This window comes from Phoca vitulina, unplaced genomic scaffold (genome assembly GCF_004348235.1).
Source record: "Phoca vitulina isolate PV1807 unplaced genomic scaffold, GSC_HSeal_1.0 scaffold2, whole genome shotgun sequence".
In the NCBI taxonomy this organism is placed as follows: domain Eukaryota; kingdom Metazoa; phylum Chordata; class Mammalia; order Carnivora; family Phocidae; genus Phoca; species Phoca vitulina.
The window spans coordinates 25,897,247-26,041,425 of NW_022589705.1; the positions used below are offsets into that span (position 1 = coordinate 25,897,247).

General features: G+C 40.3%; 1 protein-coding gene and 1 pseudogene across 5 annotated transcripts; one reads left to right on the top strand and one right to left on the bottom strand.

The window, feature by feature from the left end:
• Positions 1-44,621: 44,621 nt before the first annotated feature.
• On the bottom strand, positions 44,622-77,144 carry CDC7 (cell division cycle 7). 5 transcript variants are annotated; one of them, XM_032423940.1, is made up of 12 exons: positions 77,049-77,144; positions 76,132-76,309; positions 60,481-60,564; positions 58,605-58,740; positions 55,201-55,294; positions 54,973-55,115; positions 53,763-54,015; positions 53,049-53,144; positions 52,085-52,263; positions 51,180-51,262; positions 48,814-48,963; positions 45,989-46,383 (listed from the first exon to the last, which is right to left on the bottom strand). In XM_032423940.1, exons 2-12 carry the CDS (start codon positions 76,244-76,246, stop codon positions 45,989-45,991), a joined length of 1,728 nt encoding a protein of 575 aa, XP_032279831.1. In that variant the 5' UTR covers positions 76,247-76,309; positions 77,049-77,144. The 5 variants fall into 5 exon arrangements, with proteins under 5 accessions (XP_032279814.1, XP_032279853.1, XP_032279843.1 ...); XM_032423931.1 differs by having other exon boundaries at positions 76,132-76,326; XM_032423923.1 differs by lacking the exon at positions 77,049-77,144 and having other exon boundaries at positions 44,622-46,383; positions 76,132-77,031.
• Positions 77,145-77,822: 678 nt separating this feature from the next.
• On the top strand, positions 77,823-96,485 carry LOC116645681 (annotated as a pseudogene).
• Positions 96,486-144,179: the final 47,694 nt, after the last annotated feature.

Below are 144,179 nucleotides of genomic sequence, written 5' to 3' on the forward strand. Positions count from 1 at the left end.
ACTACAGGGAATTAATTTGTGCTTATAACTTCAGACCACCTTCTTTCTCTTCGCTGGCTGTATCTGCCCACAACTGCATCCTGCTCTATTAACCACAACTCAGAGTTGCTTCAAACTGCTCTTTCTTTTTAGGGAATTATCTTCATCCTTAGCACACACTGAGATCGGAAGTTACATTCTTTATTTGGTTAGAATTAGGCCTCTCGGTAATCCAGGAAATTAAATGGAGCCCTAATCCATCACCCACCACCTAATCTAAGAAGATGCTGTTTTAGAAACATATCAAATGATGGGTCCAGGATCTCAGTGAGAGATCTACTTTTTCTATAGTATTTCTAATTTCAAATGGAAAGTCACAGCATGTGAATTAATCAATACTGCTGTTTTTAAAGTTTAAATCGTTAATCGCTAGCTTCTCATGTAACTGACCGAAAAACAACCAGGAGCGGCTCACCATTACTAATGCGGTAGAATTAAATTATCAGTCACTCTATGACCCCAGTACACTCCTGTAAATTTTGAAAGAAATAGACTGTCATTTATGTTTCATTTGGTTGTCAATACGAGTTTATATATCCCTAACAGCTGGGTGGGGAGCAGACTATGTTTTTTTGTTTGTTTGTTTAGTCTATAAGGAAAAAAAGGTGAGGAAGGAGGGACTAGGGACCAAAGCTAACTTTCAAGCCAGCTGCGTTTCTTCTTCAAGAGGGATCACTGAGGAGGTGATGGTTTGTTTAATCGCAGAAATGTAAACAGAAGGAAGCCTGTCACAATTAAGTTAGAAAGTAAGCACTAATTAAGTCTGATGCAGTATCATGGAGATTCAGATTTAGTAAATATTGGTCCCAAATGGCTCTATTTTCTTTATATATCTCAAATTAATCTTAATGTAAACCAAAGTGCATGTGTTCTTTTCAAAGTAAAATTCACTCATATCTGTATTCTAAGAGAAATGAGATTGGAAACCACAAGATTACATTTCCCAGGAATGTGTATGAGAGAGCGCGGCCTTGGAGCTGTGCTATCTAGTTCTGCACTATTGCTTGGGGCCCGCCACTTCACACAGACCAGCACAGATCGCGAAGGGATCCTGGGCGAGATCACACACACACACACACACACACACTCACACCCACACACACACACTCACACACACACTCACACACACTCTCTCTCTCTTATATAAACTGACCCAAAGTGTTACAGACTCCAAAATTTTAAGATCTACTTTTTAAGGTTGGTTGCATAACTAGAAGAGTGTGTTAAAAATATTTGAAAAAAAAATTCTAATTAATCTACCAGCAACTACAGCTCCTCTTTCAGTCTACCTGTGTGATGGCTAACTGAAAATCCAGATTGCCTTTGAGGGCATGGGGAAATAAACCATTCCTGATACTTCACAGAAGAGGAATTTATTTAATGCTGCTAAGGGAGTTCGTGATTGCCCAGTTTACTTTAAGACCATCTTTGTCATTAAAAAATACATTCTTGTTGAGTAAGTTAACCTTTAACTTTTGTTTTTATATAAAGATGAAATATCTATATTATCTTCTTCAAGTTTTATTATTTTTTTAAACAGCTGGGATCAGAAAGGAAAAACAAAAGCCAACCCTCACCTAAAATGGGTAAATGATTTTCCCAAGAGAAGAATTTTGTCATATGAATTGGTGGATAGACCAGGAAATATTTTGGTAATGGAAGGTATGGCATCTAACATCTTCTATCAGAATCACAGACCTGGAAAAGACAATCCCCCTCTTCTGAGCAGGGCTATCCCTGAAAAACATTAGCATTTTTCTTAACAATTTGATGACCAAAATAGAAATTAAGAAAGTAAATTATCTGGGCTACCCATTTTGTAGATGAGAGGACTGAGGCTTCCTCTGTGAACCCACAAAGCTGATGACAGCTTAGATGAGATCCGGGAAGGATGTCGGAGGAGGAACCAGCAAGAATCAGCAATGGGTGGGCTGTGGAGGAGCAATCAGGGATGACTTCTAAGTTTTTGATCTGAGAAGTTGGGTGGGAGGTGATGTCACATCCTGAGATGGTGAAGACTGGGAGAAGGACAGGTGGGGAAGGTGGTGGGACACAGGGGTCTGCTGTGGAGGATGTCTGAGATGCCCGTTAGCCATCTAAGTGGAGATGTCAAAGAAGCGGCTGAATATGTGAATGTGGAAGCTCAAGGGAGCTTGGAACTGGAAATTAAAAGTGGAGAGGATTAGGATGGAGAGGAGAAGCAGGCTCAGGACGGATGTCTGTATAGGGAGAACTTCTAGAAGGAAAATCAGAGTTGGAAAACTCATCATTTTGAGCTCCCTTATTGAGTGTCTTTATCATTTTGTTTAGAGTTGTAAATTCCTGGAATAGCAAACATACTCATGTTCCTACATATGGCTTAACTATGTGGACAAAAGTATATTCTGGGGTCAAATGGTGATGAATTTTGGATGAATTGCTTTAGGATTATTTTTAATCATTGCAAATCGGGAGCTGACTGTATTCACATCTTCATATCCAGTAGGAACTAGTTCAATGAATTTGGCAAACATTTAATAAATGGCTTTAGAATCAGATATTCTGGACTTGAGTGCTAATTATACCACTAAATTAGCTGTGCTTTCCTAGGCAAATAAAGTCTGGTCTGAACCTCAAGTTCCTGAGGTATAAAATGGCATTGGGAGGATGAAGTGAGACAATTGAAGATAAAATGCCTGGAGCAATTCCTAGCACACAGTAAGAGCTCCACGAGAGGAAACTATTATTATTTAGATAAGGCATGTTCTCCCAGGGACCTTCCAGTCTGGTGAGAGGACCCAAACACAACCAGGAAATGCCAGCAAGAAGCTTCCAAAGTGAAAAGATTTGATAGGAACAGGGATCTCTTTAGAATACTTTCATTCCCTTCCTGACAACAGGAGTCAGAAGTATGGTTCCAGCCTCGTCGGCTCTCCTGGCTGGCTTGAAGCCAGATGGCAGCCCAGCACTAGCCCTTGGAGAACTGTTTCTGGTCACTGAAGAGACACTGACTCCTCAGGACTTGGAGCCAAGGGCGGTTGGTGGGCCCTCTCTTGGTCCCTGGTCCCTTCCTTCCCTTGGGTGCTTCTGCCCTCCCCTTACCGGCCTGAGTCTCCTCCTCATGGGAACCTTTCTCTACTGCTCCCAGAGTTATACTTGGTTTCCTAACATGATGCTCTGTCCCTAATTAGCTGTCCCTAATCATTTCCCTCTCCGGCCTGGGGTTTCCAATAACAAAGGCCGTGGCATCCAGAGGACATGTTCTTACTGCTGTGTTAGGGTCCTTCCAGCGGAGCCTGATGTACCCCCACCTGGCCTGGAGATGCTGAGCTCACATGAGGGTTATTCGCAGACCTGGGCTGAAACTCCTGTTGTGTGGTTTGCTCTGGTCTAAGGTGCCACTATACTTTTGCAATCATAGATTTCAGCCCTTATGATGGCAGGGGCTATATGTCCTTGCTGGGTCTAGCTACTTGGTTCATTGGTGTAATTCACTATGGATCTTGAAATGTTTCCTTCTTCTGTTCATATCACAGCAGCTTCAGTAGCCAAGGGATCAAATCTAAGCAGGAGATGAGCTGTGCTTCTTGCCTTAGACTTGCCCTATTGGCAGCCAGGCCAGCTATCAGGGCGAAAGGCAGATTTTAGTACGTTATTTGGTATATAGCTCAATAACAGCTCAATATCCGGGGTGTTGGGTCCCAAGGCAATGGGTGATCAGTTTCTCCCAGGATTTATGGAATTGAAGAATAACAGCAGTAACAACAAAAATGTATAAATGTAAAATGTTGTATGCTGGTAAACAACATCTCATAAGTTTATTTAAGCCAGTAAATATTAGGGCACCTGGGTGGCTCAGTCGGTTAAGCATCTGCCTTTAGCTTGGGTCATGATTCCAGGGTCCTGGGATCAAGCCCCACGTCAGGCTCCCTGCTCAGCAGGGTCTGCTTCTCCCTCTGCCTCTGACCCTCCCCCTGCTTGTGCTCTCTCTTGCTCTCTCTTGCTTGCTCTCTCTATCTCAAATAAATAAATAGAATTAAAAAAAATAAACCAGTAAGTATTCTGTGTAAGTTTCTAAAATGATATTTTAAAATCATTACTTTTTAATTGATTAACCCAGTGCTTCAATCTATTAATTGTCCTCAGCTTTGCTAGGCTTCCTTTTACTTCTTACTCTGATCTTTCTAATTTCTACCTTGAGCTTGAAAACCAACAATTAGGCATCTCTGTGTGCCAGGGAAATAAGGTCAGGCCTTGCTTCCTACTACCAGACAGGAGCCATCAAAGATCTTGGGTGGTCAAAGCTCGGGGAGGGGCAGAAGTGGGTCTACTGAAAAGGTGGGTTTAAGCATGTGGACTTGGGATTCTTTTAAGGCCCTGTACCTGATTTTGTATTTGTAATTTTGCATTGTTTTTATTTTAAAGGGACAGAAATGATATGAGCCTGAGGTCTCACCAAACCTGAGTCTACCTTTGGGAAAAGTGAACTCACTCTAGGGCCAGGCAAGGGACCTCTCTGGTTCCCTGAGGGCAGCCTGTAACAAGGGGTCAGGAGGCTGAGCTAGGAAACCATGAGGGGTATAGTCTCCATGTCAACAGGACCCTGGGCACTGACCTAGGGCAGTGTTGGGGGCAGAATACTGCTGGAGAAATTTGCATGACACGAGGCAATGGACATTGACATCCGTCTCTGAGTACCAAAAGGAGGTGTTCTTGGGGGCGCCTGGCTGGCTCAGTCAGTAGAGCATGTGACTCTTGATCTTGGGGTCAAGCCCCACATTGTGTATAGAGATTACTTAAACAAAAACACCCCCCCCAAAAAACAAAAGGGGATGTTTTTGATGGGGTGCTGAAAGAATAAATTCAAATAAAATGTAGGCTATGAGGTAGGGCTGAATATCCATCTAGCCTCCTAAGGGAGCCTCCCAAGCCCTCCTGTCTCCCTGAGCTTGCCCCCGTGTGATCAGGATCCTCTTCATCTGGGGTTCCCTGTTCTTTGCATGTCCCATTTGGGGTTCTTCTTATTGCTGTACATTTTGTGGTTTCTATTTAATCCTAGCTGTTTCCTTAGGACTCGGGCCAAGTTCCTAGATCCATCCTACCTGCATGGAGGGAACGGAATGTAAATAGTAATAGATTTCGAACAACACTGTAAATGCTTTATGGACTGTGTGTTACAGGGAGTAACTGAGCTGTAAAATTGGAATTAATTCTATGTGTTTACAGAAATGTGCCAATTGTAAAACCTCTCTACTTTCTAAATAGAGCCTTTGTGGTGCAGAGCTTTGGGTACACAGAGGGTGGCTCAGAACTGGTGACTCCGGGACCTCTCTGGCAGCCTCCTGTGAGCGTCTGAGACTACATCTTGGTCCCATTTTCCCCACAGCCCTTTGGAGTAAGTCTTCTTGGGGGGCATGCAGCTTCTTCAACAAGTCTGTAATGCATTCTTTGTTAAATATCCCTCATATGTGCTCTTCCATGGGAGCAGGAAATACCCTCCTCTGAGGTGAAAATGGTGCTGTCAACACCTCTCTTCAGAGGACATATGGTTTATGAGTGATAGTGATGAGCTCCACCAGCCGTCATGGTCTCTGCCCCCTTCACTGACAAGCCAGCTGGAAATATCCCTCTGAGTTGCTATGACCAAGGCAGGAGAAAGCAGCTTTCTTCCTTCCTTTCCTTCCTCTTCCATCCTTTCCTCCTTCCCTCTTTTCCTTCCTCTCTCCTTCCTTCCTTTCTTGCCCTTCTTCCTTCCTTTCTTCCTGTGGCTCTCCTTTCTGAATGTCTGCTCCCAGACTCTTGACTTTGCTCATTTCATCACTAATTGGCTCCATAAGCAGTATGTAAAGTAAAAGAGGATTCTGCCAGCTTTTCTGGGCTCAGAGGACATCCCCCCCCCCCAAACACACACACACACATACACACACACACATCAAAGGAGTAGGAGTAATAGGAGAGGAAGGTAGCTTAGAATCATAGAAAAAAAGTCAGACAGTCCTAGCTTTGAATCCTGGCCTAGATACTTACTGGGTGAAGGACCTTGGGCAACTCACTTAACCTCTCTGAGCTTCTGTTCCTTCCTTGGATGCATGATGGGGATAAGAACTTTGCAAGGGCAATCTAAGAATTCAGATCCATATAATAGGTGCCCACTAAGTGGTACACATTGTTATCTGTATGATTTGGACAACTGTGCACAATATTTCCTGTAGTCTTTAAGAAGGAAATACCCAGAAATCAGTTTCATCATTTGGGTTTCTGATGGATATAGATTGGTAGGAAATAAGTAAATCTGTATTTCAGAAATTGGCATAAAGCAATGGGAGATTCAGTTCAGAGACCATTTTGGACTGGTCTTGGCTCACAACCCACTGAAGACCAACCCACCAAAGTTCATTCACTGGGAGCCAAATTAATGAACTAGAATTGAAATAGGAAACATTTGGGCATGTCAGATAGCTAAGCATCATTCTACTGTGGGCTTGTGGGTGCTAAGCATTCTGGAGCAGGGTTCCAGGATGTTCTGTCAGTGGAGTATGCACAATATGACCTGGGGGACACTAAAAATCCTGCCCACCCCCCAGAGTGTTTCTCTGGCGGTTGGTATCTATGTTATGATCATGGCACTCTGTGTTCAGAAATGCCGAAGCAGCAAACTTCCAGGCACCCTCTCAGCACCTCTAAAGTTTTTAAAATTGAGATATAATTGCCATATAACATTAGATTTGTTTCAGGTATACAACATAATGATTCAATACTTGTAAATGTTGCAAAATGATCACCCCCTAAGTTTTGACACTCGCCACCCTGGAGTCCAGGCCCTGGGCACTTGTGCTTGGCATCTTTCCCCAGCCTCTCCTACCATCAGATGCTCATCTCTGCATTCCATTTGCTCTCAGCTGACTGTAAATAACACTAAGGAAGCACCCTGCAAACCACTCCCTATAGAGGGATTAATGGCTGGCCACAAGAACAAGGGCACTAAAAAAGCACTTATTTTGTACTAGCAACTTTACAGAACATATTATTTCTAATCTGTATGAGAATTCTGCATGGTGGTTTTTTTCTTTATACTGTTATGTAGATGAAGAAACTGAGGCTCAAACAGTTTACTAATTTGGACAAGGTTGCACATCCAGTACTTGGTGGAACTAGGATCTGAACTCAGATTTGTCAGTGAATGTTTATGAACTATTCACCTACGTAGTGTCTAAAATCGAGGCTGCACGAGGGATGGTGTGGATACCTGAATAACAATCGGTGTAGTTACTAAGGGAGGAGGAACGGATGTTGGGGAGGCAGGCATAATGGCCATTGCAACTCTGTACCCAACCTTCATGCCATGCACTTGAAAGGGAAAATGTTTATCCCTTCTGGGTACATTTCCCCCTCCTCTGTGTTGAAGCCATAGGGTGACTGGTGCTCCACCAAGAAGCAGTCAACATGATGTTGTTTCGGAAAGGATATTGTCAACATGGGCCACAGGCAAGCCACCTGGTCCTCAGAAAATGGCAGGGCACAGAGTAAAGACACGTGGCAGCCGAAGGGCTCTCAGAGCTATGTTGGGCAATGTGGGTGCCATCCTGGGGGACTGTGGTGTCTGATTCCCACCAAGTGAGTTGGGACTGCTGGTAGGGGCTTCTGTCTTGGTGGTGCCAACAAATTGTTTGGTTTCCCAATCGGGCGAGAGAGTCCTGGGGACTCTAGGGCATTGGCTAACACAGCTTGGTGACAAGCGGGAGGGTGCCATTGTTGGAGGGCTTGGGTCAGATCCTGAATTGGCTGTTCATGAGGAGGGTGAGTCTGAGTATGTTGATATACCCTTCTCACCCCTAGTTTCTTCATCTGTCAAATGTGACTACTCATTATACCTATACTTCACTAGGATCTTGTGAGGATTAAATGGGAGAATGTATGAACATACGTAATTCTTAATAGCCTTACACATAATAAATACCCACTAAATGTAAGCTTTTAGGATGATTTTGGTTTCTTCATGTACTATAGTTGTTCTCAACTGGGGGCGACTCCCAGGCCATTTGGAAATATCTGGAGACAATTTTGGTTGTCACAACTAGGAGACCGAATGCTACTGACAGCTAGTGGGTAGAGGCCTGGGACGCTGCTAGATATCCCGCAATGCACAGGACAGGCCCCTACAAAAAAAGAATTACCGAGCTCAACATGTTAATAGTGCCAAGGTTCATAAAAACCAAACCATGTGGATCTCCCATTGTTTACCAAGAAGCTGGTGAGATAGTTGATCCAACATGAGACTGGAAAGAGCTGGATTCAGGAGGTTAACAAACAGGCTCTTCCGTATGGGTAAGTGGAACTATGCTGCACTTCGTTTTGACCCAGTCCTCAAATTCTCCTTTCAGGCTCGCTTCATCTGCTGCTTGTATTAGCAAGCAATATTGGACTACCGAGACCCCTGCACTTTTATCTTTCTTGGCAGAGAAGATCGCCAGCCGTCTGAAAGACTGGTGAGTGGCAACCAGAAGATAAAACAGGCCATGGTCATTGCTGAGGGTCGGCTGTACCGCTTGCGTTCATGGAGGTCTCCTACCACCAGTGGTTTTACTCATTGTACTTGCAGAGGATTTTATAAAATCCCATTTGCATTACTTTGTTCAAGACAGTCCCTCCACTGGGAATTCTGCTCTGTTCTCCTTGCATCCCACTCCCCCCAGTCTCCTGACTATTACAATGGAAATCTTATTCACTTCATAGGGTCTGCTTCGCACTTCACCTCCCGCAACATCACTGAAGTAGTTGGCAAGTGTCTCTCCCTCCCCTGAACTCCTCAGTCGTGGTCTGATCGCACCCTCACCTAAATGAGGTTGCCTGATAGCTGTTCAGGGCAAAGACTGTCTTTTTTTTTTTTCCATACATGTCCCCAGGTTTCTAATGCTCAGGCTCAGTAAGTGCTTGAATGAAGGGATAGCCATACGGGGTGCCACAGGAATGCTCCATCACCGCCATCCAGATGCGAGTCAGTACAAGCCCGGGAAGACCTGTGCCCAGGCCCCCTCCACTGCTGTGCATTTCCGTGGGGCTGTGTACCTCTCTGAGGAGGCTGCTTTCTCTTGCATTTCTTGGGAAAATGTCCCAGGCATGGGCAATGAAGGTCACCGCTCCAGGCAGGGGACTGTCCCGCTGAATTTATGTTTCTACCCTCAAGGGCCTGGAGCTAAACTGCACATAGGGTGGGACCCAGAAATAAGAGGAGATTGTGGTGTGAATGTCAGCAGTTGGGAGCACTGGGCCCTCTGCCCCTGACTTGGCCAAAGGGCACGGCCCGCTCTCTATAGGACCGCTATTAACAGCCAGAGGGTGTCCGGCGGGTGTTAAAGGAAAGTTCACATTTCCATGGAAGGCCCAGAGGCCAAGGGAGAGGTCAGATGCGTCTGTGGGGCTTTTGTCTGGTGGTTCTTTGTTAAACCCCACATGTGGGCCTATTTTGCTCTCGCGCAGATCGGCATGTGTTTCTGGGTAGATGGGAACGCTCTGCAGCTGGACCCCGTGGCATGGTTCCGGCCTACGGCAGGATCGAGCAGGAGCCTTGTAGACAGGGTTGCATTCTGCTCTCAGTTTCCAACTTGGCAAAAGAAACTGCATGTTCATCTCATCAAGCAAGGGGAGAGTTAAGGGCGTTGCCACCAAATTCTTCTCCCTTCCCACATGTGCAAGTCAGGAGGGAAAACTCTATGTTTTTCTGGAATGCCAATTCATGGCTTAGGTGCAGCACGTCCAGCCCGGTCCCCGGTACGTAGTAGGTGTCACTCCCCAGCTTGCATTGTGGAAAATTCAAGCATGTGTAAAGATGGAATATGCAAGATTTCAGGCATCTATCACTCAGCCTCAACTTCTGTGGACTCATGGCCAAAATTGTTTCATATATACCCCCACTCACCTCCTCCACCCCATCTGCATTATTTTGAAGCAAATTCCAGACATCATAGAGTTTCTTCTATAAACAGCTCGGTAGGAATCTCTGAAAGAGAAGGACTCTTTAGGGAAAAAAAAAAAACAAAAACAAAAAACCACATAACTACAATTCTATTATCACATCTAAAAAAATAGTGGTAAGTCTTCAGTTGCATCGAATATTTAGTCAGTGTTCAGATTAAGTTGTCTCATGAACATCATCATTTTTTAAGAAGTTTTTTTAGTTGATTATGTTCCTTATTTTATGTTTCTTTGTCTTCTGTTTTTCCTATAAATTGGTCGTTGGATCGTAGGCTTCATCAGCTTCAGCTCTGATTTTTACTTTTTGGTAGGACTGCTTTATAGATGTGGTATTCTCCCAGCAGGAAGTACATAGTATCTGGCTTCTCTCTGATCAATGATCTCTCTGATCCTCTACTGAGGATCAATTCCTAGATCCCTTAATTCATTGGAAGTTGCAAAATGCCATTACTTCCTCATTTATTAGCTGTAATACTTCTATAAAGAGAAGAGAAACTTCTCACGTACTGCTTGGTTGGGCAGTGCAATCATCAGTGTAGGAAAGGCAAGAGAAGAGCTTGATTTTTTTCCTTCCTATTTTCCACTGATTAAAAAACAAGAAAGAAAAAATTGATTCACCAGCCTTCAAGTGTGACCGCGCCACTGATTATCTTTTAGAATCAACATGAACTCATGAATTTAAACATATTTGATGCATTTTAGTCTATTGCAGTTACTATTACTATTCATTTTCAAACTGCCCCATTTTTGGCCCATGGGAGCCCCTCAAAGTTGGCTTGTTTTCTTTTTTAATTTGCATACAGCTGACACACAACGTTGCCTTAGTTTCAGGTGTACAACATAGTGATTCAACGTCTCTCGCGTTATTGATGTGCTCGCCAGACAGCACTATTCCAGTAACATGGACTATATTCTCTATGCCGTGCCTTTTATCCCCGTGACTTCTTCATTCCATGACTGGAAGCCTGTGTCTCCCACTCCCCTTCACCCATTTTGTCCAGCCCACACCCCATTCCTTCTGGTGACCATCAGTTTGTTCTTTGTATTTACAGGTCTGATTCTGCTTTTGTTTGTTTATTCATTTGTCTTGTTTTTTTTAGATTCCACATATGAGTGAAATCACATGGTATTTGTCTTTCTCAGTCTGACTTACTTCATTTGGCATAATACCCTCTAGATCTATCCATAAAGCTGACTTTTTAGTCCCTTCATGCAATCCTAGTAGTTTTCAATAACTTTCTATCTGGAGTGACAAGATGTTCCAGGCATATCTTGTGCATTTCCTGCTTTAATCTGAAATCAGCTGTTTCTTCAAAGAGCCATGTGTCTTTTAGTGGGAAATGGTGTTGCTTGAGCTCACTCTGGGCATCAGGGTGCTCTATGCTAACTGGTCACTCATTGCTTCTAGGCCTTTTTAGTAGACTGAACCAGGAAATATATTCATTTCTTAAAATAAATACATCAGGAGTTCATACTAATACTTCCAATTTAAAATCAGGATCACAGGGATTCGGCTTAACGTCTTCAATCGTACATCTCCTTTCTCCTAAAGTTGAGAATCTTAGTTTTCAAAGACAATCCTGGTTTTCAAAAATGACACAATTACACATTTGTTCTATCATACCACACACACACATACACACACACCCCTCAGAAAAATACCAACATTGCCACCAATGGTAGGATTCCTGAAAAGAGTTTAAACGGGTTGTCTTCTTGCTCTTGTAGTTCTTACTGCCCCTAAAGTATGTCCCGTCAGGGACCTGGAGCCAAACTGAAGTTTTAAAGTCCCATGGAATAGTTCCTTGGTGTGAGGTTATGCAGACTGTATTCACATTTAGGGTCATTTGTTTCATTTTCTTTTCCAGGATTACTTTTTTAATAATGTAATTTAATAAAATATTTACATGGTTCCAAAGTCAAATCTATAAAACACAGTATATTTAAAGTAGTCTAACTTTTATTTCCTATTTCCTTCATCCAATTTTCTCCTATATCTTACAGGCAATCATTTATTTTTAAAATATTATGTTTATTCTTCTATTCTTTTTTAAATGTTATGCATACATATACACACCTAGATATACACTTCCTTTCCTCACATATATACACAATTTTCTCAACTCTGCTTTTTTTGCTGACTATAGCTTAAAGACCCCTCCATAGTGATATATAGACACATTGCTTACTCCTCTCTTACTCCTTTTAATAATGGGTATTTGAATTGTTTCATCTTCAATGGCAAAACTAATAATAATCTTGTGCTCTTTCTTCTTTCTTTCTCTTTCTTTCTGTATTTTCAACAGTATATCTTTGGAACAGATTCCTAAAATGGGATTGCTGGATACAGAGTAGTTTAAACAAAGTTGTTTAACAATCTCAAACTTAAAGAAAATTTGCAAATAGAATACAAAGAACATTTTTTCCCTGTATCTTTTGAGTGTATGTTGCCCCATCACCAGTGAATACTTGAGTATGTTTTTCCTACAAATAAAGACATTTGTCCATGTAACAACAATACAATGATCAAAATCAGGAAATTAACATTAGCCTAATACTACCATCTAATCCTTGGATCCATTCACTCTTCGGCAATTACACTTTTTTTTAAAGCACAAGGATCCAGTGTGGAATCACACATTGCATGCTGGTGTCCCATCTCGTCATGTCTCATTTTGGGATACTTCTCTCTTTCCTTACCTTTCATGACCTCAATATGTTTGATGATGACAAGACAGTTATTTTGTTGTATGTTTCCCAATTTGGGCTCATAGTATTGTGAGGTTTTTAAAAAGGATGTATTGAATTAATGTTGATCATGTTCTTCTTAGGTAGTGTCAGGACCTTGGGGGAGACGATGGAGCAAGATGAAGGGGGAGAAATATCTCTGGAAGAGAGGGGCCCGTCCCCTTTGAAAATGTGTTTATCTCACTGTACACAAAGGATGAAGGGCTCTTTTAATGAAGGCTGTGGGTCAGGGAAAGGGAGCTGATTCCCCAGGAAGTTCTCCCAGATAAGAAATCTGTGACTATGAACTCGTCTGCTTCTGTGTTTTTGTATTGTCCCTCCTTGGCTTCCTCTTTAGTTCCAGTAAAATTATTTGTGGGTAGAAAAAAAAAATCCCAGGTTTGTTTCAGCTGAACTAAGGGGAAAAGTTTGGTGAAAAGAACTGCTCAGGAAGGAGGGCCGGGTGTGATGGGTCTACCTTCTTCAGGAGTCAAACTCAGCAGCTGGCTCTTAAATACAGACGGAATGAAATCCTGTATGAGAGGTGCCTCAACACAGCAAGCACTGGATAGATAGCTGCTAGGTAGACAGTTAGGAGCTCCTCCTTCCTCCCGCCTGGGCTCTGCTCATCCCCTGCTATATAGGCCCTACCCTGTTGGAACTGTCAGCGCTCCTTCTCCATGGGCCTGGGGGTGCCTCCTGGATGGGGGCCGTGAACTCTTATCAGAGCTGAGCAAGGGGAAGGGCATGTGCTGAATGGCGTCACATTAATATGACTTCCAGCCGCTCAACCTGTTAGTAACCCTACTTAGGAGGGCTCCCTTCAGGCAGCAGGAATCATCCCCAGAAAGAAGCTGGGTGAGGGCACGATTAATATGGACGAAGAAAGAAGGACTGGGTAACCATCTACTTGATGATCCTTTTGGGTCCATCAGGCCGAGTAATTTCATTTAAACTCAACTTGAGGAGAGAAGGAAGAGAGGGGGATTGGGAAGGTTAAAGAATCTGTGATTGGTTTCCTTTCATATCCAGGATGCGGGAGCCGTCAGAAGGGGCCCAGGTTGGCAAATGCTCCCAGGAGCCCCTGCAGCTGGAATCCAGCCGGACCCAGCCCTGAGACTCTACATCCTGAGCGCACCTGAGAGCGGGGCCAGGCAGGGAACAATTTACCTTAGCAGCATGTGTAAAGCCATGTTTTCTTTTCAGGCAACAAACAAAAAAACAACCTGAAAAGGAAAGAAAAAAAGGTAAAATCTTAGTGCAATCCAAGTGTTTGCCCTGCTTGCCAAAGCTAGAACAGATACAATTTCCCCTTAGGAAGGATGGTGGGAGTTTGGGGGATGGTGTCTGTGTGTGCATTTAATCCGGTAGATCCCCCAAATTGGATAGAGCCCCCAAAGACTGAGTCCTTTTGTTACTTGAAACTCCAACCCACTCATCAGGGGAAATCAAGGAACACCTTTAAACAACAGCTTTGAGATAAACTCAAAGACTTAAAAGCCAGTATTTTCCTTATGGAAACTCTATGCATATTCCACACATTTCATACATTGGTCTTTTAAAATTCCCTGTTTCTGATGAAGTATAGTTTGCGGATCACCACTCATCAGAAGGTCCCTATTTCCCTATCCTCCCCCACTTTTTCTGGACAAAGCATTATTTTTAAACTCTCTAGTGATTGGTATTTGGCAATAGTAGGAGCTCTCAATAAGGGGATTTTTTTATTTTTATGAATTTTATGAATTGGGGAGAGACAGCACAATTTGACAGTAGAGCTTCTAGAAAAGATTTTGTTAAAACACTTGGAATTTAAAAGCTCTTTTTGCCTTGTAATGAGTCCTTTGAAAGATAATCTGTTCGAGGCCCTATGGGGTTTCTGAGGAAACGTGCAGCTTTGAGGGGAAATGCTCTCTCTCCCCCTTGGTCCCACAAGGGCACATTTCTCAACCCGGTGCTCTAGCTGGATCGCTCTGCTTCCTGATGCAGTAATCAGATATTTTGGTGAAGGAAATTTTAAAGCCTAATCATGCTGTAGTGAGGAAGGTGGGATTTCTTTCCTTGCATGTAACTCAAGGGCACATTTTTCTCAAAGACCAGGTGTTACCTTTTGGCTTCTCACAAGATGTCCAGCCCATTACTTTGAAGGAGGCCACAGTCTTTGCTCTTGGAGAGGTTACCATCCAGAGTGGAAGAGAGGCAGCCAGCCAAATAATTTACACATGTGGTAATTGCAGTAAACTTTTATTACTGTTGTCAGTACATTCGACACATTTATTGCATTTACTGAGCCCAGTGCCTGGGGACACAAAGGCAAACACTGAAATTTATCAAATCTATGCCAGATATTACAGTCACGCCATTACTCTTCCCCTCCTTTTTTTGGACTCACCAAGAAAGAACAAAACACTGCCAATTGTAATATAAATGCACCTTGATTCCAAAGATGCTAAAAAGTTGAGAATCTGCATCTTAGAATGAATAAGATGCAGTAATCCCTTCCAGATTCACCCAGTAGACAGCTTGGGAAACATTCACAAAGCAAGGAAAGAAATACCATCAGGTTGGAACAATGTGCTAAGTTGGTCCAGAACCAGGAACACCTGATGCTAAGAGGCAAGGTAGGTAAGGCTTCACAGAGGAGGTGACATTTGAACAAGGTCTTAATGAATGAATAAGGATTTGCAGGTAGAGGAGACAGGGCATTTCAGGCTGAGGAACCTGTGTGTGGACTTCAAATAGATGTCTCAGTTTAAGGCTCAGAGGAATACATTAGGTTTTATTGTTCTCTTTTACGGAGGAGGAAACAGGCACAGGTTTAGTAATTTGCCCATTTCTTAGCTGGTACCAGCTATTACTCTTTTTTTTTTTTTTAAGATTTTATTTATTTATTTGACAGAGAGAGACAGCGAGAGAGAGAAAGCACAAGCAGGGGGAGCAGCAGAGGGAGAGGGAGAGGGAGAAGCAGGCTCCCCGCCAAGCAGGGAGCCCAATGTGGGGCTCGATCCCAGGACTCCAGGATCACAGCCTGAGCCGAAGGCAGCTGCTTAACCGACTGAGCCACCCAGGCAATCCACCCCCCCCCCAATTTTTTTTTAATTATATATGTGGCTCACATTATAGTTCCGTCAATCAACACTTTTCTAGAACAGTCTGCTTGAAGTGGTGTTTTTGAGCAAAGGAATGCAGCTGTGCCCATGTTCACGACCCTCCGCGGCCAGAGTGTGCTCGTCATAGCTCACATACTGACAGCTCCCTGGTTAGGCAGCCTGTCCCGGGCTTCACAGCTCTAAGTGCCAGAGCTGGGCTTTGAACCCAGGCAGCCTCGCTCCAGAGCCTACCTTTGAGCTTCAGAAATGTGAGCTGTTGGTGACTTTGAGTGCAAGGGAGTGGGGTCAGATTGTTACTGTGTTACTCCCTTCAGGGAGCAGGTACATGCATGTTTCCAGAAGGTCTCTGAGGAGTGGGAGGAGTGGGAGGAATGCTGGGAATTTCTGGCACCAGCTGCAAGGTCTCCAGGAAGCAGCTTCAGTCCTGAGCCAGGCTCCTGTAAGAGCTGGGCACCTGGGGTGTTACCTGGAGGGCAACCAGGTTTGGGCCAGTACTCGTGAGCTTCTGCCTGAAGCCTAAGTCGTGAGCAAGGATCCAAACTCCTCCACACCCAGGACCCCGCGTCCTAACATCACTGTTCCAGCACCTACCCCACATACCTCACGGACTGAGGCAGCCATGCCATCGTTAACGCTTTCCCTCAGCTTACTGGCCCTTTCTTGTGTTGCCTACAAGTGCAGCTCATCCTCCAGACCCCGCCCAACCCGCTCCTCTGCTCCATGTTGTACTTGTCGGTCTCCATGGCCATGGCCCTGCTTGACCATCACCCCACGTGGGGTGGCAGCCTCCTACATGTCCTGTCCGCAGGGCCAAGGACACGTCGCACACAAGCTCAGTGCCTGCTTGGAATGGAATGGACTCAAATCACATTCAGCCAACAGAAGGACACCGGTGACGACCCCCACACCGTCAAACTCCCCTCTGCCGATCCTCGGGGTGGCCAGGGGCTCTTGCTCTTTGCCTGTCTGTTAAAAGGCAGGACTACGAGAGGACACGGGCAGCAGTTACGTTTAACCTCTGAAGTGAGTGTTAGAGAAGCAAATCATGCAAGAAAAAAACAACTCAGCAGCATGATTCAGTGACGGGGCACATTCCAGGGGACACGCACGTTGGTTTTACTCACAGGCTCTTAATCCCTGAAACCCAATCCCTCTCCCTCTCAGGTGTCGCACGCTCTGATGTCTTGGGGTTGGAGGCACCATCAGGGGCCCATTTCCGTGACACCTGGAGGCTTCTATGCTTGAGTTCTCCACTTGATTCGTGTGCTTCTCACAGCAGTCTCATAGAGTGAAGTTTGGGGATATTTTCACTGGTCTTAAAGTCTTGTCTCATGAGTTAACTACATGTAGCTGCTTCTCCCACCTCCGCGTGGTTTGATGTTTTCCCTTCAAACCTGTTACTGATGGTCAATGCTTTGGAATCCTGCCTCTCCTACCACGGCCAGAAGCTGGCAGCAATGACCAGGTGCCAGGGGACACCTTTAAGATGGCAATTGGGCTCCCTGAAAAGGAGCTCCGAGTCAGACCCGGGAGCCAGGGCATGCTGCCGTGTCTGTGGAATTGTCTGCCACTCCTCTTCTTGCAACAGCAAAGTAAAATGGACCCTTATTCCAAAAAGGAACAATTTGACCCCCAGCTCCCCAAGCACACCCCAGGAGCCTATCCCATCCATCACCTGAAAAATTCTTTTGCATTAGAATTTTGATTCTTTTACTACAATGTCTGGCCAAGATTCAGTACCTTGAAGCCAGACAACTCAACAGGACGATCTCTCCCTTTTCTTCCTGATTGTAAAGTTGTGCACTAAATTTTGGAGTATGTACAATTTAGAGAAGGAAGTCCGTCTCCTGCTCAAGAAAAGCAGGGAATCTGCCTATGCAGTCCGTGTGTGAAGAGCTGTGTAGTGGAATGACATGCTGATATTCAGCTTCTGTGGTAGTGTTCTCATTCGTCTCTTTCCTCATCTCCTCTTCTCTTTCTACAGAGAAAGGTATCGTAAGGTCTGGGAGGGTGAAATGTCCTGAGGTGTTGCAGTATCTCCCTCCTCCTGAAGGAGACCATCAAAGTGACCAATCTAAGAGGTTCGGTAGCCCTGTGTGCTGGAAATGAGGAATGCCGAGGACCTTTTGTGTTGCAAGAGCTGGAAAGGAAAAGTTGCTGGACCTACAGTGGCGTGGTCCCTGGGGATGGAACGTTTACAGAAGTTTGGGGTCTGCAGGACTGGACAGCCTTATATAATCTGACACAGCCCTTTTGGGTGACTGGATCTTTGAGGAAAGGTCCCATGAAGAACTGAAGGTTGGCAGTAAGAGCTGTAATTCTGGGAACCTACACTGAGCCGAGCATGAGGTAGAGGATCATCCTCCCCAAGCTCTTTAGTGGCCCATGTAAAGCCCTAGCCCGGCATCCTCTGAAGGCTCTGACTGGGTATCTCACACAAGCAGGTGGCAGTGATCAGCCACCATCTCCCACTGGGGTGGAGAAGTCCGGCAGACCCTTCTGTTTGGATGATGTGAGCCTTTGAGGTTTTGGACTAGTCATGGGGTGGGAGACAGCCCCAAGACAGAGGTGCTAGACTTTGTGTTCATCCCACAGTCTGTTAAACCACAGGAATTTAAGCCTCTTGGTTTGTACAAAAAAACTAAACCTGACAGTATTTGCCCCCGGGTTTGTAAGCGGTCCTATTGGTTATCGCACGGAGAGTATGTGTACACATGAACAGTTTGAAAGCAAAGAGGTTTTCACCATCAGCCCCAGATTGAAAGGTGGTGAAGGGGCTTACCCCAAGCTTCTGTCTTGATGGTTCTGAGACTCACTGAATCAAATACAAAAAGCAGAAGCCACTTGATATATATTTTGTGTTTATAATGAGAAAGGGAAATGATCAGTCTGGGGAAGATGGTGCTAAAACAAAGCAAAATGAGAGCCTAAGCTTTGAGACAGGTTTGCCCATAGTTATTCTGCATTTAATAGATATTGCCATAGTATCTATTCTTTGCCATGCACTGTGCTACGTACTAGAAAATAAAGTGATAAAGCAGCCATTGTCCTTGCCTTCTGGTGCAGAGGTGGAGAAATACATTAATCAAATAATCAACTCAAATAAGTAACAATAGTTAGCACTGAGGACGAATTATTGTCTATTTCCAGGATGATTTATTTTCAGCTAAGGGACAGGATAGTTGGGATTCTATATATACAGCTGGAGATAGGAAAGAGTTAAGCCCTACATGGGGCCTTGCTGGGGCTGTCCCAGGGGAAAAGAGGTGCCCATTTATCAGTCCTTGGGCAATGGGTTGGTTCTTCCTCTACTGTCATTTCAGAGAATGTGTGTTCCCTCCAGCATCCTGGCTGGCCCGGAAGGTCGCTGCAGGCTCAGGGTGCCACAAATGCAGGATTGTTCACTCTCTTTGGCTGGGGAAATGGGCTGGGGACCAAACTGGCCCACAAACTCAGGTTTTCCCATTTCATTTCAAGAATAGCCAACTTCAGGGCCTTAAAAACAGGTTTGTGGTAACACTAGGAGGGATGGGGAGGAGGGCCAAAGTCAATGCCATCAACAGGCCATGGATACCTTCAGAATAATTTCCCAGTTTTGAAACAACTACAGAGTGATTGCCAGAGTAATTCAGAGGGGAGGAGAGATGGAGTGATTTGGGCTAGCAAGGCTGTATGTTGAAATAATATGAAATAGTAAAAAGAATGTCCTAGGGTTCCCCAAACTAGTCTATTTTTGAATAGTGTGGGTTTGGTTTCTTGTTATAATTCTTGAGCATACTGTGCATTAATTTTCTATTAATTAGCTCATCAATTCAACAAATATTCATTGTAGTTCACTCTTCTACTAGCTGTAATACCTTAGGTTCCAATCTATCCATCCCTCCTTCCATCCAACCAACAAATACTTATTTAATAGTGCCTACTGCAAGTCAGACTTCGTGCTTCCCCCAAAGAGGGGAACCTAACCTAACCTAACTCTTGGGAGAGGAGCTGGGTACAGTAAGGGAGACTTCCCTGTAGCAAAGACAATGCTTACAGTTCACCAAATCTCATGCCATTCACCTCTCCCCAAGCACATAGGAAAACTACATTTCCCAGACACCCTTGGAAGTCCTTATTAGGTTAGGGCCACGTGACTAGATTCAACCTATTAGGAAAGAGTAGAAATGATGTATGTTGCTGTCAGGCCTGGCCATAAAACTCCTTGTGCAACTGTCCAGGGTCTGACGTTCCCTTCTGTGGTGAATCCAGATGGCATCAATATAAGATGCAAGGGATGTGGAACCCTGAGTCACCACTTGGAGGAGAGCCACAGAAGGACTGTTGTGTGGAATTTATTTGTTATAACCTAGCCTCACCTTCCTTAACTTATGCATACCCTCTAAACATAAGGATGTCTAAGTTTAACACTGAAAGAAAAGGAGAAATTATCCTGGCTAAATCAGGTAACATGACCACATTTAATGATCTTTTTCTAGGTAGGAAAGAAAAAAACATACTAAAAAAAGCCAACTTACCACACAAAATATCTTGATCTTCATACCAAAGTCTTGAATGAACCCCAAGTTTCTATTTGAACAACTGGGTATAGTGGTTGCATTCATCAAGATTGTAGAAATTTCCTGAAAAATTCTAATTTACCCTTTAGAGAGTTTTAATATGACTGAAGAAGGTAACATGTTAGCTGAAAGAATCACTTTCTCATCATAAAAATGGATCATCCAGGCCTTGACCATTTGGAGTTTACCATTTAATGAGGTAGAATAAAGGAGAGCAGGGAGAGAATACCAAGTTCATTCAAATCCTAGAGCCTGTGTCTAGATTTCTTTCCCCTTCCAGGAAGGCTGCTCTTGTCACTTGCTTCCTCCTGACAGCTTGATATAAAGCAGTCACCCAGTTACACTCTGCTGAATCCCCCATTCTAATTTTCTGTGTAGTGCGCCTCACTGTCTGATAGTTCTCTTGTTTATGAATTTTGTTTATTATCGGCTGTCTCTTCTCATTAGAATGGGGAAAAAAATACTTTGTTCAACATTATCTCCAGGATGGTGAACAGTGGCTAGCACATAGTAGGAGCTCCATACGTGTTTACAAATAAGTGAATAACACGTGGCCAAACAGGAATAAAAAAGCAAATGTTTTGTTTTAAAACAGATTTGCAAATGTACTAAATGGCCAAGGTTGGGATGTGTCCCAAATGAGAACCGTGAGGTGGCCTTGTTTATCATTTTGTAGCAAAGAAAAACCAATGTCAATTGGCATCAATATCTCATCTTTTTGAAATTAAATTTCTCAAAAGACACTCAGGAACAGTGCATTCCTGAGAATTCCTTGTTGACAAAGTCCCTCTATGTAAATGGTTTTGAATTTAGTGTTATTCATATACATTAAATCTCTTTTTTGCAACATATCTTACATAATTCAATGCTCAAGAGGCAATTTTTTTGCTGTAGATGCTAAAAGAAGCAAGAACTCTCTTTCAAAAGAGACATGAATACTTGAATGTGGGCCTTCTAACTGCTCTGGACCCTGAGGCATGGACATTTCAGATTTGAGTTATCAGGAAATCATAAGAACACGTAGTGTGTCTGTTCTGTGATCTAATACTGTCTTCAGACAACTAAAATCTCAGTTTTGAAAGTCATGTCCAATGAGTGTTAAGACTAAAAAGGATGTGGTTGCAATCCTGAAGCTAGAAGCTATAGCCAGAAAATGGGTCAAGAAAAAAAAATGCCAAACCAAAACTGATGGAACTGGGCCCTCCAAGGACTAGCTTTGCTGGTTCACCAAACAAGGTAGACTCCTCAGGAAGCTGCATGGGTGGGCTCATCTCAAACCAAGCTAACCAACCAAGCACTAAAGAGGAGTCTACACCTTCAGTAACAGAATGACTAACATTTACTGAGTGCTTACTGAGTGGTAGGCACTCCGCCAAGTGCTTTACCTACATCATCTCATTTAATTCCTCATGGCATGTGCCAAGGATGGAGGGGTTAGTAATTTCTATTTATAGGCCCAGAAACAGGTTAATTAACTTGTCCAAGTACAGACAGATTTTCCTGACTCTAAAATTCAAGGTTTTACCCCTAACCTTTCCAATTCTCCAGTCTTAGCATTCATTGTAATTATCATAAAAGATGGACTGCTTCTAGAGTGGCAGAAAACAAAAACAAAAACAAAAACAAAAAATAAGCAAGCAAACATGGGCTCTGAAAACATATCGGTATATTTCATTTGAGTCTTCTTATAACAAAGAGGATCAAAATGTGCAACTCAGGAGAGAGTATGGGGGGTGGTGGAAAGAGGAAAGTAGGTCAAGCCTCTGGGTCTTGCCTCATTCCTGTATGAACCATCGGTATGACTCCAGATCCCCACTCATCTGCTCTCTGTCTCTGTTTCCTAGTCTGTGAGATAGGACTAATCTGTACCCTGTATTTCCCAGTCCTGAGAAGATTTCTGAGAGGCCTAACAAAGGGAAGGATTCTCATTTAGGTTGTCTAAACAGTTTTGATCCATTTTAGTCTCCAGGATTTTTTTCCACTATCCACTAGGTACACAGGAACAAGAAATGTTGCAGTAGAATCACAATACGATTAAAATCTCATCTGCACTACAGGAAACCTAATTCATTCTTTGTGGCCTATCCTGTGCCTTTTCCCTTCAGAGGACTAGAAAAGGGAAGGTCTTCTGATCTCTGCTGAGGAGGCAGCAGGAGGTAGCTTGGAAGGGAGGGCGGACACCAGCTTCTCACCTCGGAGTGGTCGTGGGGAGGCAGCGGGCATAGTGTAGTGGCCCATAAAACACCAGCAGAGTGGAGGTTGTGCCGTATCCATCTACTTAAATTCCTGCAACATTTTTATTATCTTCTGTCTAAATTATAAAGCTTCAGGCTAATATTTCTTTGGCATTTTCTCAGGTAGAAGTCTTGAACCAACTCCATATACCTTATACTCAGACAAGATGGAAAGGGGCTCCTTGGTCTGGCTGTCTGTCCCTGGGAGGCAGAGGTAAGGCCCTAGATGGGGGCTGGGGGGGCGGTCTGTGAATCAGGGAAACTGTGATCCCCAGAGGTGTTGAGGGACCTCAGAGCTGAGCTTGAGGGGGCTCTGTGGGTGAAGGATGGAGCCCAAGGGATGCTGAAAACAATACTCTTCCTTCCTTCTCCAAATGTTGACTGTGTGACCCATGTCCAGGCACTGTCCTGAGCACTGGAGAAACAGGGATGAGAGGACAGTCTTTTATAGTCCAGTTTAAGACAGACTTTTGAATCAAACATGTAGGGAACTGGACTGGATGTGTTTAAACCTTGCCTGTGCCACTAATTAGATGGGACTGTTGGGGTTACTTGACTCTGAGCTCAGCTTCTTCAACTAGAAAGTGGGGACAACCTCACAATTATGACTGTGAAAATTAAGTTAGATTATTGAAGTGAAGCATTTAGCCCGGTCCCTGATGTGTAGTAAGGGCATCCACACAATGCTGTAAGCCCCATGAGATAGGGATTGTGTCTTGGATTCACGTTGAATCCTCAGTGCTTACTGGGGTTATACAGAAAGTACTGAAAGAATTATCTGTTGAAGGTTTAAAGGTTAATGAGGGAGTCAGGTTGGAGGCCAGGAAGCAAACTAAGGTTCTAGAACAGGATTAAAAAGTCGAAATGTCAAGAACTAGAAAAAACAGAAACACGATGTAGGAACTGAACATTCATAGTAACCGGTTCCTGAGGGAGGCCTCTGCAGGAGGCAGTGGGTATATGGGTGGGCATGGAATAAAGGGTCGTGGGAGATCCTGGGGTCTCCTCCTCAGACCAACCCATAGGTTGTTAACAGTCCTCCTTGTTCCCACAAACACCCTGACTCTCTTCTAGTAACCATAGATCTGCTCTGAAATAATTAGCTCCCCTTCAGGAGTTTCCACTTGCCTTTTCCACCAAACCTTTTCTTTGGGTCAAGGGGGTACAAACAGAAAATCAGTTGTCAACCTGATGAACACACCATGGTCTCCATGCAGGAGGACGCATCATGGGACCCGGCAGTTCTGAGATGCGGGGCCTTGGAGGGCAGTCGCTCTACCAGGTCCAAGAATCGCTCTGGAGTTTTCCTTCAGGTGTCCTGGCTTTCGTTGTGAAGCCTATGTGAGGCTTTGCGGGGGTTGGTCAGCATGTTTTGGGCCAAGAAGTGAATGGGGCACTGTGCAGGATGGAGAAAGAATAATCTCTGACTTTGGATTAAGAGGTAAGATTTCAGATCCTTTCAAAGCCCGGACATGCGAACGAAATCAAACATGTAGGGAACTGGACTGGATGGTGTTAGAAGAGAGACTTGCAGGTAGAAGGGAATTTCACACTGAATTTTGCAGGAGATAATCCAGGGGGATTAGTGGAAATGGATGAAGGAGGCTGCTGAGTTGAGGAACTCAAAGGTGGAGGTACAGAGGCAGGAAGGAACAAGCTCTAGGAGCAGTCTCCCTTCAAAAGCCATCAAGTCAGAAAGAAATACCTCAATCTGTCAAGGACCCACAGGGCACTCTTCTCTGTTAGTTCCGAGGGCGAGCCCCTGGGGCAGCAACCAGCCCACATCCTGCCTTCCATACTCTGATGGCCCAGCGACACACAGTGCCTGGGCTTTTGGAGACCTTCCCACGGGTGTTATTTTGATCATGCGTGCCCAGCAGTAAAATAACACCCAACTAATGAGCTGCCAATTGCAAACAGTTGCCACCAACTTCCTCCCTCCCTGTCCCAGTTCCCATCTACCCCGGAGTGGCCCCACGTCTTGATTTTCCACACACTTCAGAGCAGGGTCAAATGAAAGGCACATTCAGGGCTTCTGGGGAGAGAGGAAGGGCCGGGAAAGGGTTGCCTCGCTGCAAGACAAAGCTGGGTGAACAACTGAGTCTTTGCCTCGTTGACAAAGGAGAATGAGGGACGAGTGCCAGGCTAGCTTGAATTGACTGAAGAAAAGTAACTTTTGTAATTCACGGCCCTCTGCGTGCTGTGAAAATGCTGGCAAGACAGTGAGACAGGCATGTACTTTGCAGGCAGAAAGAGCATGAACCATGAGACAATTTTGCGTTCCAGGGTCAAGGATGGGGTTGCCCCAGGGCATCAGGAGAGCCTCTGGGAGGCAGGGACTGCCGGGGGAGGGGCTTGGCCACCCCTGCTGGCCTCAGGGTCCATAGCTCCCCCAGCACCACCTGCTGGGCTATAAGGACTGGCACCACCCACTTCTATGTTCACAGGGTCAATGTTAGCCAATCCAGGATGGCCATTGAGGGGTTCTGCGGGGAATCAAGGAGAGCCGGGAGGCTGCTCTCTGTAGGGAGGGAAGGCACAAAGAGCAAGTCAGGGGTAGTAGGAGAGAATCCAGTGCACCCCATCTATCGGTTACTCAACAAGGCATTACTGGGCTTAGCATAACAACTGGATTTTTGCTCCACTGCTTAACTAACTGATGAGCTATAAGGTATAGATAGTGAATAACTTAGCAGTGATGAAGTATATACTGAAGACTTGCCCCCACAGCCACAAGAACCGCAAAGAGGAGGTTGGTGGCCAAAATTGAATTTCTCATCATTTTTGGTGGGTGGTCTCAGCCAGAGGTCATGGTTTAGAACAAACAAATGTGACATTTCTTACATCCAAGTGGTCTAGGAAAATCCATATTAATTATACAGCACAAACCTGCTATGACTGGGGGGCAGTTGAGTACAACTGTGGAAAGGTGGAGAGCTCCCTAAGGGCCAGCGCCATCAGGAAAATCTTTGTGGAAGAGGGAGAACTGGAGTTAGGTGCTGAGGGAGAGGCGGGCTGTGGACAGGCAGAGGAAAGTGGGGAGGCATTCCAGGAGGGAGGGGCAGCACAACCGAAGACCATGAGATAAACATGGTGAGTTTATGGTGCTTTAGAGGGATTAGGCTGTTTGGGTTTAGCAGGTGCTCTTAAGAGCATGGGAGAGAAGAAAGTACAGGCAGTTGGAGCTTAGAAAGGAGCTCATTGCAGGACCTCACAGTGCCTAGGACGGTCTCAGCTGTCAGGGTCTTCTCCTGAGACTCATCCTCAGGTCCTTTTGGGGTTTCAGGAGATATTTCATCAGAATTCCAAGCACTTTAGTTGATTTTTAATTCCCCCTCACTGAACCCCATGGAAGGGGGCCAAGAAAGCAGGTGCTACCCTGAAGTACTAAAACTGGGACTGAGAGGAAATTTTCAGAGAGAAAAAGGAGTGTCTTACGGGTTTCAAAAATCTTAGGCATGAAGCCAATAAGGCAGGAGGAGCTGCTGAGGGGACACCCTAAGAAAGCAGAAGAGCTTTGGGCAAAGAATTGGTTGTGGGGACAGGGAACTGGGCTTTACAATAGGGGGGGCAGGGGCTGGGGAGAAGAGAGATGACAAGAGTCTCAGGCCACCACTAGAAAGTTGCTGTACTGAGATCCTGGGTATCTGCAGTACCTCCTCCTTTTCTGGAAGAGGCATCAGGGATCCCTTTGAAAAGAGATCATTCAGGATCTGTCAAAAGGGCAGGACAGAAAAAGGCAAGAATATTTGTGCTCACCGCTTCAAGTCAACTTTATTTTTATTTTTTTATTTTTAAAGATTTTACTTATTTGACAGAGAGAGACACAGTGAGAGAGGGAACACAAGCAGGGGGAGTGGGAAAGGGAGAAGCAGGCTTCCCGCTGAGCAAGGAGCCACGTGGAGCCCAATCCCAGGACCCTGGGATCATGACTTGAGCCAAAGGCAGACGCTTAACGACTGAGCCACCCAGGCACCCCTCGAGTCAACTTTAAACAGGAGATCCTAGTCAGTACAATTGAGCAAGAAAAAGACATTAAAAACTGTATATACAGATTGGAGAGGAAGAAGTAAAACTGTTCTTATTTGCAGGTGACATGCTTTTGTATATAGAAAGGCCTAAAGAGTCTACAAAAGTCTACTAGAACTAATAAGCAAGTTTCGTAGAATTGCAGGATACACTATTAACAACTGACCAAACAATGAAATTTTAAAAATTCCATTCACAATAGCATAAAAAGAAAAAAATATTTAGCAATAACTTTAGTAAAAGAAGTATAAGACCTATACACTGAAAACCTCAAAATCTTGCTGAGAGAAAGTGAAGAAGATTGAGACAAATGTAGAGATATACTATATTCATGAATTGAAAGATTCAATATTGTTCCTAAAGATAGGCATATAGATCATTGGGACAGAATAGACTCCAGAAGTAAACCCTTACATTTATGGTCAGTTGATTTTGATCTAAAGATGTCATGGCAATTCAATCATCTTTTCAATAAATGATGCCGAAACAATTGGATATCCACAGCAAAAAAAAAAAGAACATATCTTTACCCCACATCATAAGCAAAAATTAACTCAAAATGAATCATAAAGTTAAATGTAAGAGCTAAAACTATAAAACTTCTAGAAGAAAACATAAGAGAAAGCCTTTGTGAATATGGATTAGGCAAAGATGATCCTTAAAGGAAAATATGGATAAATTGGACTTCATGAAATAGAAACTTTGGCTTTTCAGGAGATACCACTGAAAAAATGGAAAGACAAACCAGACAATAGGAGAAAACATTTGCAAAACATATATCCGATAAAGGACTTTTGTCCAGAATATAGAAATAACTCTTACAATAAGAAGATAAATTGATTTTTTTTAAATGTGCAAAAGATTTGAACAGGCACTTCACCAAAGCAGATTTACAAATGGTCAATAAACATCTGAAAAGATGCTCAACATCAGTCACAAGGAAATGCAAATTAAAAGAGTAATGAGCTGCTACCACCTACACTAGAATGATTAAGGTATCAGATTGACAATATCAATTATTGACAAGGATATGCAGAAATTGGAACTCTCATACATGGCTTTTGGAAACATAAAATAGTACAGCTAATTTGGATAACAGTTTCTAAAATGTTTCTAAACATTTCTAAAATGTTCCTATATGTTTCTAAAATGTTTCTAAAATGTTAAATTTTCTAAATTGTTTCTAAACTGTTTCTAAAATGTTAAATATATATTTCCCAGATGACCCAGCCATTCCGCTCCTACGTATCTACCCAAGAGAAATGAAGACATATATCCACACAAACACATGCAAAATTTCATAGCTACATTAAAACAGCCCCTGAAGAGTAGCAGAATATGCCACCCCAAAATATGCCTCTTTGGTATAAGGATTATTTTAAGAACATCAGACACAGAAGAAGCTCTGAAAACAGCAAATTTACCCTTTGTAAGGGAAATTTACATTTATGAAAGAAATCTCCATTTGTAAGGATGTCTCCCTTTCTGTACCAGGAAGGGAAGGATAATTCTTAATCACAAGAGAACCTTATTAACAGAGAAGGCACTGACCTAAAACTGCATAACAAACCTTACCCTGTTCTACCATGCTTTTTCTAGTAACTTCCCCTAACTGGCCTCCACCCCCACACTCCCTCCCCACACACAACTTTCTTCTTACTTTAGCTGAAAATGGTATTCCAGCTGGAGGTTTAGCCCACCTCAGGGAATGGTTACCCATTATTCCCTGGGTGTCTCCCATGTATACTTGATGTATCCATGTTAATAAACTTCTGTTTGTTTTTTCCTTATTAATCTGTTTTTTATTATAAGGGTCTTGGCCAAGTAGTCAGAAAAGTAGAGGGAAATGGTTTTTCCTTCCCTACACCCCAAACTGGAAATAATCAAATGTCTGTCGACTAGTATGTAAATAAACAAAATCTGGTTTATCCATACGAGGGGATAAATAAAAAGGAATGAACTACTGATACATGCAAAAACCCAGATGAACTACAAAGACATGCACAGTAGAAAAAGTCACTCAGAAGCCTACATTTTTGTATGATTTTGTTTATATGGAATTTTTAGAAAGGGCAAGAGTATAGAGGAGTAGAGTTAGAAACGGCAGTGAACTACATAAGAATAGGAGGGACCATTCTGGCGGGATGGAAGCATCCTAAAACTGGATTATTATGATAATTGTGATTGTACTGCTGTTTAACTTTACTTAAATAATCAAGCTGTACACGTACGATGGGTGACCTTTATAGTATGTAAATTATACTTCATTAAACCCGTTAAAACAGGGGTGCCTGGGTGGCTCAGTTGGTTAAGCCACTGACTCTTGATTTTGACTCAGGTGGTGATTTCAGGGTCGTGAGATGGAGCCCCGCATCAGGCTCCACACTCAGCAGGGGTCTGCTTGAGATCCTCTCTCCCTCTCCCTCTGCACACACACACACACACACACTCTCTCTCTCACACACACACAATAAATAAATCTTTTTTAAAAATCCTACACTTAGGCAAGTTCTTCTGCACCTTGTTTTCGTACCTATAAAATGGAGGGGGAAAAAAGCTGTTAAACCGAAGGACAGGGAGGCTCCTAGAAAGGTCTTTCCCCAAAGACCTTTCTGTAACACACCCCAAAGGGTGTGTGTGTGTGTGTGTGTGTGTGTGTGTTACAGGAAGGGAGAAAACACCTATGGGAGGTAGTTATGAATTGAAGTGCAGTGGAAAAACACAGGGGCTCTGGAGCCAGACTGCTGGATCTGAATCTGGCATCTACCGCTTACTACCTGGATGGACTTGAGACAAATTACTTAACCTGTGAGCCTCAGTGAAGTGGGGCTCATAGGAAATACTAAGGTAGTTGTGAGCATTGAAAGCAATGTATGTAAAGTGCTTAGGCCAGAGTCTGACGACATAGTAGGTACTCACTGAGAGAAATTTCCAAACCAATTAGTTCTACAGAAAATTCAGGGCTCTGTTGGAACTGTAAAATTATGGGCTCTCTGGGTGTATTATAACAGAATTACAAGCCTCTCACTGACCTGATTTAGCAGCCTTATTAATGAAGAAGCCTGGGACCAGGGGCCAAAAGCCTTGGTTTCCAGTACTGTTTCTACCACAATCACACCATATAACTATAAGGGGGTTTCTTAAACTCTCTAGGTTCCTAAGATATGCCCACTTACCAAACAGGGTTGCCAGGATGCTCCGGAAGTCAGAGCTTACTGCCAACATTAAAGGTGTTCTGTGTAAGGTAATGATAGCACAGAGCACAGAGTGGGGGCTGGGGGCTGGTGCTAGAGGAACATAGTCTGGCCAAGGTCACTGTGCCTATGCACTGGGATATGTGAACATCAGCCTAGCAGGAGACCATGGAAATTTTCACAAACCAAAATTGGCATTTGGAGCTGAACTGAAAAGCTATGAACACAGGATGTTGCTGAAAATGGTGCTGGGCAGGGCTGCTACCTGAGGTTTTGGCAGCCTTCACCCCCTGCCAGTTGATTGCAGAAGGATGTTGGACCATCAGGAAATAGGGATTTGAAATGATCCCACAGGAAGTGTGAATAACAACAGAAGCAACAAACAAAGTCAGCTAGGCCAGGTCTGACAGGGGGGTATTGGGTTGGGAGACAAGTGAGTTCTCACTTTCTTCAATACTTGAGGAACTTCTAAGGAGGAGCCCATCTGGGATTCAAAGATGGCTTTGTGATAGATTCCTCCACTCCTTCTCCCCTCCTCCATTAGCACCTTCTGGAGAAGCAGAGGGAAACGTAGCAGCTTGAGGGGACAACTAATTTCTGGCTCAGGATCCTGGCGGTGCTCCATGTAACAGTTTGTAAAGGACACCCGCTATATTTTTGGATGCCCAGCACCCATTCCTATTTTTTTCTGGTAAGATCATGTGGGTTTTTTGGGGGGGGAAGTTCCTCTCCCCATTATGTATGATCTTGGTGGAACTGTCAATACAGGTATGCTGCCCTCCTCTGGCCAATTAAAATCTCCCTCGTGGATTGGGAGTTGAGCTGAGTTACCGGTAAGAATGGAACCAAGTCTGTTGGAGAGGATCTGACTCCAGGCCCTTGTTCAACCTTTACTTATACTCACCTCTGCCCTGGTTTGTTAACTCTTCTCTTATTTTGTGAGCCTCTGAAATCATCCCAATAAGTTGTTTTGCTTAGCTGTGGTCTATTTCCATTTCAAAGAACAGACACAGAGCATGGCTGTGGCTCTTGCTTAGGGCAGGCTTCACAGAGGACATGCTCGGGGAGTAGAAAGAGCCCAGCCTCGGTCATCTACCATCAGCCATCCCACTCCAACTCTAACCATGTGGCCACAGGCAAGCTACTAAATCCATCTAAACCTCAGCTTCTTCTGTAGAATGGAAATACTATTACTTTGTAGAACTATTAGGATTAAATATATTTATTCTCTCTTTCATTTAGCATTTACTCATAGCCACCATAATCTTTATATTCTGTGAGGATCCAGAATAGAGACGTGAACAAGACAGACGTAATACAGTCCCTGTCTTCAAGAAACACACACGTCTAATGGGAAGAGAGACAGTGAACTTGGGTTTACACGTCTGATGATGTTAGTACAGACGGCACAAGGCCCTATGGGAGTGGCTAACAAGGGGATTCAAAGAATCCGTTAGAGGCCACATAAGGAAGGGCCTTAGTAAACGTGACTTCCTTTCCCCTTTCTGTCTCCTGTTTTCTTCTTCATCACAATCCCTTCACCACTGAATGATCTTCGCCACGTTCTTACAGTAGAATTAGGACACTCCAGAGAAGTCCTGACTGGATTCTGCCCATTGGGTCTGTGGCAGAGGTTGGAAGCCACTCACCCCAACAGATGGGCTTACCCAGGCATACATGGAGGCCAAGGTTAGGCAGGTGGGGGAGGGAAGAGGAAGGCACTTACACCTTTAGAACTGACAGCTTCTGAGACCAACAACCTTGTCTGGTAGGAGTCAAGGTGGAAGAGGCGTGTGCCTAAGGGTGATACGGACAAGACAAGATCAGGCAACTGCCCTGATCTATTAGGCACCTACTTTCTAGCATCACACAGTCTCAAAATTCGTGCATTTTTAGAAATGATTCATAAAATGTTAGCACAAGGGAAAACCTTCGAGAACATGTAGAAAGCCCCTTCCTTGGCAGAGGAGGAAGCCAGTGCTCACAGGTATTAAGTCTGTTATCTGTGTCCTGAGTGTGTAACCTTGTGACACCTTTGCCAGGCAGTGAAAGAGACTGGTTCCTTGTTCACGTGGACAAGTCTGGCGGACGTGCCTTCTGACAAATAGTCTAGGTTAACCTCCCAAATGGCAAGGACAAAGGGAACGAGGCTCTGGGCTATGTGCTGGGGAGGGACAAAGACAATAAGACACAAGTCCTTTAGGGTTCTTCTGACATAGCTGAGGAGTTGAGATACCCACAGGGCCAGATAATCACACAAAGGAGCGATACATGGAGACTGCCTGCTGGCCAGGGTTACGTGGGTGTTCTGGTGTTCTGGGGCAGTTCCCCTCTTGACATCCCTGAAACCCTTCTCGTCATTTCTGCCCACTTTTCCCCCACGTCTCCTACTGGGGGTGCCTTCTCCTCAGGCACTTGTGTCTATTAATAGTGAAGTATCTTCCAATCACAAAGGCTTGAAATATTGAACTTAGTTTTTACTCCTTTCTTCCTTCCTCCCCACTCCGGTTAGTTACCAGGTCCTGTTGATCCGATCCTTAAATTCGACCTCGTCCTGTCCAAAGACATCAGAATAGTATTTCTAATAATCATGTCCCTGCTCAAAGTCCTTCAGGGTGCTGCAGAAGAATTTGTAGAATGAAACCCAAACTCCTTAGCTTTTAATGCTTGTGGTGCCTCATGATCTAGTCCCAACTCCCATTTCCTCCCTCAAGTCTCCTACAGGAATGTATCAGCCATGGCTTTTTGCTTTTGGGGTCTTTTTATATTGTGATTCTTTTTTTTTTAAGATTTTATTTATTTATTTGACAGAGAGAGAGCACAAGTAGGGGGGAGTAGCAGAGGGAGAGGGAGAAACAGGCCCCCCACTGAGCAGAGAGCCCAATGTGGGACTTGATCCCAAGACGTCAGGATTATGACCTGAGCCAAAGGCAGACGCTCAGTCAGCTGAGCCACCCAGGCGCCCCTGTATTGTGATTCTGTGACGTCTGGGCCTTGCTGACCCTGGAGGGTTTGCCCCTCCTAGGGCTAGCCAGTTCCTAGAGATAGTAAACAACTAGCCCCAGAATGCGCCTTTCAAAGGCAGACCAGGGGCACCTGGCTGGCTCAGTTGGTGGAGCAGGAGACTCTTGATGTTGCGGTCATGAGTTCGAACCCCATATTGGGTGTAGAGTTTACTTCAAAAAAAGAAAAGAAAAGAAAAAAAGCAAACCAGGGTGCTTGGCTGACTCAGTAGAGCATGCAACACTTGATCTTGGCATTGTGAGTTCAAACCCCACATTGGGCATAGAGCTTACCTTAAAAAAAAAAAAAAAAAGGCAAACCAACCAATCCAGACCCCACACCCCAAATACCTCCCCTCTCTGTCTCTTACTCTCAAGGCTACTATTCCCCTAACTGAAACACTCTGGGGCCAGCCCCTAGGCCCCTGGGCCTCCTAAAATTGTTCCAAATAGGCAGCTCTAAACTTGCTCACCCTGTCTTGCCCATTCCTCCCCATGGAAACCACAGTAAAGGCTCTTGCCCATGTTTTACCCTGCTCCTTCTGCTTGCTGACCGACCTCGATGCTTCCTCATGTGGCCCCCTGTGGCGTGGTGTGCCCTTTCTCCTGGGATTGTGAGTATAACTACCTTTTCAAGGGCAGTCTTCTCCTAATCTTCAGTTGGCCTTGCCATACCTAAATAATAATAAAACTTATACTTTAAAACAAGCAATCTCATGCTCCAGAGGAGCTCTTTGCTTCCCAAACAAGCTCCTTCTGCTTTCCTACATACATGTCTTTTCCTGGACTATTTGTCACTCTCAGAATGAATTCCTTCTGCCATTCCTGCATCTTACAGTTCCATCCATCCTTCAGTGTACTCTCATCAGCATTGGCCTGCCTGGATCACTGGTGGGGTAAAGCTGAATCTGTGACTTGTATCATAACACACAGCAAGTGGAAGGCAATGGCAGGCCTTGAAGCCCAGCAGGCTTTCTCTGTGCCCTTTTCCATCACTGCATTGGCTCAGGTCCTTTGAGTATGTGCCACAGAAACTAACCCTGGCCTACTTGTGTGCAAAAGGGATTTCCTGGAAGGATGCTGGGGCAGCTTACATAACGAAAGGAGCTGAAGGACCCGATTGCAGGTAAAGTGTGATCCAGGGCAGCCCTGCGGATATAAGTCCGAATCTTCCTTAAGATCCCAGTCCTTAATAGGACTCAGCTCAATCCCTTAAAGTTTCAAATATCTGGAAGTAAAAATCTGAGGGACCCCACATGGTCAGGTGTAAGCCCTGGATCAAATGTGGGTGTGTTTGGGAGGGGGCAGGGTAACAACACTGATATGATCACTGGGGGACCACTCCTGTGTATTGGAGAGTTCCCCAAAGGAAAAGGGAGCTGTTGAGATTTGAGCATATAGCCCAACTTGAGTCTCCTACAGCCATCTTTCTAGTATTTTAAATACTAAGCTCCTCAAATCAAACTGGGTAATAGAAGGCTTGGGTGAAAACAGCTCCAAATCCACTTAACAATAGTCACTGAATGCCTGCTCAGTGTAAAGCACTATGTGAGAACCTGGGTGGGGAAAAGGATGAGTTTGGAATGTGAAAATCTGTAAGACATGGCTCAAGGATAAGATAGGCATCTAAATCAGGACAATGCAAGGCAGAATAAAGGCATGACAATGCAAGGCTCTGAAAGGGGGAGAAAGTCCTAAGAGATTTTACAATACGGTGAGATTCCCTAAAATTTATATCCAGAGGAAAAGCAAAAAACTAAAGTTCAGATTTTCCTTCCTATTGCAACTTTATCACATGCTGGGGAAACTATACATGACTCCACGTGGAAAGAAACACAATGTTCTTATTTCCACCCACTGCAGCCCAGCCGCCAATCCAAGCATCTGTCACCCCTGAAACGTGCACTTAGGGAAGCATCAGGTTCAGGGGGCTCGTGTGCCACTGCCAAACTCCGATGGCCTGGATAAACATGGTGTCTGGGAAGGAGAAAGGGGAGCCAGAGGAGTCCTGCCTAGACTCCTATGAAGACTTCAGATGTTTGTTCCATCAGGGAGACACTTCAGAAAATCTGTGGGCACAGACAGGGAGAAAGCCCTCTAGCATTCTTACTGATAGGGTTCAGGACAGAGTCTTCTGCTGATAACATCTCTGTACAAGGAGAGTTTGCCACAACATTTCATAACTCAAGAGCTGCAGGCCCAAGGCCACGCTGTTGCAACATATTTGGATCCCTCTCATGTTGTGGTGGTGAGAGAGTGAGAAGAATGTAAACATCTTGGTCCCATCGGGAGCATCAAAACAAACTGGCTTTATTGAGAGCACCAGGTGCTCCTCATGACTCCCTGGGGTCAGGGAAAATCAGTTGAGGATCTGCTGTAGGGTGGGGAGCGCCACGGCTTCTTCACTTACTACCAGGCCAGGCCCTTGGCCTGTCTTTAGTCGGTGGCTGCAGGAGGAGGCCGGGGCGTGGGGATGCGCAGGAAGGGGAGGCTGAAGAAGCAGGTGAGTGGGGAGCCTGTTTGGGAGCAGGGGGCATTGTTTAGCCTGGCTTTCACCATGGGGGAGAGGAAGCAAAACAGAATCGGTTTCCATCGGCAGTAGAGAGCAGGGCCACGACGGGCCAGGCACCGCGGCATTTCCTTCCACTTGGGAACTTAGGAACAGAGAAGCCTCCAGCGCGTACACTTGGAGACTTACAAAAATATAGCCAACATCTCCCCACCCTTAATCCACACATAAGCTTCATCTCTCAAATGTGGCTTTCTTTTAGCCGGGTGTTCAGTCCCCACCCCTGGGTCAGAAAGCTTAGAACGCTTTTGTTTGGAGGCTGACAATAAACACACAGAGGCTATTGTAGGAAAAAACAAAACCAAACCTAGTATAAGTAGTAGCCCTGCTACCATGAGTCCTCTGCTTCACTGAGTTCCTCAAAAAACAATTTGCTTCTCTGTAGTCCTACCATGCACCTATGTGTGTATTTAAGTTATACATGCTCCTTTTCCAACAAATATTGATTAGGGGCCTCACTATATGCTAGGCACTGAAGATACAGTGGTGCGTAAGATAGGCACGGTTCTCGTTAGGAAGTTGATAATCTAGTAGGTGATACAGACGGGAGCCTGATATATGCTGTAAGTGCCCCGTGGAAATGACTGGAGGCTGCAGGGTGCTGTGGAAGTAGTCATTCCTTACCATAGGGTTTTTTTTTTTAACATTTTTTTAAAATTTAAATTCAATTAGTATATTGTTGATTTCAGAGGTAGAGGTCAGCGATTCACCAGTTGTGTATAATACCCGGTGCTCGTTACATCACGTGCCCTCCTTAATGCCCATCACCCAGTTACCCCATCCCCACCCCTCCAGCAACCCTCAGTTTGTTTCCTATGATTAAGAGTCTCTTACAGCTTGTCTCCCTCTCCGATTTCATCTTGTTTTATTTTTTCCTCTCTTCCCCTATGACCTCTGTTTTGTTTCTTAAATTCCACACAGGAGTGAGTACCATAGGGTTTTGACTGTCCACTTGTCCAAAGCACTGTTCTAGATTATTGAGGAAGAGATGATAAATAAATCAGGAGGCCTGTTTGAGGAGGCAACATTTGAACAGGATACAAATGATGAGCAGGATCGGAGGATCAGGGAGGAAGGGTAGGAGGCACTGAACTCAAAATGAGAGGTCAAGGCTTCCTAAAGATAGTGATGTCTGGGTTGAGCTCTGAAGGATGAACAGGAGATACGCAGGTGACCGAGGCCAGGGTTTAGTGAAATATTCCAGGCAAAGGAAGGAGGGTATGAAAAAGCCCAGGAGAGAAAGAGAACATATGAGAAACTTGTGCCTGGAAAAGGTGAAGGTGTGGCAGGTGATCACTAGCCACCCGACCCCCACCCCATTCCCCTTTGCCTGGCAAAATTTTTTTGTTGTATAAGGGCCATTATTTTTGTGTATGTTATTTTTTGTTTTCATAGCCTTACTGATACACTAGTCCAAACATGTCTGGACAGCTGATAGAACATGCCAAAGGAACTCCTGCCATCTGGTGGATAGACAGAACATCATCATGCATAGAAAATAAATATTATTAATGTCAGGCTCACAGCATCCCAGATTATGGCAATTTTCCACTCAATGGTTTAAAAGCCCTAATAGGAGCTTAAAAAAAAATGGTTAATGAAGAAATATATAATATTCTTAGACCAGGGGCGCCTGGGTGGCTCAGTCGTTAGGCGTCTCCCTTTGGCTCAGGTCATGATCCCAGGGTCCTGGGATCGAGCCCCACATCGGGCTCTCTGCTCAGCGGGGAGCCTGCTTCTCCCTCTCCCATTCCCCCTGCTTGTGTTCCCTCTCTCGCTGTGTTTCTCTCTGTCAAATAAATAAATACAATCTTTAAAAATATATATATATTCTTAGACCAGAGTCCCCTGGAGTGCGGGAAATGTAAGGAGCAGAAGGGAAGGGAAACAATTACATACTGTGTCAACATTATACTTAGGGAGCATGCTCTCACTCATTCCTCCAAATGATGAGATAGGTATAGAAACCCCATTTTACAGCTAAGCAAACCAAGGCTCAAAGTACAGGGAAGAGCCAGCTTTGGCTGACTGCTTTGTTATGCTGCCTCTAGATGTGGTTTCTTTTTAATTGGTAACAGGTGAGTAAAGGGGCATTGGTCCTCCAGCTGTTACATCTATGCTTTTAACCTCAATGAAAATATTTAAGGCCCCATTTGGTGTTGTTTTTTTTTTAAGATTTTATTTATTTATTTGACAGAGACACAGCGAGAGAGGGAACAAAAGCAGGGGTAGTGGGAGAGGGAGAAGCAGGCTCCCCGCGGAGCAGGGAGCCCGACGCGGGGCTCGATCCCAGGACCCTGGGATCATGACCCGAGCCAAAGGCAGACGCTTAACGACTGAGCCACCCAGGTGCCCCAAGGCCCCATTTGGTGTTTAAAAGACATTGTAAGACTGTCCATTTTACTCATACTCATAATACATACATCAATTGGTTCACAAAGCAAAAGAGAGCCTCAAATGCCACATTAATGCGGACATATTTTTATGTTTATTTTTTAAATTTTTAAAAATTTTATTATGTTAGTCACCATACAATACATCATTAGTTTTTGATGTGGTGATCCATGATCCATTGTTTTCGTATAACACCCAGTGCTCCATGCCGTACGTGCCCTCCTTAATACCCATCACCGGGCTAACCCATCCCCCCTCCCCACCCCAAAACCCTGTTTCTCAGAGTCCATAGTCTCTCATGGTTCATCTCTCCCTCCGATTCCCCCCCCGCCATTTTTCCCTTCCTTCTCCTAATGTCCTCCATGTTATTCCTTATGTTCCACAAATAAGTGAAACCATATGATAATTGACTTTCCCTGTTTGATTTATTTCACTTAGCATAATCTCCTCCAGTCCCAACCATGTTAATGTAAAAGTTGGGTATTCATCCTTTCTGATGGCTGAGTAATATTCCATTGTATATATGGACCACATCTTCTTTATCCATTCATCTGTTGAAGGGCATCTCAGCTCTTTCCAGTTTGGCTATTGCAGACATTGCTGCTATGAACATTGGGGTGCATATGGCCCTTCTTTTCACTACATCTGTGTCTTTGGAGTAAATACCCAGTAGTGCAATTGCTGGGTCATAGGGTAGCTCTATTTTTAACTTTTTGAGGAACCTCCACACTGTTTTCCAAAGTGGCTGTACCAACTTGCATTCCCACCAACAGTGTAAGAGAGTTCCCCTTTCTCCACAACCTCTCCAACATTTGTTGTTTCTTTCCCTGTCCATTTTTGCCATTCTAACTGGTATAAGGAGGTATCTCAGTGTGGTTTTGATTTGAATTTTCCTGATGGCTAATGATGATGAACATTTTTTCATGTGTCTGTTAGCCATTTGTATGTCTTCTTTAGAGAAGTGTCTTTTCATATCTTCTGCCCATTTTGTGACTTGATTATTTGTTTTTTGGGTGTTGAGTTTGAGAAGTTCTTTATAGATCTTGGATACCAGCCCTTTATTTGTAGTGTCATTTGCAAATATCTTCTCCCATTCTGTGGGTTGCCTCTTTGTTTTGTTGACTGTTTCCTTTGCTGTGCAGAAGCTTTTTATCTTGATGAAGTCCCAAAAGTTCATTTTTGCTTTTGTTTCACTAGCTTTTGGAGATGTATCTTGAAAGAAGTTGCTGTGGCCGATGTCAAAGAGGTTGCTGCCTGTGTTCTCCTCTAGGATTTTGATGGATTCCTGTCTCACATTGAGGTCTTTCATCCGTTTTGAGTTTATCTTTGTGTATGGTGTTAGAGAATGGTTGAGTTTCATTCTTCTGCATGTGGCTGTCCAATTTTCCCAGCACCATTCATTGAAGAGACTGTCTTTTTTCCATTGCATGTTTTTTCCTGCTTTGTCGAAGATTATTTGACCATAGAGTTGAGGGTCCATATCTGGGTTCTCTATTCTGTTCCATTGGTCTATATGTCTGTTTTTGTGCCAGTACCATGCTCTCTTGGTGATCACTGCTTTGTAATACAGCTTGAAATCGGGCAACGTGATGCCCCCAGCTTTGTTTTTCTTTTTCAACATTTCCTTGGCGATTTGGGGTCTTTTCTGATTCCATACAAATTTTAGGATTGTTTGTTCCAGCACTTTGAAAAATGTCATTGGAATTTTGATCGGGATGGCATTGAAGGTATAGATTGCTCTGGGTAGCATAGACATTTTAACAATGTTTATTCTTCCAATCCACGAGCATGGAATATTTTTCCATCTTTTTTTGTCTTCAATTTCTTTCATGAGTGTTCTGTAGTTCCTAGAGTATAGATCCTGTACCTCTTTGGTTAGGTTTATTCTGAGGTATCTTATGGTTTTTGGTGCTATTGTAAATGGAATTGTTTCTCTAATTTCTCTTTCTACAGTTGAGTTCTTACTGTATAAGAAAGCGACTGATTTCTGTGCATTGATTTTGTATCCTGCCACATTACTGAATTGCTGGATGAGTTCTAGTAATTTGGGGGTGGAGTCTTTTGGGTTTTCCACATAAAGTATCATGTCGTCTGCGAAAAGGGAGAGTTTGACTTCTTCTTTGCCAATTTGAATACCTTTTATTTCTTTTTGTTGTCTGATTGCTGTGGCTAGGACTTCTAGTACTATGTTGAACAGTAGTGGCGAGACTGGGCATCCTTGACATTTTTAAAGCTAAAAAACTAGAACACATTTCTAACATTTTCACACTACTTCTAGTTGAGAGAGATTCTTAAAAATGCAATTTGGATGCAGAAATTTTGGGATTCACAGAACACATCAAGGACTGACAGTTTTGGACCTGAAGCAGTCTCAGGAAAATCAGAGATGAACAGGGTCCTACAGTATGAAAACGAATCACTTCTGCAAAGTATTATCAAGTGTGTATATAATGCTTTCCCATAGTACTTGATGCATACTTACAAGTCCTTAAATCGATTTGATTGTTATGGCACCTGGTACATTGTAGGAAGTAAAAACACAACTGTAATAATTATGAAATTTTTGCTCACTTGCCTCTTATACAAGGATGTGAAAGGTTATTCCAGACCGAATGTCCACCAGCTATTCTGTCTCCACTGAGGTCAAAGCAATGGGAATGGAACACCAGCAAAATGGAGTGGAGGGAAATTAGAACTGATACAGCTAGGATGGGGTGGGGAGTTGGGAAATCAGGAGAGGGAAAACAGTATAATCTTGTAGATGTTTAAAAATAAAACGGCTGGGGTGCGTTGGTGGCTCAGTCAGTTAAGCGTCAGACTCTTGATTTCGGGTGATCTTGGGGGTCCCGGGATCCCAGCCCTGTGTGGGGCTCAGCAGGGAGTCTGTTTCTCCCCTTTCCCCTGCTCATGCTCGCTCGCTCGCTCTCCCTCAAATAAATGAAATCTTTTAAAAAGAACAAAAGGGGCTGTCCTTAGGCTGGGATTGTCCTGGTAGGGTTTGGAAATACCTCCTGGTGTCAGGTTCCTAGTCAACCCCAAAGTTTTGACAATGTACTTGATTCTCTAATGTGGTAAGAAATGTGGGGGGACATAAAACAGTCTCTATCTTCCAGAAATTTATCATCTGGGTATCGGAAATCAGGAAATGATCATCTGGATTGATGAGGAAAGGTTTTGTAGAGGGAGGAATGTGACTTCTGACAGCCTACTAAGAGCACATTTGGGATATGCAGAGATGAGGGAGAGGCATTGCAGGTTATGGCAGCTGAAAGTCCACAGACCCCTTTAGGGCTCTTCAGAACCTAAAGCCTGACATCAAAATACTGCTTTCATTTAAATTACATTTTTGTTGGGGGTCGGCACAGTCTACTGAAAAGAGATAATGTAAAAAGGAATGAGGCATTTCATTTTTATGTTGCTCCCTATCAAATAAATTGCACCAAATTTAGGAAAATAGGCACCCGTATTAAGAGAGGTTTTTTGGCTTAATATCTTGCCAGAAAAGCAAATTAATTAAATTTGACTTTAATTAAATATATAAGCAAATTATATATTATAAAATATATTATATATATTATAAAATATAAAAGCAAATTATATTTATATTGACTTTAAATATATTTAATTATATAGAAAAAATGTAGGTTAAGGAATATATACAAAAATAAATATATTCACTTAAATACTTATTGAACACTTGCTCAATAAATGCCAGGCCTGGTTGTCACACTGCATAGGGACAAATAAGAAAGATACTTCCTCAAAACATACAACTAAGAGATGTAAGATGCTGGTGTTTATTTTTACACATAAAAGTGATAATGGGTTTCAATATTAGGAGTACACATTTCATATGGCCATTTATCTGTGGAGTTTCAAAATAAGAAATTAAAATGACAGGACACTCACAGAACACCAGGCATTCATTTCACAAACCTTGAGGGAAAAGTGTAAAGGAGCATTGCTAATACTTGTCCAAAGATTACTCATATATATATATACACATACATACAGTGGGGCTGGTTTTGTTTTTAATCAGAATATTTGCATGTAGGAAGACCAGCAACATGCCAGAAGAAATAAAGAAACTTCTGGGTAAAAAAGTATTAAAGTATCTAGAAAAATTTGGTGGTGGCTAGATTCCCCACCCCCTGCTCCTTTTGCTTATGGACAGAGCTAAAATAACAAAGTGAGGCTACACAGCCATACATCTGCTTCTGATTTACTGTCTTAATCTTGTCTGAGTTGGAGTCATTTCTAATCTTCAGAGAAGTTACAGAAGGAATTTATACAAAGGGTGAGTACATCATTAAATATACACCTATAAAAACACATCAATAGAATGTAGGTTAAGGAATATATACAAAAATTCTGATTAGAAAGAAATTATCAGGTGCTGGGGCGCCTGGGTGGCTCAGTCAGTTGAGCGCCCAACTCTTGATTTTGGCTCAGGTCATGATCTCAGTGTTGTGAGTCAAGCCCTAATTCGGGCTCTGCACTCTCCATGGAGTCTGCTTGGGTTTCTCTGCCTCTGCCCACTCACCCCCAACTCACGCATGCTCTCTAAATCTTAAAAAAAAAAAAACCTATCAGGTGGCTCTTCCATTTTCTGATTTGTGCCACTCATTCACCAGCTGATATGTTATTACTGATTTCAGGATCTCAAAAGCCCATCCCTTGGTTCATCTTGGTTTCTTACTAGAGGGAGTGACACTTGCCTTCTCTACATCTAGAATTAGAGATGAATCTGTAAGTTATTCTCTATTTTCCTTCATGAGATAGTATTAAATTTCCTAGTGCTAAACTGTTACTTTCCTTGAAGAATTGCTTCAGTAGGCTCCAAGATGGAATCCACTTAAGGGCTGAGATGGTGTGTTAAATTTAAAAGGGCATTTTGCATACAGTGCATGCTTAAATCAGAATTCTAAACCATTTACAACATGTTTTCTAGTCATCTTCCTTGCCTTATAAAAGCTATGTACACACTCCCCCAATAAGATTTTTGCTTAACCTTTTGAATTCCTTACCAGACCTTATTTTTTTTTTTTAAGATTTTGTCAGACATTATTTTAATTTTTTAAAAGCACTCAAAACAGTGGTCAAGGGCAATTCTTTTAATTCATTTTCTTCTATTAAGAAAAAAAACTGAGCAGGTCGCATTAAGCTTGAACTATTTTGACATCACTTTTCTGACTTCATTTTTATAATTTTCTCACCCAACCTGCAACTGCTTTCCTAAGATCAGAGCCTTTTCATTTCAGGTATCTAAAATGTCATTATTTAGTAAACATTTGCCTTAACACTGACCTTTGTGGTTACTTTGTTGAAAATCTTACTGTAATTTGACACAGCCTTAACTACTTCTGATTACTTATCTACTACATGGGTGATAACGTCCACCTTTCAAGAAAGGAAGATAGTTCAAACACAAAATTTGACAAAATTAGGAAATGGCAACCTCAGTTCTAAGAACAAAGGAAAAGATCTGAACGGGGAGTTGACAATTCTGCCTAGTGTTAGGTAGTGTTCTTTAAAGACCACAGACAGCACACACGATGTAGGCGGAAACAATACAGCTGCAGACACTGGCAGACAGCACTACCCGCCAAATTTGGCCACAGTTTCTCAAGATAAATAACTTTTCGGTGACGCGCAGGGCTGAAATTACATAAACAGCAGAAATTACTAAGACCTAAGCCTACATGTCTTGTGGGTTTCAAGATTTTATGCAATCAGTATTCTGACATCTGTAACACCATTTTGTTCCTAAAATGCTGATGCCAGAAACATGAGATTAATATCACTTGATGACTTTTGTTCAGATTTTGAAACAAACTAAGTTTAATTCTTTGGAATAATCATTCTTGAGCCACATTTTTATTTAGGTCATTAAGACAACCATAATCATCTCCATATAAGGAAAAGTTTCATTAAAAATGCTACAGAGCTGCAGCCTGTTTCGAAAACCAATACTTGAAGCTTGTTATATTAATAGTTCTAAATGTCTAAGGCTTATTAAATGAAAACACCCTTAACAGTTTTATCTCAAGAGTCTGAGCAGTAAGAATTTTAAAAAGCTGACAATGAAAAATAGCTGAATATTCTGGGAACTTCCATAATAATAGGAAATGGCATTAACTAGTTACCTTCTTCATCTTTCCCTAAAAATGACTATTTTGACTAATTAAAATCTTTTAGACTGATAATATGCCATTATTTAGAAGGCTGAAAAACTTGAATATGCGTATGGAAGCGCCTAATTTATATAGCACCCAACATTCTCTAGTGGGATTGAAATTCCCTGAGAACTAATTTACACCACTGGATGGCTTTTAACACAGTGGCTCCCTTTACCTCCCACCTCCCCTTGCATATCAGCCAAGTTCTCTTCTGTGATATTAATAAAAACTTGAAACAACAACCCTGAATATTAAACTTTCTTCGAGAACATCTCCTGCCCTGTACTTTTGGTAGTTAAATTTTTCTTTCTGTTAATTTTCTTAGAATATGTTAACTTGATTGTGAAATCACACCGTGAACTTTTTTTTTAGCTAAGACTTCTGATTACTGAGATGACTTACTGCTTTACTATCTGCTTATAAATTTCCTATAGATGAGGTCAATGAGCACCTTTCTATAACAAAAATCTGCTTCCATCTTTCACATACTAGTTGAGCCAGGTCAATTTTTGTTAATCTACTGCCTACTATTTGCTGGAGAGAGCATTCATCAATCTCAGAAGGAAAATATTTCCAGTGATCAATACTTTTTTTTTTTAAAGGGTATTTTTCAAATGAGTAGTCAGACATAAAAAATATAAAAGAATAACTTTATTAAACATATAAATTCAAGAACATTCAAGTTTTGTTGTTTTTAAAGATTACAGTATGAGAAAACAGAGCACATCAGCAGTAGTGGTTTCTGTATATACTATACTTACCTAACAGAGTAGGTAGACATACTGTCTTGAATGCACAAAATAACAATGTATGTTTTATATCCCTAGGCTGTTTCTATACTCTATCCCTACTAAATGGGAAACTTCTCAGCAGATCCATACCCCTAGACTTACCTCCCACAGAAAGAGTTTGATATATTGTCAATGATATTTATCATTTTGGAATGTAGTAATATATAAGCCTCCATCTCTGGTCCTCTTCTACTTTACCCACTTCTCTCTCTCTTCCCAACACACCCAAGACTCTAGTAATCAACCTTCTCTGAGCAGGACCAATTTAGTTATAACAGGATATAGAGATCCTGATGACACTATGCAGAGGAAAAAAATCTCCAACAATATTCTCAAGGTTGTATTTATTTTTCCTTTTAGCCAGCTACCTAATTACACCTAAGACGGCGAGAAAAAGAAAACCATTTTGGACTATCAGTATTCACCTTGGCTCTGCAGCTTCCCTTTAAACAACCAGTGTACGCAGTGAGTTCCCAACTGTAAACACATGCAATATTTAACAAAGACCCAGAAACTTTGTGGAAAGCACCATATTATTTCCAGGGAGAATGTGTTAGGTGGGGAAAGAGAAAGTGGAAAAATCAAGAGAGAAACCATTAAGAAAAACATGGCAATTCACACAAAATATGCTTTAACAAAATACTTTGAAAAATGGATAAATTCAATTTTAAGTGATATTACCCCCAACATTTTCTCATTAATTGTTTTAGTGTTCGGAAGTATAATATATGTCTCTAGAAGAGGAAATGATCTCCTTTACCTACAGAATGGTTAGAACCAGCACCAGGTTGAGTTTTCCAGAAGTACACATAGCTCACAGTTTAAAGAAACCAGTAACATCTTTTGACTCATTTAGTCCTGATCACATCCATTAATTTTAAGACTTACACCTGAAACTCCTATGTACTAGGCTGAAACAGCTTCTTTTTCTGTGTATGGCAGTGACAAGTAATTAGGGAAGCTAAAGATCTGATTTTATTTGGGTAGATCTAACTCAAAGATCACATAGTTAGCCCAAAGAACTATCCCAGGCATTTTAAGTAATCTTAATCCATATTTTAGAATCTGCCAAAGAGCAAATACTAAAATTTTAAAATAAATTATTCATCCTGCTTGCCCTGGTCTCCAATCAAGAAGTTACAGCTATTACAAAGAACTCCTTTTCACCCCATCTCATAACACAAAACATCAAACATTACATGACGAACGATAATCACAAGTTCGTATCCTTAAAAAAAGGGTGCAACAAAGCCTCTTCTGCTGTTATTCTTGAAGCTGGATTTAGATCTAGAAGTTTATCAAGCAGGTCGTAAGCTTCATCAGGTACCTCATTCCAGCCTTCTAAATTGGTAGTATCCGTATTCAAACTACCCCCACAGCCATTACTGTCCCCTTTATACAAGGAATTCCCTGAGTGCTGTGCTTGAGGTGTTTGTATAAGGTGAGAAGCTTTATGGTCAATCTTCTCTGAAAAAGTTGGGTCACGGGAAGCAAGCCCCTGTATATCACTTGTTAATTTGGGAGTCTTAGAATCGATACCTCTGAGCTTCTCGCAGAGTTTTCTCAAGTCTTGTGCTGGGACTTCTTTGCTACACAATATTGATTTGCCTAAAAAGGAAAAAATACATGTATTTTCTATTATCTGAATATATCAGAAGCCTCTCTCATAAGAATCATGCAAGTCCAACCATGCACTTTGTGGATATATTTACACTGTGTGTGAGAGCACCACATGCTCATATTTAAGTTCTGTTTTGTACTACATAGTAGTAAGTAGAAATCACATAAACAGGCAGTAGTGTATTATCTTGGCCTTATATTTCCTTATTAAACAGAAATGTGGGGGCGCCTGGGTGGCTCGGTCGGTTAAGATGGGACTTCAGCTCAGGTCATGATCTTAGGGTCCTGGGATTGAGCCCCATGTGGGGTTCCCTGCTCAGCTGGAGTCTGCCTGAAATTCTCTTCCTCTGCCCCTCCCCCCACTCTCTCTCAAATAAATAAATCTTTAAAAAAATATTTTGTTACAGACCATGTCAGGCATTTGTTTTAGCTCAAGGTTTTTCTGAATTTCTTTGACAGAACTCAACAAGTACTTGATGACAATCCACAGTGGGGCCAGCTCTATGAGTTGAGGACAGTGAGGTAAGTTATGCACAATAGAAGTAAAAGTACTCCCACTGCTAATCCCAAGCAAGTCATTTCTTTGGGTCTTAAAGGAGAACTGTGACTACTGCAGTTTTGAGTCCTTCTGTATTCAGCCCAAAGTTACAGTAAGATTTGACTGAAACAGCTGCAGAAGTCCTACTAATAAAACTGAGACAAGTACTACGTGGCATTATTATTTTTCTAATATGAGAACAAGCATTACAATGATAAACCTTTAAAAGCCCTTGCCTGCTATCCTGACACTTACCCTAGAGTGTTTTTGTGTCGCATGTTGTGCTTCCATTGTTGATCCTCATTATAACTTTGACTACAGATAGGGGAGATTTAAGCTCTTCAACAAAATGTTTTGGTGTTCACTCTCTGATAAACTTCATAAAGTTCTCAGGAAGTTATTCAACAGCAGATGAAAAGTTTTCTCAATCAGGAATGTCTAAGAATATAATTTCCAAGGTCTCAATCTTGCCTTCCATTTATTGTCACTTTCCCTTTGTATGTGTGTACTATTTCACCGTATTACCTCAGATAAAATTTTCTTACAGTAGGTGCAAGAAAGCTACAAGTTGTGGACTGACTTTGATGCAGAAACACTTTTTGGTAAGCCTCTATCACAAAGCTTTCTTCACAACCACCACCAAGTTTTTCTGATGGGATTAGACTGTAGCAGTGGTGTCTACGTAAGGGGCAATCATTTTTGCAGGGGTTCTTTGAAGTTGTTCTTGGTCAAAATCACTTGATTTTTCAAACAAGCCTGGACCTTCCTATCTATCATATTTTTCTGAATCTTATTTTCCAGGAAGGAGTGGGGTGAGAAAGTTCCTCAGATAATTTTGATCTGGACCCCTGATGGAAGACCCACTGATCCTGGGGCTGGGCACAAAGCAGCCCAGCTACTTTTGAAGTGGGCTGCCTGAAATTTTGTGCCACACGGGTGTTCTGTATCATGTGGTAGCATGCTGACTCAATCACAGGCACCCACTTTGGAAAATATTAACTATAATTGTATATGGAGAATAAATACAAGGTGAGCATTTGATTTCAAGTCATTGGCCAGAACAAGGCTGAGCTAATTCTCAGGTGCCCTATGAAGTACACTGCATATCCCAGTCTTGGAAGTGTAAGAATTTGGATAGCTAAGGAGATGATTTCCCATGTCCAATATATGCTTACAATAATAACTCCATCAGCAAAGGTGTTCTGTTCATTTCTCCTCTTGCTACCCTAACCCTAAGGAATCTAACAACTAACACATATTTTATTAACTGTTTATTGTTAGTATAGACTAAGATCACTTAAGGCAGGCCCAAGAACACCTGATGCTTAATAAATATATAATAAATTAAAACATACTATTAAAAATATATAATAAAGTCAAACCATAACTACAGGGAGTTATTCCTTATTCTTTTAAGATTATAAAGTTGAATTTTAATCTAAATATTTAAATAGCACTTTGTGGGGCGCCTGGGTGGCTCAGTTGGTTAAGCGACTGCCTTCGGCTCGGGTCATGATCCTGGAGTCCCGGGATCAAGTTCCGCATTGGGCTCCCTGCTGAACAGGGAGCCTGCTTCTCCCTCTGACCCTCCCCCCTCTCATGCTCTCTCTATCTCATTCTCTCTCAAATAAATAAATGAAATCTTTAAAAAAAAAAAAAATAGCACTTTGTGCTTGGTAAGATTAAATGATTATATAGAAGAAAAGTGATAATTTTCTTACACAATGCAATTAATTTTAGAGCAAGAGAAATTTTGTACCTAACATCAGAGAATTTTACGAACACAAAATATGTTTATTTGTAAAGAGAATTTCATAATAATTTGATTTATAGGAGATAATAAAGGCATTTGTTTTGTTCTAGAAAATAAAACTGCTTACCAAAAGTTTTAGCAGCTTGGATAGTTTCCCTGGATCCACGAATTGTCATAATTTGAGCCAAAGCAGTTAAATCATCACTTGCTTTATAAAATGGATATCGCCCACTAAGCAAAGAAAGGAATATGACACCTGCAGACCACATGTCAATTGCTGTAACAGAAAACAAACTTTAAAAAAAATCCCAAATCTGTAATTTTATCACCAGTAGTCAGTTTATATCAATGTTACATCCATAGTTCTCAACTTTCGCTGTGCAAATTATCTTGATCCTTACAAAAATTCTGATGCCCAGGCCCACTCCCTCAAAGATTCTAACTTAATTGTTCTGGAGTATGGCTCAGGCATCAGTATTTTTTTTAAGTTCCTCAGATGCTATAATGTGATATCAGGACTGAGAAACCCTGGTCCAACATTCTTAATACAAAATACAATGTCTTCTTTCTTAAGCAACATGTGAGTAAGTTTAAAGCATATTTCATCATTAGAAAACAATAAGTAGATATGTATTTTATAAGATCAAAAGAAATCAAAAATAGCTATGTGGGAAAAATCTGGATGCTCCTCAAGAATTACCCACCATAGTGAAAGTGGTTTATTTTAGTGAAAAGTACTGAACATCAGAAGCTTTTCTTCTGCCAGGTACTAACCCTAACTTCTGCTATAGAAACTTTAATCTCTAGAATTCTGGGAATTAACATTAAGACCAGCCCAGGCTCACGTTAAGAAACTATTTTTTTCTTTTAGGGACATCTCTCCTAATTGTTGACCTCCTAGTAAGTCCAAGTTATTTGCTCTCTATTCCCTTGGCTTTTGTATCACCTGCCTTTCTTCGTTCCCTCTGTACATCTGCTTCCTCCTTCGACATTCTCTCCAAGCCTTAAGGCTGAGGTTCCCCAGAGTTCCAACCTCTTCTTCCCCTGTATACTCTCCCTGATTGGATCCATCTACCTCATGGCTTTAACGATCTTTTCTGTACTGATGGCATTCAACTGTGTTTCCAGCCCGGACTTCCCTGAGCTTGACTTTTATTCTGTTGGACATCTCTGTGTCTCACAAATATCTCAAGCCAATTATGCCCCAATCCACCTTATCTTTCCTTGTAAACCAGTTTATTCTCCACCTTTGTGAATGATACCCATTCAAGTCCCCTAAGCTAGAAATCTGATAAACATCCCGGGTGCCTTTTCCTTCACCATCCCAAACCCAAATCCCACATCCAATTATCTACCAAGTTCTACCTTTCCAATCCTTCACCTTTCTGTTCATTCCTATTAATGATGCCCTCATTCAGGCTTTCAGCATCTCTCACTTGGACCACTGTAAGCCACCACTCTCCAAAACCTATCCACTCTGTATACCTGCCAGAATGATCCAGTTAGAACATAATTAATACCATGTCTTTCCCTTGAATAACTTTCCAACACTTACAGGATACAGTCCAAGCTGTTTAACATGTGTGATTTGACTTGTCTACCTATTATCAGGTTTATTTCTCACCATTCCTTCACTTCCATCTTACATTCTAGCAACACTAAACTTACTGTTTCCTATATGACTAGACCATTCTGTTTCTTGAGATCCTCTGCTCATTTATCAATGCCAACCACCCACTCCAATTTACATCTCTTCTCAGAGGTTCCCTCTTCTGTAAATTTCCTTCCATATTCCCTTCAGGTAAGAATAGTTAGGTATCCCTAAAATACCTTGTGTAAAGATTTATAACCATCCTTAACAGGTTATTAATTATTATTTGGACAGTAAGCAGATACTTTCATTTTTTTGTATCATTAGCAAGTTAGAATATACACAATGGGTGAATGTATTTCTTTGAAGTCCATAATCCAAGCAAATGGTAGGATTCATTTACTCAAGACTTTTCCTGGGTTTTGGCTCCATGATAACTTTTGTAGATTATAAACCTTTTCCTTTTTTAAAACTCTTGAATGCTACTATATTATTTTCACAATAACAAAAAATAATTTTAATCACACACACAAGCGCATCACAGAAGACTTTTGGGGTACTGGGCAAACAGATAAAATGCTGCCAAGTCTCAAGTTAGCAAAGACTACTAAACACAATTTTTCTTCCAAAACAAAATTCCTGGCAAAAATCATCTTGTAAATAGATAAGCAAGATGTAATCTATAGGAAAAAATTTGTTACCAAAAAAAAAAAAGGCAACACTAGAAGAAATTTTCATTAATAGCATGATCTCAAAAATGGGACTGCCACACTGCTAGAACCACTTATATAATTTATTAAAAGCAGAAAAACACTAATATTAGTAAAACATAAAGATCATAAAATAAAATATACCTGGGATAACCAATTCTAATTGAGTTCTGTATTTGTAGTGCAACATACCTGTAGTTTGATTGGGGCACTTTGTCAAAACCTCTGGTGCTCTGAATCCCGGTGTACCTGCCCTAGGGGCAACCTGTTGCCGCCTTATGATGATGAAATAAGATTTTTCTAGTTATGTTAAAGTTTATTTAAAACCAAAATAACATTTATTGATCTATTTCACAGTAAATTCTGCCTTGATATCTATATAAATAAAAGTTATTTGTAAAGCAAAAGATAATCCAGTGTGACGAAAATCCTAGATTTTGTTTCTACTGGTCCCTTCCCCCTCTACCCCACAAATAACCAGGCCATATTCCAGAAAAATTTTAAGGTAACTTCCAGGTATAAAAATAGGTAGTAGATGATAAGGACCCTAACAGAAAAATGTAATACAACAGAACTGAATACAACAGAATTCAGAGGTATAAAAATTCATTTCTGTTTGGAGTGATATCAGAAAGTTTCTGATATACTTATTCTCATACATTTGGGTTAGGAGAGATTCATGAAAGCTCATGCAACTTTTGAAAGAAACGGAGGAATTTATGGGGCTAAGAGTAGGAAGTGGGAGTGAGAGAGACACTCTATTATTTGGTTCTGGTTATTCTACATAGGTGGGAATAAAGAAAGAAAAGATTAAATCAGCAAACAAAATGTGTGATTCTAAGGTTCCAAAAAAACTACCCCTACCCCCACCAAAATTATTTGCATATAAGAGCAAATGTGTTTTTCAAAGAGCATATAAATGTCAAATGAACAATACATGACAATAGTTATCATTTGCTCTTCAAGGTACCTCTCCCGACATCAGCGTGTGTTGTTTCTTTCCTCACACTAAATCAATTACCCACCAAAATCATTGCAATTTCTAATCTTGTCTGGCAGCATGCTGGTGATTTTATAGCACCATCAAAACACATTACCTTGAAAGGCAAATACTGCAAACTTTATCTGTTGCATAACAGTCACAGGTCAGGCTAGCTGGGCAAGAACTGGCAGTTTTCCTCATCACACCACTATTCATAACTTTTGTAGAAATAGCCTTCTTTTTTGTTGCTAACTTTCTAGATAGTACATCCCCAGTCTTTGACTGCTTCATAAGCTGTAAAAGAAAAGTCATATTTCCTATTTTCATGATATTTAACATGATACCTTCAAATGCTAGTATGGCAAAATGTTAACAGTAGAAACATAACTTTTAAAACTGCCGAATGTGCTGTTGGATTTTAAGTAAACAGTTGTCTATTAAAATATTTTAGATCTTTTTAGGTTTTCCTGTTGAATAAACATTTTAAAATTTACTAAATAGTCCTCAATTGGTAAATACTTGACTTACACTTTATCAGAACTTTTCCTGATTTATGTTACGAAAGTATAACATAGTTACGTTCTAGTGTCTAACTCCATTTCAGAACTGTAAACTGCACAATTACATTGGCTAAAATCAGAGTTTTAATTTGTTGCTCATGCTATCTAGCTGTTACAGGATATCATAAGTCAATTTAAAACCATTTAACATTGATTACAATTTCGTAAACTTTACAAACATCTTTACACTATCACCTGTGTGTCAGAAATGTGTTAGTTATTAGGAGCTCACATTCTAGCCAATGAGAGAAAAGGCCTTAATGTTCTAAATGTTCCTTTAGAAAAGAGCAACAACAGTCAGCTAACCAAAAATGATGAAAAATTCCACCAGAAAAGTTCAGGAAAAAAAACTGGAGAAAATAAAAGTGTTGACAAGATGCTCAAAGCAGTTAATACCGTCTGCCACAGCAAAACTCTACTTTTAAAAACTTAGTGATAATAAATACTAATCTACCAATCCCTAAATTCTCTTCACTGTACGACTGACTGATGATTGCACTATTAAGCTACATTACTTACTTTCACTGCAGGGCTCTCATGTGAAATGGAGCTGTGTATATTGAAATTTCTTTCTCCAAAAACAGAGCGCTGGACAGAAAGGCCTACAGATCCCTCCTACAATACCAACAAAAACAAGGAAAATAAGGATTATATCTGTAACACTTTCTGCCAGCCGTACTCTGCCAGTTTTGAAAGAGTTAAGTGACATGAAACAAAAACAGCTGCATCCAAGTCATTTTCAGGCACCAAAACACTTCTGTGAAAGGAGAGAATAGTCTAGACAGAACTCTTAACACCCATACAATGTTAATCATAATCCACAAATAATATATAACTAAAGAATTTAAAAACCACCTGCATGGATGTTACATTTTTGCTGTGCAGCTAAAATGGAGATAGACACTTCAGAATTTTTCCCCTATAACTAATGTTTTCTTTTAAAAAGGATAATTAATCTGAACTTTAGAACATGCAGGGAAAATTTGTTATTTTCCATATTTGTTACATAACGTAATGACAGAGACATTGTAAATCTACCAAGTAATTTCAGTTTTGAAGTGGTAAAACAATCCATTATAAATCTTAGTGGAACCTAATCCATTTGATGTGTAACAAATGTAAAAATAATTTTTTTAATTGCAAGTATTATCCTAGTATTATATCTCCCTCTGTTGGATGAGGAAGTACATTTCTAAAACCTTATTAGTATTTAAGAAATAAAAGAGATAGAACCTTTGCATCTTTTCCTTGTTTAATCTGACTTTGTGCATTTGTGTAGGGCCTTTTAACAGAAGTTTTCATGGTGGACTGCTGATCCAGCTCCTTAGGTGCTGCTGGGCCACTCAATGAAATCTTGTTTCCTGTGATTACATGGGATTTATTTTGTGAACAACTTTCCTGCTGAGCTTCAGACTGGACAAATTTGAGAAGCTCTATTTTCGTATCATGGGTTCCTTGGGCCAAACCAAAGTCTACCAATGCATACCTAAGACAGACAAAAGTAAGCATTTTACTTCTTTGTAACAACTAAAGCTTAATAACATCATAATACGCTCAAGTCATATTCATACAAAAAGTTAATTCTTTACGGGATCAATTAAGAATTTATAACATTCTTGAAAAAAGACAAAAAAATGAGTTTATAGACAAGGTAATGATTTAGTAGCTAACTAGGCTTGAAAATTAAGAAATGATACATCCCATACACACACAAAAATCTTTCTGCCCTTTCTCCAATGGCTTGTGCTAACAGGGCAGACAAGGACTGCAGGATAGAAGCCCAATCCTTTGTTCTCTTACGATGGCAGAGATGGCATCACAGTAGATAATTTTTAATTAAACAAGCTTAAAAAATTTAAAATCATGTGTTTAAAATTTGATTTAATTAAAGAAAATTAAAGAGACAAGTCAGAAGTATAAAATTCAAGAAAAGAAGTTTTAATTCTATACTCCCTACCATCCTCAGTGTGACCGATTGTATACTGAACAGTATTAAAGTTAGGTTTTCAGCTTACAACGTCTCTATCCGTATAAAACACACACACATATATAAACATATACAATATAAATATACATAAAAACACAACTTTAGTGTTGAAACAGGAAATTGGCTATCATGTGGGCAATCCTCTCCTTTACTAGAAAAGAAAAATGAAGCCCAGAGATAAGAGCAATGTGAAGGTCAAAAAGGCCTAGACCTTTTCTAAGTTTCTTTTAGCTAAGTGCTATTTCCACTGAACCATGGTATATCTAATGATGTACACTGCTTTACCAATACAATTTTATCTCTTCACTGTATTTCCGTTCCCCAACCACAATGAAAATTTGAAAGAAAAAAAAAATCTGTGCATGGCTGTTGCAGTATGTTCTGTATCTCCGAGATGAACCCCATAGCACAAATTCTTTCAAGTGTAGTTATTTTCTGGTAACTTTTCATACTTACTTTTTCAGGCGCCTATTATATAAAAAATTGCTGGGTTTAACATCACGGTGAACAATACCAAACTGATGAATGCGTTTCAAAGCTTTGAACAGATTAAACATATATTCCCGTACTTCTTGAAAGGAAAGAGAATTCAAAATGTCCTAAAATAAAGTTATGAATAAGGTCATAAAATTGTCTTCAATTAAATATTTAGCCAATAAAAATTCAGGAAGTATTAAAACCTACCAAAAAGGACTCATGCTCCAGATATGGCATAGCAATAACCACATGATCATTTTTCCTAAAGCAGTATTTAACTCCCATGACATTGTCTTGCCCCCTAGTGGAAAAATGCATAATGAACTTTAGAAGAAAGGTCAAATGAATTGAAATTTTGTGCTCAGTTTCTTTAAAAATGAAATTTTAGCAATGCATAAATAATGCTAGAAAACTACTTAAAACCAACTTGTAGGATAGTATACATGTTTAACCTGTACACGATAAAGTTTAAAAAAGAAAGTAGCACCAGTTACGAGGTTACTATAATAATTCAAACATGAGATAATTATAGTTTTAAATTGGGGAAATGACAGAATGAGAAGGACAACATGAATAACAAGAACGAATTAACAAGTCTTAGTAGCCAATAAAATGATAATAATAAATAAGTTAACTAAAAAATAATAGCTAACATTTATTGAGCATTCACTATGTCAAGCTTTGATCTAAGTAAGCACTTTACATTTATTAACTAATTCACTGAATCCTCACAACAGCTCTATCAGGACAATGCCATTATTTCCTCTCCCTTTTGTACAGATAAGGAAATTGAGGCACAGAGAGGTTCAGGAACGTTCCCAAAGACACTAAACTAGTAAGTCATGGAGACAGGATTTGAATCTGGATAGTCTGCTCTAGATCTGTGCTCTAAATTGCTATGCTATATTGCATCATAAAAGATGAGGAAAACAGGGTAAAGCTGACTTCCATGGTTTTGAGCCCAATTAGTAAAACAACATGGATACCAACAAAATATGTGGAGAAATCAGGAAAAGCAGCATTGAAAAACAAGACATTTTGATAAAAATTTCTAGATACAAAATTATATCTTGTGAGAAGTGAGAGGTCAGTGACAGTACTTGAGAAGTGATACCTAAAGCTCTGAAAATGATTTGAGAGAAAACTTGAGTCTTGGAAAAGTCTCAAGTTGGAGGGCAAAATAAGGAAGAAGAGGCAGAAAGCCCAGAAAGGGATGTCACCCAGATGAGGAGTTTTAAAGGAAGGTAGTAATCAGTATGAAGGTCATGAGAATAAGGACTGAGGGAGGTCTTTTAGTTTGGCAAAGAGGAATTAACTGGTGATTTTTCAGAAAGCAATTTAAGTGGAAAGGAAGAGGCCAAACAGGACTTGAGGAAAAACAGGATACAATAGAAGCAGAACACTCAATTTGCCTGAAATATCTGGCAAAGAAGAAAAACCAGTGTGGGAGCTAGAAAGGAAGCAAGATCGGATAAAGATTTTTTTTTTTTAGCATGCACTTTTTTGAAGTACTCGGAAAGGAAAAATGGTAGAGAAAATATTTAAAATATGGAAAAAGTAACAATTTTATTCAAGTGATTAGAACATATGTAATTCTGCCTTAGAGAGGCCATCTCATCCTCTTGTCTGCTCTAATAAACAGAGGGGTGAAACAAAGAAATAGGCTTGTCCATTCATCCAGTAAATATTTAGTGGGCACAGGTATGTGGCAGACATTATGTTAGATATTAGGAAAGGGAAGGTGAATTAAAATTAACATGATTTCTGCCCTCATGGAGTTTATTATCTAATGAGCAATAACAGATAATAAAATAACACATGACAGATTACAAGGGTTTTGAAAGAGATCAAAAGGTGCTGTAAAAATAACAAATAAGTGAATCTAATTTAATTCAGAAGACATCTTTGTTTTTTGTTTTTAAGTAGGCTCCAGGCCTGGAGTAGAGCCCAACTCGAGGACTGAACTCAGGACCCTGAGATCAAGACCTGAGGTGAAATCAAGAGTCAGATGCTTAAATTGAGCCACCTGGGTGCCCCTCAGAAGACATCTTTGAAGTGGTGCCACTCTTGCTCAGATCAGAAAGAAGAGAGGTCAGCATGCAAAGACTGGGAGAGGTCTTACTAGGGAACAGTATGGGTAGTGACACTAAGATGAGAAAGCTTGAGACAAATTTGAGGAACTAAAGAAACTAGAGCACAGAGAGAGGGAGATGGGAAGAGTGGCATTGAAAGTGGTATTGATAAGGCTGGATTTTTTTTTTTTCAAAGGACACTGGAAAACCACTGAAGGATTTTAAGGGGTGGAACTAACAGTATACAATTTACATTATATATATACACACACACACACAAATTTTTATACTTTAAAAATCACTCTGGCTGTTTTGTAACAATGGGTTTCAGGGGGAAAGAGAAGAAGCAGCCTAGTTTAGCAATCTAGGCTCAGACTGAGGTAGTGGTTGAGAAGACAGAAAAACATGGATGGATTTTTAGATATATTTTGGAGGTAAAATGGCCAAGACCTGATGATCGATGCCGAAATGAGCAGATAAAATAGGCTGTTGCAATAGGGGTTTTTGGGCAGGCAAAGGAGTATTAAAATTTAGTTTACAGAATATGTTTGAGATATTTATTAGGTGCTCAAGTGGGTATGTCAAATCAGCAGGTAGGTATATACAAATCTGCAGGTAAGAGGTCTGAGGCAAGACACATACTTATGGGAATCCTTACCATACACTGAAAACCACATGGAAATACATACTACCTACAGAAGAGTCCGGAGCAAGAAAGCCCAAGATCAGGCACTCCAACATTTAGACGTCAGGTAGAAGAGGAAGAACTGGCCAAAGGATACTGAAAATGAAAAGCGAAATAAAGCAGGAAGAAAACAAGGAGTGTGTGGCAGTACAGAGGTCAAAAGACAATGGTTCAAATCAATGATGTTAAACACTGCCTATGTTCATATGAACAGAAAAAGAAAACTGGCAAAACGGAAGTCATGGTTGACTCTATCTAAAGTAGCTTCGGTTTAGCACAGAGGACAGCAGACACTGTGAGTAGTGAAGGTAGGGTGTGAAAGTGAAAACAGTTTATGTAGATCATTTTTGGGAAGTCTGGCTGGGAAGGGCAGCAAAGACTTGACGGAGCAGCTGGAAGAGGGATGGCAATACAGGGGCATAAGAGATACCAGATCATGTACCTTGGTTGACAGGAATGACCTAGAAGAGAGAGACCAATAAGAAAGACATGGCAGATGTTTCTGTTGTTCAAAATTAAAGTATGAAATGAGGCTGTCAATAGCTGAGGAGATATGAAATATGAATTCCCCACATTTTAAAAAATATCTAGATCATGGTTTAGGATTTAGCAGGAAGATTAGAAAAAGCGGTAAGAGAACAGGAAGTCAAGCTAAGCCTCAAGGGTAATCCACTCTAAAAATATAAATTTAATTAACCATCCCAACATTAGAGGAAAAATGCTACCAAACTGCAAACACCTGACTGAAAAATGTTTAATTCATGGATAATCTCATCATCCCTGTTAGATATCCCTTAAAAAATCTTAAAAATTATACACAGCCAGTTCAATTAAAATACCTTTAAATTACCTACCCAGCCACTGTTAGGCACTGAAGTTCAGCTGCAATTCTTATAGGATGACTTGTTGGTATTAAATGTTTTAGAGCAATTTTCTCTTCAGGTCCTACTTGTAACTGTGCTGTGGCCAAATAAACAGAGCTAAAAGTGCCTGTAAACAATTTATTAGATTTTTCAATATTTGGTGTTTAAAAATGTCAATGAAACGATGCTAAAATAGATCCTAAAAACTGTTTGGAATCCATAAAATTATCTTAATCATTAACATATTTAATGATATTAAACATGAAGAGTAACATTCATAAATACAACTTCCAATTTTTAATAAATTCTTAACTGCTCTCAGTTCTTTACAGGGTATATTAATTTACCAAAGCTCTACAGCAAATCTATTTGCCTGGGTTAAAATAAAATTTTTCCATGGTCACAATCCATTCTAATAACTATTTTTCTATAATACTGTCATTTGAAATTACTTTCTTACGACTTGGATACAGGTCTGTTAGAAGCAGAAATGTTAATAGTCTTCAGGGAAAAAAACCTACAAAAACACCTAGGCTTTTAAATTCAGCATTAAACTAAACAGAAAACATAAAAGAGTTAGTGGCCAGTTAAATTTGAGAAATACTGAGTTAAAACAAATTGATAAATTTCTCTACTACAAAATTTTCCAGAGCTTTAATGTGTTTTAAGTACATCACGAATAACCAAAAGGGAGCTATACCTACTACATTTTCCAACTTATTTAGCCATAGAACACCCTCCTCCTCCTTCCCCCCTCCAAGAATAGCTATCAATTTGTTAGGAGGACACCAGTGGATTCCAGAACAGAGTTCTGAACACTAAGTCAGAACACACTGGGATTCAGTCCCGCACCCTGTTCAGCGCAGTTTCTTCTCCCTCTCCCTCTACCCCTCCGCCCTGCTCATGCTTTCTGTCTGAAATAAATAAAATCTTTTTTAAAAATTTCTAAAAAAACAAAAAAGGTAAGGAAAAGATGGAAAGATCTACTTCTTACATCCCAAATCATCTCATCTTCTAATTCTTCTGCCCCCAATGACCCAGCCTTTTCTTGTCTGACGCTTTTTGTTGTCAAAAGCAAACAATGAAGTAAGTGGAAGGTTTTTTGTTTTTAACTATTTAGGCATTTCCCAATATAGCCACCAAAAACTTCTATTATCTTTTACCTTCTCATTCCCTTCACAATTGATAAATTTACCCTTCATTCAGTCAACAAGATTGCCAGTCTCTCAATGACATTTATGTTAACACTGACCATTCTTTTTTTAAAAATTTATTTATTGGGGGGAGGAAAAGAGAGAATCTCAAGCAGACTCCCCACTGAGTGTGGAGCCCAATGTAGGGCTCAATCCTTCGACCCTGAGATCGTGACCTGAGCCGAAACCGAGTTGGACACTTAACCAACTGAGCCACCCAGGCACCCCAATACTGACTATTTTATAAACATCGTACCACTTTGTTTTCATCTATTTTGCCACCTTAGGTTTCATACATGTTTCAATGTACAGTTCTACCTAACTATAATGGAGAAAGGAAAAGGAGCTGACTTCCTTTGATCAAATTCCTCCATATGAATTTACAATTTCTCATTTTTAATAATTATTATTAATGATATATTAGGATATCAATACTTTTAATGGTATAACAGCATAAAGATTAAAATAGGACTGTTCATTTTACTGTAAATAAATATTCTTTCACTCTTTCCAGGGGAAAATGAAAACCTGATGTCAGAATTAGTAATATGACCATGGTCTTAATATTTTAGAAAGGATATACTTTTCAATAGGAAATAGTAATGAAAATCAAGATTATACAAAGGAAAATGTAAGGAAAAGAAACTTATAAATAAAGTATATCTCTAAGTTACCTTCTCCAATTTTGTCCTTAATCTTAAACAGATTACCAAGCTGTGGTACAGCTTCATAAAGCTTCTCAATATCTTTTTTAACACCTATCAAGGAGGAAGAATTTATAGTTATAATTAATGAGAGTATATTTTATACTTTAAGTTAAAATCAACTCGAAATAAATTCTAAAACAAGAGTAATTAAATTACAAATTTAAAAATTGCTATGCTAAATCTCAAAATCATGATAAAAATACTTAAAATCCCGTTAAATTGCTGTAACACACACACCTCTTGAACAAACAGATAAAACTGGTAAGTCCCAGAATCACACACATCAAATTGGTATTATTCTGGAATTACATACTAGCAGATACATTGTTACTGCATAGAGTACAACACAATAAAGAAGCTAAATTAAAAAAATAACAATTTGTCCTGCGATCACTAGATGGCATGACAAGGACATAATGCAATCTTCTTTAAAACTATTTATCTCCCCCAAAGATACAAAATCTTACAGGCTTGGGAAAGTTTTATATATTGAATATTCACAGTGTACCTCCAAGAGAAAAGTCTACCAAAGCTCTCAGGAATGTTAGAAATATTTTTAAAGAATTGTCCCAATTATCAATAGTATCCTCTATCCTTGAGAGCAAATACGATAAATTGCTACTTTTAAATAAATATAAGCTCTTTGCAAAAATACACGTGGTTAAAATAAGGAGAGGCAATAATACCTGTTGTGCTAAACTACTGGATATAAAAGAAAACTACATACTTATTAAGAGTCATTGGATTCTGGGAGGGAGGAGCAAGATGGCGGAGGAGTAGGAGACCTAAATTATGTCTGGTCCCAGGGAATTCAGCTAGATAGGGATCAAACCATTCTGAACACCTATGAACTCAACAGGAGATTGAAGAAAAGAATAGCAGCAACTCTCTGAACAGAAAAGCGACCACTTTCTGGAAAGTAGGACGTGCGGAGAAGTGAATCTGAGGCGATATTCGGGAGGATAGACAGCGGGGGAGGGGGCCTCCGGCGGCCGCTTCTGGCAAGTGATAGAGTTGCGGAGCACAAAATCGGAACTTCCAGAAATCTCTGCTGGGGGATGTCACTCCAGTGGCTCAGCGGGGGGTGGAACCCTTGCTGGGACAGTGGGGTCTCAGGACCCTCGGGGTCACAGAAAGACCAGGGGTGCCTGAGTGTGGCAGAGTTCCCAGGGATCGGAGCAGGGAAGCCGGGGGCAGAGATGGAGCCAAGGAGGGGGCTCTCAGCTCGGGGTTGTCATAAACCGAGACCCCTGGCACAGTCGGGCCACTGCTCTTCCATCAGGGACCCAACAAGCGGCAGATCCGGGGAGACTCCCCTTCCTCCCCCAGGGAGGAGCAGCGTGGGAGCGCACTGCAGGGATCTGCTGGGTTTGGAGACTCCACACCAGGTCAGGTGCCAGAGACAGAAATGCTCGGTCACAGGCAAGGTGAGCACAGAGTGCGGCCAGAGACCGGGAGACGGGTGTGATTGACTGGTTTTCTCTGGGGCTCACTGAGGAGTAGAGCCCCCAGTTCTCAGCTCCTCCAGGGCAGAGATTGGGAGGCCGCCATTTCACTCTCATCCTCCAAAGCTGTACGGAAAGCTTGCAGGAAACAAAAGCTACAGAGAGCAAACCCGAGCAGATTACTTAGCCCGGACCCAGCAAGGGCGGGGCAAAGACATTTGGGAACCACGGCAACAGGCCCCTCCCCCAGAAGATCAGCAAAAACAGCCAGCCAAGACCAACTTTACCGATCAATAAGAACGGCAGAACTCCAGCGCTAGGGGAATACTATACATAAAATTCATGGCTTTTTTTCCCATGATTCTTTAGTCTTTCAAAGTTAATTTTTTTTTTTTACTTTTTCTTTTTTGAATTTTTCTTTTTCCCTTTTTCAATCAACATCTTATCAATCCCTTTTTATTTTTCATTTTTTTTTTTTTTTTTTAAAGATTTGATTTATTTATCTGACAGAGAGAGACACAGCGAGAGAGAGAACACAAGCAGGGGGAGTGGGAAAGGGAGAAGCAGGCTTTCCACTGAGCAGGGAGCCCGATGCGGGGCTCGATCCCAGGACCCTGGGATCATGACCTGAGCCGAAGGCAGACGCTTAACGACTGAGCCACCCAGGCGCCCCTATTTTTCATTTTTTATATATATATATATTTTTTAAGATTTTATTTATTTTTTGACAGAGAGACACACAGCGAGAGAGGGAGAAGCAGGCTTCCCGCAGAGCAGGGAGCCCGATGTGGGGCTCGATCCCAGGACCCCGGGATCATGACCTAAGCCGAAGGCAGACGCTTAATGACGGAGCCACCCAGGCGCCCCTATTTTTCATTTTTAGAGTCATATTCTATCCCTTCATAGTAGTTAACCTTATTTTTGGTATATATATATATATACATAAGTTGTTCTCTCTTTAAAACTTGGGGATACAGTTTCTTCTAACAGACCAAAATATACCCTAAATCTCTAGTGTATGGCTTTGTTCTAGTCTCCTGCCTGATCACATTTTTTTTTTTTAATCCTCTTTTTTCAACCAACTTCTTATCAATTCCTTTTATAAAATCTTTTATAATTTTCATCTTTACAGTCATATTCCATCCCTTCATCGTATTAACCCTTATTTTTGTACATATAAAAGTTTTTCTTTCTTTAAAATTTTGGAAGGCACTTTCTTCTAACAGACCAAAATATGCCCAAAATCTGGTGTGTGGCACTGATCTATGCACCAGCCTGATCATATTTGATCATATTCTGTTTTTGTTGTTGTTGTTGTTGTTTGTTCTTATCTTTTTCTTTTTCTCTTTTCTTTCTTTCCCTTTCTTTTCCCCTGGTTTCAGGTCTCTTCTGATTTGTTTAGTGTATATTTTTCTGGGGACGTTGTTACCTGTTAGCATTTTTGTTCTCTCATTCATCTATTCTCCTCTGGACAAAATGACAAGATGGAAAAAATCACCTCAACAAAAAGAACAAGAGGCAGTACCAACTGCCAGGGACCTAATCAATACGGACATTAGTAAGATGTCAGAACTAGAGTTCAGAATGATAATTTTAAAGATACTAGCTGGGCTTGAAAAAAGCATGGAAGATATTAGAGAAATGCTTTCTGGAGAAATAAAAGAACTAAAATCTAACCAAGTCGAAATCAAAAAGGCTATTAAGGAGGTGCAATCCAAAATGGAGGCTCTAACTGCTAGGATAAATGAGGCAGAAGAAAGAATTAGCGATATAGAAGACCAAATGATGGAAAATAAAGAAGCTGAGAAAAAGAGAGATAAACAACTACTGGAACAGGAAGGCAGAATTCGAGAGGTAAGTGATACCATAAGACGAAACAATATTAGAGTAATTGGGATCCCAGAAGAAGAAGAAAGAGAGGGGCAGAAGGTATACTGGAGCAATTTATAGCAGAGAACTTCCCTAATTTGGGGAAGGAAACAGGCATCAAAATCCAGGAGGCACAGAGAACCCCCCTCAAAATCAATAAAAATAGGTCAACACCCCGGTATCTAATAGAAAACTTACGAGTCTCAGAGACAAAGAGAAAATCCTGAAAGCACCTCAGGAGAAGAGATCTGTAACCTACAATGGTAGAAACATTAGATTGGCAACAGACCTATCCACAGAGACCTGGCAGGCCAGAAAGGAGTGGCATGATATATTCAGAACACTAAATGAGAAAAATATACAGCCAAGAATACTATATCCAGCTAGGCTTTCATTGAAAATAGAAGGAGAGGGGTGCCTGGGTGGATCAGTTGTTAAGCGTCTGCCTTTGGCTCAGGTCATGATCCCAGGGTCCTGGGATCGAGTCCCGCATTGGGCTCCCTGCTCGGCAGGCGGCCTGCTTCTCCCTCTCCCACTCCCCCTGCTGTGTTCCCTCTCTCACTGTCTCTCTCTCTCTGTAAAATAAATAAATATAATCTTAAAAAAAAAAAAAAGAAAAAATAGAAGGAGAGATAAAAAGCTTCCAGGACAAACGAAAACGAAAGGAATTTGCAAACACGAAACCAGCCCTACAACAAATATTGAAAGGGGTCCTCTAAGCAAAGAGAGAGCCTAAAAGTAACATACACCAGAAAGGAACACAGACAATATACAGTAACAGTCACCTTACAAGCAATACAATGGCACTAAATTCATATCTTTCAATAGTAAACCCTGAATGTAAATGGGCTAAATGCCCCAATCAAAAGACACAGGCTATCAGATTGGATTAAAAAACAAGACCCATCGATATGCTGTCTGCAAGAGACTCATTTTAGACCCAAAGACACCCCCAGATTGAGAGTGAGGGGGTGGAAAACCATTTACCATGCTGATGGACACCAAAAGAAAGCTGGGGTGGTAATCCTTTTATCAGACAAATTAGATTTTAAACCAAAGACTATAATAAGAGATGAGGAAGGACACTATATCATACTTAAAGGGTCTACCCAACAAGAAGATCTAACAATTGTAAATATCTATGCCCCTAACATGGGAGCAGCCAATTATATAAGCCAATTAATAACAAAAGCAAAGAAACACATCGACAACAATACAATAATAGTGGGGGACTTTAACACCCCCTCACTGAAATGGACAGATCATCTAAGCAAAAGATCAACAAGGAAATAAAGACTTTAAATGACACACTGGACCAAATGGACCTCACAGATATATTCAGAACATTCCATTCCAAAGCAACAGAATACACATTCCTCTCTAGTGCCCATGGAACATTCTCCAGAATAGATCACATCCTAGGTCACAAATCAGGTCTCAACCGGAACCAAAAGATTGGGATCATTCCCTGCCTATTTTCAGGCCACAATGCTTTGAAACTAGAACTCAATCACAAGAGGAAAGATGGAAAGAACTCAAATACATGGAGGCTAAAGAGCATCCTACTAAAGAAAGAATGGGTCAACCAGGAAATTAAAGAAGAATTTAAAAAATTCATGGAAACAAATGAAAATGAAAACACAACTGTTCAAAATCTTTGGGATGCAGCAAAGGCAGTCCTAAGAGGAAAGTATATAGCAATACAAGCCTTTCTCAAGAAACAAGAAAGGTCTCAAATACACAACCTAACCCTACACCTAAAGGAGCTGGAGAAACAACAGCAGATAAAGCCTAAACCCAGCAGGAGAAGAGAAATAATAAAGATCAGAGCAGAAATCAATGAAATAGAAACCAAAAGAACAGTAGAACAGATCAACGAAACTGGGAGCTGGTTCTTAGAAAGAATTAACAAGATTGATAAACCCCTGGCCAGACTTATCAAAAAGAAAAGAGAAATGACCCAAATAAATAAAATCATGAATGAAAGAGGAGAGATCACAACCAACACCAAAGAAATGCCAACAATTATAAGAACATATTAGGAGCAACTATATGCCAGTAAATCAGATAATCTGGAAGAAATGGATGCATTCCTAGAGATGTATAAACTACCAAAACTGAACCAGGAAGAAATAGAAAACCTGAACAGACCTATAACCACTAAGGAAATTGAAGCAGTAATCAAAAATCTCCCAACAAACAAGAGCCCAGGGCCAGATGGCTTCCCAGGGGAATTCTACCAAACATTTAAAGAAGAATTAATACCTATTCTTCTGAAACTGTTCCAAAAAATAGAAATGGAAGGAAAACTTCCAAACTCGTTTTATGAGGCCACCATTACCTTGATCCCCAAACCAAAGACCCCATCAAAAAGGAGAATTACAGACCAATGTCCTTGATGAACATGGATGCAAAAATTCTCACCAAAATACTAGCCAATAGGATCCAACAGTACATTAAAAGGATTATTCATCACAACTAAGTGGGATTTATGCCTGGGCTGCAAGTTTAGTTCAACATCTGCAAATCAATCAATGTGATACATTAATAAAAGAAAGAACAAGAACCATATGATCCTCTCAATAGATGCATAAAAAAGCATTTGACAAACTACAGCATCCTCTCTTGATCAAAACTCTTCAGAGTATAGGCATAGAGGGTACATATCTCAATATCATAAAAGCCATCTATGAAAAACCTACAGCGAATATCATTCTCAATGGGGAAAAACTGAGAGCTTTTCCCCTAAGGTCAAGAACGCGGCAGGGATGTCCACTATCACCACTGCTATTCAACATAGTATTAGAAGTCCTAGCCACAGGGGCGCCTGGGTGGCTCAGTTGGTTAAGCGACTGCCTTCGGCTCAGGTCATGATCCTGGAGTCCCTGGATCGAGTCCCGCATCGGGCTCCCTGCTCCTTGGGAGCCTGCTTCTCCCTCTGCCTCTCTCTCTCTCTCTCTCTCATGAATAAATAAATAAAATCTTTAAAAAAAAAAAAAAAGAATAGAGAGCCCAGAAATGGACCCTCAACTCTATGGTCAACTAATCTTCGACAAAGCAGGAAAGAATGTCCAATGGAAAAAAGTCTCTTCAAGAAATGGTGTTGGGAAAATTGGACAGCCACATGCAGAAGAATGAAACTGGACCACATCCTTACACCACACACAAAAATAGACTCAAAATGGTTGAAAGACCTAAATGTGAGACAGGAGTCCATCAAAATCCTAAAGGAGAACACAGGCAGCAACCTCTTCGACCTTAGCCACAGCACCTTCTTCCTAGAAACATCACCAAACGCAAGGGAAGCAAGGGCAAAAATGAACTATTGGGGCTTCATCAAGATAAAAAGCTTCTGCACAGCAGAAGAAACAGTCAACAAAACCAAAAGACAACCGACAGAATGGGAGAAGATATTTGCAAATGACCTATCAGATAAAGGGCTAGTATCCAAAATCTATAAAGAACTTATCAAACTCAACACGCAAAGAACAAATGATTCAATCAAGAAATGGGCAGAAGACATGAACAGACATTTTTCCAAAGAAGACATCCAAATGGCCAACAGACACATGAAAAAGTGCTCAACATCACTCGGCATCAGGAAAATCCAAATCAAAACCTCAATGAGATACCACCTCACACCAGTCAGAATGGCTAAAATTAACAAGTCAGGAAACGACAGATGTTGGCAGGGATGCGGAGAAAGGGGAACCCTCCTACACTGTTGGTGGGAATGCAAGCTGGTGCAGCCATTCTGGAAACAGTATGGAGGTTCCTCAAAAAGTTGAAAATAGAGCTACCATACGATCCAGCAATTGCACTACCAGGTATTTACCCCAAAGATACAAATGTAGGGATCTGAAGGGGTATGTGCACCCCAATGTTGATAGCAGCAATGTCCACAATAGCCAAACTATGGAAAGAGCCAAGATGTCCATTGACAGATGAATGGATAAAGAAGATGTGGTGTATATATACAATGGAATATTATGCAGCCATCAAAAGGAATGAAATCTTGCCATTTGCAACGACATGGATGGAACTGGAGGGTATTATGCTGAGCGAAATAAGTCAATTGGAGAAAGACATGTATCATAGGACCTCACTGATATGAGGAATTCTTAATCTCTGGAAACAAACTGAGGGTTGCTGGAGTGGTGGGGGGTGGGAGGGATGGGGTGGCTGGGTGATAAGACATTGGGGAGGGTATGTGCTATGGTGAGCACTATGAATTGTGTAACACTGTTGAATCATAGACCTCTACCTCTGAAACAAATAATCCATTATATGTTTAAAAAAAAAGATGAAGAAGAAGATAGCAGGAAGGGAAAAATGAAGGGTGGGAAATCGGAGGGGCAGACGAACCATGAGAGACTATGGACTCTGAGAAACAAACTGAGGGTTCTAGAGGGGAGGGGAGTGGGGGGATGTTTTAGCCTGGTGATGGGTATTAAAGAGGGCACGTATTGAATGGAACACTGGGTGTTATACGCAAACAATGAATCATGGAACACTACATCAAAAACTAATGATGTAGGGCGCCTAGGTGGCTCAGTCGTTAGGCGTCTGCCTTCGGCTCAGGCCACGGTCCCAGGGTCCTGGGATCAAGTCTCACATTGGGCTCCCTGCTCGGCAGGAAGCCTGCTTCTCCCTCTCCCACTCCCCCTTGCTTGTGTTCCCTCTATCGCTGTGTCTTACTGTCAAATAAATAAATAAAATCTTTAAAAAAAAAAAACTAATGATGTATGGTGATCAACATAATAACAAAAAGTCATTGGATTTTATTACAGTATCTAAGCCAACCATCAGCTACTTTTTCAGTTATAATAATTTGAATAGTGTATATAATGGTTTAAGACATTTTCAAACCGTTTTCACATGTATTATCTTTTCAGATCTTCACAATAGCACTGCGATATTGGCAGAACAGGTATTATCCTGATTTTCAGATAAGAAACCCTACTCAGGGAAGTGAAATCATTTGTCCATTTAACAAACACTGTATTTTTAAAAATGCTTAGCGATGGGTAGTTAAAAAAAAATTTTAACAAATTTGGTGCAGCCCCTGTTCTCTAGGAGCTCAGTCTAGTGGAAAAGACAGATTTTAAAAGCTCACTCTGAATACAAGACAGTAATTATAATAATACAGGAATGCATATATTACTAGATAGAAGGAGGCGGAGGGGGGCGCCTGGGTGGCTCAGTTGGTTAAACGACTGCCTTCGGCTCAGGTCATGATCCTGGAGTCCCGGGATCGAGTCCCGCATCGGGCTCCCTGTTCGGCGGGGAGTCTGCTTCTCCCTCTGACCCTCCCCCCTCTCATGCTCTCTCTATCTCATTCTCTCTCTCAAATAAATAAATAAAATCTTTAAAAAAAAAAAAAAGAAGGAGGCGGAGGGGAATGAACACATCTGAAGGTACCAGGAAGCTTCAGGTTGACAGTTAAGCTGTGTTTTGAAGCACTCACCAAGTAGAAAAAGTGGATGAAGCATTTTAGGAAGAAGGAACTATGTATGTAAAGACATGGAAAAGGAAAAAGACGTGGATTATTTTGGGGGGAGAGGTGGGTGAGGGAAGTAATGAAATTCAATGTGGCTGAAGAAGGGAAAGACAGAGAATGCAAGTGAAAGCCATGGAAATTTTTAAGCAGGATGATAAGTAGAGGACGAATTTGAGGGGGAGGAAGAACAACATTAAGAGCTTTCAGAGACTAGGGGTGCCTGGGTGGCTCAGTTGGTTAAGTGGCTGCCTTTGGCTTAGGTCATGATCCTAGGGTCCTGGGATCAAGTCCCGCATGGGACTCCCTGCTCAGAGGGAAGTCTGCTTCTCCCTCTCCCTCTGACCTCCCCCCATGCTCTAGTGTGTGTGGGTGGGTGTGCACACGCATTCTCTCAAATGAATAAAAATAAAAGGGCTGGAACTATGTAACAGGCCAAGAAGATCTAGTCCAATATTCTTTCCACTATATCAATCCATATGAGGATTACTTTCCCATCTACTTCATAGGTGAAGTGGAGAAGCTTTATGGGTTTCAATACAAGAGGCAAGAATATAACCGTAACTATGCGTACCAGTTTTGGAGATGGGAGGCCTGAATTAAAATCCTGGCTCCAATATTTAACAGGCAGTATGACCTTCCTTGAGTACACAGCTTATCGCTTTGAGCCTTAGTCTCCCCATCTACAGAAAAGGGGTAATAATTGTACCCATGCCACTGAGATACTGTGAGGATTAAATGAAATAATATACATAAGAGAAACTTTTAACAACAATGCCTGGCACGTAGTAAATATTAAATAAAAGTGATCATTCTTATTGTTATAATTATTGTTATTAACATTATTTCTTTAGCACTTTTCTTTTATTATTCCCTCTACTTGAAATCTTTTTCCCATATAATTTCATGTGGCTGGCTCAATGTTCAGTCTTCTCTGACACCCTATTTAAAACAGCATTCCTCTCATTACTCACATTACCCTGCTTATTGTCTTTAGAGTACTTACTCACTATAAAATCATCGTGTTCTTTTGTTTGCTGTCTGCCTCCTCCCACTAGAATATAAGCTCCACCAGTACATTTCCCTATTTATGTAATTTACCATAGTACATTCAGCTCCTAGTTAGAAATGCCTGGCATGTTTGTTCAATGAATGAATTATTACTATCATTATGGGGCATTCAGAGATAGCTGTGGGGAAAAAAAAAATGAAAGTTTAGAAGTTACAAAAGAGTGAAGCCAAAGACAGTAGCAGCTACCTCACCATCAGCTACCTCACTACTTCTCTCTAAAAACCAAAACCAAGGCCTGGGGGGTAAAGCCAGCTTTCTAGCAGTCATAGTTGCTAGTCAATTACAATCTTTCCTAAGGAGTGTCAATTCCAACCAGCTTCAAATTCCAGTGTTATAGGAAAGGTACCTTGAAAGGTACTAAAATGATATGTTCAATTTTATATTACATTTCCTGGATTCTGAAAAACAATTTTTAAAGCTCTGAAATTGGGATACAACCTACAATTATCGTCAGCCAACACCGACAAACTTGCAGAACAGGTATCAGTACTTTAGAGAAAATCCAAGAAATCATAAAGGCGCATTCACATTTAACCCTTAAGCGCAGATGGTTGTAGGGAGAAATGGTAAAGGTGGTGAAGGAGAAATCAAATGTAGGCCAACTCCACATAATTGGGCTTTTAGGAGTCCATTAACAATGGCTTTAAAAAAATAAACTCTTCAAAGAAATTCTGCATCACTAATGTATAGAGAACAATATTGTGAGGGGGGAAAATAGGATGTCGGTGAGTCTAAGTACTAAATTGATTCAGAAGAGAAAGAGGTGAAATGTTTGTTTTTCTTTTTAATTATGTACCAGAGACATACAATTATTTGTCTAATTAGATCTAAAAGAACTCTTTCAAAAAGTATAAAATAAAAAATTCCAGTGGTAAGAAAGCATTGTGTCATAGTATAACCAGCAGCATTTCTGAGCAGTATATAAAATGGTGTATCTAACAATGATACTTCCATATGACGGAGTATGTAAGAAGCCTGTTTGTAGTCTTTTTATTACTAAATGTATTGAAGTGTTTGTGTGCATCTTTTGTTTTATGTGTATATATGATTAATAACACCAAAAGCTTTGTAGGAGTATGACACAGAGTTGTGCTGTCTACTAGTTTCATGCGACTATTTAAGATTTAAGCTAAAATTTAAAAAAATTAAAAATTTTCTCAGTCACACTAGCCACAGGTGACAACAGAGACATTTCCATTATCACAGAAGGTACTACTGGAGTGCTGATATAGAAGAGAGCCTAGATCCAGCTCTTATCACTAAACTACATTAATGTCCGGTGTCTTAACCTGCAAATCAAAGGGGTCAGATTAGACGAACTTTACTTCCAAGTCTATGAGTTCCATATTTTGGAACTTCCCTCTGTAGTAGCTTGAGCTGGCAGTTAGTAGTAGAGATGCTGGTTAACTATAAGAAATCACCAGAGAAAAATATATGTAATAAGGAACTACTGTAATGCACAAACCATGTGAATGACTGTGTAAGCTCAATGTGCTTCCATACCACTCACTACTAACTTGCTATGTACTTACCTGTCTTACCAAACTCAAAATATGCTTAGTTTCCTGTCACTACACAGCAACTCTGACGTTTTTAAACAACAGCAAAACTTTCTGACAACCAAACTGAATGCAAAATCCTCAAATCTAAAGTGGAGATGAGAGTAAACAGTGGAAGAGAGCGTTAATGTTAAACAATGGAAACTACTGCTAAAGGCAGAGATGAATGAATATATACTTTGAGGATTAGGGCAAGACTGTGAAAAGTCTACAAGTCAAAAAATTAAATGCCTGTATTTTAAACACAAAGGTCTAGGCTTCTGTTTTGAAATTTTAAGTAAAATTTTTTTTTCCTGCTACATAATATATCCAAGTGGTTTTATTTAATTTTTTTCCAAACATATCCAAGTGGTTTTAATAAAGCCACTATACTCACTGTTTTCATCATTGCTGGCCTGTATAATCTATTTGTAACATAGCCAGAGTGATCCTGTGAAAGCTAAGTCACCATGTCACTATTTTGCTCAAACTAATAGTTTCATAACTCGCTTCATATAAAAGCCGAGGAACTACCTCCTCTCTTCACACCTCTCTGCCATCACTCCCATCACCCTCCAGCTTCCACTCACAAGGACCTCCTTGCTACTCCTAAGTGCTAGGCACCTCCCATCTCAGGGCCTTCTCCCTTGCTGTTTCCTCTGCCAGGGAATGCTCTCCCCCAGATTTCTACATAGCTCACTCCTTTAACACCTTCAAGTCTTAGTTCAACTGTTATCACACTGAAGTCTTCTCTGACCAATTACACTTATTAAAATCACAATCTCCTCCACCAACACTTCCTATCTCCACTTCCCTTCTATTTTTTCTTCACAGTACTAACCACCTTTGATTATTTCTTTATTGTCTATCTTTCCCCTAGACTGAGGGCATTGATTTTTGTCTATTTTATGCACTGATTTATCCCAGCACCTAGAGAAGTAACTGCACAGAATAAACATTTAATATTCATCATATAAATGAAATGTTTTCAATTACTTACCAAGGAGTAAAACTGACACTCTAGGAATATATGTGATGTTTATTCTGGAGTTTCATGTACTGCCTGACTTACATCTCTTAAACTAGGAAGATCATGTAATTTAACCCAAACTGAGGCACTCGAGAGTGAAAAGGGGTGCTAATAATAAGGACAGTGTGACAAGAGGCATAAACTGGATCAGTCCCAGGCAAATCATATGGCATGTATAACCTATTTTAGTAGTATCAACTAAGAGCATCCACATAACACACCAAATGCATGCCTTATGGTATAGTTCAACAATACAGAGGAAAATAAACATTTGATACAATATTATGCCCAGTACTTTGTTCATTGGAGCATTTTTCTTAATAGGTAAAAATGGAAAACAATCTAAAGGTTCAATAAAAAAGGTAATTAAATTATAGCATACTATGCAATGAAACATTAGGCAGTCAATTTAAATCAAGCTGTAGATTTAATTACATAAGAAATGCTCAAGTTACATATTGCTAAGTAAAAAAATAAAGATTAGAAATAAGTTGGTTACATTCCTAATTTATTCTTTTCTTAAATGTACCTCTGTATGCACAGGAAGACTAAAGGACTGTAACAAAATGTCAACAGTGGCAATATTTGTATAGTGGGATACTATTTCCTTATTTTGGCTTTCTATACTTTCTAAATTTTCTTCAATAAGCATGTATAATTTTTTATCCAAAAAAAAAAAGCTATAAAAAACTGACAAATATCCCAAAAGATCATGTTATTCATCCATTACACTAAGTATTTTACTTTATATCCTTGCATTAAGCCATTCACTGGGGGTGTGTGGGTGGCTCAGGGACACTTGGGCATCTGTCTTCAGCTCAGGTCATGATCTTGGGGTCCTAGAATGGAGCCCCAAGTCCAGCTCCCCGCTCAGCGAGGAGTCTGCTTCTCCCCCTGCCCCTCCCCTGCTTGTGCTCTCTCTCTCTCAGATGAATAAATAAAATCTTTAGAAGAAAATAAACCATTCATTCAAGTATTTTCAAGCACCTACTATGTGCTAGACACTATTAGGTTCTGGGAATACAAAGATACATAAAAAGTTCCCACCATTCAAAAGTTATTCCATCAAGGGAAAGTAAATCATATTAGATCATGAGACAGTTATGGGCCTGGATCTCATCAGCTTTACTCCTGACTGAAGTTGTTTTTGATATAACCTTAGCTTTTACTAAGAGTCATTAGAAAAAAGGTATGACTAAAATTTCAGCATGTTTTATGAATTATCAAAGGTACTGCTTGGGGCGCCTGGGTGGCTCAGTTGGTTAAGTGTCTGCCTTCGGCTCAGATCATGATCCCAGGGTCCTGGGATCAAGCCCCGCATCGGGCTCCCTGCTCAGCAGGAAGCCTGCTTCTCCCTCTCCCTCTCCCACTGCTTGTGTTCCCTCTCTCGCTGTGTCTCTCTCTCTGTCAAATAAATAAATAAAATCTTTAAAAAAAAAAAAAAGGTACCGCTTATAAGGTTCAATGTTCTGATACGTAAAAGCCATAAAACTTTAGAAATTTAGAATAAAATTCATCTCTCTTTATTTCTCAGGTTTTCAGAAGAATATTAGAACAGTAGCTTTCACTTGAACATAATACTAGAACCAAGTCAGATTCATCTGTTCATATACTCTGCCTAATGTACAACATACACCAGGAGCTGTATGAGATACTGCCTTCAAGGAGCTTACAGTATAACTGAAAAGACAAATTACACGGAGTGCTAAAAAATACAAAAACGATAATACAATGACTCTGTTATTGTATTATGTGTCCAATGACATAGGGGAAAGCTGAATTGCGAAGAACAGGATAAATGGAAGAGGGACAGCATCCATGAAACTGGATGAAGTGGCATTTTAAGATTACTCTAGTAGCAGTGTACCAGATGAACTGGAGGATGGAAAAGAAGTGAAAGCAGGCAGTTTAGATAAGAAACTTCATTGCAATTCAGGAGCAAAGTGTAAGGGAACAAGTTACTGTGGTAGAAGTGGGAATGGAAAGAAGCAATGCCATAATTATTAAAAAGAAGATAAAGCTGGGTAACCGAATATGGGGAGCAAATACAAATCACAAGTGAAGACATCTTTAAAGTTTTAAGCATAGGTAACTGGAATAATAGTGGCTTTCATCACCAAAAATAGGGACATCAGAAAGGGTACTCATTTTGAAACCAAAGAAGAGTTTAGTTTCAGTCAAAAAGCAAAAGCAAGTGATGTCATTCTTCTAGGGTGTTGTTAAAGTCTATTTTGTAGTGAATAAGTATATATCATGGATAGAAGGTCAAATTAGTATCTTTTGGACAAGCACTAAATACGCTTAAAACAAAGATGGAAAAGATTTAGCTACCTTTTAGGAAAAAGAAAAATGGTCAACTGGGACTCCCCTATTTAACAAGTATTTAGGGGCGCCTGGGTGGCTCAGTTGGTTAAGCGACTGCCTTCGGCTCAGGTCGTGATCCTGGAGTCCCGGGATCGAGTCCCGCATCAGGCTCCCTGCTCAGCAGGGAGTCTGCTTCTCCCTCTGACCCTCCTCCCTCTCCTGCTCTCTGTCTCTCATTCTCTCTCTCTCAAATAAATAAATAAAATCTTTAAAAAAAAAAAAAACAAGTATTTATTAAAGGTCTATTATGTCCCAGGCACTGCTAGAGCAGGAATGAAGGTGCACATTTTAGTGTACAAGATCAAGTACTGTTTGTTCCCCTCCTTCTCACTTCAGGGTCTGGATTAGGGTCAAACAACACTTCATAAGGTACACGGAGAAACAGTGCTTTACTATTGCTAAACCATTTATTTTTGTCAGTGAATTCTGCTTTTCAATACTTTAACTGAAAATCCCTCCAATGTTGACTTCTAAATCCAAGTTTAATGCAGTATGGTGAGTAGAGATAAGAACATAGGCCTAGGAGAAAAGAAATTCTAGTCTGAGTATCAACAAACTGTGTTCTTGGATAACCACCTTAGCAACTTCATCTGTAAAATGACGTGGATGGACTGTAATCCATTGCTAATCCATCCACTGGATAGCAACCCAATCCTAAATCTAGATCCTAGGATGCTTTACTGATTTGTAAAATGCTCCCATATAATCATACAACTCACTTTACCATTCAGGAAGTTCCCTTTAAAAAAAATAATCGAAATCACAGAATTGTTGCCTGCACATCCTTGGAATTAAACACATACCTGGTAGTTTAAAATTCTGCTCATGTTTTTTTAACGAGCCATCCGCCTGAACCTGGTCACGCTGGGGAGAAAAAGCCATTGGTTCATCCATCTGAATCCCCAAAGACGCCTCCATCACAAAACAACTGGGATGCAAAATGCCAGCTAAGGGGTCATGTCCACAGGGGGAACAAAGCAGCTGTGAAAATTAGAATACTGGAGAAGATGAGAAGTTTAAATCACTCACTGAACCAAGCACTAAAAAATGCCACTCTCCCCAAAGGGGCAAACATTTAAGAGTGCACCCTATGTCTAAATCCCCAAAGGTGGGAAACCTGTGGGCCATTTCTAAGGATTCCATTTGCTTCACTTTCACCTTCCAGAAACACAAGCAGGGGGAACGAAGGGAAAATGTCCTAGTCAGGGGAGCCTCCTCGGCGGCCGGCGGCAGAGGAAAGGGTGTTGGTGGGAACCGGGGTGGCAGCCCGCCCCGGCACCAGCCAGCTGGAGAATGGGGGAGCAGGGACAAGGTTGGGGTAGGCCTTGTGGGGAGAGCGGTTTGACCCGAGGGAGAGGACTGAAGGAGGAAATCGTTTGACTACTCAAAGAGAGCGCCAGGAGGCTTGTCCAAAGCCCCGTGCAAGCTGATGGAGAACTGATCCGATACAGGCCACGAGCGCCGGGCAAAGAGAAAAGGGAATGAATGGGATCCTTCTAGGAGCACAGGCCGCGAGCTCAGCCGGGAAGGACCTTACTCCCTCAGACCCGAGAGCGAAGGGATGCTTAGTGCGCAGGCTCAGGACTTTCCCGCCGTGGGTCAGCGGGATCCCAAGGGGGTGAGGGAGGTACTGCGCTGCGACAAGACCGAAGTCACGATCCAGAATTCGTTTCTAATCCCTCAAAATCCCGCGCCATGGAACAAACCGTCGGAAACTCACAGTTTAAGGGAATACGACTTCTGTGGCTCCCCAGACGCCTGGGTCGCCGCCTCCAAGAGCTCCCCACCTCCAAGAGCTCCCCACCTAGCGAGTCTGCCAAACGCGCCTGCGCAACACTTCCCGCCTCGCCGCTTCAGGTTGCTCATGCGCACTGTAAAGCCCTCGGAGTCGCGGAATCGGCTACTGGGCGCTTGCGCAAGAGGGTTGGGTTTCTTCCCCTAGGCGGTGGTTGGCTAAAAGAGCGGTTACAGAAATAAAGCCCGGGAATAATTCTTTGCTTAAAAAAAATAGTGAACCGTAAGGTTAAGGATCCAGCACTATTTTCAGGAAAGATAATTCAGATACAGAAAGGTCTCAGGTTCTAGAAGTTCTAGCACATCCTGACATACCGTGGCCACACAAGACACTGGGCACACTATGGATAAAAGATGGTCAGTTTCCTGACCCCCTGCTTTTCACTTCTTTTTGTTGAGTGTCCTACTAAATTAAAACAAATAAAAAATGCAACTGCCGGTTGTTTATTGCAGAAATGAGCCCAGCGATATTCAAACAATCATTCATTCCTACTGAGCCCATGGCTGTAAGGCAGGTTTCTGGAGGCTGGGGTTACACCCGTGAACACCGCAGAAAAACATCAACCCTGTATGAAGCAAAATTCCAGTAAGGAGACGACAACAAAGAAACGAACAAATGAACAAATTTCTTCCAGATATTGATTAGTTCTTTGAAGGAAATAAAGTGGAAGGATGTGTAAATGACTAGAAAAGAAGCACCATGATGGGAGCCAATAGGGAAAGAGACTACCAGGCAAAGGATAGAGCAAGTGCAGGGGTAGGAATGAACTTGGTATGTTGGGGGAGGTGGTAAGAGGGGGTGTAAATTCACAGAAATCAACATCTGACAAAGCCACTCTATGACCATGGTAAATCAAGACAAAAAAAAAAGTTATTTTTGTAATTATACCTGTAACCATATCTGACCATAGGCAAAACAGAAACATTGTCTGAGCCACGAAAATGAGCGAACATTTTCCTATCCTGGCTAATATGAGTGACTGCTGCCGCTTTACTGATTACAGTTTTAGCTTCAGCCCAGTAGATAATACTCAGTCCTTCTAGATAATACTTATTAAAATTTCCAATTACAAAATTACTCCTGCCTCCTACAGTTTCCAACCCAGAGCAAAGTCCCTCTTCCTTGAACCCTCCCGTAAATCACCTAACAAGTCTAAATTTCTAACACCCTCTTACTAAGATGCCCAAGGTTCTCCATGGTGTCTATTCTCACCTACTAAAACAATAAACCCAGCTTGTTCAACTACAGTTTTATTCCCAGTGGTCTTTGGGTGGTGGGTATTGACAATAATCAAGTCTGAGAGGCCTGTTAGATATCCAAATGATAACGTCAAGTAAACAGATGGATATATTGGTCTGAGTCTAGGCTGGAGACATAAAATTGGCAGTTATGAGTTTATACATGAAACCTAAAACCTTGGGACTACTTGAGATTACTTAGGCAGACTACAGACAGAGAACTGAGCTATGAGAACCTCCAACATTTCAAAGTTGGGCAGAGGAAGAAGAGCTAACAAGAGACTGAGAAGGAATGACCTGTGAGGTGAAAAGTTGATGTCATAGAAGTCAAGAGAAGGAAGTTTTCCAATTGAAAGGAAGTGGTCAACTATAGCAAATGCTGCATAGGAGTCATGTAGTGAGTACACAGAAATGACCAACGAATTTGGCAACATAGCAATCATTAGAGTCTCTGGCAAGAATAGTTTCAGGGTGTGAGGCAGAAAGACTGAAGTGTACTAAAAAACAAAAGATGAACAAGTGTGGACAAGTCTTAGGGTTTTGTTTCTTTGGTTGGTTTCTTGGAGGTTTTTTTGCTGGGGCGGAGGTGGGGGGTTGAAGATCAGAGAAATAGGATGGTGGCTAGAGTGGGTTAAATAGAGCAAGGGAAGTTTTCTGTTAATGTTGTTGTGTTGACAGATAAATGCTTATATAATGGTGGAAATGGTGTAGTACAGAGAGAAATTGTTGATGTTGGAGAAAAAGGGAATATCTACAGGAATGGAATTATAGAGGAGAATGAAGGAAAGGATCCAAAACATAAGTGGGCCTTTGAAAAGAACCTAGATGGGGGAAAAAACAAAAACAAAAACGTAGATTCCCATCCTTTTAACAGGAGGGAAAAACAGAAGATGAATTCAGGTGCAGATGTTTTGTGTATGGGTGGGAAGATAAAGTAGTTCCTACCAGATCACATGCATTTTCTTAATAAAATGAGATGAGGTCTTCAGCTGAGAGTGAGGCAAAACGGGGGTAAGAGGGTGGAGGGGTGAGAAGACCAGAGATATATTCTGAGAGTGAGAAGGTGAACTGTGGAAAGACTGTGATATTGCCAGCTGGATTGAGTGCCTATTTTCAATTTAAAGTGAGTCCAGATGGAATAGTGGTATGAATTTCTCAATTAACCTTCAGTCAAGAGAAGGAAGACATGGAAAAGAATGGTTGGACTTAACTGAGGATGAATATCACACAGAGGGGCAAATGAGGGTGTTTATAAGGAAGTGATTGTAATAATACATCATGGAATCTTTGGGAAGCAAGAAGGAAAGGTTATAGGAAGGTGATAGATACTGATATATAGATTGACAGATCAATACATAGATAAAAAGTACTGGGAACTATGGATTGGAACACTCTGTAATCTAAGAATTGGTATAATTGAAGTATAAGGTTGAGCTAAAAGGATAGAGCTAGTAGATGGTGCACAGAATGGTGAAAATTGGGATTTCAGAGATAACAAGTGTTCGAGAGGGTAGTTAACTTTGCTGGAGAAAAAGATCTGTTTTGGTGCGAAAAGATTGTATTATCCTGAGTCCAAAACCCATGCTCAGGCCAGGGAGATATCAGTTATTTTGCCTAATGCACTTTCTCCCCAAGCAGTAAGTAATATCCCCTCCTCTGGGTTCCATTAGTATTTTATGCCTGCTGCCATTTCAACACACAGGCATAGGAAAGACATGAAGAATCTGGGCCCTACCACAGACCTACGGAATCAGAATCTTCAGTAAAACAGGCTCCCCAGGTTATTTGTATAATCTCTAAAGCCTCGGAAGCACTGTTCTAGAACACTGGCTCTCAACCTTACCTGCACATTCGAATCACCTCAGAAGCTTTTAAAATTCTGAAGCCCAGACTATACCTCAGATCAATTACATCAGAATTTCTGGGGATGGGATCCAAACATCAGATTCCTTTAAAGCTCCCCCGTTTGACTCCAATGTGCAACAGGGTAAAAACCACTAATTTAGATTTGGTCACATTAACCTGTAAAGCTTGTTATCATAATCTTTGCCAAAGTTATTTCCCCTCATTTATTTTTTATTTTTTAAAGATTTTATTTATTTATTTATTTGAGAGAGAGAGAGAGCATGAGCTGGGGGAGAGGCAGATGGAGAGGGAGAGGCAGACTCCCCCCCACCCCAGCAGGGAGCCTGATGCAGGGCTTGATCCCAGGACCCCTGGGATCATAACCTGAACCGAAGTTAGTCTCTTAACCGACTGAGCCACCCAGGCGCCCCTATTTTCCCTTCATTTAATCATAGAATTACCTCTGTAGTTTTTAACCTCTCTTTTGTATCTTTTACACTAAGTGCGCAGTAACTACTTATTTGAATGACTGTATCTTGTGTCTCAAATTGTTTATAAGCTTTATACTACCTGTGTAGCCTGCCTGGATTCCTCTATATCTGAGTGAGAGACAGTCTCTATTTCAAAAATGTAAAATGGACAAAATCCTTGCTTGGTTTTGCTGGAGGGATTGAGTTAGATAAAGTGAAATAAGACATGTTAAAATGCTTAGCCTAGTAAGCCTGACTATGTTAGCTCATTTAATTTATATTCAGTATTTTTTCCTCTTTCCCTATGTCCTATCCCCAGTGCTGTCCACAAAGTAGAGACACAATAAATGGCTATGGAATTAATGAACAATTAGAGTTTAGGTTTTATTATTTTTTTTTATTTTTTACTTTTTTTAAAGAGGGAGAGAGGTAGAGAGTGGGGGAGGAGGGGCAGAGGCAGAGGGAGAGAAGGGACTCTTAAGGAGGCTCCACATCCACCCAACTCTGAGATCATGGCTTGAGCCAAAATCAAGAGTCAGACACTTAACCACCTGAGCCACCCAGGCACCCCTAGAATTTAGGTTTTAAATGGCTGGTTGCTTTTTTATCTCCAGGAACAAATAGAAGATGAGTTGATTTAATGATTGTTGAATTTTATTTATAAAATTCAGTTTAATAATACAAATGGGCATATAATTGACATTTAATTATTAAATAAAAGTTTAATAATTGTTGACTTGTGTGTTGAATTAAGAGTTGTTACTTAGGGGCGCCTGGGTGGCTCAGTCAGTTAAGCGTCTGCCTTCGGCTCAGGTCATGATCCCAGGGTCCTGGGATCGAGCCCGGGATCGAGCCCCGCATCGGGCTCTCCGCTCTGCGGGAAGCCTGCTTCTCCCTCTCCCACTCCCCCTGCTTGTGTTCCGTCTCTCTCTGTCAAATAAATAAATCTTTAAAAAAAAAAAAAAAGAGTTGTTACTTAGGGATGTTGATAACTCTGTAACACAAAGTTTTCTTTAGGGTCGGACCAGTGCTTTCACTATTTTTCCGTTAACAGCATGTTTATTCAGCCTCCACAGAGTGTGTGTGTTTGTGTGTGTGTGTGTGTTGTGGTGTGTGTGTCTCATTTTTATCTTTTATTTATTTTCTTTTATATCTATGCATCCTCCAAAGTTAGTGAAGGTTCCATTTCTCCAGATATCCCAGCTCAGGATCTGTCCCTTTCCTAATTCATGTTTATCTCCTTGTGGACCATCTACAGGTAAACTTATCATGTGCTGTTTTGTTTTCTAATTAACTATTGAACAATTTAGTTCCTTATTAAATATACTTTCATGTTCTCTGAAGTACACTGCTCTTCTGTGCATTTCATGTTCTGACTTGACTGCAATCTTGTGGAGAAGGACCTTTTCTTCTAAGGATCTCTTTTATTCTTCATAGCACTTAATTCCATACTAGCCACAGAGTAGGTGTTTTACTAATGCTTTTTGCAGTCATCATCAACATGTGCTGAGTTTTTTAAGTTTTTATTTTAATTCCAGTTAGTTAACATATACAGTGTTGTATTAGTTTCCAGTGTACAATGTATCTACTGAGTTTTTGATCCTACCTAAATGAACTCATATTCTGAGGAAGGGAGTTTGTTTATCCAGTAGCAATGAAGGATAGAAGAAATGTAGGCAGGGACTAGGGAACCTAGTCATCCTAAGAGGAAACCACACTTAGAGGGATTTTATACTAAACACCCTGGAAGGACCCTCCACCCTTTCCCACGTGATAGATAGTTGACAACAACCTGTTTGGGTGACAGGCACATGGAGGGCTAATCAGATTAAAACCACCCACCAACAAGCCCATAAAAACCCCTAGATTTAGAAACTCCAGTGGCAACCCTCTCGGGTCCCCTCCCTCTTCGGGAGCTTTGTACTGCACTTGATACTATTGCTCATTAAACTTTGCTTTGCTGCCCACCACTCTTCATCTGGTCTACCTCTTCATTCTTTGAAGCAGCGTGACCAAGAACCATGGGCACTAAAGGAAAAGAAACCCTGTAACAGTACGTTGTTCTCTCTTTCCTCCACTTACGCAGGCAAGAGTTAAGGATTGCCAAGAAGGGGAAACAGAGAATTGGGGACTGAGACTTAAAAGAGACAGAAGCAGAAACCATTGGAATAGGAATCTGGAGATAGTTTTATTTTAAAGGCATGAGAAGGCTCTGCAGTGATTTTAGGCAACTGATAGCAGAACAGGGCTTTTTACATAGGTCCTTCTATGGTTCTAAACTGTGTCAGAAAAAAAGACAAGGACTATGTAAAATAACTGTTTTGAATTCTTCATCTTCAAAGGTAAGAGATAGGGAATGCTAAGGGGAAGTAAGAAAGAAAGTGGAAGTAGAAAAGGGAATTAACCTGTTAAAGTACAGACCACTGTGCAGGCTTTAATCTTATTATTCTAGATGTCCTGTAAGAAAGGGAAAAAGTTAATTGGCGGAGTGAGGTTCCTTTAGAGGGGGACAACCATGTTGGTAGATCCTGTCCACTGGAGAGGGAGATGGAAGACTTGAGTGGAGAATGACTGAGCAGTGCTTCTAGGAAGACTGCTTCCTAAGCCTGGCAAGATGCCCATCTCAGATGACAGGAGCAGGGAGGGACCAGGTGGGCTGGACAATGGGACAATGGATACCTCATCACTAAGAGGTGGTCTCCCCAGTGCTATGTGCTACATAAGACACCCCCCTGGAATCTTTGCATAATTCCTGCCAGGGTTAGAGGGGATGAAGAGAATGAATTTCCTACCATCTTAGTAGAATGATGTCTCAGGGCCAAATTAAATTGGATTCGGATAAATAAATGCAGCAGTTTTTTGAACAGCTGAGTTGGAAGTTGAACTTGCTTGGTAAGTTCACACAATAAAACAGGTAAGTCAGGACTTAGAATTCTACTCTTCATGTCCCAAAACCTGTGCATTTTTCACTGGAGGAGTGACCAATTAGAGGGACAATTAAGCCATTGTCTACCTGGGCTGGGGCATGGGGTACCATATGGCCCCAAGTCCTCCTATGTTTATCCAGTTGTGTTAAAAATCTTTCCCTGTCAGCAGCCCACTTCTCCCCCTCAACCCCCTAACACAGCTGCTTCTCAAAACCTTTTACTCCTGAGTGCTAAGTAAAGCAGAAATTTTTATTTGACAAATAAGGAATCATTTAAGGCTGTCTTCCAAGGTGGCTAAGAGTGAATTCCATAGTGTCAGAATCACACAGTCTGGAAAAAGGAATAAACTTTATTGGGAAAAGTTATTAGCCAACGGTGAGCAAGAGAAGCTATGGACCTCTTGTTACTAGTGAGATTGTGGGTCTGTGCTGCAGCAAAGCTTATCCTGCCCTCCAGTTGTTCTCCTTTCTTATAGGGAACACATGGGGACAATCTTAGTAGGATTCAAACTACTTGGGCATCAGGCAATCTGTGTTTAGATGCTAAGTGATTATAGACAACTTATCTGGGAAAACCTGGTACCCAGCAGGTGGAGACCTTGGAGCAGGTGGAAATTTGAGTTGGGTGCAGCCGCTCCCTCTAGGAAAAATAGGGAGTCCCTGTCAGTTGTATGGTCAACTCAGAATAAGTTCCCAGCACAACTTTCAAAGAATTTTGCTCATCTTTTTTTCTTCTCGTGGAGGCACCTATTAACAGGAAAAGTTATTGGAAGTCTTATCCCCCTTCCCACTTTTTTTTTTTTTTTTACCTCCACTATTAAGCGGAGGCACTCTCTCAGGAAATCCTCAAAGATAGATAACCTAGGATAAAGATAAAACAAATACATAGCTTTTGAATATGAACAGAAAATTTCTTTTAGGACAATAGCTATAAATTTAATGTTTCTGGGGGCCCCCCTTTCACGTGTTGATTTTGAAACCTAATCCCCATTGTGATGGTGTAAAGAGGTGATGCCTTTGAGAGGTGATTCGATCCTGGGAGTGAGAGCTGCAGTTGGAATTAGTGTCCTTATAAAGAGACCCCACAGAGTTCCCTTGTCCCTTCTGCCAGGTGAGGGCACAACAAAACCAGGAAAATGTTCTCATGCATCTGGTCCTTGATCTTGGACTTGCCAGCCTCCAGAAATGGGAGAAATAAATGTCTGTTGTTTAAGCCACCAATCTGCAGTAGTTTTGTTATAGCAGCCTGAATGGACTAAGACAAAATAGGTACATGAAATAAACCTCCATATTATAAAATAAAAGTCTACACATTCATTGTAAAATATACGTGGGACAAAACACTTAGCATTTCATGGGGAAATACTATTTCAAAAATAAAATTATAGGGCGCCTGGGTGGCTCAGTCAGTTAAACATCTGCCTTAGGCTCAGGTCATGATCCCAGGATCCTGGGATTGCAGGAATGTTACACAGATTGACTAAAACATTTAAAGCTTTTGGTAAAGCTCATAGAAGACATCTAACATTTTAATTAATTTATTAAATCAATAAATACCTTCTCCTACTTGTGCCTAGCCAATAGAATAGGTCCTGTCATATGGACATGACTAAGAAGAGGACTCCTCTTCTAAGTGGCTTAAAGTTTATCGAGGGGCTGAAGGAGACAGTTTTCATATTCATCCTTCATGACCTGGCTTTACTCTTTCTCAAGGAAGCCTCACCAACTGAACATGTTAGGTCTCTAGGTGTATGCTTCCATAGCATACTGTACTCTTTCTTTTATCAATTTTGTTACAATTACTTGTTAATGTTGATCTTCCTCATTAGACTTGTTATCTCTTATAATAGGCATGAGGCCTGTCTTGAACATGCGCTCGGAAGCTGGACTGTTAGGGTGACCATGGGAAACTTACTTAACCTCTCTGGGATTCAGTTTCTTCATTTATACAATGGTTATAAGTAAGAGTATCTACTTCACAAAGTTGTTGCTCAGGTAAATAAATTAATAAATGTATGTTGTTTAGAACAGTGCCTGCCACATGGTGAACTACATGTGAGTATTAGCCAGGAAGACAGAGGTGAAGATGAGATTCCCTAGCACAGTACTTGACATGTGTTAAGTAGGTCAATAAATATTTGTTGAATGTTATTGAATCTTGTCAAATGAATGAATGAGTAAAATGGCGTAAGTGCACAGAAGAACAAGTTATTAACTCTGAATCAGAGAACTTTTTCTGGGGAAATTGAAGTCCAAGCTGAGTTTTGAAAAATTAATGAGTTTACCACCAGGTGAATAGGGGAAGGAAGAGGCATTCTCTTAGTCAATGAAAGAGAACTGAAACAGACAAATGTGTTCAGGGAACTATAAGTTGTTTAGAAATAGAAAAAGATTGGAGGGAGAGGAGCTAGAGACTAGAAACGGACCTCATCAAGAACCTCCTTGTGTGCTATTCTCAAAATGGGTAATAGCAAGATAATAGAGTTAAACGAGGGTAAGAAAAATATAAACTGCGTTTTATTAAGATCACTTTGGGAAGAGTGCAGAAAATAAACTATAGGAGAAAGAGGCTATAACTGGGTGACCTATCCAATAAATGTTTAGAGTCAGTAGGAGCAAGAACTTGAAATAGACCTGAAATGGTCATTTTTTGGAAAAGCTTCATTTTTTTGTGCTTCTTCTTTCATGGCTTTATGCTGCATTCAAGTCATTTCTATTTTGTTTGGGTTTATATCTCCTTGTGGGATGTTGAAAGGAGAGCAAGCCTCTAGTTTGTTTATGAACAGGTGTACAAGAAAGCAAAAGTAGCAACCCTGTTCTCATCATTGCTGACTTGACCAAAAGAATGTTGTTTCTAGTGTTGCCAATGTGGTCTCCTTTGCAAGAGAAAACAGCTGAAGCAATATTAACTAAGTCAACAATTCTAATGAGTGAATGTAGCAACAAATTAGCCAATGAAAAATAGTTCCCTTCTTTTTATGTAGCCATTTTTGGAGGAGGTGCATTTCTGGCTCAGTCCGTTGGGCATCTGACTCTTTGATCTCAGCTCAGGTCTTGATTTCAGGGTCCTGAGCTCAAGCCCAGTGTTGGGCTTCACACTGGGTGTGGAGCCTACTTGAAAAAAAAAAAGAAGAAGCTGGTGAATAGTTGAGAGAGAACTGGGGTAAATGATTCCAACCCAAACCCCTTTCTTCAGGGTTTGGTTGTAGTTGAGGTAGGTAAATAATATTTAAGCTTAGTCCCGCATTAAAATAGTGAGGAAAATGGGCATTTTCCCGTGGCATCAAGGGACATAATTATAGTGACCAAACTAGGAGTTCACTCCCATTCAGGCATCCTGAACAGAAATTAGGAAAGTTTGGGGTGCCTGGGTGGCTCAGTTGGCTGAGTGTCCAACTCTTGATTTTGGCTCAGGTCTCAGGGTCGTGAGATAGAGCCCAGAGTGGGGCTGCGCACTCAGTCGGAGGAGTCTGCTTGAGATTCTCTCCTTCTCCCTCTGCCCCTCCCCCTGTTCGTGCACCCTTTCTTTAAATAAATAAATAAGTAAATAAATAAATAAATATCTTAAAAAAGAAAAAGAAACTAGGAAATTTCAAAAATAGCAGTGCATTAAGGGAAACCTCCAAGAATTCCTTCTTGATCCCATTTGCTGTAAGCTTGAATTACCGGTATAATGAGAGAAAAAGAACAGGATACATTAAATGAGTGCTATCATAAGCACTGAATCGGCACTGAATTAAGACTTTTTATATGTTATCTTATTAATTCTTTCATTATTGAACCTTTTTATGGACCAGGAAAGTGAGCTTTAGAAACGGCTAAATTGCTGACAACAAGCCAGTAAGTGGTAGAGCTGGAATTGGAATTTAGGACTCTTTGGTTACAAAGGTCTTGATTTATATTAGGTATCAGCTATATTTTTAAAAAACTCTTTTATTGTGGTAAAATACACAAAATCTTAACCATCTTACCCATTTTTAAGTATATAGTTCAGTGGTATTAAGTACATTCCTATTGTCACGGAGCAACATCACCATCCATCTTCAGAACACTTTTCATTCTACAAAACTAAAACTCTACACCCGTGAAACAGTCAGTCCCCATTCCTCACCTCCCCCAACTCCTGGCAACCTTCATTCTATTTTCTGTCTCTATGAATTTGACTATTTTAGATACCACGTGTAAACTGAATCGTACAGTATTTGTCTTTTTGTGCCCGACTTATTCCACTTAGCATGATATCCTCAAGGTTTATCCATGTTGTGGCATATGTCAGGACTTTTTTCTCAGGCTGAATAATATTCGATTGTATGCCTATACCACATTTTGATTATTCATTCATCCATTGGTGGACATTTAGGTTGCTTCTACATTGTAGCTATTTTGAATAATGCTACTATGAATATGGGTATCCAAATATCGCTTAGAGACCTCGCTTTCAATTCTTTGGGGTGTATAACTAGAAGTACTGGATTATATGGTAATTCTATTTTTAATTTTTTGAGGAACTGCCATACAGTTTTCCACAGCAGCTGTCCCATTTTATGTTCTTATCAACAGTGCACAAGGATTCTAATTTCTCTACATTCTTATTAACACTTGTCATTTTCTGTTTTGTTTTGTTTTGAAATAGGAGCCATTCTTTTTTTTAATTTAATTTTATTATGTTATGTTAATCACCATACATTACATCATTAGTTTTTGATGTAGTGTTCCATGATTCATTGTTTGCGTATAACACCCAGTGTTCCATTCAATACGTGCCCTCTTTAATACTCATCACCAGGCTAACCCATCCCCCCACCCCCCTCCCTCTAGAACCCTCAGTTTGTTTCTCAGAGTCCAAAGTCTCTCTTGGTTCGTCTCCCCCTCCTATTTCCCCCCCTTCATTTTTCCCTTCCTACTATCTTCTTCTTCTTCTTTTTTTTTTAACGTATAATGTATTATTTGTTTCAGAGGTACAGGTTGGTGATTTATCAGTCTTACACAATTCACAGCACTCACCATAGCACATACCCTCCCCAATGTCTATCACCCAGCCACCCCATCCCTCCCACCCCCCCACCACTCCAGCAATCCTCAGTTTGTTTCCTGAGATTAAGAATTCCTCATATCAGTGAGATCATATGATACATGTCTTTCTCTGATTGACTTATTTCGCTTAGCATTGTACCCTCTAGTTCCATCCACGTCGTTGCAAATGGCAAGATTTTGGTTTTTTTATGGCTGCATAATATTCCATTGTATATATATACCACATCTTCTTTATCCATTCGTCTGTTGATGGACATCTTGGTGAAATAGGAGCCATTCTAATGGGTATGAGGTTGTATCTCATTGTGGTTTTGACTTGCATTTCCCTAATGATTAGTGAAGTTGAGCATCTTTTCAAGTGCTTGTTGATCACTTGTATATCTTCTTTGAAGAAATGTCTATTCATGTCCTTTGCCCATTTTTTGAATTGGATTTTGTTGTTGTTGAATTTTAGGTATTCCCTATATATTCCGGATGTTAATCCCTTATCAGCTATATGATTTACAAATATTTTCTCCTATTTTCTGGGTTGCCTTATTACTCTGTTGTTAGTGTCTTTTGATGCACAAAATTTTTTTCATTTTCATAAAATCCAATTAGTCTATTTTTTCTTTTGTTGACTGTACCTTTGCTGTCATATCCAAGAAATCATTGCCAAGTCTAATATTGTGAAGATACGCCTTTGTTTTCCTCTAAGAGATATAGTTTTAGCTCTTATGTTTAGGATTTTGGTCCATTTGAATTAATTTTTGTATATAGTTTTAGGTAAAAGCTCAACTTCATTCTTTTGCATGTGGATATTCAGTCTTTCAAGGAGACATCAAATATACATATATATATATATATATTCTAAGATTTTATTTATTTATTTGAGAGAGAGAAAGCACATGCTCATGAGCAGGGGGAGAGGCAGAGGGAGATGTGGGGCTCAATCTCACGACCCTGAGATCATGACCCGAGCCACATTCAAGAGTCAGAGGTTCAACTGACTGAGCCACCCAGGCGCCACGACCTCAACTATATTTTTTAAAATGTCTTGTTCAGGGCACCTGGGTGGCTCAGTTGGTTAAGCATCAGACTCGATTTCAGCTCAGGTCATGAGATCAAGCCCTGTGTTGGGCTCCTGCTGGGTGTGGAGCCTGCTTAAGATTCTCTCCCTCTACCCCTTCCCACACCTCTTTTCTCCCCCCTTTAAAAAAAAAAAAAAAGTTTTTTTCAACATAGCTAACACATAAATGGCTCGGGTAAAGTTAATTTTAAATTCAATTTGAAAGTTCAAATGATTCCATACTCCATATTGGAAAGAACATACTGATTTTGTGGCATAGTTTAAAGAGATATAATTCTTCTAGGATTAGGTATTTTTAAAAAAAGGAAGCCAAGGGGCGCCTGGGTGGCTCAGTCAGTTAAGCGTCTGCCTTCAGCTCAGGTCACGATCACAGGGTCCTGGGATCGAGCCCCACCTCGGGCTCCCTGCTCAGTGGGGAGTCTGCTTCTCCCTCTGACTCTCCCTCTGCTTGTGCTCTCTCTGTCTGTCAAATAAATAAATAAAATCTTAAAAAAAAAAAAAGGAAGCCAAGCTGTTTAGTATAATACCTGTCTTGTTGTCTTGTCTGTCTGTTCATCTGTCCATCTTTGTGGTACCTGTGGATAGTTGTAACCCAGTTTCAAAATTAAAAATATGAAGAGGCACCCGGCTGCCTCAGTCAGAGGAACATGTGACTCTTGAGCTTGGGGTCGTGAGTTTGAGCCCCATGTTGGGTGTAGAGATTACTTAAAAAAATAAATAAATAAAATAAATCTTAAATAAATAAAATAAAAATAAAATAAAAAATAAAAATAAAAATATGAAGAATGGGAAGTGCTGGTAAGAAATATCTGGAATTCTAACAAAGAAGAAAAAGTATTTATAGGATAAAATAAACATGCTGTACTTGAAGGTGACTGAAGCATACAAAGAAAAAAACATATTTTTCCCCCTAAAACATAGATTTCAAACACTCTGAAATAAATCTTGTCATTATTACTAAATTCAGAGAATCATAAGACCAAATTTGTATTTTTAAAATTTAAATGTAAACTTACGAAAGTTGAGTTTTGTTTTGTTTGTTTTTTCTTTTTTTTTTCTTTTTTCTTTTTTAATTCACTGGGCTCCTTTGTGAAGTAAAATACTAGTAGGACTGGGAGGTCAAGGAGCAAATCCCGTGATGTGTCAAGTTTCATCTCCAGGCACTGAAACTCTGTAGCATCTGGTACCACTCTGAAGTAGGCTGACAATTTCAGTTTAGCCATTAATGGGAAGAATATTCACTCCAGCGAAGTCATAATGGTTTGACTTCCAAATTGCTTGTTAGCTTTAAAGAAGATGATTTAACATTTTGAAAAATCCCTAGAAATTCCAAGTTCAGGGCCTTTGTCTTGGTGCCCTTTTGCTGGAAAAGAAATACACTAGAGAGTAAAGTCTTAAAATGATGTATCAGTATTATATAGAACTTTTAATATCCCTGTATGTTTTAAAATTCCAGAATAAGATTACAATTATACAATTAGTCAACTTTTATTTAAAAAACCCAAAGGGGTAAATGGCCATTAATTTTAAAATAGTTTATCAAGATATAGTTTAATACAGTGATGTCGACTGGGGTTCAGTGCTAGAGATTTTTCAGACGTGGAATAATTTTTTTTCTTGGCTTTAGGTTTTAAATACCAAATTTTATCCCCAAAAAGAACTTTACAGTTAGGTTGTAAATCCCTGCCCCTCCCCCAAAGTGCTAAAATGTAATTTAAATGGAGCCACCGGCAGAATTTACTCTTGAGCTTTAAACACAACAATAAACTTTAATGAGTTTGACATTGGAGCATCAGTGGTCTGCCAATTATACTCTGCGTGCCAAATCTAGTTTGCTGCCTGTTTTTGTACACATAGCAAGAATGTATTTTTACATCTTTAAATTATTGGAAAAAAATTTAAATAATATTTTGTGACACATGAAATTTTATAAAAAACAAATTTCAGCGTCCATAAAAACAGTTTTATTGGTACACAGCCACACTCATTTGTTTATTGTCTGTGGCTACTTTTGCCTTACCATGGCAGGGTTGAGTAGTTGCCACAGAGCTCTGTGGCCCACGAAATCTAAAATATTTACTATCTAGGGGCGCCTGGGTGGCTCAGTCGTTAAGAGTCTGCCTTCGGCTCAGGGCATGCTCCTAGGGTCCTGGGATCGAGCCCCGCATCGGGCTCCCTGCTCGGTGGGAAGCCTGCTTCTCCCTCTCCCACTCCCCCTGCTTGTGTTCCCTCTCTCGCTGTGTCTCTCTCTGTCAAATAAATAAATAAAATCTTAAAATATTTACTATCTGGCTTGTTATGGAAAAAGTTTGTCAACTCCTGGATTATCAGAAAAGCAGCTTGTATTGTAGCATGGATATACAAATTAAACAAATGTCACCAAGGAGTGCAGGACAAACTTTTACCATACATTAAATCAGCTATTTAATGTGGGGAAGAAAAGGACACAAATACTTTAGTGTTGTTAATTCCAACAGTTAAGATTTATGTCTAGTACTTTCTAAAGGTAGCTTCTTTTTCTTGACAGGAGAGCCTCAATTTACCCTCTTCCTGTGAGAAAAATACAAAAGGCAGAGATGGAGGATATGTGGCATGAATCCATTCGCTGAATGTTAACAGCGTGACTCTGGATGGACAGTGACTTGGGTGTTTAATGTTGACACCAGGGCAGAGAAGCCAGCAAAAATCAGGGCCTCTGTGAAGTGAAGGTAAAAGACTCCACTGAGTCTTTTCTTCCTGTGCTTGCATCTCTGGGAATTGTGGAAAAGCCAGTAAAATTACTTCAACATCCTTCGATAGCAATGACTGTAATCCTTCTTAACAGTTTTAAGTCCTATTACGTTGTTACTCATACATTCTAATACATTTTTTCCCTTAACCACATGAAAAGGATAGAAGAGCACATGTGTCTTAAAATTTGGAGTGAATTAAAATAAATTACATCAGGGGCGCCTGGGTGGCTCAGTCAGTTAAGCGTCTGCCTCCAACTCAGATCATGATCTCAGGGTCCTGGGATTGAGCCCTGTGTTGGGCTCCCTGCTTCTCCCTCTCCCTCTGCTCCCTCGCACATGCTCTCTCTCTCTCTCTCAAAAATATAAATAAAGTATTTAAAATAAGTTACATCATAAACTTTTAAAAATGATTTTTATGGCACCTCTTTGGAAACCTAGTTCTTCAAAAAGGGTAAGAGTGATCTTAGAATATGCTGTAGGGAGCTGAAGAGGATCCCTTGTCTACTAGCCATCGCTGAAGATAATGAGCTATATCCTGAGAAAGTGGCTGAGGGTTGCAACCAAAAAATAAAAGAGAAGGAAAAACAGAGGCCCAGGAATTAAAATGATCAGTGCCTTCTTTCATGTGACGTGTAAAGCATAATATCCCAAATAGACAGCAGTCTTACCAAAAAAGATTAAAATAAAAAACCTATTCTGTTTTTAGATCCTACAAGTAGATAACTGGTTATATAAACACTCATCTTCTATATAGCAAGAAATCACATCTCTATGATCGATGCTAGGCTCCAGTATCTCAATAATTCTGGTAGATGCAGCACATCTGGAACTTGTCAAAGCGAGTGAACCTTACAAGATAGTTCCTTATAGCAAGACCCCTGGCCAGTGCCTTCTTTCCACCACATTTCCACTGCAGTTTACCCATGGAGAGTCACTATGAATATGAAAAATGAAGGATAAGTTCCCTTAAACTTTGCATTTTGCTTGAGCAAAGTGAGCACTTTATTGTAAAATTGGTCTAACAACCAGCATTCTAAAATCCTGCCTTTTTTTTTTTTTTTTAGTGAAACTTGAGTAGGCAGTTATAAAAACTAATGTGTTCGTGGGATATGCCTATTTCTCTCTTCCATGCATTTTGTGCTTATCATTTTACATTTGCTCTTTTTCAATATGAGATTAGCAAGTCCTGTAATAGCAATTAATAGAGGGACTAAACATTCTTCTTAACATACCTGAAAAGCATTGGTATTCTGTTAGAACCTAGGATCCCACACTCTACACTAAATAGCTTAGTCCCAACACTGATGCAACAATAATTCTTCAAATATTCTGGACATTAACTTATGGGAAAGGCATACAAGGCAGGGAAGAGGAGAAGGCAAGGCAAGGATGTCTTAAGGGGTTAGTTACCCTGTGGGTGATTGGTACATGATCCTGCAATGATCATCCTAGAGGGCTTTTATTGAAATGTACTGCAGAACATTCCACCTGGGGTTAAAAGAAGAAGCAAGTTTATTTCCATTGGTTTCTGTTCCCCATTGGTCACCTTCCTCTTCTCTTCCGGGTTGCACATCCCAGAGCACTGAGTGGGATCTTCTGGGTGTCCTACGCAGGGGTGTCAGAGGTTCCTTAGAGCAGACAGGTAGAGGGACATATCACGAGTTGAAGCAAGGCACTATCAAAGTGCCTCTGCATAAAATTAACTGAGATCTACCTGAAAGAAGTTGCAGCAGGAGTGGCTGAAGTGAGAGTGTGGCTGACAGGGTTTTTGAAGTGGTGCGCTGTCAAGAACTGTAAAGAACCCAGATTTTACCCTACTTGCAAGCTCTCAATTTAGGCTGTCACAGTTTCGTGGAAGCTGGCAGAAGACATGAGATTCCTTGGTCAGAGACAAAAGACTTGATTACTTACTGCACAGCAGACAGCATGAAATTCATGTTCATATTAGTCCTCTTTCCCCCAAGTCCCACTGGGACACTGCAGAGGTGGGTCCAAGTGGATATGGCACACACAGTGTGAGGAACAGCTGAGAAACTCGGAGAATCCTCGGTTTTTTCATATGAGGGTTGCAAGCAAACCTGCCCAAACTTTTACTGGTGGGAGACATGACCTTTATATATTTTGTTTGTTTATTTGTTTGGATAAGTTATACTTTGATTTTTCAGAAGCAAAAATGACAAGTGGCAACTTGCATTTGGAAAAGACATTAAAGAGTATGAGAATAATAAATAGAGACAATAGCCTAAGAAAGACTCTGTTATCATACAGCTCTCAAAGAAACTCCTTTTATTTATTTTTATTATTTTTTAAGGTTTTATTTTTAAGTAATCTCCACACCCAATGCGGGGTTTGAAACCACAACCCTGAGATTAAGAGCCATACACTCGACCAACTGAGCCAGCTAGGCACCCCAAGGAAATTCCTTTTAAATAAATCTCAGAATAATATGCTCTTAACTAAAACAACAAAACAAAAACCACAGCACCAACAAAAAATTTGTAGAGAATCCATAAAGTGATACATGAAGAAGGAAAAAGGAAAATCCAGAAATCTACATGCTGAGAGTTCTCTGTGAAAATCAAATAGGCTCTCTTTCTATATAATCTCAGAGAGAGAGAGAGAAAGAAATCATTTGCAGACTCAGCCCTCCCAGACAACTGAAAGCCCATCTTGATAGTATATTAGACTATCCCATCTGGTTCCAGATTATTCCAGGTGAACTGTAGTGATTTAAAAATAAATTGCTTAAAGTATTTCCCCTTTTTATTTAAAAATAAATATATTGCCTTAGTAGCAGGAAGAATAATTTATATCCATATAGCATTTTTTCTGCAAAACTTTAATACTAACATATCGCTAAGAGTGCTATGTTCAGAAATGAACAACTTACAGGAACAAAATAATCTTAAAGAAAGAAACACAGAAAACAAAGAGACTCTGTTATGCCCATGGGTCAATTTTCCATAATTCACTTACGCAAATTAAGTCTATTGAGTATGGTCTTGGAATGAAGAGTAAAAAAATATAGAAATGCCCTTTGTTCTTTCTTTACCCTGAGTATAAGATTTTATATAGGAAAACTCAACATAGGAGGTTTTTGGTTTTGGGGTTTTTTTTGAGAAAATATGCAAGTTTAAGTTGTACATGTTAGTCATGCTTTATACAAAATTGTTCAAACTGGGAAAATTTTGAGAGTGAAAGGGGGAATCATTAATAATTCTGATGGGACAGCAGGTATAAACTGGCATTACGGTCAGAGCCGGCCTGCACTCACTTGGTTCTCGGTGCCTGCTCCCGGTGGCCCTGAGGGCGTGCGGGCGAGAGGAGGGGGGGAGGGGAGCAGGTGTGCAGGTCTAAGTGCCGCCGGGGGGCGCACTCTTCGGCGAGAATCAGGAGGAGGAGGAGACTGCAAGGATGGGCCCAGGAGCAATGGCGTCCAAAGAGGAGCAAGCAGTAAAAAAATCTCAACGTGGAGAACGCCAAACAGGAAAATGAAAAAAAGGATGAAAAGGAGCAAGTTGCTAATAAAGGAGAGCCCTTGGCCCTCCCTTTGGAAGCTGGTGAATATTGTGTGCCTCGAGTAAATCGTAGGCGGTTCCGTGTTAGGCAGCCCATCCTGCAGTATAGGTGGGACATGATTCAGAGGCTTGGAGAACCACCGGCAAGGATGAGAGAGGAGAATATGGAAAGGATTGGGGACGAGATGGGACAGCTGAGGGAAAAGCAATTCAGTCATAGTCTGCGGGCAGTTAGCACTGACCCTCCTCACCATGACCATCATGATGAGTTTTGCCTTATGCCTTGAGTCTTGATGTTTTCCCTGAAGTTAATAGGAAGACACACCTGCTTCCTAAACTTAATGTTCTCAACGTACATTTGTTGTAAACCTTTTGGTGTTACATGTCTCTTGTGGGTCTCCTATGACCAGCTTCTAATTGAATGTTGAATTTTGACCCAAAATGTAAGATTCTGTCAGCAGGAGAGTTTCACCCTATTGCATGGCAAGATGTTCATTATATATTGTGACGTTAATAAAGCAGTTTAAAAGACAAAAAAACAAAAACAAAAAAAAACTGGCATTACTCCCGGAAAACTAGAGCGTATGATCACTCTAGGTACAGCTTATTTAAACTACCACTTCAGTATTCTCACGTAAAGTAGGTCGGTAATTTGAAAATGCCTCACTGCTCTCCAAAACACTTTAAAGCTGCACAGTACTTTGTTTCAATTCTTTAAATCTTCAAATAACCTCTATTTAAATATACAGCACCAATAATGAGACAAAATTGTGTTAATTTCATTAAGTTCCATTAACTAAAGCTGTTAACATTTAGCTTTGTGGCTGGTCAAGATCAGGCCATAATATTTTTTTCTCCACTAAAGCACTTGGAGATCGGGGAGATGAGTGAATAAATATATTATGTTGTTGTTTTGTTTTTGTTTTTTCTTTGAGAGAGAGTGTGAGTGGGGGGGAGAGGGGCATGAAGGAAGAGGTAGAGAAAATCTTAAGCAGATTCCACACCCAGCGCAATTCCAATGCAGGGCTCGATCTCACAACCCTGAGATCATGACCTGAGCCAAAATCAAGAGTCAGACGTCTAACCAACTGAGCCACCCAGGCGCCCTTTTTACGTTTTAAACATAGCCTCTAGAACATTTAAAATTATATATGTGACCCGCATTATATCTCTTTCGAATTGTGCCAGTGTAGCCTGTTTCAAAAGCTGGGAATGAAGATGGAATATAAAACAATAGGGGTACAGATGATCATCACGTAAGACAAATGAAACCTTTTCTAGTGATCTTAAGGGAACCTGTGTTTGGCTGAGTCTTGTCCCACCTACCAATGTAGGTTCCTAGCTCCTGGAAACGCCCATCCCACCCCATCCTGTTATCTCGGGGTGTTCTCCGGGGGTTCTCATGAACACATTTCAGTTACTATGTGGCTTTTTCCCCTCCCGCCTCAGCCCGTTCCTGTGCCTGGCCCAGAGGTTGCTGTTTCCATTGGCAACCAGTGCATCTACCTGAAACCGCCACCTCAGTGAGTTCAGAGGCAATCTTCAAAATGCCAGTGTAACGCCTAACTGCAATTGGGGGAAAGTGCTGCTCTGACCCTTTGGTGTTTTACTATCAGAGAGAGAGAGAGAGAGCTGGAGGTATACTACCTGTGCCCAAACATCTTTTAGAAAGTTTTAAGCGCAACAGCTTGATGCAATGTTCGAGTCTCTGTTCTCCATAAGAGAGACCGGAGTCCATGGTGGGGCTCACCCGAAAAAATGCTGAGCAAGCGAGAATGAGGCCTCCTGTTTTTTATTCAGGTTTTGCTACTAAGCCGTGCATGCCTGCCTGCCTGCCTGCCTCCCTTGTGCAGCAGCTGAAAACTGGTGGCGGGGAATTCAGCTGCAGCCCTGCCTTTGTTGGGAGAGCACAATATTGCTGTTTGCACGCTTGAAGGTGGAGAATGCATGCCCCAGTTCACCGCACCGTTCCCACTAGTCCCCAACATGTTATGTTGTATCCTCCGCCATCACACGTCTGCTGCTGGCCTGGACTTTTTGAGTTTGCACTCCTGTTTTATAGCCTTCCTATTCAGTGTGTTCTTTAACCAGCGGCGGCAGCATTGTCTGGGAACTGGTGAGAAGGCAGGGTCTCCAGCCCTACCTCAGACCTATTGAATCAGAATCTGCATTTTTATTGTATCTTATTTTTTAAAAGGTTTTATTTATTTGAGAGAGAGCACGAGGGTGAGAGAGAGCACGAGTTGGGGGGGGGCGGCGCAGAGGGAGAGGGAGAAGCAGGCTTCCCCCTGAGCAGGGAGCCCGATGCTGCGGGGCTTGAGCCCAGGACCCTGGGATCATGACCTGAGCCGAAGGCAGAGGCTTAACCGACCAAGCCACCCAGGCCCCCTCAGAATCTGCGTTTTTACATGATCTTACATGATTGTCATGTACACTGAAGTTTGAGAAACACTGCCTTATATAGGATGTATTCTCTACCTGTAGGCTCCGTAGCCCACATTTGATAGGATTTGGCCTGAGCGATTCGCAGACACAAACGGGCAAACCTGGGCTAGAAAGGGTCACTGCTTAAATGGTGCTCCCTGCTACTCCAATAAAAACCACCACCAACATAACTTTATAATAGACACCAAACCTTGGAAACCAAAGGAATTCCTCTCTGTTTTACATGGAAGTCACTATCTTTTCTCTGTTTCCTAATATGGCTTATTCTCAGGTAGAATGTCCCATCGCTTTTTATTGTGTGGCAACTCCCCTGTGTTTACACCTTTAACGATAAAGTAAGGGAACTGATATTATACACACACACATACACGTATCTATATATGTTTTAAATTTTTTTAGTAATCTCTACACCCAACATGGGGCTCAAACTCACAACCCCAAGATCAAGAGTTGTATGCTCTTCTGATGAGCCAGCCAGGCACCCTGATATTTTACATTTTTATCCAGTTAGAACTGTTCAGCTTATGAGTTTGGGGAGCCTGAGGAACCTAGAGAAAGAGAGCATCTGGACTTTCTTTTGATTTAAGGTGGTTTGAGCCACTGGAGCACTCCTTTAAAAAGCCATTCCCTGTTTGCTTTGCCAGATGCTCTGCAGTCCTGCCTTTCAGAGAACTTCAGTTGTTGTAGGACAATATCAAACTTATTTGGCAAACAATCTGGGGGCAAGGGAGGACAGAAGACTGTTTCTTATCAGGGCATATGTTTAACTTTGAAGTAACCACATGATCCATGCTTATCCAATCTGTGTGAATTTCAGGTCTGAGTCTCTATTTTGGAAATTCCCTGTCAATTGGGGGAGCTCTGTTTTCCAGGCCAGGAAGCACAGCGGAGAAAGGGAAAGAAATTGGATTACTGAATACCATCACTGGTTTCCTTGAAGCCCATCCTTACTTGCCCCCTGCTTTTTAAAACAATTTTCTTGAGGGGCACAATGGGTTTGTTGAGGTGACACACTGGGTTGAGCAGCCAACTATTGGTTTTGACTTGGGTCATGATCTCGGGGTCCTGGGGGTGAGCACCGTGTCAGGCTCCTCCGCTCAGCGTGGAGTCTCCTTGAGGATTCTCCCCTTTCCCTCTCCCTCTGCCCCTTTCCCTGTTCGTGCATGTGCTCTTTCTCTCAAATAAATAAATAAATCTTGAAAAAAAATTAAGACAGTTTTGTTGAGATATAATGACATACAATAATTTGCACGTATTTAAAGAAAGTATATAATTTGATGAGTTTTGACATATGCATGTCCTGTAAAGCCATCACCACAAACGAGATAGTGAACCTATCCATTACCTCCAGAAGTTTCTTCAGCCCCTTTGGATTCACTCACTCCCACTCCTTCCCGTTCCCCACCAACAGCTGATATGCTTTCTCTCACTTCAAATTAGTTGCGTTTTCTGAGTTTTATATGAATAGAATCAAACAGATGTACTTTTTTTGGTCTGGCTTCTTTCATTTAGCATAATTATTTTGAAATTCATGTTGTATACATCAAAAGTTCATTCCTTTTTATTGAGTATTATTCCTTATTATTAGTAGCATGCCATCGTATGGATGTACCACAATTTGCATATGGACAAATGGGTGATTTCTAGCTTTTGGCTATTACAAATAAAACTGCTATGATCATTTGTATACAAGTCTCTATAGGGACATATATTTCTGTTTCTCTTGGGTAAATACCTACAAGTAGAATGGCTGGATAACATGGTGGGTATATGTTTAACTTTGGAAGAAGTTGCCAAACTGTTTCCCAAAGTAGCTGTACGCTTTACAATGCCACCAGGAGTGCATGAGAGTTCTAGTTCTGCTACATTCTTGCCAACACTTGGTGTGGTTAGTCTTTTTCGTTTTAGCCATTCTGATAAGTATATAGTAGTAGCTCACTGTGCATTTCCCTAATAACTAGCGATGCTGAGCATATTTTCACGGGTTTAATGCCAAATGTATATCTTGAAAAGTGTTTAAGTCTTTTCATTTTTCAAAATTAGGTTGTTTTCTTTTCTTACTGATGAGTTTTAAGAGTTCTTTATGTATTTTGTATATACAAGGCCTTTATTTTATTTGCAAATATCGTCTCCCAGTCTCTGACTGGTCCTTCATTTTCTTGACATGAATCACAAGAACTGAACTCCTTTATTGTTTAAGGCAATTCGAGCCCTAAATTTACAGTTTTACTGAAAATCTGGAAACATATGTCCAACAGGAGAATAAAGAATGAAACATCAAATGGGTGATTATACAAACTATACGAAAAATGAAAGAAAAGAAGTGGCCGCTGATCTGAGAGCTAGCCTGGTGCTATTGACCAGGCATTACTGTTTCCCTGTTGAACATAAACAATTTCATAAAATAGCAACATCAGTCAAGGCTACTCTGCGACTGGGATGGATCAAGGCAAAAATGGAACCCCTCCATACTTAGGCCAGAACAAAATATGAACCCTGTCCAAATCAGAAAAATAATCAAACATTCCCTGATCCTCGCTGATAGGATTGCTTGAACTTCCTTCCTCCCTCTCCTCCCCTAACCCTCCGCTTCCACCATTCCATCTTTTTCGACTGTGACTCTTCTGCCTCCCTCTTATACAGACCCTTGTGATTACATTGGATCCACCTGGATAATCCAAGCTAATTTCCCCATCTCAAAATCCTTAACTAAATCTCATCTGCATTAACATATTCAGAGGTTTCAGGGATTAGGGCATGGAGATCTTTGAGGGGCCACTATTCTGTCTACACCACATAATAGGATTATTGTGGGGATTAAATAAGAGAATGCATGTAAAATGCTTAGTTTGATACAGTATTGTTATTAAGCCTAGACCTAGGCTTTTGAAACTCATAAACCAAGAATTATTATCTGTGGCCTGCTAAGTCATCTTTTCTTTGAGGCAATGCGTGCCTCAGATTCTCTCTGCCGCCTGAGGGAGGAGAGGGTTATGAGGTATAAGGAAACTTGGGGTCAAAACGTCAGTTAAATTGCAAAGATCCATTCCTGCCACACCTGTAAACATTTTCATTTTTCCTGAATTCACCCACATGCAAAGAAATTTAATCATCAGTGAACTAGTTGGCTTTGAGGTGCATTCCTCTAACACTAGGATCTTCACATTTAGATCCTCTTTTCTGAGTGAGTATGAGCTGGTGTGGGATCCCTCATGGTTTTTCTTTGCATTCTTTTCCTCTCCCCACCTCCCTTCTCACCATAATATCAGGAGACTGTCAGGAGGGGGCTCAGGCAGTCGGGGCTGGGCATGGTTGGGACTGGCATGCTAGAAGGGACGGCTCATTTGTGGTGGGCAGAGCCAACCTCACTCTACCATGGGAAGTAAATATTGCATGGTACTCCGTTAGCATTACAGAGCGTGAGCCTTTCCAGGTGCCAGTGAGAGGGCTGGAAAGTGAAACCGACTTGGAGGGAGTCCTGTGTGGTTCATCTGAGAAGACCCAGCTGGTTCTCTCCCAGCATTCCCTAGCTGCACTAGCTTGACTGTGCTTAGGCAAGGCTGCAACTCATCAACTCCCAAATGACAAGAAGCGGGCAGCATTCAGTTTTTTAAAGCCAGGACGGAAATTGTTTTAAAATGCTGGGAAAAATGTAAGAATGTATTCCCCAAAGTGAGGTCAAGAAGTCTCTAGAGGGGGGCTGTGTCTCATTTTGTGGAATGATCTCTCGAAATTAGACATGTGGACCTTGTGGGAACCAAGGATAGCACCAAGGATTAGAATGAACACCAACGAAAGGAAGTAATAGCCAATAGCCTTAGGAAAGGAAGATGAGACATTAATTTTAAGTTATGAGCAGCTGTGGTAGATCTAGAGCAGCACTGACATAATTAGGAGACACTAATAAACCTCGGCACTTACCACTGATAAAAAATTCTAAGGATTACCAGTCATTGAGTTACTCCTATGTCCAGGATCTGGTACTTGGTACTTACTTGTGTTATCTTTAATTCCCAAAAAAATCCTGCAAGTAATATATTATTATTGCATTCTATTCTTTTTTTTAAAAGTAATCTCTATGCCCAACGTGGGGCTCAAACTCACAACCCCAAGATGAAGAGTCTCATGCTCCACCGACTGAGCCAGGCAGGCACCCCTTGCATCCTATTCTATATGTACTTCTTAGCTTTAGTTTTCTTTATCTTTGAAACTGGAATGATAGCATCTATCTTACACTATTGCTGGGAAAATTAAACTTAAAAGTATATGTCAAAGTGCCTGGCAATTAGCAGGTGCACAATTTATATTTGTGAAATTATTACTGAAATAGGCAGAAAAAATGAGGATATGAAAGATATTTTGATTGATTATTTCATTTAGTAATTGTATTAGGTACCTGCCACATTCTGGCCCAATTCAAACAATAAAAATATGACTTGACTTTAAGATATTTACAGTGCAGGGAGCAAAAAGCCAAACAAACAAAATCACTGATCAGAGAAAGAAGTTACTGATTAGAATTTAATACTATATATTTAGAATAGGATGATAAAAGGTGCTTCTAAAACCAGGAAGCACATAAGTGGACTCTTAAAAGGAACAAAGAGGAATCAGGGTGTGTGTGTGTGGGGGGGGGGGATGTCTTGTCCATTCATTTGGGGCAGGGAATAACTGTCACTGGTTTTATACCGGCAGGGAAAAATGCCTGTGGGATGGAGCCGACAAGTAGGCAGGAGCTGAATCATGTCAGCTCTTGTACGTTTTTCTAAAAAGTTTAATTTTATGCTAAAAGTAATGGGTAGCCATTAAAGGATTTTATATAAGATGTACTCTGTTCAGATTTATGGCTGAGAAAGATTACGTGGGTAATAATGTGGAGGGGAGACACACAGATGCAGGCACAGGGAGGAAACTAAAGGGAGGGGTGTGGTACAGTGATTTAAACCTGGGCCCACACTGCCTGGCTTCATCATTTTCTAGTTGTATGGCTGTGGATAATTTACTTAACTTCTTTGTGCCTCAGTTTTCTCATCTGTGAAATGGGGATGAAGATAGACCCTACTTCATAAGACTGATGTGACAGTTGAAAGAAGTAATAGGGATACAGCACACAATACGATGCCTGCCATATAATGAGGTCCAAATAAATGATAGCTTGTAGTTGTTGCTGTTATTAATATATTGGTGCAGAAGAGAAATGATGAGGGCCTGGGCTAAGGAGGTGGCAGTGGAAATAGAAAGAAGGGGATGATGTGAAGGAAGCAGACTGGAAAGGACTTGTTAATGGAGTGTATTAACAAGTGTATTAACGTCGCTTTAAAAGAAGTGGAAGAGGGGCGCCTGGGTGGCTCAGTCGGTTAAGCATCTGGCTCTTGGTTTCGGCGCAGGTCATGGTCTCAGGGTCTCGGGATCGAGCCCTGTGTTGGGCTCCATGCTCAGTGGGGAGTCTGTTTGAGGATTGTCTCTCTTCCTCTCCCTCTGCCCCTCTCCCTGCTTGTGCTCATGTGTGCTCTCTCTCTGAAATAAATTAGTTAAAAAAAAATAAAACGAGTGGAGCAGGAGGGGAGCTATTTGAATTCACTGGGTGAGTAAAGGAGGTCTAGATTCAAGGCTGTTCTGGTTTATATTCTTCCTCCATTGTTCTTTTTGAGTAGATCACACTATGATTCTGTGATCTTGCATGTCCTTCTCTATAGGTAGTGGGTTCAAACCTCATCCACACATACAGATGTACAAGAAATATAAATGTCTTTCTTTTTCTCTAGCTCAATTTAAGTTCTGTTTTGAGTCTTCTCCTTGGATGCAAAAACATAATTTCAGTTGAATTGGGGTTTCTCCTCTCCTTTCCCAAGGTTGTACTTAATGTTTTAGTCTTAGGGTGTGAGGTTGGGGTTAGACATTAGATCCTTGGTGTCATCTGGCCAAACTGATATCCTTTGGAGCTACCATCACCTTGTTGGGTCCTCAGTCTGTGATCCATGTGGGCTGTATGTTGACTCACTTCTCAGGCTCATTCTTATAGCTCTTTGGGTTCCAGGTCCCTCCTCTTGGGCAGTAGCACTTAACTCTGTTTCTCAGTCAGGTGCCCCCATGACATGCTGGGCGGTGGAAAACTCTGCAAGGTGTTGGGATCATTTGTCACTTCTGTGACCTCTTGAGCACACAGAGGGCATTCCATGGTTTCTGCACCACATTGGGGCAGGTGGGTGAGGCTGTCTAAGGTGCTAGTTCTTCTCCAGGGTCTTGCCACCTGCAGAACTTTATGTCTGTTCTTGACTCTCCGAAACCTCTCCAGAATTTCTGTAGACTCCCGCAGGTCTCAGTTCAACCCAAGGGATGTAGTGAGGAAGTGCAGACGCCCTTTTCCCAAGGACCCCAAGCTTTTTAGCTCTTATTGCTTTCCTCTTCAAACTCTCCTCTCCTTCTACCTTCTAGGCCTGAAGCCAGGTTCTTATCTTTGCTTCCTTTCTTCTTTTTCTTCTTTTTTTTTTTTTCCAAGAAACTGCCAGAGTTTGTTCAGTTTCCCTCAGGGCCTAGGTTTTGAAACTCAAAAGCTAGGAAGAGGCTCTTTTAAAATCTGCTTTCTTCTGTAACACCCCTCCCAATGAAGGAGGGGAATGCTGAAAGATGGGAAAGTGTCAAAGAAAAATAATCTATTAATACTTCGTAGATATTATGCCACCACATTTTAAACAGAGTCATCAGGCGCTAACCTACACACTCTTTTGTCTTTAGTCTTTGAAAGTCTTTTATCTTTTCTCTAGTTGACAGATACGTTGTGTATAATTTTGATATTCTTTTGATTTACTGATGCCGGACACGCAGGCAGCGCTGAATGTCACTGATGCAGAAACCTCCCAGAGAGAAGATGAAGCCAGCCGCTTTGAGTTGGGGCAGGGATCCAAACTGGGCTTCTCCCTCCATACTACCTTAGTGCCATGCGGTGGGACAGGCTGAAATGGAGACATGCCTATAGAAGCCTGAGATGGAAGAAGGGATTTCTCTCTAGCTAAACTAGAAGGAGCAAACACGCTGGTTGCCGGGGACATTCCTAGTTTATGCTTCATTTTCTTTCTTTTTTAAAGATTTTATTTATTTATTAATTGACAGAGAAAGAGAGACAGCAAGAGAGGGAACACAAGCAGGGGGAGTGGGAGAGGGAGAAGCAGGCTCCTGGCTGAGCAGGGGGCCTGATGTGGGGCTCGATCCCAGGACCCTGGACCATGACCTGAGCCAAAGGCAGTCGCTTAACCAACTGAGCCACCCAGGCGTTCCTATGCTTCATTTTCTTATGTGCCATCTGATTAGTGCCCCTTTCTCAAAACTAGCATGGCTTAGACAATAAAATTATGTGGTCACCCTCTTTCTAGCTTGTATAGGCCTGTTAAAATGTTCCCATTTGCAGCTTAGCTAGAGACCCCAAAAGCCTTAATTATCAAGACTTTTCCTGATGTCATGAAATCAACAAAATCACCCAAGAGCCTGAGATCGAAAAGGGTCTTTGTTTTTAATTCCAGGACTATGCAAGTCAACAGTTACTTTGGTATAAAAAATCGTAATTTCAATATAAATAAATATAGGTATACTATTTAGCCATTTCCCCTTTGTTTCAATATTCACATATATCACTGTGGTTTCATAAATCTTTTTGCCCATTCAATTTGTAGTGACAAAGAGAATCTCAAATCATCTGCTGTTCTATGTTTCATACCAACATTTTTAGAATTTTTAATTATCCATGAGTAAAATAAAAACATATGCTGCCTATAAAATGTTCTACCTTTCAACTGTTGATGTGGTCTTCCACTAACTAGGATGGTTTCTAGAGAAATTGTCAAATTTGTATATGTTATCTATAGATGGAATAAATATCTATGTATTTGATGTCCTATGAAGTTGATTAGATTCCGAAGACCAAAAATAAGAGACCTGAAGCCATGATGATTTCCAGTAAACACAAATTCCTTGCTGCAGTCCACTTCCCTGATCCTCTGTAGTGCCTCTTGGCTTCTTAGGAGATCAGGTTGTCAAGAGTGGTCAGAGAGTCAAGAGGTCAATAGGCATCCTAGAACCTAATGACCTAACTCCAGTGTTTAGAACAACCCCCTTTCTTCTTTCATTTTTGTGTATATGGCATTATAGTTCCTCTTTCAAATGTCTCACTCTACCTGTACAGTATATTTAAAGATCACTCTTTATAAAAATTTTTTATTAACATATACTATATTATTAGTTTCAGAGGTAGAGGTCAGTGATTCATCAGTTGCGTATAACACCCAGTGCACATTACATCATGTGCTCTCCTTAATGCCGTTCACCCAGTTACCCATCTTCCCACCCACCTCCCCTCCCGCAACCCTCAGTTTGTTCCCTATAGTTAAGATCTCTTATGGTTTGCTTCCCTCTCTGTTTTCCTCTTATTTTATTTTTCTTTCGCTTCCCCTATGTTCATCTGTTTTGTTTCTTAAATTCTACATATCAGTGAAATCATGTGGTATTTGTCTTTCTCTGAGTGACTTATTTTGCTTAGCATAATACCCTTTAGTTCCATCCATGTCTTTGCAAATGGCCAGCTTTCATTCTTTTGATGGACGAGTAATATTCCATTATTTATATATATATATATATACACACCACATCTTCTTTATCCATTCATCTGTTGATGGAAATCTGGGCTCTTTCCATATTTTGGCAATTTTTAACATTGCTGCTCTAAACATTGGGGTACCTGTGCCCTTTTGAATCACTCTGTTTGTATCCTTTGGATAAATACCTAGTAGTGCAATTGCTGGGTCATAGGGTAGCACTATTTTTAACTCTTTGAAGAACCTCCATACTGTTTTCCAGAATGGCTGCCCCAGCTTGCCTTCTCACCAACAGTGTAAGAGGATTCCCCTTTCTCCACATCCTCGCCAACATCTGTTGTTCCCCGCGTTGTTAATTTTAGTCATTCTGACCAGTGTGAAGTGGTGTTCTCAAGGTGGTTTGGATTTGTATTTCCCTAATGCTGAGTGATGTTTTTTCATGTGTCTGTTGGCTATTTGTATGTCTTCTTTGGAGAAATACCTGTTTGTGTCTTCTGCCCATTTCTTGACTGAATTTTTGTTTTTTGGGTGTTGAATTTGATAAGTTCCTTATAGACTTTGGATACTAGCCCTTTATCTGATAAGACAATTCTCCCATTCCATAGGTTGCCTTTTAGTTTGGTTGACTGTTTCCTTTGTTGTGCAGAAGCTTTTTATCTTTTTTTTTTTTTAAGATTTTATTTATTTATTTGACAGAGAGAGAGCACAAGTAGGCAGAGAGGCAGGCAGAAGGAGAGGGAGAAGCAGGCTCCCCATTGATCAGGGTGCCTGATGCAGGGCTTGAGTCCAGAACCCTGGGATCATGAACCAAGCCAATGGCAGATGCTTAACCAACTGAGCCACCCAGGCACCCCCAGAAGCTTTTTATCTTGATGAAGTCCCAATAGTTCATTTTTGCTTTTGTTTCCCTTGCCTTTGGAGACCTGTTTAGCAAGAAGTGGCTGCGACCGAGGTTGAAGAGGTTGCTGCCTGTGTTCTCCTCTAGGAGTTTGATGGATTCCTATCTCTCATTTAGGTCTTTCATCCATTTTGAGTCTATTTTTGTGTATGGTGCAAGAAAGTGGTCCAGTTTCATTCTTCTGTATGTGGCTGTCGATTTTCCCAACACCATTTGTTGAAGAGACTGTTTTTTTTCTACTGGATACTCTTTCCTTCTTTGCTGAAGATTAGTTGACCATAGAGTTGAGGGTCCATTTCTGGGCTCTCTATGCTGTTCCATTGATCTATGTGTCTGTTTTTGTGCCAATACCATACTGTCTTGATGATTACAGCTTTGTAATAGAGCTTGAAGTCTGGAACTGTGATGCCTCCAGGTTTGGCTTCCTTTTTCAACATCCCTTTGGCTACATCAGGGTCTTTTGTGATTCCATACAAATTTTAGGATTGTTTGTTTCAGCTCTGTGAAAAATGCTGAGGGTATTTTGATAGGGATTGCATTGAATGTGTAGATTGCTTTGGATAGCATAGACATTTTGTTTGTTTGTTTTGTTTTAAAGATTTATTTGAGAGAGAGAGCACTCGCGAGAGAGCACGAGTTGGGGCAGAGGGGGAAGGGATGCTGAGCAGGGAGCCTGATGCGGGGCTCAATCCCAGGACCCTAGATCATGACCTGAGCCAAAGGCAGCTGCTTAACTGACTGAGCCACCCAGGTGCCTGAGGAGCATAGACATTTTAACAATACTTGTCCTTCCAATCCATGAGCATGGAATGTTTTTCCATTTCTTTGTGTCTTCCACAATTTCGTCCATAAGTGTTCTATAGTTTTCAGAGTACAGATCCTTTACTTCTTTGGTTAGGTTTATCCTATGTATCTTATGGTGTAGTTGTAAATGGGATCGACTCCTTGATCTCTTTCTTCTGCTTCATTGTTAGTGTATAGAAATGCAACTGACTTCTGTGCATTGATTTTATATCCTGCGACTTTACTGAATTCCTGTATCAGTTATAGCAATTTTGTGGTTGAACCTTTTGAGTTTTCAACATAGAGTAAAGATCACTCTTGGTGGAAAAGTATATTGACTCTATTTCTGTCAAATTTATGTAGGGCTAATATCCAAACAATTTTGAGAGATTCTGTAAACATTATGCAATTTTTTTTTTTTTTTTTAGAATTTACAACATTTCAAAAATAAAATGTAATTGTTCTTTGCTTTGGGGAACTTGTAGAACATGGCCAAGTTGATAAATATTTTAAACTTGTGAACAATATAGTGAAACTGGATAATGTAACTTGTAATCAAACTGTTATCAGGACAAGCATATAAAAATAACATGAGAGTTTTTATTTTTTTAAATGAAGTGTACTCCAGTACTTTTTTATCTTTTGGTCATTAAGTTATCACTAGAGACCATTAGAAACATGAAGGAACTGAATTATTCCTGCAGGTCATGTGTGGAGTAAATACAATACTTCAATTTCTTACTGAAGAGACAGGAAAAGTGAAGACCCTCATTAATTGATTATTGCCAGAGTTTCAAAGATTTGGGGGAAACTCTCAGGAGATAGAAGATTCTGCCTGGGGGAAAGGGGTGAGAAATTAGAATAGATGGCATATTTTCCATTGCAAAAGAGACCAGAAGAGTTGCTTTATAGGCTAAGTGAAGTGAAGTTCTGTTGGACTTCTCTGTTGCTTTGCAACATTGGAATCTGGGACAGGAGAAAGAATAAAGTAGGGAGCACATGGGGTCAACAGATAGGCAGGTAGGCAAAAGAAGCTTGGCTTTTTGGTTGAATTATTTAGAATGAGGTAAACATTGGTGAAGAAAAGGTAAAGCCTAGTGCTTGTAAGAAGCAAGTGGAAGGAAAATTACGTGACAAAGTCTTGGTGATGATTGGCTCTAATCATAATGACAACATACTGGTGACAGCAATACTAGTCATTTTTTCTGAGTCCTATATAGTGCCTATAAAGTAACCACAAAGTGCCAGGCACTCCGCGAGGTGCTTTTCCATGCATTACCTTGAATCCTCACAACTGTCCATGGTAACGTAACCTGAGGTTTTCTGGCTCTTGTTCTTACCTACTAATGTTCTTTAAAGCTCCTTCCTTCTCCTGAAATATTTCTGGGAGTTCTCGAATGGGGCCTTACATGCATTCCCAGACGAGCTCAGCCAGGGACCATCTTTGCTGGCTTCCCCCGTGTCTGCCATGCACGTGCTGTTGCAGATTGCTGATCGCTCATCCTCCTGCCTCTGGGCTTTGGTGAAAGCCGTGCCATCGTCCTCCACTGCTGCTTCTAATAAGTACCACTGACTGTGCTGGGTGTCACTATCAATTCCATTGGCTACCACTGCCAACTGCCTGAGTCTTGAGGGTTCTAAGTTACATGATGTTCTGTGGGAAACTGATAGAGAATGCATCTGCCGCACACTGATAAAGGGGTTTCCAATGTATTGTCACATTTTAAATGAGAATAGTTCTCTGTTTTTGACTTCCTGTCTCTGCTTCCTTCCTGCCACAGTAGGTTCCATTTGACAAATTGGGAAACTGAGTCTCAAAGAGAGAAGTAACTTGAGTAAGTGACTTGCTAGAATCGCAGCTTGGTAGTTGTGGTGACTTGCTGGTGGAACGGAGGGTTTTTCCGGTTTGCTTAAAGCCTGGGCTTTCTCAACATACTATGCTGCTCCACCATCTCTGGTTTTTCTAGGGCAGCTAATGGTCCTGAGTGTCCCTTCTTTGGAACTTGTAACTCTCTTTTCTCTTTGCCTCTAAGACTGTATATATTGCAAATTCTCCTCCAAATTCGTTCTATGTTTCCTTCTGCAGGTCCTTCTCTCACCGTTAACTGTTCAGTACTCATGCTCTTTCCTTGTCCTTACACTCTCCTTTAGATGATCTAGTTTTGCCTATTACCTCTAAACAAACTTTTTCAACAGCATTAACTTAACAAATATTTGTTCAGCTCTTATTATAAGCAGACATCATGCTAAGCAATGGAAATGCAAATCTGTCAAGGAATTTATCATCTAGAGTGGAATACATGTTAATCGTTACCTATAGCACAATACAATAGGTACTGTGAAAGGGGAGACATAGGGTATGATGGGGGCAATAGAGATTATAGACGTGAAAAATCACAGGGAAGGGGCAAAGTAGTGAACCTGGAAACGCAGGGAAAGTTAGAGAGGGAGCCCTTCTACTGAATCTTGAAGGAAAAGTTGGTGTTAGATAGGTAAAGGATGGGTTGAGGTAAAAGCAGAATGTTCTAAAGCAAGGGAGGGAGCAATATTTACAAGATCACACAATCCTGAAGCTACAGTTCCTATTGCAGGAACTGTAAGTGGTTCAATATATTAAGTGTATGTGAAAAGAAATAATAGGGAATGATATGAGGCTATCCACAGGTCACAAACAAAAATGGTTGCAGAGCCTACGCAGGTGAGGTCAGTGAGTAAAGCAGGTGGGTAAAATTCAATATGGAGAGTGGAGACTGTAACAAACCAGAGCATGGACAGTGTCCAAATGGGCAGCTATTCCTTACTGTAGCCCGATGTTGCCGCTGTGAATACAGACCTATATGTTGCCAGATATTTTTTATTTTTTGAGAGAAGCCTAACATATAGATTTTGATGTGAATTTTCCCAAATGTATTAAAATACTATGTAGCCAAACAAAATACATTTGCCTGCAACATCTGGGCCAAATTGTGATAAGCTTTGTATGGTAAGATAAAGAGATTGAACTTCCTCCTAAACACATTTAGTAGGAAATTACTGAACGTTTTAAAGTGGGAATTGACATAATAGGACTTCTGTTTTACAAAGATTATCAGTTCATTGATAGAAGTATGGTAGATGGATTGGAAAGGGGCAAGACTGGAAGATGGATGACTTTCTAGATGTCTATGGTAGGAACCCAAATGTAGCAATGAAAACTGAAGCAGTGGAGGTAAAGGGAAGACACAAGGAAGGTTTGGGATCTGCAGGGCTCGGTGACTGATTAAATATGAAAGACAAAGAGAAAGGAGGAGTCAGGATAATTTCCTTGCCCAATGGGCCAATGATTTTCTAGAAGCCCAGAAATCTTTCTTTTGCAAAAAATTCTGTAGCTCAGATAGGGAACAGGAAAATGTTCCAGAATCAAGGCTTTTGTGATAAAATGAAACCAAGGAAGGTGTTTATGAATGTGTTTTATGGACCCCACCAAGATATTCATGGTGCTGGGCCTGCACTATCTCTTCTGCGGGACAGGGGTTATAACTGTGGATTGGGTTATTTTCCACTACACTTTTCCTTTCAGAATTCCTCTCTTTTTTATAGCAATCAATTTAATTCACATCCTCAGGTCCTGGTTATTACAATAGTCATCTGGTTGGTCTTCCTGACTCTTGGTCTTTTTCCAGGTTAAACTCCTCTTCCTGGCTCTCAAGGTCCTGCACAATCTGGTACTAACCCTCTGTTTGAATTTCCTAACTAGGGCCTGATTTGCACACTCTGCCCTCTGCAGGCTGGTCTCTTCAAAGCTCATGGATGCTTTCAAGCCTTGTCTCTTTCTGGAATGCCCTACCTTCTCAACTCTTGCAATCAGGGAAGGCTCAAGTCCTTTATCTATTTTGGCCTCATTGCATCTCATCTTTCTAAATTCCTAAAGCAAGGTGCCTGGGTGGCTCAGTCATTAAGCATCTACCTTCGGCTCAGGTCATGATCTCAGGGTCCTGGGATCAAGCCCCACGTTCCTGCTTCTCCCTCTCCCTCTGCCTGCCACTCCCCCTGCTTGTGTGCTTTCTCTCTCTCTGTCAAATAAACAAAATCTTTAAAAATAATAATAATAAATTCCTAAAGCAGTTTGGATTCTCTGCTGGATGAGCCACTGGAGGAGTCCTTGAAGCCTTCAAATGCCTGCTATACACAGAGAATGACTAATTCTTTCCTGTGTAAGCTACAATGGTTCTAGCAGGATGCTTTCTGTGAGCCCAAATCGTTGTCCTAGCCATGGTGGCCTGCACTGCACTGTAACTGTATTTGGGCTGGGTCATCTCTGAGGTGACTTGCCACAAACCTGACCCCAAAGGCATGTTTCATAGGGTGGTTATTCCTTTTTCTGGGGGGAAGGACAAGATTTTAGATAATTTCTTTAGATTTTCTTCCTTCCTCCCTCCCTTCCTCCCTCCCTCTCTCCCTTCCTCCCTTCCTTCTTTTCTTTTAGAGAAAGAGAGAGAGAGTGTGTGGGGGCAAGGGGTGGGGAGGGTGGGGGAGGGGCAGAGGAAGAGAGAAAGCCTTAAGCATGCTCCACGCCCAGCACGGGGCTCGATCTCACAACCCTGAGATCATGACCTGAGCCAAAATCAAGAGTCAGATGCTTACCCGACTGAGCCACCCAGGCACCCCAACAAAGGCATTTATATTTCGGTTACTATTATGAGAAATACCATATTCTTAATTCTCTGTGTAGCCACTATGTTTAATAGTATAGGGAGAACACCAGATCCAGGTGCTCTAAATGGCTGGTGAAGCAGCTCCCTTTGCTACCCTAGACTTCAGCATATTTTTGTAAATAATCCCCATCACTAAAGGAAGTCTGTGCATGTCTTATACTAAGTCAAGAAGTTTTGTATTTTTTTTCAACTAATGTTTCATGGGCTTTAGGCATCTTCCCAAGAAGACCTCAGAGATATTTCAAATGGAAAGCACATGGGTATCTCCAGGCAAGATCAATTGGCTACCTTTCAAGAGGCCCCACAGGATGGATTATCTTGGTGAATTTACCACAGCCTATGATCTGGCTCTCAGCCCTGTAGATTTAGAAACTGGATTTTATCAACACTTACAACATAGATCTATTTGTCATTAGTGACTCACATTAATCAGCCCACAAAGACCGATGGAAAAAGCCAGAACATCTATATATTAGTAACTGTCCCGAACACTGGAATACTTGCTTAGAATATGAAATCTGAGTAAGGATTAGAGGAAGGAGAGTTTCATGTGTCATCCATCTGTGAGAGGGAAATGGATGCAGTTGGCGTTAGTGTCGGGAACTGCACATAACCTGCAGCTGGGATTATTGCTGGGCCGGCTTGGCAGTCAGCTACCATTCACTGGAGGTGCAGGGGGGTGTTTTGTCACAGAGGTAGTCTCTTCAGCTCAGTGTCTGCTTAGAGATGATCCATAAAGGAGATATAGCTATCCCAAGGATTAGGATGCTTGCATCTGTAGTCAGGGGTGCTCTCTCCATTGGATAAGGACAATGATAAATCATATCTAAAAAGTTGATTGATTGGATGTGAGGTATGATGGAAAAGTAGGAATCAAAGATGACCCTGAGGTTTATGACTTGAGTAAATGGATGAATAATGGAGCCACATACTGAGGGAAAGAACAGTAGATCCCGAGTTCACTCTTGGGCGTACTGGAGGATTTGGGAATGCCTCTGAGACATTCAATTTGAAATGTCCTGTAGGCAGTGACCTATTCGGATCTGTTATCAGAAATGTGATCTGTGCCAGAGGTATAAATGTGGGATTTGTCAGTGTATAGATAACTGAAGTCATGGGAATTGATGATATTTTTGCAGGGAAAAGTAGAGAGAACAAAGAGTGGAGGGCCTAGGACAGAATTCTGAGGAACACCAACATTTAATTGTTGGGTAGAGGATGAGAAGCTGACATAAGAGACTAAGAAAGAATTGCCAAAAACAGCTGAAAGAAAGTCAGGAGTGTGCTTACATGGAAACCAAAACCAGAAGCTATTTAAAGAAAATCATGTAGGTGCTTTGAATGGTGATGTAATTTCCAAGTATAAAATGGCTCAGCATTGCTTAGTGAAGCGTTTTGGATTTAGCAAGATTCCACCTGGTGCAGACCTGGTCACCGGCAGCAGCAAGTCCTCTTGGGGACTCGGAGGGGTCCTGGAAAAATCCTCTGCATCATGCCGCATCTATCCCCCATGAGTGGGTGGGAGGGAACATTCGTTTGGACTAAATTGTTGTATGTTTTGCTGTATAAATAAGGGGATGGGGAACTTAATTGGATTAACAACAACAAAAGAACCAAAAGCGACATTGGAATTTAACAATATAAAGTTTTCCGGTGACGTTAACAAAGCAGTTTCAGCGTAGTGATAGGGTTGGTATGAGAGGGGGCTGAGGAATCAAAGGCTCAGTCCCAGAAGAGAGATTGAGAGAGCGTGTGTGTGTGTGTGTGTGTGTGTGTGTGTGTGTGAAATGCAAATCTATGTAACTTAACGTGAAGGGAAAACTGGATCACAGGATTGCAAAATACCTTTTAAAAAGCTATTGTGTCCTTAGACTCTTAACTATAGAGAACAAACTGATATTTACCAGAGAGGGGAAGGTAGGTGGGGGATGGGTGGAATAGGGGATGGGGATTAAGGCACCCGCTTGTTGTGATGAGAGCACCAGGCGTTGCATGGAAGTGTTGAATCACTAAACTGTACACCTGAAACTAATGTTACACCATATGTTAACTAATTGGAATTTAAATAAAAACTTAAAAAAAAAAGCTATTGTATTCTCAGCTTTAGAGATTGCACTTTAGCATGCTAGTTTGGTCTTTCTTTCCAAGAACCATCAGTGATGTCTTTTAAAAAATGTTTGGAAATGCTAGACTGTTTCTGGGAATATTTGATGCCCAAGGAATATGACCTGAAACGTTGACACAAGAGGAATGTTGGTGTCAGTGCTTAAAAGTGAGTAGCTACATATGGCCTGTCTAGATTAAATTAAGGTCAAAGTTCACAACTGAGAAATATTAAACACGCACTTAGGATGACATCTAACAACCTCAGTCTGTGGGATGGAACTTTATTTTTTTTATCTTTTTAAAAAGATCTTGTTTATTTATTTGACGGCGAGAGACACAGCGAGAGAGGGAACACAAGCAGGGGGAGTGGGAGAGGGAGAAGCTGGCTTCCCGCCAAGCAGGGAGCCTGATTGCGGGGCTCGATCCCAGGACTCCAGGATCATGACCTGAGCTGAAGGCAGACACTTAACGACTGGGGCACTCAGGCGCCCCTGTGGGGTGGAACTTTAATAAAATTAAAGGACCACGTGCTGCACTCAGCCACATACCCAACTCCCACTGCTATCTAGAAGCATCATTTTTGGCTTAAACCAGCAAACAGAAATATAAAAGCATGCTGTTCCTTTGCATTCCATTTGGGAACAAGTTAACTTTGTAAAACTCCCAGAGGTGTCAGATTCATGCAGGACCAGGTAAAGAGGAAAATCCAGATGCTTCCATGAGCAGTAGGGTAGTCGATCTTTTCTCCTCTTGGGGTGCAGAGGGTCCCTTTATTTTTCCTTAAACAGTCATCCTCACACACAATTTAAAGCAGCTCTCCAGACTTCACATTCTCTTTCATCTTGTCTTTCCATAATTAAGGACGGCTGTTTTTAACCCATTTCCCAAAGGACGAAGGGTCTGGTAAACCAGGATGTCGTAGCTACCGCCGTGTCTGAACCCTAAAAATGCAATAGCTACTAACTTGTGATCCTGTTGTATGGTTTCCATTTGTCTCTGGGCAAGCAGGCAAATACTAATCTGTACTGAAGACCTGAAGGTGTGCCAAAGGAAAGGCCTGCCTCAATGCTTTGCTTTTCTAAAAAAGCGGAGGACCCCACCATAATGGTGTAGATTTGAAGACCAGAGGCTTTGTCATCAGACAGATCTGGTTTTAAATCCTGGTCCTGTCATTTGTCAGCTGTGTAATCTTGAGAACTTTGCTTTGCTTCTCAATTCCTGTTTTTTAATCTGCATAATGGGGACAAATAGGGTTATTGTGAGAATTCAGTGAGATAATTTATATAAAATCCCCAACATAATATCTGACATAGAGTAAGGACCCTCAGTCTATTAGTAGGCTATTAGTATTAGTAGATATATTAAAAGAGCTCAAAAATTTATCATAAATTAAAAATAATTGGCAATATGATTTCTAATATTATAAGTGAAAAGTTATTGGAATATAGCTTTCATGAATGAGCCTCATATATAGTAAAAATTTTCTAGAATTTAAAGAATCTTTCAAGAGGCCTTGATTATGATTTTTAAAAAAGCAAGGATTAAGTGGCCCTTTAATAAGACAGGCTTTTACCACTACAAAATGAACCCAAGAAACCTTCATCCAAAAATTATCACAGCATCTGTTTTAGAAACTCAGGCTGAGACACCATGCCAACCCTGCCCCAACCCCGCTTTGCAAACGTGATGGTTATCAAATTGAATAAAATAAAGATCAATATGCTATGATAAAAGGCATTTTAAAAATCCAGAACAGAAGCAGTAAATAGCATTTAAATTTTTATGGTAATGTAAATGTTGAAAATTCTTAAGATCAAAATTTTTAAAATACGATTTTCATTTTTAAAGAAGAGAAAAGAGGTGAAAGATAGTTATGGAATGAAGAAAATAGAATGAATTTAGTTAACACTATTAGATATTTTATTTTCTTTAATTCCTTTTAAAATTAATTGACCTATATCTAACTCCATTTAATGTAGCTGCCATTGGGGTCCCTGGGTGGCTCAGTCGGTTTAGCAGCTGACCCTTGATTTCAGCTCTGGTCGTGATCTCAGGGTCCTGGGATCAAAACCCTGGTGGGACTCTGAGCTCAGTGGGGTCTGCTTGTGATTTTCTCTTTCCCTCTCCCTCTGCCCTTCCCCCATTCTCTCTCTCCCTCTCTCAAATAAATAAATAATAAATATTTTAAAAAAATAATGTGGCTGCCATTGACTAGAAATGCACAGTTCTCTCATTTTCTATTTTCATTCATTTATTCATTCATTTAACAAATATTTATTGATAGCCACATTAAAGCTTGGTTTATGTGTTGAGCTAAAACAGTGTTTAATAGTAAAACATCTCCTTAACAATAGAGTATCTTCATATATTAGCAAAAAGTATTAATACTTAAATCATTTTTTAGTGTTTGTGATTCATTATGACCTCTAAAAGGCAGATCTTAGAGAATGAAGGTCAAGGTATTTTATATCTGTGACACAAAATAATGTGAGAACAGACTCTAAAGAATTTAACTTGAAGTGGTTGCTCTTATTGCATACAAAACAGGCTTTGTCTCATTTTACTTGACTAAGGGTGAAAAAGAGGATAAGCAACACTATTGTCCAGAGGCCAAAAGATCCTAGGGGCAAAAAATTACAGATGGCTTCATAATACAGCTCAAGTTCCTGGCATTTAGTAAAGGACGGATTTAGGAATACAGTAAATTTTTGTTTATCTTGGAATTCAAACAACCAGCATATGCAAATAGCTGGGATATTTTCCCTTCTTACTCTACACTCTATTTTTATGAAAAAAAAAAAAAAAAAAAAAAGACAAATAGGAAATATGTTGTCACCAGAATTTTGGTTTAAAAATCAAAACAAAAAAAAGAAAAATATCAAAACCAGTATATGCCATAGGGTCAGTAGCAATTCAGTGTAATTTCTCACATCTCCCATACAGCTATACACTGAAAACTGTTCAGGGTCAAATAAATCAAATTACACCAGACCAACATTTATTGTGCATTTATTTACACAGGCGACAAGTACATATTGAGCCCCATGTGCCAGGTATACAATAGACTCACAACACAATTTGGTGCAAAGCATTTAGGGAATGTGCATGGATTAGAACCTTCATGTAAAGAAATAATGAGAGAAAAGGTTGAGAAAGTAGTTTGGAACCTAACTCTGAAAGACCTTTGACTATCAGGCTAAATAATCATGGAAGAATTTTTGAGGCAAGGAATGATATGATCAAAGAATGTTCTAGGAATACTGTACTCATTTGGAAGGAGTAACAGGCTTGTGTTCTCCCTCTCCCCTTACATGGGACCATTGCTGAAATGGGCAGAGGACCAGGGAGTGGTGTTCTGGGAGCTTAGTGATTATTATTATTTTTTAAAGATTTTATTTATTTATTTGATAGAGAGAACACAAGCAGGGGGAGCAGGAGACAGAGGGAGAAGCAGGCTCCCTGCTGAGCAAGGAGCCCAATGCGGGACTTGATCCCAGGACCCTGGGATCATGACCCTAGCCGAAGGCAGGTGCTTAACCGACTGAGCTACCCAGGCTCCCCAAGGGAGCTTAGTGATTATTAACAGGATCCTTCATCTGAGGTGGTCAGTGGATTTCCTGGGTCAAGAGAAGTAAGCCAAGTCACAAATCATAGAGGAAAGTTGAAGTTCAGTGTGCCAGGTAAGTGGTCAAGGGGTACAAAATCAGGAACAGACCAGGAACAGAAACAGAAGCTGAGGTATGAACCAAGAAGTTAAAATGAGAGAGGTGAAAGTGAATGAAAGAAGTCAGAGGTGGAAAAGAAAGGAAAGGAAAGTGTTGGGGAGCAGTGAATGGGCAGGTCTACTTGTCTTGAAGGGCCAGGAATGGTCTCATGGTAACAGAAAATAAGGGGAAAATGGGAGAGATACCATATAGAAGACACCATTCAGGGTATCTGATGACACATCTCTTTTCTGAGAACATAAGAATGGACCCTGGATTGCTATATTTGCATTACATGAGTCTGTTTCTTGTCCATAGCTGATTGCACCAAGGTAGACACTTGACCTAGACTGGGCCAATCATATCCTTTCCTGAGAATTTGCAATTTGGATTGAGACATCGGGTAAGTTTGAAATCTTCCCATGAACAAAGATGCTATTAATTTGAAAGCTATGTTGGCTACATAAAAATAAAAACGTTGATGGCAGCACTTGGACCTCACCTGAGACACCTTCTAAATTATCTAATAATATAAATTTGTTAGTAGGTACTGTAAACAATTAAATAACGAAGATTATTGTCACTCCTGACTATATTTTATTATAGTTCATTGTAATGACAATATCAATCGTTTTTTAGCATCTACTAATGTACTAGGTATGTGTTAAGTACATTATTCACATCTGTAATCCTCTAATAACTCTGGAAAGCAATTGCTATTATCTTATGTATTTGTGGTTCATAGATTAATTGGAAATATCTCAGTAGTCGGAACTTTACTTTCTGAATGCAACCAAGGTAGCCTTAACTTTCCATGGCAAAGTATCCCCAGGGCATTACTATCCCTATGGATTAGTAACCCTGATTTTGGTCGTTTGCCCTAGCTCTAACCTCAGCATCCCTTCAGGGCTCAATTTCTGGAATCTCGGCAAAGATAAGAAGTACCCAATCTGTACATGAACATATAATAAAGTGGAGGTTTCATTAGAAACACATATTTTGTCTGTGTCCAGGCGGTGCCAACTTCCTGGGCTTATAAAATGGCACAATCACGGAAAACACCAAAAGTCAGGCAGTTTTAATCATGCTCACGAACATGAATGGAGGAAAATTCCAAGAACCTGGACAAGAGATCTTATATTCCTGCTCTTCAAAAGCTGGACTTGTCTCAGCCTTGCTATGCCTGTGGGGCTTGGTACACAAAGCTGTGCCTGACACATCTCAGCTTTAATTCTTTTCTATCTATTTCCTTTCTAAATAAAGGACATGAGTTATTGCAGCCTCAGTCATTTATATTCCAGGAGTACATTTCGAAAAGAACAGAGCTTTTGTTTTCCTTGTCCATCCTGTGGTCGAGGTACTAATGAGCAGGGAAATAACCTAAAGGCAACTTGCACTAAGAGAGGAACAGGGATTTGAGGTCTCCAAATTAGCTACAGAATTAATGCTCAGCCCCGAATAATTGCAAGTTCTATGAATGTAAAAGAAAATTATATCAAAAGTATTTATTTATTAAAGAATTTTAATGCTTTATGAACTCCAAAGGATTTTTATGGAAGAGCAATGGAGTTTTTTTTTTTTTTTTTTTTTAGCCATGAAACCTCCTTTTTTCTCCCCCCTAATGAAATGCTTCATAGACGATGAGTATCTTCCTGACAATGAAACTATAACTATGTATTTTGGAAAAATGTGTGAGAATGGGAATTAGACAGTTTATTCCTATAGCAAGATAGTCTGAGAATTTTAAAAGGCAATAGGAAAAAACAGCACATATCATATGGGAAAAAGATGAAATGGAGAGTAATTAATTAAAATATATTAGTAGAAGTGGGAATAATCTTTTAAAAAATATCAAGAAAAGTCAATTAAAACTTATTTATTAGAATGAAAATACATCAGTCTCATACACTTACTTGAACTTAGTTCTCTCTTTCCTTACAAGGCAATTAGTGTCAGAATCTCCAATATTAAGTTGCTCTTATTCTTTTTTTGAGAGGATCAGGCCATCTAGTGGTAAGGAGTCTACCTATCACATGGGATGGTGTACATTCACGGGTTAACGTTTGATGCTAAATGAGGGTGCGGATTATTTTGAGCGCGTCACTTAACTTTTTACAGCAAAGAACTGTCACACGGATGTTTGGAAAACTATCTTGTTTTTCCTAATGTAGAGAAAGGGAGAAATTCATCACAAATTTTGAAAACAACACAAAAGTAATATCTAATTTGATAGTAGAAAGAAAATTTAAAAATAATTACTTTTATATTCAAGAATCAGTTTCATATGACTGAGTTCCTTTGATCAAAATAAATGGTGGAGCATCCAGGTGGCTGCCTAATGGCTAAGATTTAGTCCTGACGTATTTTTTATTTGCATTATTTACTCATATCATCTAAAAATTACAATTCCAAATAACCAAGGTTTATTGATGAATTTAGCAAATAGTTCTTATGTGCTGGGGATAAAAATGTAACCAATTTATCTAGCAGTTTGAAGTCATTGGGAAATAAACATGAAGTGTTTTTATTTTTCTCTAATCATTGATCTCTCAACAGACTCTTAGGCAAATACATAACTTTCCAGTCAACTTCAGTTAAAACTCTAATCTTATCTCCCTCCAATCACCCCTGGCTTAATTGTGGCTCAAAGGACAAGGACAGGGGGTTAAGAGCTGCCTTTTTACAGGCTCTTCCTTTCTTCTCCCTTTTCAAGCTGTCTTGGGCTTGAGGGCAGGGTGGAGAGGAAAAGGCCATCAGTCTTTTTATTTAGTTGAACCCATTACTAATACCGCGGTACATCACTGCTTCTCTGGTGAATGTTGACCTGGGCATTTGTGCTCTCTATCTGACAGCTGTCCATCTGCTGGTTCCAGCAGAGGCACTTGTGGTTGCCTTCAGAGGAACTGCTTCCTTGACAGCCTCAAGAATGGTGTACACCATTGCTTCTTGCTGCTGGGGTCACTTCAACCAGCAGAATTCCCATCCAGCTGGGGTACAAGCAAGATGGCTAAAGTCCTATTCTCCTGATACATGACCCATGAGGAACTCATGCATTTTTGCTATGCCTACTCCCTCAAAACTCTTTCTCTCTATCCCCCTCCAACTGCTTTTTTCATGCTCATGTAGGATCATGTACAATCAAGAATACCACTGCCTAGGGAGATGCCCACTTGGAGAACGAGATTCCAGTCTCTCTGTGTATCATGAGCACCCTCGTCTCTATAAGTTATAGACTTCATTAAGTTACTAACTCCAAAAGTTATTATAATTATTGTTATTGTTATTATTATTTTTATTGATCCATTCATGGCTTTGGGGTATGGTATGCCCAGAGAATTTCCAGGTCACAGCACAGGAAGGCAGAACTCAGATGGAATCTGGAAGAATCACTGAGTTGAGAAGGTAGCTAGAACTGAGATTCCAGGGAAACCAAGGCAGCTAGAGTTCACAGGAAAGAGTATTAGAGAGAAGAGAGATACACAGAGAGAACCCCAGAGACCTGCAGAGGGTCCGCTCAAATATTCAGCTGTGTACTGATAAGCACAGCCATGAAAGGAGAAAATTTTATCTTTGGCCAGGAAGCATGTGCCTTCGGCTGGGAAGGAACCACTCAAATGGATTCAAAGTAACAGGGCTAGGAATAATGCCCATGCCCCACCAATAAGACAGGAAAACCTCAAGGTTTAAAGGGGACTAGAGAGTATATAAAAGCTATTTGCCTTAATAGTGGGGCATAATTAGCTCTAAACTCAACACTACTCTGCTTCTGTCTAGCAATCTTATAAGCAGGACACAAAAAGATTAAATTGTTTCCAAGTAATTTAGCCTGTGTCCTAGAACAAAGCCCAGCAATATTATGGAAATACAAAAATATCTAGCATCCAAAAAGTTAAAATTCACAATACACCCAATCTAATATTACCAGCTATATAGAGAAGCAGGAAGATATGGCCTATAATAGGGAGAAAAGTAATCAATTGAAACTGACCCAGAGCTGACAAAATTAGAATTAGCAGACAAAGACATTAGAACAATTGTTATAATTGTATTCCACATCATCAAAAAGTAAAATGGAGACCCTGAAGATACAAAAAGGCCCAACTCTAACTTCTAGAGATGAAACAGTATGTAAAATAAAAATATACTGGATGGAATTACAGTGGATTAGGCAGGCCCTGCAGAAGAAGCAATTAGCGAACTCAAAGATAGTAACAGAAACCATCTGAAATGAAACAAAAAGAAAAGAAAATTTTAAAAAGTCGATCAGGAAGTCTAATATACATGTAATTAGAGTCTCTGAAGGATAAGAGAGTGAGGAACAGAAAAAATATTTGAAGAAATAACAACCAAAAAATTTTCAAATTTGATGAAACGTATTAACCGACAGAACCAAGAAGCCCAGTGAAGTCAAAGTACAAGTAACAAAGAAAATTACACAGAGGACCATCATATTCAAACTGCTCAATCCCAGTGACAAAGAGAAAAATCAAGAAGGAGCCAAAGCCGAAAAAAAAAGATACCTTACGTACAAAGAAACAAAGACAACGATTACAGCAGACTTCTCACTGGAAACAGTGCAAAAGAGAACACGCTGGAGCAACATCTGTAAAAGGGGAAAAAACTATGATCCAGAATTCTATACCCAGTGAAAATATCTTTCAAAAACAAAGGCAAAACGAGAACTTTTTTAGACAGACCAAAGCTGGAAGAATTCATCACCAGCAGACCTTCACTGCAAGAACTGCTCAAGGAAGTTCTGTAGGCAGAAGGACAAAGCCACAGCTGGGAAATACAGATCTGCACAAAAGAATGTAGAGCAGGCGGAAAGGGCATCTCCACTGGAAAATATATGTTTTTTTCCTTATTATTTGACCTCTTTAAAAGATAATTGCTATGCAAAAATAATAATGTATCATGGTGACTATAAAATAAGTAGCAATAAAATGATGGCAGCAAAAGCACAAAGGCTGGGAGGGGAGAGGTGGAAATATAATATTCAAAGTCTCTTACACTGTGTGAAATGCCAAAATATTGCTTGAAGGCAGACTGTGACATGTTAAAGATGTACACTATAAACCCCAAAGCAACCCTAAAATAACAAAAGACAACCAATAAGCTAACAAAGAGGTAAATTGTAATAATATAACATGTGCAATTAATACAAAAGAAGGCAGAAGGGGAGGGTAAAGGGAACAAAAAATAGATGGAAAAAATAGAAAACAAATAGCAAGATGATAGATTTGAACCTTATCCTATCAATAATTACATTGTAATTTCTTACTTGTTATGACAAAAATCTTAAATAATATGGTGATTTTCTGCTGTATATCCTGCGAGGAAAAATAAGGAAGGATTGAGTTCAGCCAGTCTATCTAAGTGAGGAAGAAAATTAGGGGAGATTTTAAGGAATGATGTTCTGAGTTGATGTTAAATAAGGAGCTCTAGAAAAAACAGGGCAGAAGTTAAAAGCAAGGCAGCTGCAGAATGGTGCAAGAAAAAGGGGAAGTGGTGAAGATTTTTTTCTAAAAAAAGTAACTTGGGATGGGGTAAGTTTAATTACAAGTAAGAAAGAAAGAGCCAAGAGTCAGTATATTAAAATTTCTAGATAATATTGTAAGGGTAAGCTGGGATAGTGCTTATCATTGATATGCAAGATTTTTTTTTTCTAACTTGTCCTTTGCTTTACTCTGGTTTTATAGCCTTGTTAGGCTGATTCATTTCATTTAATTATCAAATTTATAGAATATCATTAAAATAAAGAGTATTAAAAAGTGTGATATGACCTTCATTTGGCTCTCTCCAGTAGATAACTTATTACCTCTGATGACAGCAAAATGCATTACAGGGTAAAATTTAAAAGCCAGAGGAAAAATTAAACTATTATTGTTTAATCCAGAACCTTAGAAGGATTGAGTGGATATTACATAAAGTCTCAGGATTTTTTTTTTTTTTGTTTTTGCATTTCCCCTCCCAGTGCTAGTCCTGGTTCCATATATGTGTAAATATACAATAAATTATTTTTGATAATTTAATGTTGAAATCTGATGCTTCCATATATTCTCTAGAAAATGACAGGTTTCTCATGTTCTTCATATCACATGTAAAAAATGCTAACTTAGTATAGACACAGAAGTTACACCTCTATAAATATATTAACACTTAAGTTTTGTTTGTTTTTCTCCTCTGACACTTCAGACACTTGAAAATAATGGTAACAACAATACTCAGTTACTGAGCTTTCCCATTGCAAGTTACTGAACCAAGCTCTACGTAGGTAATCTCATTTCTTCACCGACACTTTTTAGAGGAAGATATTACTTCTTCCATTTATAGGTGAGGAGAGAGGCACATTGAGGGGCAGTGATTCATCTGGGTGCACTTGGCGCGCACACAGGTCTGGCTAACAGCAAAGCCCATGCTCCTCGCCAAACCCCATGCTCTTCTCTGCCCCTCTCCCAGTAAGAAGTACAATGACGAGTTTGAAAGTCCAATTTCAGAGTATAGTAAGTAAAGAAATCAGATGCTCATTAAGCAGAATTATTTCAGGTCTGTGAGAGTTTCAAGGATTACTTCAGCATAATAATAATTCTGTGGGTAGAAGAAGGAAGAACCTCCTGATGGCCTTAAAAGAAAGTAATTGATGTGAATCTGGCAAGCTCCTACTATGCTCAAACCTTGTAAAACATTATTTCAAGTTCCAGTTTTTCCACAACGTAGCTGAGTCTATTTAACTTTAATTTGTAAGAAACCCCAAAACTATGAACTTTTCAGTCACCAAGATTATGCATTTTCAAAGCTTTTCTGTTGTATTGCTTAGACCAAAACTAAGCTATAATAAGGTTTCTGCTTATTTTTCATTCACTTTCAATAAGAAAAAAAAGGTTGAGGATTTATAAGAAAATTATTTTTAAACCCAGGATAGAACAAAGAAGCACATTCAGAGAAAATCTGCTTTACCCCTAAATCCAACAGCTTGTCAGAAGTATACAGAAATCTCAGCAGGCAAATGTGAAATGTTTTTGCCATACCCAGCAGACCATGTGCTGAAACCCTGAGACATAAAGTAACTCATCAAAGCAGGAATCATCGAGAGAGAGGAAAATAACCAGTATATCACTTAAGGCATTGGGTTTAAAATATTAAAGATGAGGCAATACTTTAGAAAGGACTCTGTGGCTATTGTTAAAATGGAATTTGCTCGGGGACTGTGGTTTAGTATTCCAAAGGAGCTAGTTCCCTGAAGCTATTCTAGTCTATCCCCACTCTTCTTCTTCTGTTCCAGGAGCACTATGATTAAAGGGCTACAGAATCACAGAGAACTTTGGACCCTGTTTATTTCTCTTAACCCTTGAAGTTCTATTTCCAGTGAGCATCACAGTATACTATGGCCAGGCAAAACAAAACAAAACAAAACTTTTGCAGCATTAATGATACCCATTTTGGTGGTTTTTAATTTTGAATGGAATAAACTAAACAAGTGTTATTACCGAATTCTTAATTATACTTAACAAGGACAGTAATTTACCAACACATTGTTATGAAACATTTAGTTGATTGATATGATGTGACGCGTTTTTCTTTTCTATTATTCGGCATTGGAATTATGTTTACTCTTTTTTCTTAATGATGATAAGATTTCATATTCATTTCAGATTATAAAAATGACAAAAAAGATATGCATACTTTTCATATGTAAAGAAGTTAATGTCTTCTATCAGGAATTAATAAGCACACTTTTGGAAAGGCATTGTATTCTTCCCTCTATCACTAATAAGTCTTGCAGTGTAATTATACATGCTGTGCCTCTGGGTCTGGCCAGAAGTAGCAGGAAGTTTAGAACTCATTTCCTTTCCACTGGTTTGAGCGGAAGGGATGTCAAATCTTTCTGCAAACTGTTATCAATTCAAAATACTGATTGTCCTTGTTTAAAACTAAAAGGTAACCTTTCATCTGTGGTAAGAGTGTTTTGATTTCTTCTGCCATGTTTGCTAAGCTTTTGAATGTTCTTTGCTATTTGTCAAACTTTTACCTATTTCAGTATTCTGTCATCAATCCTCAAATGACATATCAGGCTTTTAAAAATATTTAAACTTAAATTTCAGGGCGCCTGGGTGGCTCAGTCGGTTAAGCATCTGCCTTCAGCTCAGATCATGATACTGGAGTCCTGGGATGGAGCCCTCCCCGCTCCCCCAAGTCAGGCTCCCTGCTCAGTGGGGAGTCTGCTTCTCCCTCTCCCCCTGCTCCTTTTCTCTCTCTCTCTCAAATAAATAAATAAAATCTTTAAAAAAAAATTAAATTTCAGCATTTCACCTGTGATGTGATTGTTTTCTTTACATTCGGGTTCCTTTGCATCCTTTTGAACATAATTTTTACTTTTATAGTCTTAAGATATTGTGGTTATTCTTCTATCTGACTCATTGGCATACTGGTCTGTGTTAGATGATAGATTCAGCGCCGAGATCAAGACCCAGATCAACAATGGCTTAACAAAGGCAAACATTTGTTTCTTCATTTCTTCTTATGAAACAGTCTGGCTGTTGGTGTTCTAGGGTTAGAAGAGTAGCTTTGCTCTATGAGGTTGTCGGGGAATCCAGACTTCTATCCTGTTGCCACAAGGTATTTCCCATGTACATATTGTCCCAAATTACATAGTGTAAGTATCACTTCTACATTCCGGTTGGCACAAAAGTGTATGGAGGGCATTCCCTTACCTTTTAAGTCCAGCCCAAGAGGTGTGTTTATTACTATTCCAATTCCATGCGTTAGAAGTCAGTAGAGTGGCTACGCCTAGCTGCTCGGCAGACTGAGAAATGTAACTTTTATTGTGAGCAGCTAAAAATCAAAGGTTTCAGTACAAAGTGAGGAAGGGGAGAATGGATACTGGATAACAAGCCTCTACCAAACAGCCTTAATTGCATGTTTCTAGGCATTGGTAACCAAAATACTTCCACTTCATACTGATGAAGTCGTTCTGGATCATCTCTAAGCAATTTCATCTTCAGGGTCAATGTAAATCGGATTTGGGGATCTCGGTTGTATTTAGGGAAAATGGGAAAAGGATGTGGCTATTGTTCACGTTTCAGCGAAAGCCCATTTTCTAAGGTGCACGACATCTGGGCATGGTGTGGCACTAAGGAAACTCAAGTTGCCATTGGAGCACACTCTGATATTCTGCTATTCTCATCTGCTCAAATCCTGATGAGATTGGGAAAACGTTTTAATAAACAAGGGTCATTGTTTTCAAGGCTCCTCTAAGGATTTCTCCCTCTTCCCCCCCACCTCTTTTTCTCCTCTTTCTCCTTCTTCTTCCCATACTAACAGTTATCACTAGAGATGTGGATTATCCTGCCCTGAAAATCTTTCCTAGAAGCTCAACAGCCTTTTGATTGAGTTGGCTTAGACATAGTTGATTTAGTAAAATATGAAGAGGGTCAGTATGGAATACAAATAAAAGACTTCCCATCTAAGTTCTGGAGATGATGGCAACAGGGAAACCTTACTTAAAGAGGAGTCCAGACTACAGCTAAATGTTTTCTAATGAAAACAAGATACTCATTTTTAGAAAGATAGGACTCCTTCATAGATAAGGGTCAACTTTTCTTAAAAATAAAACAGGGTCAGAGGTCAGAATTCTTTAATAGTGAAAGATTATTTAAAAGAACACTTCTTTAAAAAGACTTATTTATTTGGGGCGCCTGGGTGGCTCAGTCGTTAAGTGTCTGCCTTCAGCTCAGGTCATGATCCCAGGGTCCTGGGATCAAGCCCCGCATCGGGCTCCCTGCTCAGTGGGGAGCCTGCTTCTCCCTCTCCCACTCCCCCTGTTTGTGTTCCCTCTCTCTCTGTGTGTCTCTCTGTCAAATAAATAAATAAAATCTTTAAAAAAAAAAAGAAAGATTTATTTATTTATTTTAGAGAGAGCGCAGGAGGGAGGGGCAGAGGGAGATGGAGAGAGAATCTCAAGCAGACTCCCTGCTGAGCACAGAGCCTGACCTGGGACTCCATCTCATGACTTTGAGACCATGACTTGAGCCGAAATAGAATCGGATGCTCAACCAAACTGAGCCACCCAAGCACCCCTAAAAGAAAACTTTCAACTGAATATGCCCCCTGACTATCTTATCTATATTTGATGATGTTGGGGAAAGGAAGTGTTTTCCCAGAAGGAAAACAACAATTTTATTATCAAATATTACTTTAGAAACATCCCCATGTACACATATTGGTGTCCAAAATACAAAATAGAGTGTGTTCAACAGAATTAGATCCTGCCTTCTGGGAATTTAAATGTCGACAATGGTATTATTGACTCAAACTAACAAGTAAACCTAAAAAAGAGTATCCTACACATTATCAGAATAAATTGCAAAATATTTATAGTTTGCATAAGTTCAGTGACCAACTTTGAGCTTTGTGGTCTGGAAATAAGCCATATTTTTCTGACTCCCACACTGGAGTCTCTTCACAGAGAATTAGCTAGTATTTTTAAGACTGTGATGTCTTAAAAGCTTTAAAAAATAACTACATTTGTATAACCTCAACTCCAAGCTTCCTGAGTATTTTATACTACAGCATGCTGCATTAGACAAGAAAATAGGACTAAATAGAACTTTTTTTTCCTTCAGAAAACTCTTGAAAGGAACTTATAAAAAGTTGAACAGAGTGTACTTGCTGAAAGTTGCTCTCCCAGAAGCCTGCAGACCACACGCACCCATATGGTGCCGAGCCCCTCTTCCATGACCCGGATAGTGAGAACACCTCCCTCAATAACCTGGGTGACTGTTTCCTAGCAAACTCGGAGGCCGGGCCCCTGCAATCCAGAGCGAGAAACCTTATCGACTACCTGTACTCCATGCAGAATTCTTACTTTACCTCTTGAGTCTTCCCCTCGAGCTCTGTGGCTGGGCTCCCATTCGAAACAACAGTATTACATAAGGGGTCAGCCGGCGTTAGGAGAAGAAAGGGGCTGGGGAGGGAGTTTTGTTGGGTATGCTGTTGTATTAACCACCTGGTGTAGCTTGGCATTTCCAAAGATTGAATACATAATGGATCGCATAGTTTAAAAGAAAAAGAAAAAGAAAGTTGCTCTTGATTTTAGGAAATGCAATGTCTATTACTTATAAAAGTATGACAAACTTGTGGACATGTTTCTAATATGAAAATATATACAAGGCAAATATCTTTATTTATAATAAGGAAAACATCCTTATAATCCTCTGATTAAATTTATAAATTAAGCTGATTAAATAAGCTACATAACCATACTCTCATTTCGTTGAAATGAAACAGAAGACAGTATTCTAAAAGAAAAGGAATCGAAACACACACACACACACACATACACACACTCACACACTTAGTAACGTTCCTAATAAATTTCCAATGAATCAAAGTTTGGAGCTTTAGTTCTTTGACTTACATGAATGATTCTTAACTTTAGAAATGGAGGCTAGAGTTCTTTTTTTTTTTTTTTTTAAGATTTTGTTCATTTTTTGACAGAGAGAGACACAGCGAGAGAGGGAACACAAGCAGGGGAAATGGGAGAGGGAGAAGCAGGCTTCCCACTGAGCAGGGAGCCCGATGCGGGGCTCAATCCCAGGACCCTGGGATCATGACCCGAGCCGAAGGCAGACGCTTAACGACTGAGCCACCCAGGCGCCCCGAAGCTAGAGTTCTTACATGAAACTAAGAGTAATAGAATTAAGAAATGTTGGCTGAAACTTTACAAATAATGTGGCTCTGCTACAGCTGTCTCTCAATAAAGAGTTTTATGAAATATATTTTAGAATAAAAGAGACATTCAAATTGCAAGTTTTAAAAAGGGATGTGCTTGCAAAAGAAGTTTGAAGTACAATGTAGATGACATGAGTTATATTTTAGATTTACTCATGATTGCTTTGATAATGGTTTTCTTATATGAAAATTATAAGTAATATTATTTTTTTCTGTTTCTGTGAAATTATAGTGAAGAGTTGATCAATTAAATATTCATTTGCTCCTCTCTGTGCCAAGGACTATACTATGAAATGACACAATTCCTTCAAGGGGCAGATATGTAAGCAAATAATAACTGTACTGTATGGGATGCTACAAGCTAGCATAGAAGTATGTGCGGGCTGCTAGGGGAACAGAAAGGAGGGAAAGCCCCTTAACTCAAGAAGGTGGAGTCGTGGGAGGCATTGCAGAAGAAGCCTTCCCAGAAGTGGTGAAGAATATTAAAGAGGAAAGAATATTGAGGAGAAATTATTTACCAATAACTAGGGGAGAAAGGGGCATTTAGCCAGAGGATTCAGGTAGTGTAAGAGCTTGGGACCTTAGCTCTCATGGCGAGTATGAAGAAATAAGTGATGAGTATGGCTGGGCTATAGAAGCTCTATACTGAGAAGTTGGTGATTGATTCCATTTTGTCCCTCATCCTCCACATCTACATTTATCAACAAGTCCCCTAGTTTATACCTCAAAAATATCTCTGGAATATGGTTAATATCTCTAATTCTATCTCTACTGCTCCAGCTCAATCCAAGCCACTATTATCTCCAACCTGGACTGTTACAGTAGCTTCCTTAACAGGTGTTTCTGCTACAACTTTTACTCCCACTAAGAATAATCTTAAAAAAAAATAAAATCAGATGGAATTACTTCTTACCCTGGATCTGGTAAGTGTGGCTTCTGTTGGTCTACTGTTTGTGTTCGTCTTAACATTTATCTTAATTATCTTAATTGATTAGTTAGTTAAATTTTCATTTTCAGGGCGCCTGGGTGGCTCAGTCGTTAAGCGTCTGCCTTCGGCTCAGGTCATGATCCCAGGGTCCTGGGATCGAGCCCCATATCGGGCTCCCTGCTCGGCGGAGAGCCTGCTTCTCCCTCTCCCACTCCCCCTGCTTGTGTTCCCTCTCTCGCTGTCTCTCTCTCTGTGTCAAATAAATAAAATCTTTAAAAAAAAATTTTTTTCATTTTCAGTTTTTCTCTCTAGATTTTTTTAAGGAAAAGCCATGCTTATTTATATGCCTAATGTTTAGCACAGAGAAGAAACAAACAAATAAATAAGAAAAGAAGAAAGGAAAAGGAAAAGAAAGGGAAAGAGATAAAAACAAGAGAGAGGGTGACTAAATAATATGGTATGCTGAGTGAAATCCTGGGACAGAAAATAGGTAAAAACAGGAAATCCAAATAAAGAATGGGCTGCAGTTGATAACAATGTATCAGGGTACCTGGGTAGCTCAGTTGGTTAAGCAATGACTCTTGATTTTGGCTCAGGTCTTGATCTCAAGGTTGTGGGATCGAGCCTCGTGTTGGGCTCACTGCTCAGTAGGGAGTCTGCTTGAGGTTCTCTCCCTCTCCCTCTGCCCCTTCCCCTGCTTGCTCGCTCTCTCTCTCAAGTAAATAAATAAGTCTTTTACTTGATAGAAAGAGAGAGAGAGCACGTGCGCGAGTGAGAGAGAACACGAGTTGGGGTAGGGGCAGAGGAAGAAGCAGGCTCCCGGCTGAGCAGGGAGCCGGATGCCGGGCTCCATCCAAGGACCCCGGGATCATGACCTGAGCCAAAGGCAGGCACTTAACTGACTGAGCCACCCAGGTGCCACAATAAATAAATCTTTTATAAAAAATAATGTATCAATATTGATTTGTGAACTGTGACAACTGTACCATACTAATGTAAAATATCAGTAAATAAGAGAGTAAGTTTTCACTGGGATCAGAGTATGTGGGAACCCACTATACTATCTTTGTAATTATTCTGTAAATTTAAAAATATTCTAAAACTAAAAGTTTATTTTAAAAAAAGTAGGAGGAAAGAAAGAGGAAAAGTAGGCCATATGCAGCTGGGGAAGTAGGCGGGGTTAGTTAAGAAGTTCCTCATATATTGTGCTATAAGGTTAGCACAGAAAGCTCAAAAATGTTAAAAGATTTTACCCTGCAGCCAGAAATGCAATATATGTGACATTTTGAAGTCAGAGAAGACAATGGTTGGCCAGTTGGTTTATTTCTTAGAAGGAATAAAACAGCACTAGAAAGGATGTCCTTTCCCATTAAATACCTCAGGGTGTAAATAGTGCCCCCCATCTTGCAAAGAGGGGGATGATGGCGTGCCTGGCTGGCTCAGTAGGTGGAGTATGAGATTCTTGATCTCAGGGTTGTTCGAACCCCACATTGGGTGTAGAAATTACTTAAAAATAAAATCCTAAAAAAAAAGAAAAGAGTTGGATGATTGAGGTTATCAATTATAGTTAATGTGCATACATCCATTTATAGTTCACAAAGTTCTGACATGATACATCATGTCATTTGATTCTCACAACATTTCTGAGGTGAGGAGGGCAGGTATTATTATTATATCTGAAGTAAGAAGTTAATTCAATGTCATACAGACAGCAAATTTTGGTTTCCCAGTTCAAAATTCCCTGAATCTTGGGCTATTTCCTTTTCACTGTCTCTGAAGTTGGATCAGAGAGCCGTGACAGTGTGTGGCCCCTGCAGCTGGGGTGGTCAGCATGACCAGAAAGATAAAGATGAGATTAATGAGGTTCTTAATTAGGCAGCCAGGGTGGCCTTCCAGTGGTCCTTGGAGGGCAGATGGCCAAAGAGAAAATATGGCCTTGAGAGCAAAAGCAGAACACAGCATGGGCAGAGATGATAAGAGTAACTGGACCCAGAGCAGTGTGAAGAAAATTGTGCCGTGCAAAGAGATAAAGCAGCTATGTCATGAATGTTGTCCAAGGGAGTGGGCGCCAAACTCACCAGTGCAACAGTTACTTGCAGAATTTGTTAGCAATGCAGCTTCTCCAGTTCCAATTTAGGAGTCTTCTGATTCAACCAGTCTGGGATGGGGGGCCACGAAGGACCCCCCTCACAACTCCAAGAAGTCTGGTGGAGAATGTCCACCAAACAATCCAGAGGATAAAAGCAGCAGAAAACATCTGGAGAGATTTTTGATGTTAGGATAGAAAAGTGTTGGCAAGATAATAACTTCTATTTTTAAGAAACAGAAGAGAGAGTTTGGGCCTCTTTTAGAAAATAGTGTAATAATTTTTTTGTTGCTGGCCTTGTGCACAGTACCAGGCCAGGTACTGGGGGAATAGAAGTGAGTAAGAAATTCAGATATGCTTGGTCCTTGTCCTCACAGAGCTTACATTCTAAATGGGAGACCGATATCAAATAATATATAATATTGCATAGTAACTAGTATTATTGTATAATAGTAAGTAGGTAAATGTTAAAAAAGAAGTGCAGGATTTCATAACGGGGGACAGTTAACAGGGGAGCCTGACCCACGCTGAGAGATCAGAGAAGGTTCCCTTGAGGAAATGGCATATGATTTCAGATCTGAAGGATAAGTTGAATTGACCAAGAAAATGGAGAGAGGAGGATAACAAAGGCATTCTCAGTAGAACATTAATTAGCTTCCTTCAAAAAATATTTATTGAGAACCTACAATGTGCCAGGTATTCTTCTAAACTCTGGGATATGGCAGAGTTTATATCTCATGGAGTTTATATCCCAGTTTATGAGACAAAGAGCATTTAAAAATAAATTGATAAACAGGAAGTCATCTGATAATAACAATATCGTGGGGCACTTTGGTGGTTCAGTTGGTTAAGCATCTGACTTCGGATTAGGTTGTGATCTCGGGGTCCTGGGATCGAGCCCTGAGTCGGGCTCCCCACTCACTGGGGAGTTTGCTTGTCCCTCTCCTTCTCCCTCTGCCCCTCCCTCTGCTCATGCTCTCTCACAAATAAATAAAATCTTAAAAAAAAAAACAATATTGTAAGAATTCAGTTCTCTCCACATCAATCTATTGATTCGATGCAAGGCCAGTCAAACTCCCAGCAAGATTTTTTGGTAGAATTTGACAAGCCAGATACCATTAAGAGGGTGAAAAGGTAAGTCATAGGGTGGGAGAAAATATTTGCAATATATGTAACTGACAAAGGACTCATGTCTGTAGTGTATAAAGAATGCCTACACATCAGTAAGAAAGGTGGGTAAAAAACTGGTACAGGCATTTCATATACACGCACACACACAAAAGATCATACAAATGGCCATTAAAAATATGAAAAGAGGGTGCCCGGGTGGCTCAGTTGTTTAAGCGACCGCCTTCGGCTCAGGTCGTGATCCTGGAGTCCTGGGATTGAGTCCCACATCGGGCTTCCTGCTCAGCAGGGAGTCTGCTTCTTCTTCTGACTCTCCCCCCTCTCATGCTCTCTTTCTATCATTATCTCTCTCAATAAATAAATATTTTAAAAAATCTTAAAAAAATATGAAAAGATGCTGAGATTCCTTAGTAATAAGAGAAATACAAATTAAAACTACAATGGGATAATACTTTACACCTGTCAGAATGGTTGACGTTAAAAAAATTAGAATTATCTAGGATGTGGGGCAATTGGTGGGATTGTAAATTGGTACAACCACTTTGAAAAATGGCTTGGCAGTATCTACTAAAATGGAACATGTGCATACTGTATGGCCCAGAGATTCCACTCCTAGTTATGTGCCAAATGGAGATACATTCATAAGTACATCAAGAGACATGCATATGAGTGTTCATAGCAACACTATTTGTGACAGCCCCAAATAGAAACAAACAAAATGTCTGTTAGCCTTTTCAGGCTACCATAACGAAATACCATTGACTGAGTGGCTTATAAATAACAAACATACTTCTCATACTTGTGGAGGCTGAGAGTCCAAAATCTAGGTGCTGGCACATTTTATGACTGGGGGTGAGGGCCACTTCCTGGTTCAATGTCCATCAACAGAAAGATGCTTAAATAGATTCGGTGTATTCTTTTTGTGTTTTTTTTTTTTAGATTTTATTTATTTATTTATTTGTGGGGGAGGAGTAGAGGGGGAGGGGGAGGGAGGGGGGAAAGAAGCTCAAGCAGACTCTGCATTGAATGTGGAGCTGACGCAGAGTTCACTCTCACTACCCTGAGATCATGACCTGAGCTGAAACCAAGAGTTGGTTGCTTAACTGACTGAACCAACCAGGTGCCCCCTAGATTTGGTGTATTCTTAAAATGGAATACAAATCTACTATATGCAACAACATGGATGAATCTCATAAACCTAATATTGGGCAAAAGAACTCAGTCACATAAGAATGCATATTATATGACTCAATTTATTTGAAGTTCGGGTATAGGCAACACCAATCTACAGAAGTTACATTTGAAAGGAGATAATTATATAATTTCTTGATCAGGGGTTGGTAATGCGGGTGTTCACTTTGTAAAAATCATGAAGCTGTATAGTTAGGAGTTTTGTATTTTTCTGTATGTATGTATGTTATAGTTCAATTAAAACATTTACTTAAAGAATTGAAAACATCCTAATATCTTTTTCTTTTTCTCTTTACTGAGAAAATATTGGTGGTTACAATCTGAAGAGCAACCTACTAAGAAAAATTAATAGTAGAAATTACTAAAGTTAAATATTTCATAAAAAATGCTTAAAATTTATCTGTTGTATGATTATGTTATTTGTTATATGTTATTATGATTTAGTTATTTTCATATAATTACTTTGATTTTAAAGTCTCAATTAGAGGATATTCAGGTATAACTGAGCAAAAATTACTTGGTTTATTAGGATAGGTTCTGCTATGACATAATAACAATGTTCCTCCCCCTCCCACAATCCCAAATCTCAGTGGCTTAAAATAACAAAAGTTTGTTTCTTGCTCCATGAGTCTAATTAGATGTTTGGCAGGTGATGTTTCAGGGACCCAGGCTCCTTCTGTCTACTGGCTCTGCTTTCCTCTAAGATCTTGAGTTCCTCCTGAACCCTCTCCATCTGGCCAGCCAAGGAACAAAGAGAAAGACTGCAGAGAAGGCATACTGTCTTTTTAAGCCTCTTGGCCCTGAGATTCCTTCTAATTACATAATGAGAGTTAGTCACTTGGTCCTATAAAATACAGTGTGGCTGGGAAATGTAGGATGCTCTGTGCTAAGGAAGAAGAAACTATTTTAGTTATGCTGCAGCCATCTCTGAGACCTGGAGCCCAAGACAGATCATAGGTCACTATAGAAGTGCTCAGAAAGGAGCTGCTGGGGAATGGGACTTCTAACAGGAAGAGTTACAAAGTGGCATCTTAATCAGGAATCCTATTTCATTCAAAGATACAAAAATAAAATTGGAAAAAGAAATATCCTTTCATGATTTTAGAGAAAGAGGTTGTTGTAAGAGAGGTATCAATTAGAGGAAAAATTAAAATGGAGACACTATTGCATTGGAGGAAGGTATGTATCAAAGTTAAGTATTGGAAATAGACTCTGGGAGTTTAGTCAGTTCAGAAGATATTGTACAGGTCAGTGGGTCTTTAAGATGAGACAGACAACACAGGGAGACAAAGCAGGCAGTACTATGGAATATTTTGCATTCTTTTGTTCTCAAGTGTAAGCTAAGCCAAGAATATGGTACAAATTTAATCAAGAAGAATTCAATTCTCACAAGGGAAGCCGAAACTTAACAGCCATCTCTCTCTTTCTTTTTTTCCTTGAAGAAAGGCAGACTGCCACGTGCAGCGCCTCATTTGGATGTGTCTGGAGTCTTGGAAGCTTGACTACCCTACCTTCTCCTACAAATGGACCTTGAGAGCTTGTTTAGAGGTTCTAGCAGGGGAGCACGGCTGCTCATATACCCTTGACGGAAGAACGGTCCTCCTCTATCAGGGAAGGTCGTCCTCTTCGACCAAGCGCGCAGCTTCGGGAGGGACGCTCAATGGAGCGGTGAGGGAGGAAGGGGACACCCGCCTAGCCAGCCAGATCAGCCGAATCAACCCTGGCAATCAATGGGGTGACAGATGTTGCAGCCAGATCGCCCTCCTATCCTTTACAGCCATCTCTTAATGTCCCAAGCATTGGGACCTGAACTTCATGGTAGTAACATTATAATAGGGAAAAACACTTGTAGGAAACAGTAGTTAGATTCTGATATGAATGGCAGCTTCTGGGGTTTTTGAAAATGCTGCTCCTGAGCCTCTTAGCTTTACTTTGGGAGAAGTCTGGGGAGAGATTGGGCAGGTTCCTGCCAGAGACAAAGAATGAGGTCAGGAGGGGAAGAATGTGAGTTATTTTAAGATTGTTAATTTTAGCTCTTATTTAAGAGAGCTTCTGGGAATGAAGCATGTCTGTTATTTCTTATGTTGACCTTGGTCAAGTTTCTGTAGACAATAACTTCTGGCTACATTGTTCTACTGCCTAATCAGCTGGCATAGCTGCCTGGAAAGAGTCTCATGCTTGGAATGACAGGTGCTCTTTCTTCTGGTGCCTTGTGTAAAAGGGAGGAGGGCAGAGCAATTGTAGAATCTGCTGCTTCGACTGTTCTCCCTACCTGTACTATTACCTAGAAGACTTGAGACCAAATCCAGAGCATATTAATTAGGAAAGACTGACCTATTGAAACAAAGACACCTAACATTAATTCATTTTCTTAAAGAAGCTAAACATTTACTCCTCTCTCATGTAACAGTCTGCTTTGAGTGTTCCAGGTTGGCAGACAGCCTTCTGGTTGTGATCATTTAGGGACGCGTGTTCTACCGACCATATTGTGCTATCATCCTGAGGCATTGTTGCCATCTGCATGGTCAAAATTGGGTCACTGTGGGTTCTAGCTGATGGGAAAGAGAGTGTATCTTAAGGTTTGAGTCAGAAGTGACACACCTGACTTGCATCACATTTCACTGGTAGAACCTCAGTCATGTGGCTACACTTAACTACAAGTGGGAGTCACCAATGTTGTCGCTAGCTAGATAAGCCCAGTTATAATTTTGTTTGTATGGAAGATAGGAAAAATGGATCTTGGTAAGCATGAAGCAGTATCCATCTAGGGAGAGTGGAGGTAATAAAACAGAACCAATAAAATTATTTTACACATAGTATTAAAACAACATACATGTGAACTTTGTTCATATCAGAGTTACATATATCATTTGTTGTAAAATATCCTCAAATTCTGAAAATAACAATTGTTTTGAAACTACCAATGTACACTTTCAGAGTTTTATTCCCATTTCTGACTTACCTTTAAATAGCCAAGGTTTTTAAATCTATATCTTTAAAATTTTTTTGTCCCTTCCTTTCCAAATTCAAATTGTTAGTCATAAATAAGCAAATACTTTGAATGTTAGAAGAGGTGTAGTTATTATTAAAAGAATGAAGGTAGGAGTTCCTTTTTAGAATAACTCTCTAATGCAATCATCATGAAAATTTTGTTTTGAAACTTCACATTAACATACCAAAAGTGTGAGAGTGTTAGTATAGAATGTGAGATTTTTGTGATTTGGAGTACCTAGAGTAGCTACAGAAAAATAATCTTACTATCTGGCTTTGGGTTGTCATTAACTATATCCTAAGAAAGTTTTAAACAAATCTTAGTGTATGCAAGGAAATAACATATTTGGGCCCAATATTTTAGTCATCTGCAAGATTTAAAATGGTACGTACTGGTTTGCTTCTGGTATAGAGAAGTTGAGTATCTAATGAACCAATCCTCTCACAAGTAACAGTGTAAGATTGGACAGGATACAGAAAAGCATGACTACCTGAGGATTCTGGAGACTGGACAGAGGCAGAAAGATTTTGGAGGCAAAATTCGGACCATGCAATTAGAACAAACTTTTCATTCATTAATTCATTCATTTATTTATTCCCAGCTTTATTGAGATACAATTGACATATAACATTGTATAAGTTTATGGTGTATGACATGTTGATTTGATACATTTATATATTGCAAAGTGATTACCACCATGGCATTAGCTAACACTCCATCCTATCACATGATTACCATTTCTTTTTTGTGGTGAGAATATTTAAGATCTACTTTTTAAACAACGTTCAACTATACAACACAGTATTATTAGCTACAACACCAGAATGTGTTAATCTTATAACTGGAATAAACGTCTCCATATTTTTGATGCTTTATTCCAAGGCCCATGCAGTCACAGTGTAGGCAGGTGGTATAGAAGTGGCTAAAACTTCCTTAGAAAATCTGCCATCTCTCTGGCTAGAGAATTCAGGATAGGGATCCTGAGGTAACTAGGGCTATAGTAGAGAAAGGTGTCACAGCCACGAGAATGCATTTCATAGACAAGTTGCTACATCTTGCATCCCCTACCATTGCTATTGCCAACTTAAGGAGATTCTTATTAGATACAGAATTACAAGCTTCTAGTTCTTTTCTTTCAGCACCTGAAAAATTTTATGACACTTATTTTTGGCCTCCATTGGTTTTGATAGGAAATCTGCTGTCATTCAAATTGTTTTCCATCTATTGATTATATGATGTTCCTTTCTGGCTGCCTTTAAGATTTTTTTTTCTTTGTCTTTAGTTTTCAGAAGTTCAATTATGATGTGTCTTGGAGGGGATTTATCCTATCTGGGATTTTCTCAGTTTCTGGAATATGTAGGTTTATGTCTTTTGCTAAATTTGAGAATATTTCAGCCAGTATTTCTTTGACTACTTTTTCATCTCTGCCTACTTTCACCTCTCTTTCTGGTACTCTGATGACTTAAATACAAGATCTATTATAGTTCCCCAGGGTCCTCAGGCTCTTTTTTCTTTTCTTTTTTTTTTAAATATATTTTCTCTCTGTTCTGATTGCTTAATTCTATTGTTCTATCTTCCAGTTCACAGTTTCTTTCTTTTTTCCATTCATTTTGCTGTTTAGACCATCCATTGAGTTTTTTATTTCAGTTATTTTATTTTTCAGCTCTAAAATTTCTCTTTGTTTCTTCTTTATCTTATATTTCTTTGATGAGAATTTCTATTTTTTCATTTGTTTGCGTTCCTTCACCTCTTGTTCTATTTGGGTCTTCAGTGGATTGAATGATGCCTGACCACATTGGTGAAGATAGCTCTTCTTTACTCAGACTACTGAATCAAATGCTAATCTCTTCCATAAACACTCTCACAGACACTAAAATAAGTTTTACCAGTTACCTGAGCATCCCTTAGCCCAGTCAAGTTGACATGTAAAATTAACCACCACAATGGATATATTACAATGGAGATGACAGAAGAGTAAGTAAACTAGAAGATAAGCCAACAGAAATTATTAAATCTGAAGAAGAAAGAGAGAAAAAAAAAGATTGAAAAAGGCTGAACAAAATCTCAGGGACCTGTGGAACAAAAACAAAATTCTGATATACATTAATTTGAGTCCAAAAATAGAGGAGATAAGTAATGGGGCAGAAAAATATATTTGAAGAAATAATAACAGAAAACTGCTCAAGTGTGAAGAAAGACATGAATTTATAGATTCAAGGAGTTTAGTGAACCTTAAACAGGATAAATTTGAAGAAATCTAAGTCTAAACACATCATGGTCAAACTGCAGAAAACCAAAGATAAGGGGAAAATCTTAATGACAGAAAACAATGACATGTTACATACAAGAGAACGATGACTCAAATGATTACAAACTTATCAGCAGACACCATGGTGGCCATATTTAATGTAATAACATCTTCAAAGTGCTGAAAAAAAACTTGCAAACCCAAAATTCTATATCTATTGAAAATATTCTTGGGGTGCCTGGGTGGCTCAGTCAGTTAAGCATCTGCCTTCAGCTCAGGTCATGATCCCAGGGTCCTGGAATTAAGCCCTACATCGGGCTCCCTGCTCAGCGGAGAGCCTGCTTCTCCTTCTCCCTCTGTTGCTCCCCCTGCTGATGTTCTCTCTCTGTCAAATAAGTAAATAAAATCTTTAAAAAAAATTCTTGAAAAATAAAGGTAGAACAAAGCTATTTTGAGATACAGAAACCTAAGAGAATTTGTCCCCAACATACCCGTAGTGCAAGAAATGCTGAAAGAATTTCTTCAAGTCGAAAGAAAATGATGCCAGAGGGAAATTTGGCTCTTTAGGAAGAAATGAGGAGCATGAGAAAAGCTCAATATACAGGTAAATGTAAAAAACTATTTTTATGTTAATTTCTTTAAATTCTATATGACTTTAGAGGCACTTGGGTGGCTCAGTTGGTTAAGCGTCCAAGTCTTGATTTCGCCTCAGGTCAAGATCTCAGAGTTGTGAAATCAAGCCCTGCATTGCTCTGCACTGGGCATGGAGCCTGCTTAAGATTCTCTCCCTCCCTCTCCCTTTGCCTCATGCCCTGCTCACCCGCATGTTCTCTCTCTCTTTAAAAAAAAAAAGTCTACTAAAAATCATTAAAAAAATAAACTATATATGACTTTTAAAAGCAAAAATTAGGGGCACCTGGGTGGCTCAGTCAGTTAAGCATCTGACTCTTGGTTTTGGCTCAGGTCATGATCTCAGGGTCATAAGATGGAGCCGCTCATGGGGCTCCACACTCAGTGCAGAGTCTGCTTGAGATTCTCTCTCTTTCCCTCCTCCATTGCCCCTCCCCCCACTTGCACACTCACTCTCTTAAATAAATAAATAAAATCTTTTTAAAAATAATAAAAAATAAAAGCAAAAATTAGAACATTGTCTTGAGAGGTTTAAAATATATGTAGAAGTAATACATAGAACAATCATAACGTAAAGAATGGTAAGGATAGGAGTAAATGGACCTATATAGCTGCAGGATATTATGTTAACTCTAAGTGGACTGTGAAAAGTTTAATGTATATTGTAATACCTAAAGCAACCACTAAAAATTTAAAAGGTATAGTTAAAAAGCCAAGAGACAAGTTAAATGAACATCTCAAAAACATTCAAATAATCCAAAAGAAGGCAGGAAAGGAAGCACAGAGAAACAAAAAATTGGGATGACAACAGACTACTAATAAAATAGTAAACCTAAATCCAACTATAACAATAATTACATTAAATGTAAATTTACTAAACACTCCAATGAAGAAACAAAGATTGTCAGAATGGCTTCTAAAGCAGACCTAACCATCTGCTAATTACAAGACCTGCACTTTAAATATAAAGATGCATTGAAAATAACATATAGATAAGATAGAAATACAGATAAATATGTTAATGGAATTAGAGAATCCAGAAATAGAACCACACATATATATGATAAACAGTTTTCAGCAAAGTTGCCAAAGCAATTCAATGGGGAAAGGAAAATCAACAAACATTGCTGGAAAACATGGATATCCATGTGAGAAAAAAAAGAACATCAACTCTTACCTCACGTAATTCTCCAAATTAACTCAAATGCATCAGAGGCTTAAAGCTAAAACTGTAAAACTATCTGACTTAGAGTGGACAAAGATTTCTTAGGACACAAAAAGCATGAATCATCAAAGAAAAAAATTATAAATTGGACTTTATCAAGATGAAATATTTTCTCTTTTGAAAGACACTATTAAGGGGGCTCCTGGGTGGCTCAGTCGTTAAGCATCTGCCTTCAGCTCAAGTCATGATCCCAGGGTCCTGGGGTTGAGCCCCACATCGGGCTCTCTGCTCTGTGGGAAACCTGCTTCTCCCTCTCCCACTCCCCCTGCTTGTGTTCCCTCTCTCGCTGTCTCTCTCTCTGTCAAATAAATAAATAAAATCTTAAAAAAAAAAAAAGAAAGACACTATTAAGAAAACAAAAAAGCAAGCCACAGAATGGGAGAAAATATTCTCTATCAAATATCTGATAAAAGACTAACTGGTATTTAGAATAGATAAAGACCTCTTCATCTCAATGATAAGGAGATAAACAACTCAGTAACACCTCATGGAAGATATTTTGTGTACATGAAAAGCCACTCAAACTTAATAGTCACCAGGGAAATGCAAATTAAAACCATAGCACGGTACCATTATACCCATTATAGGGGGTAAAATGAAAAAGACCAACAATAACAAGTGTTGGTGAGGATATAGATTAACTGGAACTCTCATACACTGCTGGTGGGAACATAAAATGGTACAGCTACTTTGGAACACAATATGGAACTTTCTTAAAAAGTTAAACATACATCTACCATATAATCTATTCATTCTACTTTTACATATAACTCAAGAGAAATGAAAAAACATGTCCACATAAAAACTTTTACTTAACTGTTCATAGCAACTCTATTCACAATAATCTAAAA

What these genes read in the sequence shown, in the direction of transcription:
- CDC7 (XM_032423923.1), bottom strand. Translation starts at nt 76,246, where the DNA reads ATGGAGGCGTCTTTGGGGATTCAGATGGATGAACCAATGGCTTTTTCT. An exon ending in ATGAGAGCCCTGCAGTGAAA is followed by an intron (nt 52,264 to 53,048) that starts GTAAGTAATGTA and finishes TTTCTTTTACAG; the next exon opens with CTTATGAAGCAGTCAAAGAC. An exon ending in CCAAGCTGCTAAAACTTTTG is followed by an intron (nt 46,384 to 48,813) that starts GTAAGCAGTTTT and finishes TTTCCTTTTTAG; the next exon opens with GCAAATCAATATTGTGTAGC.